General features: G+C 40.9%; 5 protein-coding genes across 7 annotated transcripts; 3 read left to right on the top strand and 2 right to left on the bottom strand.

Moving 5' to 3' along the window:
- Positions 1-10,052: 10,052 nt before the first annotated feature.
- gas2b (growth arrest-specific 2b) lies at positions 10,053-22,167 on the top strand (the record flags this gene model as incomplete). The annotated part of the gene is made up of 7 exons (XM_080458486.1): positions 10,053-10,275; positions 11,281-11,390; positions 12,128-12,269; positions 14,083-14,146; positions 15,738-16,296; positions 16,401-16,508; positions 21,934-22,167. 7 exons carry the CDS (start codon positions 10,053-10,055, stop codon positions 22,165-22,167), a joined length of 1,440 nt encoding a protein of 479 aa, XP_080314612.1.
- Positions 22,168-25,913: 3,746 nt separating this feature from the next.
- tmem276b (transmembrane protein 276b) lies at positions 25,914-35,742 on the bottom strand. The gene is made up of 4 exons (XM_080458278.1): positions 35,098-35,742; positions 32,042-32,155; positions 27,726-27,863; positions 25,914-27,426 (listed from the first exon to the last, which is right to left on the bottom strand). Exons 1-4 carry the CDS (start codon positions 35,483-35,485, stop codon positions 27,179-27,181), a joined length of 888 nt encoding a protein of 295 aa, XP_080314404.1. The 5' UTR covers positions 35,486-35,742; the 3' UTR covers positions 25,914-27,178.
- Positions 35,743-40,556: 4,814 nt separating this feature from the next.
- Positions 40,557-58,469, bottom strand: slc39a13 (solute carrier family 39 member 13). Its single transcript, XM_080491206.1, has 10 exons — positions 58,203-58,469; positions 55,218-55,574; positions 51,649-51,756; positions 50,994-51,136; positions 47,364-47,483; positions 45,688-45,777; positions 43,205-43,255; positions 42,934-43,066; positions 42,104-42,203; positions 40,557-41,563 (listed from the first exon to the last, which is right to left on the bottom strand). The coding sequence occupies exons 2-10, from the start codon at positions 55,543-55,545 to the stop codon at positions 41,488-41,490; spliced, it is 1,149 nt and encodes a 382-aa protein (XP_080347332.1). The 5' UTR covers positions 55,546-55,574; positions 58,203-58,469; the 3' UTR covers positions 40,557-41,487.
- A 7,316-nt stretch (positions 58,470-65,785) lies between these two features.
- Positions 65,786-80,603, top strand: spi1b (Spi-1 proto-oncogene b). Of its 2 annotated transcripts, none has more exons than XM_080458168.1 (6): positions 65,786-66,010; positions 71,755-72,356; positions 72,842-72,932; positions 74,083-74,279; positions 76,985-77,135; positions 79,278-80,603. In XM_080458168.1, the coding sequence occupies exons 2-6, from the start codon at positions 72,315-72,317 to the stop codon at positions 79,586-79,588; spliced, it is 792 nt and encodes a 263-aa protein (XP_080314294.1). In that variant the 5' UTR covers positions 65,786-66,010; positions 71,755-72,314; the 3' UTR covers positions 79,589-80,603. The 2 variants fall into 2 exon arrangements, with proteins under 2 accessions (XP_080314294.1, XP_080314295.1); XM_080458169.1 differs by having other exon boundaries at positions 65,814-66,010; positions 72,120-72,356.
- Positions 80,604-83,595: 2,992 nt separating this feature from the next.
- mybpc3 (myosin binding protein C3) lies at positions 83,596-120,119 on the top strand. Of its 2 annotated transcripts, XM_080458211.1 has the most exons (30): positions 83,596-83,724; positions 87,162-87,431; positions 89,280-89,423; positions 89,953-90,030; positions 90,167-90,315; positions 91,169-91,286; positions 91,385-91,433; positions 96,329-96,388; positions 97,666-97,829; positions 97,917-98,049; positions 98,321-98,445; positions 98,630-98,735; positions 99,745-99,911; positions 102,265-102,430; positions 102,512-102,618; positions 102,714-102,743; positions 102,830-102,969; positions 104,413-104,484; positions 105,579-105,738; positions 106,106-106,210; positions 106,289-106,477; positions 113,346-113,480; positions 113,705-113,872; positions 113,984-114,072; positions 114,579-114,774; positions 114,862-115,001; positions 116,942-117,101; positions 117,205-117,341; positions 118,432-118,618; positions 119,658-120,119. In XM_080458211.1, the coding sequence occupies exons 1-30, from the start codon at positions 83,700-83,702 to the stop codon at positions 119,696-119,698; spliced, it is 3,810 nt and encodes a 1,269-aa protein (XP_080314337.1). In that variant the 5' UTR covers positions 83,596-83,699; the 3' UTR covers positions 119,699-120,119. The 2 variants fall into 2 exon arrangements, with proteins under 2 accessions (XP_080314337.1, XP_080314338.1); XM_080458212.1 differs by lacking the exon at positions 104,413-104,484.
- The last annotated feature ends 3,829 nt before the right edge of the window (positions 120,120-123,948 follow it).

Below are 123,948 nucleotides of genomic sequence, written 5' to 3'. Positions count from 1 at the left end.
CAATGGCTGCTTCCTACTCCATTAAAGTAAACATGTCTCCTCCTTTTTCTGTTTCCTTTTCAGTCTGGCACCTCAGGCTTGCGAGCAAGTTGCTGTGCTGCCCTCTGGTGTCTAATTACTAACATATTTCCATTTAACATAGCAGGGCATGCTGGTTCACTTCATACCGAGAAATGCAAGAACATTGAGGATAGTATCATGCAGATAGATATTCCACAATTCCTAACATAGACTCGGCAGTAAAGTACAGTAATTATTTAGCTCTTGTTCCTGGAGTGGGTCATTTAGATGCTGAGTCTGACAGGTATTTTAATTAAAGCAAAGGTCTGCCCTGCAGCCACTGACCGCCTGGCCTGCCAGCCTGCACAGAGGTAACCAGCATTCATCTGTCATGTGCCGGAATGGCTGACATATTATTTATTATGAATTCTTAACACAGCCTCCCACAGCCATGAGACATGTTCATACAGAGGAGTGAGTGTTTATAAGAACAATTCATGATTTAAATGACAGTTGTTCGCTCTGATATTTAAAAAAAAAGGCAAATAGGGGAATTTCAAATTACAGTGTTATTACAGATTTTCTTAGAGTACAACACAATTACATAGAGATGTTGGTGAAATCCTTTTGATAAGTTAAGTTCATTGTGGCTATATAATGTACACTGGCACCATTTGGCACCGATATTCCTTTCTTTTTAGCAAGACAAGGGATCAAACCTCGAAACACTGCAACTTTATAAAGTAAGGGGCCACAAAAACTGAATTGGAAGTGAAACCTACTTTATGCTTGTAAACACCGCTGTGCAGCCGAGTCATACACTTAAGTGAGACAATTAGGCATGTCTACATAGTGTATTATAGATAACTACAAGCTTTTCTTGCTGTTTAAACCATGAAAATGATGACATGGTTCCAATTTAATGGTGTTAAACACATACACTGGAAGAAAAAGGCATCTTAACATTCAGATGTGAACATTGCCAAAATGATAAATGTGCAAATATATAATAAGAAAAGACCCATGCATATATCTGTAAAAAAAAAATGTTTAAATCAATTAAATCACGAGAACCTCTTTCCAACTCAATATGAGATCTGCTTTAATCTGACAGAATGATAAAACACTTGTGAGTCTCTAATAAGTGTGTCCCCATCTGATGGGCCTGGGGTCCTCTTGACCCTGGGGACCAATTTGAGTGGTACACAGCACATGGTGAAATGTGAATTGTAATCCCTCCCCCAGCCTCCCACCACCACCACCACCACCACCGCAGAGGGGATAAGAGGCAGGCGGATTAGGGGTTCAGTTGTCTTGGCAACTCAAGATGCCATCTGTCATGTGTGTAGTGATCCACATCGTGTAGCTCAGGCATTGTTTTAATCAATCACTTTCTCAATGCCTGACAGACCTCGTGTTAAAATACAAGAATTAACCAGAAGGGCTGAGATATAAAATGGATTTTCATGGAAATGTTATATGTAGATTAAATTGTATTGAGCCATCTTTTTAAAATAGCCTGAGATTTGTTTTATCCCCTTCAGTCTCCTGCCTTGTTCTGGTTAACCAAGCACATGGAAAAGTTGTTTTAAATAAATTGTTATATCAAACACAGAATCACATTATTACTCTTTTTTTTTTTTTTGGTGGGGTGTTTCATTTTTAAAAAATGAGCAACTGTGCCTGCTTATACCATGTGGTTTGATTTTCCAGTCCAGACAGCATTCCAGATGCCGCAGGACTCTTTATTGAGTCAGTGGGCTGCTTCTGACTCATTGTTAAGTTGGTTTAACGGCTCTTTAAAACGTCATCAGTATGTCCGCTATACCATACCAGCTCAAAGGCCCTCACAGCTTCTACAACAAAGACAGGCTGTGATTCCCGTGCTGCTCGCTCTCGCTCAAGGCAGCTCACCAAAAAAAAAAAAAAAAAAAAAAGATTGGCTGTTTTTCTTTTGAATAAGATGTTTTGAAATCTAATATGGATGTATGATGTGAGACTTATGCACCAGCACATGCTGTCATTAATTTTCCCAATAGCGTAGGTCAGATGAATGCTAACAAGAGCAAATGAGCAGGAGGCAGCAGGGAGGCGTACTTCTGGAGGGAAGGGGAGTGTCTGATAGACGGAGCAACATGAGGGACTTACACTCCTGAGACAAGCTGCAAATGAACCAGCAGCCACACCTGGGACACACACAAACACACACACACACACACACACACACACACACACACACACACACACACACACACACACACACACACACACACACACACACACACACGTCTACCTGATTGATTGAGGCCCTGAAGCTGCTTTCAGCTTTCTGTTACCGCTGAATGAGTGAATATCATAATATAATTTGGAGGATGTGTAATTAACATCCGAGCCTTCCTGGCAACAGTAATGAAAAAAATATTGAAAGCATAATAAATATTTGCAGTAAGTACAGCTAATGAGCAGTTTTTAATTCAGTCTAATAAAGGACCTGAAATGAACTCAATCCATGGGAGTCGCCCTCGTATGGCATCATGGCACACTCCAAATTCAACTGCAGAAACAAGATATATATGAGCTAATTCTGGTGGAATAGCTACCTGGTTCACTAGGAATCTCTACATTCTCATAGAGCTCATTCTGACCCTGATAAAGATCTGTGAAGGATTTAATGTATTTTGTTTTATTAAAAAATGTAAATAAATAAAATCATGCTACCTTGAACAAAAGACATATATTTATGTATAGATTCGGACTTTTGCTCATTTATTTTTATTCATCACTTGCATATTAAGATGTTTATCCATAATACTATATGCTTAACTTTCAGTTTGGGAAACAGCTTGTTATCCAAGCCTCACTTCTCACTATTTTAGAGTCTAATGAAATTGTGACAGAACTGCGAGGCCAACAAGTGTTGGGACAGTGAGCAAAGCAGAAATAAGTACAGGATGCAGTTGTTTGCAAGCACCCACATATCCTTTAAGGCACCATCAATGTTTAATAGTATGTAACGGTTTCAGAACAAAGTAACCTCAGAAAGGCGTGATTTACCTCAGCAGGGCATTGGTAAACCACATAAAGCATCCACATGTGGGGCTTCCTGCAGTCCACACCTTCCACCGACAGAAAACAACACGTGTAAGAGGAATCATACGTCACAGAAGAACGGAACAATGCTTCTCTTTCAAAACTCCAGCTACTGGTCTCTTTTTGTCCATGACTTTTACTGCCATTACAAGAAGAGGGAAACATGATGGTACACAAGGCCCTGTTACAAATACAAAGCCAAACAAGGAAAATGAGGCCTTTTTTTTTTTTTTAAATGCCCATGGACCTCAACAGCTTTTAAAAATAACACTTTAAGATGTGACAAAGACGATAAAATCATTCAACCACACAACTCTTACAAGGCCTGAAAGCTGGCTGGTTTGTTGGGCCTCAAAGGTAATAGCATGAGGAGCTCATGTGATGCCAACTGTCACCAAACCAGGGTTTGAATCCATCCCAACTACCCCCACCCTAATTGGAACCGCAGAAAGTCTCCACCTCTGAGCCTGGTTCTGCAGGTTTCTTTCTGTTAAAAGAGTTTTTCCTTTCTGCCCTCGCCTCTGCCTGCTTATGCGGAAGTGTTGGGGTTTTCTCTGTGGAAGTGCCTTGAGAATTATGTGTGTTGTATTTGGCACTACGGTAGACAGATACAATTGAATTGAATCGAACTTTGAGCTCTAATGATTTAAGAGGAACTAGACTGCCACCTCATTTGTATGGCATGAAATACAGATATTGGGCATCATAAACTAATAAAAAAATAATAATTTGTATACTTTTTTTTATAAAGTTAATTTAAACTGTTAATTTAATTAAATTCAAACTATTAAGTGTATTGTCATGAAAATCGAGTTTCACTTCCTGGTAGCTCTAGTCAACCACTGCTCGTGGAGACACAGTCCAAAGTGATTGAATTAAATTTGGACGTTGCTTTGCAAAAATCTTCCCCCTCTCTTTAAAAACTTGACACAAGTATTTCCGCCGTGGTGAATATTTACTGAGGTCGTTCATGCTCAAAGGCTGTAACGTGACACCAGTTGCAGGCGTGTAGATTGAGCTGAGAGGAAAAGTGACGGCCCCTGTTGCACCCTGTGAGCGTACGACTGCTGAGATGTGAGGAGCTGAGGGCGACGAACATCTGGTTGTGAGTGATGTGTGAGAGGGGAAACACTCGCCAGAAGACGCTGTGAGGCGAGTTTAGAGATAAAGAGACATCTTCCTTTAGGATCTTGCAGTTCCTCCAAAATATCCTGTGAGTACATTCTTACGTGTGTTTTGAAAATGATAACCATAACACTGTAGCCGTGAGAGAGTGTCTCATTCACGAGTGTGCATGTAAGGTTCTTGGTATTAGTGATGGCTGAATGGATGCCAGCAATGTGCTGATGTAGTGTAAAATGTGATATATTTGCTGAAAATGACAACGCAGAATTATCAAATAGTAGTTAAAATAATGTTCGACCATGAATTTGAGTCGGATGACAAGTGAATATGAACTTTTTCTGTACCTCACACAAGTATACAAATCTAACATATATAACAGTGTTTTCAGGTTAACATTATTCAGTGATAAACAACTTTTTCAAATCTATTCACCATCAAACATTATCCTCACTGTCTTCATAGTTTCTCATGCAGTCTGAACATGTGTTTAAATATGAGATTAATGAATGAGTTACCACATAAGTGCTCAGTAGCGTCATGGAGTCAAAACTTACCGTCTCACTTCATAGGGGACACGGTAATGACTTATTTTAACTAGTCCAAAAACAACCAGTCACATTTCCTCCAGATATCTCAGCAGAAATGGTATTTTATTGGGTTTTACTGGAACGTGAGAACAACGTGTCTCTTCTGTTCAGGGTGCATAAACATCAGCAGGTGATAGACCTTTTCATCCTGTGTTGATATGAGGTTTATTTAGTCTAGAAGCAGTTGGGGGGGAGGAGGGGTTGAGTGTAAAGCTACAGCCGAAACCTACACTTCAACTTTGTTGAAATTCAATCCCTGTTATACATTCGCCAGTTTTCCATTACATCTGCTAAGCTGTTACAATCAAACAACGGACACCAGAGAACAGCGGAAGAAAGCGTCTGCTACCAGCGGCGCTTGCGGAGTTTCGCTTGAACTTATTAATCTTGATATTTTAAGAATAGTTCTTTCAGAAAGTTGACGTTGAGAAAACACAGGGAACACACAAGAGCAAAATGCACAAAATACACAAGCCTGCAGGCTGGAGTTACAGGATATTCCTTTTTCAAACAGAAATTTGTTTGTAGAAAGAAATTCTCTTTGGAACCATAAATCTTCCACTGACAAACTTTTGACGTTTTAGAAAGGTAAACACGAGGGCTGTGTCAGCAGGCAGAATTTTGTTAACTAGTTGTGAAGTTAGTTGTTTACCAGACACGAGCTTTGGTTCCATTCTCTGCAGGCGCCGTCGAGAGAGCTGCGCTGAAAGCCACATGCACCCAAATCATCAATCACTCTGTCTTCTGACACACATCCAGCACATGCTGAGGTATTCGAGCCGCCGCGTCAGCTCAGGTCCATCATTTGGTGCACGTCTTTCAGGGAAGCCGGGTTGTAATTTTAGCTATTTCCCCCATAATAGCCAGCGAGATGGTAAAGAGGCGCACGTTTATTGCACAAAGACAATTAAAGGCTGTGAAATATCATTGAAGCAAAACCTACAGTGGAGGTATTAAAATATTGTGCCAAGTAAATGAGGTGGAGTAGAAACACTGACACATGCACAGGCCTGTGCGTGGACGCGTGTGTTTATAGACACGAACGCCCGGCTGTGCAGGAATATAAAGGCCGCTAGTGTCTGAGAGATGGGCCACTCTGACCTTTGCCTCCCCTTCCCAGCAGAGCCATCCTGAAGCGGAGGTGTGAATCTTGCACTTGGATGTTTTGTTAAGAGACAGCGGCTCTCATGCCCTGTTGGTCAACCAGCCTGAAAACCTGGCAGGCGGTGCCCTACGCACACACCTTGTCTGTGGCCCATGTTAGCGTGACCTGTTTACAAAAGACTCTTTTCACCATGTCCAGTCAGAACCGTATTTGTACAACCTGGATTCACTGACATACATATTGTATGAAGGCCTTACCGTGCTTCTTCTGTAATACAAAGGCACTTTTTGTTTTTGCTTATGCAGGGAAACTGTGTGTCAAATTGGCAAGTGAGTTTTATCTTTAACCCTGAGTTACAGGTATAAAACCGACGCACAAAAGTAAATCTTCTCTTTATTTTAGTACAAATATGTGTTCTGAGATGAAAAAAAAACAAAACACCTTTTTATCTGATTAAATGAAAGAAGAAAAGGTTACTGTCACAGATTTCATTCATCTCTTTTCCTTGATTTATTTTTCTCCGCTTATGTCTTGTGCACTGTTTCACATTTTTACTGCATGAAATGTTCAGGAAGATACTAAAATGCACACATTTATAAATCCCTCAACTCTTGTGATGAGTAGATATGCAGTGATGCACACTGAGAAGGCAACCCAAACAGTATACATAACAAACAGTAAAAGGTTTGAAGGAGGGAAATCTGACATCTCTACCACACAAAGTATTTGTACTTATGTACCTGTCTTTTCTGCTATTTTCATGCAACTCCTTTCACGTGTACATGTACTTGCCTCTGAAGCCCAAAATTTCTGTTAGTTAGTCACGGCTCGAGTGATCGAATTGTTTTGTTTGCCACTCTGTCGGTCTACTGATCCACCAATTAGGTTCAGAGTGAAACTTGTCATCACTGGTTTTCTGTAACATGTTCATGATGAATTGTGATAGCTTCATCATGCGCTGGATTATATCACTGAAAACAAACACTGGGCTGAGCGAAGTACCTACCAGAGATTAGTTTGTGCTGATGATTAGCTTTTGAATACATCATATTTATCCTGTTCTGGGCTGATGGAGCCAATCTTGGGTGACGAATGGCAAAGGGATGGAAGATCCTGGACAGGTAACTAGTCCATCGCAGACACAAACACACTCGCAATCACGGGTACTTTGGGCTCACTAATTTAGTTTTGGACTGTGGGAGGAAATTATATCTGGACGAAGCTCTTCTCTCAGGGAGAAAATGGGCATTCCACATAGAAAGACCCGGCCTGGATTCGAACCCACAACATTCTTGCTATGAGAGCACGAACCACTACTCCAGGACAGACACTTCTGGACTGACTGTGCTGGTGCGGATAAAACACGGGTCAGAGATATTTATGAATAATAATAATAATAATAATAATAATAATAATAATAATAATAATAATAATAATAATAATAATAATAATAATAATAATAAAGATATAAAAAATAGGTTTCACAATTCCCAGAGGAAAATGTTGTTGTCTTTCAAGTAGAAATAGATGCAACATAAACAATCATTCTGCCAAACATTAAGATTCACATGTCACGTGTCTTTGTCTTAACAACCTGTAAATCGACAGCTGTTTTACTTAATCGGGACTCCCGGTCATAATTTGTCTGGCTACCTAAAGCAACACACCTCCACCATCACAGACTCTCATGTTGTTCCTCTTCACGGCTGTTTTTAGTGTGTATATCTACTTAATGATAAAGGTTTAATGTCGGTTATGTGGCACAGATGTGTGTGTAAAGTGTATGTTAGCGAGCAGACCCAGTGACCCGCTGCATATGTTGTCGTCCTAATTCAGGCTGATTAGCAGCGAGTATTACTGGCAGTCAGAGCATGTCTCTGCATGGGGCTGAGCTTTACGACGGAGGCAGCTCTGGGAACAGGGCAAATGAGCCATGCAGCAGCACCAGGAGACTGGCTGAGGCCTCTGACTGTACATCTTATTAAACACAAGTTGCCTGCAGTCAGTCAGTTTAATCCGTTTGATTAATGGTTGTGTGTATTGCTTGCTTGTCTACACATGGAAGCTGATGTTGTGGCCAGTGAAATGGTTTTCAGCATGTTTTGTTGTTTTAGTGTTCTCACTTTGAAGAACCCACAGCTGCTGTCTTTAAATATGGTCTATTATGTTAAAGTGGTTTACTGTGTTCTTAAATGATCATGAAACGATGATTAAAATTGATTTTAAAGGGGATTTATTCATGTACAAGCATCTTGTTCCAGACTCTATATATTTATATATATACACAGTAGGAGTAGAATCAGATCCTCCCCTTGTCTATTCTGAAGTGTAAACTGGTCCTCAATTTACCCAGTAAAGCTGATATATAACCCAAATTACTGTGTTCACTTTCTTCAAGTTTCTCACAACTTATGAAAAACATAGACCTGCTTGATTTGACTAATTCAGGGAGCTTCACTTTTAAGTAAACTTTGACTCAATAATAATTTTTGCAAGAAAGAATCACTTGGAAAAAAAAGATTTTGTTTCAAATACAGCCAACAGGGTTATATTTTAGCTTGAAAATCTCTAAATATTTATATTGAAATGATATTTTTTTCACTACAGTTGTTTAAAGAACTAAAACATGCTTCGCTGCACTGAGAATATAGTGTGAGAATATAAAAAAAAGAAAAGTGGTTCACAGGACAATGGTGAAACAATCTTTTCATATGGTTTCGAGATGGAGGTACAGACCAAAGGAGAGAGAGAGCTGAGGTGAGAAGGTAAATGTTTTAACTAGAAGTGAGCAGAATGGACAGGATTATGAAGAAGCGCATTAGAGGAACAGCTCATGTTGAGAGAGACGAGGGTGCAAAGGTTTGGTCACGATTCTAATGTAGCAATTATGCAGCTAACAGCATGGTGAAGATGGAGCAAAGAGGAAAGCCAGGGACTCAGGACAGGCAGGAGAGCGCTGTGTGGAAGTAGATGACATATTGAAAGACTTGTTGTAACGCTGTTGTTAGGTTTTGGCTCAGTTATAGAGCAGGTCGTATCTTCCGCAGGTCGTCTCGAGCCCCGTTTACGCGACAACGAATTGGGGTGTATCCGCAAAACTTTCTTCACTTTTGGGGTTGTCCGTTTACACGGCACCAGTTTGCGGATCCACTGTATCCGCAAAGTTTTTAATCCGGCTCCCAAGGTGGAAAGATTCTTTCATGGCGCAAATCCCTCCTGCAGAGACTGCCCGGAGGCTACTGAGCCTTGTTACTGCGCATGCACATCTCTCCCCCTCCCTCCTGCTCTTTCAGTTGTAAACAAACATGGCGGCCGCGTAGTGGTACGACTCGCGGTCTGTATTCTAGTTTTATCATCCATATCAGTAGTTTAATAGTTGAGACTCACCCCTGATAGCATCCGATGCGTCATCAGTCCATGCGGATGTCGGGTGCTCTCCATTTTCTTCACGTTTAAAGCGTATTGTTCTCTGCACACACGTCTGTGTACTTTCATTATAAAATCAAGCAACAGCGCCCTCCAGTGGCTCGGCATACTAACTACATCGTTGTCTCTGTGTCCGCTGCTGCAGTGTAAACGCACTCCTTTTTTCTTTTAGCGGATTAGGTGTTGTCACGTGATACGGAAGGTTGAAGGTTTGATCCCCCAGCTGTCCGTATGTCAAAGTGTCCTTGAGCGAAACACTGAACCGCAAATTGCCGACAATGGATGGACTCAGTGCCTTGCATGGCAGCTGCCTCCACTGGTGTGTGAAAGTGATTGTAAAGCACCTTGTGGGCAGTTAAATCAGTGGAAAAGTGTTATATAAGTTAACTTCATTTAGCATATGTGTGTTGTTTGCCTTTTATCCCTTCTGTTTTTGTCGAATTTACTTGAACCCCCTTATATAGCCACCTACAGACAATGAATAGATTAATATGTTTACAATGGCTGCAAGAAAAACTAAGTCAAGCTCATCTTGTGATTTGTTGTAAAATTGTAGTAAAACTGTAAAACTTTGCAAGTAAAAGCAGAAGAACAGATAAGCTGGGCTGATCTCTTGTCTTTTCTCCATACACCTTGGACTGAATCTAAAGATACGTAAAAAAAAAATCTAAACGATCTGTAATAATTATCTGTTCCATCAGGCAAACTGGAGCTGAAGCATGGATAGTGAAGTGGGAGTGATGGACAGCAGCCTGGACAGTCCTCTGAGCCCCAGGCAGCTAACCGGACTGGGGATGAGTTGTCTTCTTTCCCCAAAGTACAGACACTCGGGGCCGGGCCTTGCCAGTCCTCAGGAGTACAACCAGTGGCTGCCTTGCCGCCATGATGCAACCTTACTCCCCATGAAGGAAGATCTGGCTTTCTGGCTCAACACTATTATAGGTGAGGAAGGTCATCTGTACCGTAAACCAGTAACATCTTACAAGAGTCTGTAGAAATGAGCAATACCATCGTACAAAACATAAAACGGAAATCCAGATTTTCAGCATCTGAATGAAATTGATAAGAGTAAGAAGGCTGCAGTCAAGTTTGATGAAAAAGACCCATTGACCTATTTGTTTTCATAAATCCCGACAGCGGCGCTCCATGAGGGTAGCTGTCACAGAGACTTCGGGGAAAGGGATGTTTCTTCCCACATTTCCTCATTGTGAGAAACATACATAAAGGCCGTGCACATGCCACAACCTGTTGAGAGATGTCTGGAAAGTGACTCAAACATGATACACTTCTGACTGACACAACAGACAGGAGAGGAGGAAAGTATGTCAAAACAGATTTTAGGCCAGTGGGTATGACATCCTTTGAAGCAGAAATTCTTTTTATATAATTACACACAAGTATCGTGTTTTTGAACCAGAACTAATTGCTGTTCTTTGAAGCTTCAAAGATTTTCTCAGACGAAACATTCCTCGTGGTCGTCAGTGGTATTTTGTCAACCTGTTAATGAGAAACACATATGAGGGAGTGTGGTCCATTTACTGCATATCAAGGTATTGTTCACTGCAGAATATTAGTATTACAAACTTTTGATTGTCATTGGTAGATTAGTTTATGTTCATTTTCTGAATGAGAAATTATTGCAAAGGCTGAATCTTACCATCTCATTCGAGACGCCTCATCATTAAAGGAGTTTTGTATCTTGTTTGTAGGAGCTGAAGGATGAATTCAAGAGGAAATGTCAAACAAGTGGATCTTTCTTAATTCCGTGGCATGGACCTACATGCATGACTGCTAATGTGGTTCACCAATAAAAATGTATTAGGCTTTAAAAAAAAACAATGTACCAAAATTCTGATGTGTTTTTTTTTTTTTTTTTTTTTTTAATAAAACAAAAAACAAAATTACAATGCAATAACTGCTTGTATTGTGTTTGATGTGTGCTCTCAGGAGTGGAGCTCACGGCAGACAACCTGATGGAGAGCCTGGATAATGGCGTTCTCCTCTGTCGGCTGGCACAGCTGCTCCAGGAACAGATGATTCAATCGAGCAATGGAAAGGTGCTGCAGCCACACAAGAACATGCAAAAAAATTATTTTACCAGCATATCAAAATAAATAATCTGTCATCACTTAAAATAAGCCTAACAGAGAGAAAATAATGCATGAAAATGTCAATTTGGGCTTTTCGGTGACCTGTTTTCGTCAGTTATGAAGATGTGTTGAACTGCAGGAAAGCTGCTGTCTAAACCTTTCTTTAAGAACAGAGACAAAACCTCCAGAGCTCCAACTGTGAAATCAGGTCAGACCTGAGGGTGGCGGTGAGACCACCGAGGAGCTGTCTGAGTCTGCACCTGCTTATTTCAATAAAGCACATCTTGTTACACTTATGTTATGACAAGTATTTCTTTTAGTTGTCTTTCATGCATACCAAAAACTTTGGGAGGATTTCTTTGTAACAGTGAGCGTGTTTATACCCTGATTTAATTTTGGAGACGGTCTGTGGGATTTTAATTACTATAATGTGTCTGTGTGTACCCAGAAACGGTTATTAACATATAGGCCAGTGAGTAATAAGGGGGCATGTTTCTACAGCAGACTCAGTATTTGTGTGTGTGCGTGTGTGTGTGTGTGTGTGTGTGTGTGTGTGTGTGTGTGTGTGTGTGTGTGTGTGTGTGTGTGTGTGTGTGTGTGTGTGTGTGTGTGTGTGTGTGTGTGTGTGTGTGTGTGTGTGTGTGTGTGTGTGTGTGTGTGTGTGTGTGTGTGTGTGTGTGTGTGTGTGTTGAAAACAATTCCAGTGCTTTGTAAGGAGAGTGATCCGCTGGCGATCTGATGCAACGTCTGGATCATTTTTCGCTCGAGACAACACTGCCAACTTTCTCTACTGGTGTCGAAAGATTGGCATTGATGAGGCTTATCTGTTTGAGTCTGAGGATTTGGGTAAGTTAAGACTGGAGAGGACGTCCTACATGTCATGGAGCTGACTCTTTTTTCTTTTTCTTTTTTTTTATGAATAATGAAATGCTTTCAGCGAATTGCAACTTTATTATGCTCCTGATTTAATTACTTAAGTTAACACTGTTTCCAGGTACTTATGTCTGCCTTTAGTACTCCATTACTTTCATAAGAATATCACATCAGTTTCAATCGTTTAACTGCTTTTCAATCACAATGAATTTTTTTTTTTTTAATCTCTTAGTAAGTTCATCTATTAACTCACCCACGTCTGCTTTATGCAGACCAGGATGAAAGAGGTCAGCAGCCTGTTCCAGCCAACACAAGGCAAACTGTAGTATCCCCCATGAACAGGCCACCAGTCACACTTCATTTAGCAAAGTTAGGGTTATTACCATCATCGATTAACTGGACATGTACATGTTTGGTTTGACAGAGTTTAGCACCACCAAACCACTCCTTTAAATCCTGGAAAATGTTCTGCAGAATGTATCTGTGGCCTGTACAAAGTAAATTGGATATGCGTTCTGTTTTTTGAGAATAGCAAATAATCCTAATCAGCTATATCACTTCTGATAAATGTGTCATGCTTGGTTAACCTGTTTTATTGATAACTTAAAATAGATTAGTCTCATTTCCAAAACCTGCATTCTATTTTACCTTTAAGTGGAAAATGAAATGAGTTTTTCCAATATGTAATCTTTTGAGCCTTGGACTGATTACATAAAGTTTAAAAAATTTCACTTAAGTGCAATATTTGAAATTGTACATTTTAATCCTTGATGGGAAGCTGCATTTGTGAGTGACACTGAATGTGTCTGTGCCACTCATCATATGAGCTTCTCCTTTCAAAATCACTGTTTCATTTCACACTCATCTTTTCCACATGTGTTATATTTGCATGTCTGGAGTTACACCAGCTTGCAAGCTTGCATTTAACACGCCGTATCATTAAACCTACAGTACTCTGGTCTGTAGTCTTACTTGGGCAAGTCAATGCAAGGCGTCGCATGCGTGAGAATGATAATGTGCAGGTTAATCCCCACCAACAATAAGCCCATCTTCAGGCCAGGTACTTCATCTAACTTAGTGAATGAGGAGAAGAGTACCCTCTCTGTACTTCGATAGGTGTCAGTTTGCTGTCTCAGTAACACACAGGCACATATGACATGCTTTTCTTTTATCTGATTCCATTTACAAATGACTGATCTTGATATTGTTTTTTGTTGTCTGCTTTGTAATATTTCTATGACTAAGTATTGAGAGTGTACCCTGCTTTGCTTTTGGCCCCTTCAGCTCTCTCTCTCTCTCTCTCTCTCTACATAATCAGAGTAATGCAGTGTACTGTTGTAAACATGTTTTGCTTTCATGAAAGGAACAAAAATGAATGAATGAAATGAAAAACTGAACGTGCGTGCAGATGATGGGATGCAGGATTTGATTGATAATGAGCTGAAGCCTGTAGCTGTGCAGGCTATTATGATCAGCTCGTCACAATTCTAACATATGTGTGACTTTTTCTCAGTCAACCCGAGTGACTAGGATTCATTTCCCCGTGCATGAATAGTGAACTGGAGGCAGGAGAGTTTTGGAGGAAGCTGTCTTTTCCTCGTGCCCACATCTGCACATATACAACCCACAGGAATTCCTCCTCTTCAAAGAAAGACATGCATAATAGCTACAGCTCCCATTATATTTTTGACAAAGGCTGAAGTTTATCTCAAGAAATATCTCTTCTTTCATGAGCGACTTTTTTCTCTCTCTCTCTCTCTCTTTGTACGTCGTGTGCTTCGTGAAGTCCTCCACAAGCAACCTCGGGAGGTGTGCCTGTGCCTGATGGAGCTGGGACGCATTGCAGCCAGGTAAATAAGAATCAAAAGCCTATATACTGTATACACACTCCACACTGTATGTCCGAAAACAAATGCTATATGTTGGTTGATGATTTGTTTCCCCTCAGAGATGCAACAGTAAATTAAGAACTAAAAAAGTTGCAGTTTTCTATCTTTGAACTAAAGTACCCTTCACTGACTTTAACTATCAGTTCTGTGAGGAATTATTCTGAATAAGCTCTGATTTAATACTGGATTTTAAATTCCACATGAACGCCTCACAATATAAACAAGCATAATTTCAGTGTTCAACCAATTATTTTATTTAAAATCTCCTTTTTGTTATCGTACCTCTTGAACAAATCTGCTTCACGTGATCAGGTCGCCATCATGCTTCTGCCGAGCATTTTGATGGCCTGTAGATTTGAATGAGCTCTATCAGAGCACTAAAACATTAAAGGATTGTTCACACTCAAGTTGTGATTTCCTGGTCGGATCTGAAAGTTTAAACTCTGCGTATACTTTGGATTTGCTGTAGGGATTTTGACATTAGGACAACAATTGCAAACAAAACAAACAGCTGTTGTGAGGCTTATTATGCAAGAGAGCTTTAACTTCTACAACAATGCTGGGTCAACACAACGCATGCTGGATGGACGTGGCATTTAACCAGCTGCTAGCAGGCATTGCGGGAGTTGCTCTCATGCACACAGTGTTTATGATCTGCTGTGGGGATGTTTCTGAAACTTGTTACGCCCTGTCTTTATTCCTTTCATAGGTTTGGTTTGCATTGAATTGAGACTTCAAACGTCAATTGAACTGAAGAGATCAGTGCCGCAAATGGTTTCTTAGTGCACAGCCCGATTTGAATGGCAGTGTTCATACTTTCACCAACCAAGCTCAAGAGAGTTTATCTGAATTGGACAGAATTTTCTAAGTGGGAAAACAATTTATGATATCCAGTGAATGAGTCTCAAGACCAGAAGTGTCAAGTTTAATTTAGTTCAAGGATCACATATACCACAATTGGATCCTGAGAGGGTCAGACTAGTTTTATACTAATATTTCTTCATTATTTCATTCCATTAGGTATCATGAGCGTCAATGAGCTCTCAGGTTGAAGTGTTATGTTATGTCTACTATAATTGTGGAAACTCATTTAAAAAGGGTACTTATGAGTGAATTAGAAACAGCAGTTAGTATAAGGTTTTGTTTGTATTTTCTAAGCTTTACTAAGTCATCGAGCAGAGTGAAATGGACTCTCTGGCAGGCTGGTTTGGCCCATGGGCCACAGTTTGACAGCCCTCCTCTGGGTGGAATCAATGTTGATTTATCTCACTCTTAATCAGTGTATTTATTTTCCTTATATTCATTTTAATAAAATCATGTACAAGCTACTTTTTACTCATGTTCTTGCTGGCATTTCAACATTTCTTAAAATAGAGAGCAAAGGTTTTCTCCATATTTTGAGGAGTTTCTGTACTTAATTGCTAAGTTTTCACACTGTTTGTTCATTCACAATGGTCTGAACCCAGCTGTCCTTTGTAATTTAGGATCCCCTATTCGGGAATCACATAATTCTATAGGATTGCTGATTTATATTGTCAAACTTTGCTTTCAGGTATGGAGTGGAACCACCAGGGTTGGTGAAGTTGGAGAGAGAAATAGAAAGGGCAGAGGCAGAGCGCTTATCTCCATCATCCGCTCTCTCATTTTTTCCTCCCGCATCACTGTATTCACCACCACAAGACCCCCCCTCCCCCCCTCCTTCTCCTCCCCCTGCTGCCCTCACTCTGAGCACAACCTCTGCGTCTGAAGCCCTCGCTGCCTCCCGTGCCTCTGATCTTCCATCAGCCACAACAAACCCAGTACCTCCATGTCTATCCCCTCCTCAGCCCGCCCCCTCAGCCTCTAACCCTTGCACAACCACAGTCTCGACACAAACACCTTTGTTCTCTCCTTCCTGCACCACCAACACATCCACTTCAGCTCCTCAATCAGCATCTGCATCGAGCCAAACCTCAATATCTACAACCAAAGTCTGCACAGCCACACTAATCACCCCACCTTCCAAAACAACAACACCTCCCACCACTTCCCCACCTGCAGCCCCGACTCCTCGCTCATCCACTAAATCCTCAAACCGGAGGACCACGGGCACCAACATTTTGGATGATATTGTATGCATTTCATCTTTACTGGAAAAGTTTTTTTTTTCTCCTACATATACATATCAAAAATGTATATTTGTTCCTAACTTGCCTTCTTTTACTTTTTATTCCAGGTGCGAAATATTATTGAAAATCCTTCCTGCAGCTGTCCCGCCAGGTTTGTGGTCGAGAAGCAACCTAAAGGCTGCTACCGTATTGGGGATAAAGTTTTATATATACGTGTAAGTATGCTAACGCGAAGCCAGTATCTTACAAATCTACTTTATAGTCACTGAAAGGCAATGCACTGTGTTCATCCACCGGCAGACATAAACATTTGGTAAGTTTTTTTTTTAATCTATTTCCATACAACAATTATAAACATTAGAACAATGTGACCTTTGTCTTGAGACAAGACTGTTTCATGCTTTACGAGTTGGATGATAACGCATGTAATCAGTTGTTCTGTGAGGTACCGCAAGTACGTTTAAGAGTCTATATTCTTGTCAGTCCCATTATTATGGCATTATTATTAATATAACATTTCTACTTTCTAGTTGGATCAATATCATATATGAACACAGGAGAGTACCTGACCTTCATCATCATGGAAACAACACGTTTGGCATTTATTGAAAGTGACATTTAATCAATGAGAAATATTTCTTCAAATATGTATTCACCTTGAAAAAAAAAAGATAGATTTAGTTTGGACTTTTTATACAAGTAGCTTGAGTTAAAGTTTTGGCCTTAGTCCTGTACCTCAATTCTCTTTATAGTTCACAAACTTTATAATTCATCTCCCGCGTGCTTACATTTCTTCCATCGGTTATTTCGACTGTTAGAGTTCGACATTAATGTGACCTTAGAAACCAGTCGGTTCAGGTCGCCCTCACTAACCATAACCAAGAAAAATGGGTGCGCTCACGTCTGTCCCACTTGGGCTGGCAATGTTTGAATCCATTGGTGATAAAATGTCATACTAAATGTGGAGGTGTGCACCACAATTTGTGAATTCTAAGCTCAGCCTAATGACTCACTCAATGACGGTGCGTCACAGAGGCTACAGCGCATAATGATACAAGAGTTACAAAAGCCTTCAGGTCATTAATCAACAGTTGAGTCAGCAACAAGTGCAGAGTGTTACAGTGAGTGATTTGCATCACTCGGGATGGAGGTGTTGGTGTCCTTCAGCCTCCCTGAGTCATCCTCCACCCGTTTTCATCTGTGTGAAGGCCCAAGGAGCGGGAGGCAGGGTTGCTTGGCAACCAGTGGTCAGGATAAGACCGGTCTGACAATGATTGTATTCAGAACATAGACCTTCAGCGGAGAGTTCAAACCTGGAGGAAAAACAAATATGTCTCTTTCAGGATGAATATGCGAAGGTGTGACCCTGGTGTGCGGTTTAAATGGCAGCCCACATGGGAGTCGAGCTCCATCTATGTGGGGGGAAGGGGGTGGGGTGGGAGGTGGGTTTTACTTCACCCTCTTTATGCATCCGTCCATCTATCTATGCTAAGAAAAAATATAACACCTTCTTTTGTATATTCAGTGCACACTGCTTTCCATTCGTAGTCGGAGGAAAAAATGTTTTTTTTTAAACACCTCAGTTTCACATTTTCATCTCGCCAGTGATCATCATAGGTGTTTTTTTTCCGGGGGGGGGGGGGGGTGGGGGTTGCATTTTAGTGAATGAAATCACTTTTTGAAAACATTTTTGAAAAGATTGCATGAATAGTACTAAACTTATATCTGTACATTCTCCGTCAGAACAATTCAAAAGATATCAGTTACCGCATCGTGTTCAATCGCCCCTCGGAGTCAAACAGACGTGCGTCACAAAGTGCTTCGCTAATTGAAACAAACTCTGAACGGCTGATCAATGCTGTCAGAGCAGGTCCGGCTCCATTTCACCTGGCTGACAGACAACACATTTGTACTGCCCATTTATGAAAGTAATGCTCCCCTTGGAGTCACAGAACACCTGTTTCTCCAGTGCAGGGCTGTCAATAACACAGGAGCGCACGCTTGAACATCACATCAAAGAAACCTGCACCAAGGGGATGTGATTGTCAAAGTATGACCAAAATGCTTTATTTATTCATCAAAGATTGAGCTAAAAAAATAAAAATAAAAAATACATATGTGTTGAGAAAACTTGTAAAAGACAAATATACATTTTTAATGTCTTCATTTTTGCACATTTTTCTCACCTTTGGCCCTTGGTGCTTACCTTCCCTGTGTCATCTTTCAGGCACTTTCTACTTTCTCTCTCCATTCGTCAGATTTTGTGCTATGATTACCTGCTCCCAGACACAACTTGCACTGCTCTCTTTCCTGAGCATCTATTTGCTGACAAGCGAACGCACCTCGGCTGTTTGAATAGGGCGACGCAGCCCATCGACCCTCACGCCATCCATTACCTCAAAGCCTACAGCTGCCTGCATGTGTGCAGAGAAACGAGCCATAAACCTCAATTACCATAGACCATGATAACCTCTGTGCTGCTCCTCGGAGAGCATCCCATTCAATGTGTACAGACCTTTTTAAAGAGCAGATACTATTGATTACTGAGACAAGGTCATTAACGGTGGGGTTTAATCAGACAGCTTGTTAATGAGCGACTGAGCATGACCGCCTCCCCTCACATGTAAACCGCCCCCCCTGCCCCCAATTCCCTCTGGAGACTATTCAGTCTTCAGTCATGCTGGCCGTGGAGTGCTTTGCCATTCTTTGGTGTATAAAAAAGAGGAAGGCTTCTCTTTCTTCTCTGCAACCAATTAGGCTCTCCTTCAGCTTTGTAGCAGGGACACTGTCTGACTGTGTCAGTGGAAGCAAAAGAGATTCAAACACCTCACAATATCCTGCCGCGTTAGTCCTGTGTTTATCATGCTGTCAGAATAAAAGACTCACCTAACGAGTACTTTCATTCTGAGAACCGGCTCGAGCTGAGCAAAGATCGGCAAAATGAGGCCGATCATGATGAAGTTCTTCGTTCCTCGTTCGGTTTGGCATTTTGATAGAAAACCACTTCATCATCCGTCTTTCTTAAGTGTCCTTGAAGAAGACATTGACTCATTAGAGGCCCTGTGGTGTTTCTTCTGTAAATAACCTCGATCTCTGACCTCACAGCATGAGGAAGAGGAGCCGACAGACTGAATACTGTCAAAATGATAACTTAATAAATGAAGCCTCTCTAAAATCTTCATGTGAAAACAAAACAAATCTACTGTACATGTCTGCCTGTGGGCTGGAATAAATGGACTTTAAGCAAATCGCTTGAAAACGCTTGTCATCACATCCTGTCAATACCAAAAGTATTGAAGAGAGGAACTTATTAATCATATCGTGGAGGTTATGTGTGACTTTAATCATCCTATAATTTACTTACCCTGACATTCTTTTTCTGACCTTTAACGATCATCTGTCTTCAACTCAGACCCGAGCAATAAAGTTCTAGCTTTCAGCTCTATGATTTATACGTTGGGATACTCAACTTTCTTGACAGAAGTCGACTCGAAATCAGATGATCTAAAACCATTAGTTAGAATGATCTTTGTTTAGTCTCTAAAGAAAAATTTACAAAACCAAGCATCATCCTGCAGAGAAGAAACATTTCAGATTGTGTGCCAATCCAGCCGATCCAAAAGAGTCTTGTTAAGAATAACAAAACTCTGTTTGTTACACTTTAAAAACATAAAACTCTGGGAAAGGAATAGTTACATAAGGTTTATTGTATGTTTTAGAGCTGCATGTTTGTGAAACACTTCATTTAAAGTAGCAATGTTTTCAAATGTCACACACACACACACACACACACACACACACACACACACACACACACACACACACACACACACACACACACACACACACACACACACACACACACACGAACCCAGACCTTCTCGCTGTGAGGGGAGAGCACTAACCACTGCTCCACTGTGCAGCCCTCTGTTTAAGCCTCAACAGTAAAATTTAGGAACTGAGTGTACTCAACCATAACATCAGAAGCAGTGCATGTGGCTAAAGCCTGCCTCCTACTGGTGGATGTTAGTACGACTCCTCCTCCTTGAGTACACTCATGCATATTTCAGCAGCAGTGGGGAGAGGGAATCAATGGAGCTGCCAGTGAGGACACAAGGGAATCCAGACGCTGGTTTATGGGCTGCAGACGTAGCACACTTTGTACGGAGACCAGGATGGGGTGGGGGGGTGTAATAGATACAGAAATAAAAGAGTCTGCTGCCTGACAAAGAGGGCTTGTGTGAATATCTCGCCACGGAAAGATGCTGACTGTGTTTTTCTTTGACAGTCAGATTCGCATAATTGAACAGGCCTTACTTCAAGCTTCACTTGTGTACTAGTACATAATATAAAGTAGAATCTAGAGAAAATAACAAAAATGCAAAATTTGTAGACCTATATGTGATAGTACAGTATTTGGATATTTGGATGGTCTATTTAAAGTACGTGATCCTGACGATTTAAACATTGCAGTACAGCATGGCTAGTAATAGGTTATATTGAGCAATAGTCTCTAGGCAAGAGCCTATAAAACAAACTTTGAATGGTGACTTTTTTTAAAAGAGACCTGTCAGATTGATATTCCATCCACGTCTGACAGGAGAGGTTTTCTTTTTTTTTTTTTTGTCTTTTCAGGTTGTCAGACTTGACCTCTGTCAACCTTAACATTTTAATCTGCAGCATGACAGCTGAGATGGACCACGTCTTGGGTTTCCTCCATAGCTGCCTGTGCCCCCCACCTCAGTGCATGTGTCTGTGCTTGTACCACTGATTTAATTTTTTTTTTTCCATCTTAAGCACGTGACATTCACCTCCCCACATAAAAGGAGCAGATCTGCTTGTATTATCACATTGTTAATGGCTCTGTAATGAAGGGTTCATTGGCGATAAGGCAGGCGGGGGGCGGCTGGTGCTAACAGAACAATGGATGGGTTTGCAAGGCCTCCTGGGAATGTTGATGTCTTCTGGGAGTTAAGGGTCTGCGTGGAACTCATCTCAATTTTTCCTCTTTTTCCCAGGCTTTATATTGTGGCAGTGGTTGCCATGGCAGCCATTGGTTTTCAGCTGTAAGGACGGCTGCCTGTATATTATTTTTCGTTGATGCGGATACACCTGACCTTAATGAAACTGCTATAATACACCGGCTATGTAGCAGTCGACATATTTAAAATAATGCTCATTAGGCGTCGCGTATCTGTGTGGGTGTGCTTTTGTGCGTCACTGCATATGTGTGTGTGTGTGTGTGTGTGTGCTCATACATGGATTAGTGTCTTGTGTGAGCTCAGCTGGTGCCATGAGTTGCTGTTTCATTTGCTTTAATGAGATTTTGACAAAGCTATCCGAGAGATCATTTGCCATTCATACCCTGAGCTGCACATGCACATGAAGCCTGGAAAAACTGAGTGATGTGTGTGTGTGTGTGTGTGTGTGTGTGTGTGTGTGTGTGTGTGTGTGTGTGTGTGTGTGTGTGTGTGTGTGTGTGTGTGTGTGTGTGTGTGTGTGTGTGTGTGTGTGTGTAGAGGAAGGCTCTGGTTTTCATTAAATTGAGAATTCATAAACATACATCACCTCGACCTTGTATGCACACTTTCTTACCCAGAATCCTCTGCCTGATCACACTCTCTCGTGTCACCTTTACAGATGCTGAATGAGCGTCATGTGATGGTGCGAGTGGGCGGAGGCTGGGAGACCTTTATAGGCTACCTGCAGAAACACGACCCCTGCAGAGGAGGAGGAGGAGGAGGAGGAGGAGGAGGAAGGCTGGTAGGCAAATCTGAGGTTCGGGCCTGTCGGGACAAAGCAAAGAGGCCCAGCTTGAACATCTCACCTGACAGTTACATGGTGGTCGGTGCCCATTACCGAAGCAAAAAGTAAATAGACTTCAGACGGCAGGAAACACTTGATCAGACCAAACTGCACAATATCAACAACTCTGCATCAATTCAAAACCTTTTAACTTTTATATAAAACCAAACATTTTCTATGTCTGCATGGTAGATATGACTATTATGTTATACCTTGTATCTGTATTATCGGATGGCCTGTAAATATCTATTTTTATAGTTGAATGAATGCAATTATTTGTTGATTAACACAGTGGTGACTACCATGGGGCCTAAATCTGTCAACTCTAATGTACTTTATTCATTATATTAGAACCTACACAAAAAGAAACAGCAGCAACACTTGAATTGAATTGAATCGAATCGAATCATAGACTGTTGGCTAATTCAGTGGTTCCCCATCTGTGATCCAAAACCTTTTGGGGGCTCCCCGAGATAAAAGTGCCTGATCTCTCTGAGGTTGTCAAAATTGGATTTGAATGTATAAAAGAATAAGATATTTTATAGACCGAGACACACCTTTCTGTGATGGTTGGAAACCACTGGATTAACAAATACCTGGAAACGTCTTTTTTTCTCTTTTTACCACTGATTGACCAGTCTCACTTTTTATGATAAACTTGAAAACGTTTTTAGCTGCTTCATCTTTGCTGTTTATCCCCCCTATATATAACAACAAACTGACAATTTGGGGATTTTGTTGCACGTACAAATCAAATATTATCAAAACAAATCATCACTTTGAACAGTCATGTCATCGTCACATCCTCTGTTAAGAATGATGTAGTGCTAATGTACAATAATAGAGTTACTGGAGATGAAAACATCAACTTGCAAATTGTTGTAAAGCACCTATTAGTTTATCTGTCATGTAGCTTTAGAGATCTGGTGTTCTGGATCTGCAAGTTTTTACTCCACTGAAATTAACTTTTATTTTTTGATTGTGAGGTTGAATGGAATGAACTGAACTGTCCAAATAAGAGCAATATTTAAGAGGACCATTCTTACAGCTGTAGCTTCTCATATTTTGTTCTAAATTGTGCCTCACATGGGTGGGTGTACTTCTATAGCATGGGATTGTACACGGTGAGCCTGTCAGAGAGATTGGACTGCAGCCATTGCCGACAGGAAGCTTCCAGTCCTCCCTCTAGGTGGCACCATGTCCTAAGTGACAAGAGGCCTGGCCTCGCCCGCGCTCATGTTTCAGAGGAGGCCGCTGTCACCACTGTTGCTGTGACTCTCCATCTCCTGGTTAACTGGAAATCTCTTTTCACTTTCAACTCCACAAATGACATCATCCCTGAGAGATTTGACAGCACGACGCACCGAGCGTCAGACAGCGGAGCACGGCCATTCAAGTTTTTAACAGGGATGATTCACAAAACAAAGTGTGCAGCTGAATCCACAAAGACGGGAGGATCACATCATTATTAATAAGTACATATTTTATTTCAGTAAAATAAATTAATTGAAAAATGGACACAAGTTTTTAATATATTGAAAGAAACTAACTGTAATGAGATCATGCAAGACTGTAATGTCTTTTTTTTTCTTCTTTTTTTTTAAATCCCCACATAACATCTGCAGTGGATGGAACCAGTATAAATGACTTGTAGAAAATAAAAGCTGTGCTACTGAAACATGTGCCACTCTAAAAGGCGGCGTTTTTTTTCCACAGGGCATCTCCCATTGCACAGAGTACACTTCTTGGTTCCTCATGAAACTGGGAGTTTTCACCTGCGTGTGTGTGTGTGTGGGGGGGGGGGGGTTGTTGAATACACTCTTACACTGTGCTGACCTCAGTTGTTCTCTTTTTCTTTAATGTTTTTGTAGATCTTGCTACTGTGTGCTACCGTTCTGTACTGTACCCATTCAATCTGTAAAGTACAGACAACAATACGTGTTGGGTGTTCTTGAAATTTACTAGTAGAGATATGGGGTGGGAGTGTAAATATGTGCTTTAAAATTGACCTTGTAAAAGTTTTTGACTGCTCGTGTGCAGTAATAGCTGTACCAGTATTAGAAAAGTCGGATTTTTCAACTGATAGTACACAAACAAACTTGGTAGTTGTGTGCAATTGTGCTTCAGTACCAACAACACATTATACTTGCACAATGTACTTATACGTTACGGTTTATCAGTCACAGTAATACTTTATATTACTGTGTGTCAGTTTAAAGGTGAAACTCAAAAACCAAAACACCAAACAGCTTTCCGTTCTGCCACCCGTCAGTCTGGAGACCGTCGATATGAATACTTTCATGTCTCCTGTGGATATTGTCAAAAGAAGAGCCCGGACCGACTGACCCTGAACACATGATGTGGGATGAACCCAAGTCTCTTTGTAAAAGACACAACAAGGCGCTTATTACCTCCTCTGATCATCTTTAGCTCCGACACGTGACCTCGCAAACATACAAATGTATTAACGCCACCTGCTTCTGACTTCACTGACTTTTTATGAGATGCAGCAAAGTGCAAAGATTCAACAAGACACTGATTATACAGTTTTCAATCATGCCTCAGTTAAATTCCTCATCAATGGTGATGGTGAAAGGACTGAACGTCACACACAGTGTTGTTAACACATTATAACACCTTTTTTTTTTTCTCTCTAAGAAAGTTAATTGACATAGTTGATAGAGTATCTCATGATTCATCTCAGGCAATCAACACTTATAAAAAGTTCATCACACATGGCTGTAATATTCTTGTATCATGAACTTGTGAATTTCATAATTTCAAAGAAATTTACCCAAGTAACTGAGAAAAAAAAAAAAGTCACATTTCAAAACAAAAACAACTGGCTGTTGTGAGTCATTTTCACACCAACAAATTGAAATCCTGCAATCCTTTTTCACAACCTTTTTACTTACACTTCATCTTACAGCCTGGGAAACACCATTTTGTAACCCAGCACAAAATTGCTGTAGAAGTTCCTTTTTGTTTGTTTGGTGTTTTTTTTTTTTTGTCTGGTAACTTGTTGCTTTTAAAAACATCTCTGTGGGGAAAGAAGTGTCATAACTGTCATACATTGGCATCCATTAAAACACTGCTTAAGAAGCAGGCCACTTGACACAGATTTGGATCTTTCTAAGTACGTTTTGTCATCCCTGTGTGAATCAGGACAATAAGTAAACAGTTTGTATCTGTAATACAGCTCATAAAACCAATATCAAATTACCCTTTGTGCTTTTTCTTTTTTTGTGCACTGCTTTTGGAGGTATTTTTGATCCAAAAATTGAAATACTAAAGTAAGAAACCATTAAATAATTGCTGTGTTCCTCTTGCACACCGTGTACGGTGCGCCACTGCTTGTTAAGACAGCTTGTGTTTAACTGATACAAAATGTGTTTTACTGACCAATACTTGATCAAAACTGCAAGCTTGTGTGATCATTTTTAAACATGTTACGCAGATTTAGTGCTAATTTGTTTACGTTTTAAACTTTTGGTTTCGCTTTCTACGACGACCCTTCACTAACAGTTGAAAAAAAAAAAGAATATAAAAGTGTTGAGAGTGATGAGCTCCTGTCGTTAGAATCTTCAGTAGATTGTGTGAACAGTGTGCGTCACATAAATTTTACTCCGCATTCTGTTTATTTGCTCGTTTACAAAGTCACATTTCAGGACATGATGTGGTGATACGCTGGCTCGCAGCCAGAATTTGATGTTGCTATGTCACTGTCACTGTGCAGATGAGGATTTGTAGCACAGCTTGTGCTTGTGTTTATAGTTGGTTCACTGAAATTGCTTCTTTTTTTTCTTTTTTTTTTAATTCCTCCTGAAAATTGCTTAACCTACTTGTATTCAGAGTATTACACAAAGAAAGGCTGACCAATATTAAGGGTAAACAATAGAGTGATCAAATACTTCCTCTTCAGTTTGGTTCCACGTTTTGCTCCGGTCAGGTTATGAGTCAACCGGATGCAAACAACTGGTTCAGTCAGAGCAGCGTGAAGCGACTTTCTCAGCAGCTGCTGTGTTTCTATCCTTTCTTTTGACTTTTTGTTTTGTGTTGTTTGATACCACAGAAATCCCTTCAGGTTGTTAATTCAAGTCTTTATCCTCTCCATACTGTCAGCCTTCATTACCTCTGAACAAAGAGAAAACAAACATTCTTATTCAAAGTCTACTTCACACAAACAAGATGATCTGGATCTACAGAGAGATGCATTTTGTACATATTAAAATCTTTAAAGAAGCATCAGACAATTTGCTTTTTAAAGCAAATTTACTTCTCTGTGTTTTATCGTACTGACCACACTGCTAGGTCCGTTATAGGCTGCAGTCGTCTACCCCCGGGGGTTTGATATCAGTTAGTGTGCTACACTAAAGATAAGCAATGGGCAGTCAGTGCCAGAATATTTTCTTCTTCTTCTTTTTTTTTTCATTACAAACAATAACACAGCACACATCACTTGACTGAAAGAGGAATGCTGACAGGATGCTCTGGCCTGATGTTTGTGTGTTTGTTCCTTTCGGATGATTTCGCCCATGATTTATCCGGAGTAACTGGGCATGTGTGGGGAGGATGGTGTGTCTGTGTGTGTGTGTGTGTGTGTGTGTGTGTGTGTGTGTGTGTGTGTGTGTGTGTGTGTGTGTGTGTGTGTGTGTGTGTGTGTGTGTGTGTGTGTGTGTGTGTGTGTGTGTGTGTGTGTGTGTGTGTGTGTGTGAAGAGAGCACCATTTGAAGACAAATTCTCTGCAGAGACAACAGTCACCATTAGATGTCAAAAATCACAAACCAAATAAAAATGAATGTCTTATTTGTGCTATGAGAGCCATGGCCCAGTCAGACGGTACTGTGGGTGGTAAACTCGGTGGCCCTGGAGGTCCCTCAGAGATGTTCAAGGTAAGGTGGTGTTGCTTTTCTCGCCCCCCCTGCCACAACTCAGGCACACTGAACACTGAAGAGGAGGATAGAGATGCTGAAGGTGTTGTGAGATGGTGATCAGACAAAAACTGTTTCAGAGTCAAACATCAAGGTTGGAAGGGTGTGGCTTGTGCGTCCGGTGGGCCAGTCGTGTCACGACGCCTCTGTCACACGGTGCCGTTCTCCTGCCTGGGCTTGTGGGGCGTCGTGCGAGTGGGCGTGCTCAGGGAGGGGGCCAAGGTGCAGAGGAAACCAGCCAGCAACGTGAGGCCAAGGCCCCCCCAGGCACAAAACATGGACCAGCCATAGCCATGGCTAATGTCTTCGGGGAGGCCGTACATGTAGCGGGGGTAGCGGGACAACTCGAAGTTGATTCCTGCCACACATGTGCACAAGGAGATGATGCAGCATGTTCCTGCGAGAGGATGAGAGAGTAGCAGTCATTTAAAATGGTTTCTGATCGATTATTAAATTCCTACATGGGCCGCGCATCAGACTGGAGACTGGAGTCGTGTTACTGCAGGACATTGATCTGCTCCCACTGTTAAACACAAGATGCTCTCAGCTGTCACCAACTAAACACATACATTGAATTAGATTGGATTTAGTGTGTGTGTGTGTGTGTGTGTGTGTGTGTGTGTGTGTGTGTGTGTGTGTGTGTGTGTGTGTGTGTGTGTGTGTGTGTAGATGCAGGCATATGTGCGCTCACAGTACCTCCCATGAGAAAGAGTAGCCCAGCTACATATTGCATGAGGTCATGCTGCTGGCAGCATCCCAGCACTCCAATGATCCAGCCAAAAAGAATGATGGACACGGCCATGCCCACAAAGCCAGCCGTCATTCTTCTTAAATCTGCAAACAGAGGCGAAAACATCACAGAGGGAACAGCGACCAGCGGGCGCCCAACAATACAAAAAAAAAAAAAAAAACATCACTTAAACTGGTGATGAATCCCTTTAATGTGGAAATGAAAGCCTGCCTGACAAACATGTGTTCATCTGAGTTTCCACGAACACAATATAACCTTCACCACAGGTTTGCAGTGTCGATTAGTTTACATATGAAGCAGATTTCCTGTTATATGATCAAATATGCCACAGTATTTGTATTTGTATTGTTTGTCTGTGCAACAAACAAACAAAATTCAGCTTCAGGTCACGTCATTACATTTAAAGATGAAAAAGAATGTTGAAGCAAGTTCATAGTGTTACAACATCTATTTAATAGAAAATTATTTTCTTTTGAAGTCACACTACAATACAATTTCAGTCGGGGTTTGTGTCATCGCTAATGCTGTAGTATCCATGCTGATACACAGAGTATCACTTTGACAACAATAATTAAGGCCCTCTGCATTAATTTCCACCTTTTACTTTTTGTATTTGAGTAGAATTAAGAACTTGTTGGCCATGTTGTCATTGCAAATGAGAATAGGTCCTAAATAACCTACCTGGCAAAGAAAGATTTAATATTAAATTTCTTTAATAAAACTAGTCCTTTTTTACAGTCGTACCCACGCTTCTACTCAAGTAAACATTGTGAGCGCTGCTGAAATGTCTGTGCCATGCTAAACTACGTACTGTAGATATTTAGAGAGTAATGTGTGAGGAGATTGGAGGAGGAGGATTCTTTTCCCAACAGGCCTTATTACTGTGCAAGAAAACATGACTGAAAAAGGGATCATTGTAGTTTAGAACTGACATCTACTGTATCAAAATAAATATTCAAGGATCAAATTTAAGGAGTAAGCTATCCTGAACACCACCAGTGTAAGAAGTACAACCGTTCCTTTACATTAAAGGACCTTTGTACCTGACTTCCACCCTCAAAGTATCAGCATTGCTATAATGTGTTGTTTTTTTTAACGCCTCCGAAAAGCCCAAATCTTTTTATTTGGAATTTCATACATCAAAGTCTGACATCAAACCAAAATGTGCTCGCAAGCACCAGACTAAGTCTATGTTGCATGTCGTCTTAGAGTTAACAGTGACTTTCACTCCCAGTGCATGAGAGTTAAAAGCTCCTCACTGAGATTTCAAAGCGCTGCTATGGTGTTTATTCGGCTCGGCTTTAATCACTATAAGGGGAAAATGTGCAGATCCTACATCGCCAACATTTTCACAGGCAAACTGCACCCTGTACATTCAATGCTGAATAATATTCGAACATTTATCAGGAATGAGCAACTCTGGTCGTATTGATGACAAGAGAACTTTCATCCTCAGAGCGAGAGAGCAGAATCATGAGCGAGCGAGCAAGCACCTCCTTCTGCCAAACAATTAACTGTATATCTGTGAATTACTTGTTACATGTTAGTAATTATATACCCTAAAGTTTATTCATTGTTTATTTAACTGAGAAGTGCATCATACATAGTTCGTATGGCCTTCCTTCGCATGACAGTTTTTAATAGACATTGTTTGAAGTTGACCCGACAAAGTGAAACTCGGGGCTGAATGTGTGCTGCCTATTGTCAACAGTCTGCACAAGCAACATGATTCCTAATTATGTAAAAATAACAACAACAACCTCCTAATAAGGCCTGCCATTTAAATTTTTTTGCAATATCTGTAATTTCACTTTTTTTCTTTAGTTATTGGATTCTTTTTTCATTACCTGTATGTTCGCCTCGTAACAAATTTGTAGAATGTTTTATGTTGTGAAAGCCAGTTGTGTACTCACTAAGAGGAGGAACTGTACCAATCACTCCAATCACACAAGGAAATTACTCTTAAACCATAAAAATAGACAACATCCAATAAATCTCAGTGAAGAAGGAAGCTGTAATGGACAACATTGATGGTAATTATATATATAAAGGCTAAATCGGGACAAAAATGATTAAAAAACAGAATCTGTAACAGCAATGAATTACCGTGTCTGCACTGAACATAACAGTGCTGTCAACACGTTATATCACTTGTATTGACTATAAATCATCACACCTTGAGGCAGTGAGATTAAAGTGAACTTGCACATCATACTGAACATGAGGACTGATGCAACCCAAGGCCGGACAAGTCACTGACTCTCTCTCTGCACACAGACGTCCAGAAAGCAAGCGGGGCTGTCCAAGTCTTTAAAAGCAGCGTTTTAAAGGACGGCGCTGATCCGTCTGGCCTCGAGTTCTCAGATGAACCATTATAAAACTCAGCGGCTTCTCAGCAGCGATGACCCAATAACCCGCGGTCATCAGTGCAGAGGAGGGGGAGTGGGGTGGGGGTGGGTGAGGGTGGGGGGGGGGTCGTCTAAGGTCAGCCATGTATTCAAACATGATGAGCAGCCGGGCCTCAAAAGTGGTGAAACCTTTGAAACAATTGAGCAATCAGCAGGTAACCAGCAGAGCCAGGCTACTAATATGATAATAGACGTCTCTGCTGCTGTGACAGCAGATGAAAGACTCCAGCTCTGGAGGACTGAAAGGAAAGATGGACGAAGGAGATAATCTCATTAAAATGTTTTACTTAAAATGGTGAACTGGAGATTCACAAGGACCTGTACAGCAACTTTTTCAATCTGTTATTTTATATATATATATATATATATATATATATATCCAGTATATTTGGTTTTTGCAGCTTATTACTAGAGAGAACTGACTATGTGTTAAAAGTGACAGATCTGTCACGCCTCAGTAACAGCAGCTGATAAAAAGACACATCATACCAGAACACAACACCACCAGATGACATTTCTGATGAAGACGAAACATGTCAAGGTGTATTCAATAACCTTCTTGTCTAAAAAGACAAAAGCAGAAATATTTATGAAAAAAAACTCAAAGCAGAATGAACCTGATTGAACAGTAATTATACCTATCAGATCGATTAAAACTCAAAATAATGGAATATTTAGGATAAACTGGGAGGAGAGAAGGTTTTGACAATATTCTCTTCAACTGATCAGCAGTTCTTATCATACACAAGTTTCCTTTACTCTCAGGGAACCGTACTGCTGCAATTCTTCAAAATGTGTTCTGTCAATTTTTACTTTCCGAGTTTGCAACTTGGCACAAGGTGTAACTAGTTTCCTACGGAAGAATCTTGACCAAAACAAACTCCACAAGGATTCACACGGGTCAGAAAACACCAAACATAATGTCTAAGAGTTGTCAGCTCATTTAGAGCTTCAGCTCCAGTGCGACTTGCAGAGAAAACGGTGACGACAAATAAGTTCTCATTTCTATGAATTCCACAGATCCTGTATTTTAGCTCCGCTTTTGTTTTCCACCCGTTTCAGAAGGAAAGCGGCGGCTCTTTATCTGCTAAATCCTTACGTTTGTGTTCTTGTATTTTATAATTATTATTTTGAATTAACGGTCTTCATCACAACTTGTATTGTGATTGTGTTTGATGATTCTGGTCGAGCGTCTCTCACAGTCACAGTCAGGATAATAAAATAAAAAAGATCTTCCTGTGAACAAATGACACTCCGATTGATAAGAGACTGGTGGAAGCAGTCAGGAGTGACTTCCTGTGGCGCTCTGTGTTACAGTCGTGGAGTGATGAGTTGAAGGTGCTCTTGTGCTCCATGAGAACGTCACGGAGAGCGTTGTAGGTTCCACGCTGTCCTCCTGTCTGAAACTGAAGCCACAGACCTCAGCTCCACCTCAACGACATCCCTGCTCCACCTGAGCTTAACGACCTCCTCAGACAATAACGGAGGCTCCGAAGCAGCATGCTCTGAAGGCTGAGAGTGGTTTTTAGCTTCACTGTAATGACTTGGCAGGATTGGAAAGAGGCTCCACCTTTCTTAGAGACGACCTAAAGCCTTGACAAGTCGCTGCTTTGAACCTCCTGTTCAACAGCTAAAATGGGAAATTGGTGAAACAGTGAAAACATTTGCCAACGCCACTTTCTCATGTAACCTCTGGTTTAAAAAAAAAAAAAAGAACATCACTTATACTTGCTTTCATTTGTCTGCACCGCTGTGCAGCGCATCTGTTGGTTGGAAACATTAAAGCCAAGGCAGGATTAACACACACAAACAGCAGGACTACGGACGCACACCACAAACGCTTTCAGACTTACGGAGTGCGTGCCACTCGTCTTGGCGTATAGTCTTTGTGATGTTGACGGGTAAATTCCGTGGTAGGATGGACGAAGAGTAGTGATACTTGACTGGGGTGCATCTGTCGATCACACCTGGAGAAAGCAAGTTGGCGACAGTTACGATCAAAACCAAGACATGTTGGAGGTGAGTCTGTGAGGGAACCCACAAAGAAGACATGTAACTACTGTTACACGTTCCGTTTGAAGAACCTCAGATTTCTTTCTCATGAAAACACATTCTCCACACTAACCTCATCAGCTCTGTTTTCCCAAAGCATTTGTCATCAAGGAAGGGTAAGGAAGCAAAATGATTCATTACAGCAGGCAGCGTTTAACCGTGTTGGGGATCTCTCACTGCAGCCAACAAATCCGATTTTCTCCTTATGGTCCAAATTTCATGAAAGTTGACAATACATGTGTTGACGATTCTTTTAACGTGCGTGGGCTCCTCTGTCTTTGTTACCTTTTTGTTGAATTTAAAGTTGTTTTGTTCATATTTCTGATGTTCTAGACTTTGATTTGATTGCGCTTTGTTAACAACATCCAAGGTTACAACTAAACAGACTTGTTTTTACATCAAGATGGTTTTTCTGTAGGTACTGTACATGATCTTCCAACAGGCTCCATTACTGCAGAGCCAATGTGTCGCTGTATAAACTGCACCACCAGAGATGGTTACTGGAACTCCAGCTTGCCATACCTTGCCTGCGTTAAATGTATTTTCAGTTCGATTTGATGTTGCACATATTTAGGTTCAGTAGAGGCTGGGAGCTGCTTCGCAAACCTATGAATGGCTCATGCACCTGTGGTAGAGTTCATTTTAATGATCCCGCACGATTAGAGTCTCCTCTCAGGGCATTATGGGAGTCGACCGTCTGTGATTGACTGACGTCTCGCTGCCTCGCCTCTCGGCTTTCTGCTGAAGTGGGACAAATCGGACCTTTGTCACCCAGCACATCTCAGCTCACCTCGAATCTGAGCAAAGGTCTACTCATCTAAATTAGGTATTCAAACCTTTTGTGGGCCTGTCACTGTTCATCTAACTGCTGGAGATAATTGTGTGTTCCCACATGCAGAAACAAAAAGCAGAGCTTTTGAACGGAACACTACTCAAAGATTGACACCCAATGACACTTGACACGCTGTGCAACTCTAAAAAAAAACATTTCAGAACTGTTCATTTGGCACCTTACCAGTGAACACGGAGGCCAGATCCGACTTATAATTTAGAACCAAACACAAAATTTCCCAACCTGTGCCTTCCCTTAGGAGACGCATCCGACCGTTTGCAGCATTTATCTTTCATTTTATCGGAGTTTTGTGAATTGCATTACGTAAGAGCTACTACTTCACTGTTTCCACCGACAGGGTTTAATGAAGGTAACTTCAAGTCTTGAATAATAGCTGACATCTCAAGTATTATTTGCCTTTATGTTTTGGAGTGGGCTTGATCGTGTTTATAGACAATATATTGGCTCACTGCTGTAGCGCGTTGAGGTTTCTGAATGAAAAGTGCACCGCTGATGTTTTTCTTATTCTTATGCTGAGGCTCCACTTTTGATGCCACCACCTGACAAACTCGTATAAATACTGAAGCCAATACCAAATAGAACTGATCAAGCCTTTCAGATAAGAAGCGAGACCGTTTCTAAATCTCCAATAAAGTCCAGTTGCTTCTTTCATGCCGATAGAATTATCCTGCAATATTTGTGAGAAGAAACGAAGCGTTTAACGTGGTCATAATGAGTAATAAAACCGGATCCAACTGAGTCAATTCAAATGTCAAAAAACGTGAAAATCTGATTATTCATTTCGTAGTGATTAAGATCGATAGATAGATAGATAGATAGATAGATAGATAGATAGATAGATAGATAGATAGATAGATAGATAGATAGATAGATAGATAGATAGATAGATAGATAGATAGATAGATAGATAGATAGATAGATCTATTTATGTATCTATCATATAATATTTGGCTAAAAACTGAGTGCAGATTGTTTCAAGGATTATTGCAAGTGGGCCTTTTAATGTAGATTTGATAATATGCTTGCACAGTTCATATTAAAAAACAGTAGCCTTTCAAAAAAAATAAAAAATCACATTACCATTTGACAAGCATGTGTAAGTGTGAATTCTATCTATATGCAGAAATAATGACATGCAGTTTGGATGGTGGCACGTGACTGAAACAAAATCTCTCAGTGCATATAGAAAGGTTATGTGAGGTGCAGTTATTGCATAGGAGTGGGGTGCTTTTGCATTAAGGAGAGCTCCTGCAGGACTCAGAGGTACGGCTGGTCAAACAAAAACAGACCGTTGCTGTCAAAGTGTTACACTTTTGTTGCAGTCAATAAGGTTTTAGGCGGATTTCAGTGGTGAGGCGTGTAGCACATAAAAGCCAGAAGCATTGGTGGAGAACAGCATGCGAGATCAGACATAGATGAATACAATAACATCTACGTGTTCTACTTGACAATTCGCAGGGTCTGTTCTTGGGAGATAACTTTCATCTACGTGCCGTTTGGGATGTTTTAGCACACGGGATTCATATGTATAGAAATACAAGCCATGTTTTCTCAGGAATTACACCTCTTTTGTTGTACATCTGCTCAGCTCCATGAGCTCAGCCTGGATCAGGTACAGCATCAGTGAGTGAGGCCTGGAATATGGTTTCTCATTGTTGTTGAGGATGGATGCCTGTGCATGTGGCCCAGCATTCAAACCACATCCTCCATAATGAAAATACCTCCAATAATGATGGCATGTCGAATATACATGAGGGCCTGACTGCTGGTAGAAACTAAGAAGAGGAGGCACCATTGTGTCAGGAAGAGATTAGGAGGAGATGAGCAGTAATAAATAAATAAATGAAAATGAAAAAAAAAAAAAAAAAAAAAAAGAAATGTAGATTTGAGGGGTTTTTTTTGTCGACATGTACTGAGGATGAGGGAGGCCTGTGGTGCTCCAGTGTTTGTGTCGTGAAGGTGTGAGCTCATCGCTCAGCATCACGGCCCGCTGCCCCTGTTTACCTTTGTCAATGAGGCCGTCGGTCTCCAGGTCGAATCCCTCCCGGTGACATTTCCTCCACAGCCCCGACACGGTGGAGTTAAACTGGCGGCTGCAGTGGGACTCCATGGCAGACGCGGCGGTCAGAAAGTGGCGCTTCCCCCGGACGAGCGGGGCAGCCTCCGGGCCGCCGCTGCCTCTCCTCTCCAGGCTCTTCGGGGGCATCTGGAGGGGCAGGTTGTGGTTGGAAATGTAGATGTTCCGCTTGTTGCCGTACGTCTTGCACCTCTCCCGGTGCCGCCTGGCGTCGGTCTCGTACCAGTAGTCGGTGCAGATCGCCATGGCGAGCAGCCCCAGCGCGCAGAAAGCCAAGAAGAGCCCGGTGCCCGTTAATATTTTCATCGCGGCCATCTTCCCCGCTCGATGGAGAGAGAGCCCGAACAGACGCAAGACGCTTCCTCCGTGGCCGTGGCGGTGGTGGTGGTGGCGGCGGTGGTGGTGGTGGTCGTGGAGGTGGTACCGTGTGAAATCAATCACCACGGCACTCACTGCCTCTGCACCGGGAGCATGATGCTGCAAGGCCGGCGGCGTCTGCACGGGATGCTGCGCTCTATTGTTGTGGTACCCGGTGGATGCAATGTTGTTCCCACCATCTGTTATGGTACAGGAGGAGAGGAGAGGGGATGGATGGCGACCAACGCTGAGAGGAGGAGGAGGAGGAGGAAGAGGAGGAGGAGGAGGGGGGGAGGATGATGGGATGTAGTTCTCGCTCTCTCCTCCAGGTTGTTTGAGGGATGGATGGAGAGCAGACTGGGGGGGAAGTGAAGCCTGAATGGTCACTCTTTGGATTTAAACAACAAATCTGTAATAACTCATATACAAGTAACTGATAAACAACAACAAATCTCTTTCCTTGTTTTTGTCTGTTTCTAGTTCTTTATCGCCATTAGTAAAAAAAAAAGTGGTTGTTTTGTAGTTATACAGTGAATCACATGGTCATTAAATGAGTGTTAGATTATAGACTAATGAATAATGTATTGCAAAAACTTACATTTTACCGTTTTTTTCCCCCGTGTGTTAATATTAGATGGAGCAGGGATAAATGTCACAAATTACAAATACTGAGCTTTACAAGGCAACTTTACTTTTGCCTGTGCATCAAAGCACTGAATTTAAAATCGTACTTAATCTATAAAGCTTTGAATGGTCTCCAGCTTAAATACAGCTCAGATTTACTATCAAAACATGAAACCTCCAGACCCCAGAGGTCTGCAGGAAGAGGTCTACTAGATGAAGTATATACTAAGGAAACGGGAAGCAGTTTTTACTTCCTATGCTCCACACCTGTGGAACAAACGTCCTGAACACCGGAGGACTTCTGACACACTCACTTCTATTCAACCAGGCCTAAAAACAAGCTTACGTAGAAGTTTATTACTTCTATGTTGGATGCATAAAGCGAGTCAGTTGTTTGTGAGGGTACCTGGTACTCCGGGAGGTGTGTGGATCTCTGACGAGAGGACGTAATATTACCTGGGTGATGACAACGAATACCAAAATGGGGAAAAACCGTAAAGCAAAGTTGATCCAATGAAAAGGATGAGAACGTGTGAGAGAGAATGTGAGAGGTTTTAAAGTATTATATACTTTCAGTCGCTTAAGATTAAGATTCTTAATTGTTTGCTTTAACGTATTTCTTTGAAAAGCTGTAATGTATTGCTTTTATTTCTTTATAAGTGCTGTGAATTGCCTTGTGTCTGACTAGAGTTCTTTAAACAAAATTGCCTTGCTGAGCAAACACGTGCAGATAGTGCAAACAGATTAAACACAGGGAAAGATGGAAACATTAGAGAATTGAAATCAAATTTAAGAAAAATAAAAACAAGCATAAATTTAACAAAACATCAACACAATTAAAAAAAACATTAAAACATGAAAATTGAATATGAAGTGCAACAGGAAATACATAATTGCCAAACTGAAAGGCAGCAACATAGTGAGAGGTTTTCAGTCTTGTTTTAAAGAAGTTTGTTCCAAATAATTACTGCATAAAAAGTAAAAGCAGCTTCTGCATGTTTGATTCTGACTCTGGGAACAAATAAAACAGGTTTGATCCAGATAATCTAGACGTTCTCCGTGGTCTGTGACGTAACAGAAGATCGAAGATGTATTCTGTGCCTAAAACATCCGTAGCTTTGTAGACCAGTAAGATTTTAACATCTAAGTTTTGTATGAAAGGAAGCCAGTGAGATCCGAGAACAGGACTGCTGTGGCCCATGCTGTTGGTGTCTGTGAGAATTTAGTATACAAGTATATAGAGTATTCTGGGTAACCTAATTTTACTCACAATGAAGTGAATCACAAATCATACCATGTAATCAAATGTACCTTCATGAGAAGATTCACTCATCACAACACGAATGTAGACAATAAGAATTCATGTTTACAAAATAATAATCAATAAAGGAAAGAACTAAGCCACTGTGTCCATTTTGGATGTCCTTGTGTTTTCCTTGTGCATGTGTGCTTTATCCACACTTTCTGCTTTCCTTTCTTGCAAAGACATTCATACCACATGAGTCGGTGTTAATTGTTTGCCATCTAAGCAATACAACAGTAAATTTGTACAAGCTTTCAGTTGTCTTAACATATTTGCTTATGAGTAGAAGTCACAATGAAATAAATTATTTGAATCAACCTATATTATGTTCTTTCATTTAACAGATTTTCACACTCTTTAACTTTTGCTAAAGTTAAACACATGGTATGAACAAAGTTTTTTTTAGAGAAATCAATTATTTAAAAACAAATCATATACATACAGATGATACTACAACAAGATGACATGAATAAAATGGGTGAATACAAGAGTAACTGTTGTAAATACATGTTTGGTAAAGAGTGTTGGAAACAGTATGCTATACGTTTGAATTCTTGCTCCAGTTAATTAGAATAAAGAATCACAAGGATTCTTCACAGGGTTTATCTATGAATCTGGACATAATTGATGTTTTTACAGTTTGACTTGAAATAAAAGCCTGTCTATAGTCTATATCTGTGTGGTTGAAGGTAGTCAAGACAAGGCAAAAGGAGGCTGACATCCTCGACCAGTGAATCAAAGAGTTAAACACGAGGCATTCAATTTACTTTTACTTCCTTTTCTTTTTTTTTACCTCAAGAGTTTGTACTTGAGTTGTCGGAGAAAGCCAGAGCACCCGAAGAAAACCCAGATAGTCGCTGGGAGATCATGCAAAGTGCACACAGATACTTGAAAGCTTTAATATCATTATGTGTAATGAATTTTTAATGAAGAGCAGCTACACTCATCAGCCATTAAACACACAATTAAAGGTCTGCAGAGGCACTGCTGGGATTTGAACCCAGGATCTCCTGTTTACAAGACAGGCACTTTACCCAGTTAGGAGCCACAGTGGAAGGCGCAACAGGCAGGCAGCTTCAAACCACGAACCTTTTTGTTGTGAGGTCACAGCTTTGCTCCACCGTGACTGAACGACACGCTGCAGTATCCATTTTTAACTCTATAACTAACGAAATGCATTATCTCTCGTTTGCAGGAGATTTGCATCTGCACACACTACTGAATGTGAAAATTAATATTATTATTATTAGTAGTAGTAGTAGAAGTAGTAGTAGTAGTATGAGACACTCCGCATTCAGAGCACATTTCAATGAGCTACATATAAACTTAATAGCATAAGAGGTTAAGGCAGCAAATCAAAATACACAAAAGCAATAACAAATATAAGCGAGAGAGGGATTAAACAAAAAGAACATGCACTTTATAGACATTAAATGCATAAACAATGTGCAATGATAAAATGATTCTATTTTTAGTACCGTAGCATGATGTGAAATTAAATGAAATTGCTTGTCTTCATTTCTTATGTAAACTTTTTATCTGTGACGGTTAAAAAAGGAAAAGCCACCTGTGATGAAGCTTGTTGGGACTCTCAGATACTGTGTATAGCTTAGAAAGGATGGAACTGTGACAGCTGTGGTGTGTGAAATCTTGCATTACATCTAAATACTGAGACAACATGTTTGGATTTACAGTATTTGCCTGCAGTACATAAAAGTATCACTTCAAAAGCATCCTGCATGTAAATGAAACGTCTTGACTGCACATTAAACTGAAAGTCGCTTCTGCCTAATATTTACAGCAGCACATGCCCGGCAAAATAGTTTGCCCCGATATTTTAATTCCACTCTGCGGGAATTGAATTGCTTGGACTAAACTCCGTGAGGTTGTGGGAATGTGATGGTTTGCCATTGGAGTGTTTGTGCCGTTTCCTCCTGAACGCGTTCCACTACAGTGTAAATAGTGGCTGTTTGTTGGCCTTCTGTGCTGCGACTGAGGAAGGCTCCCACAGACAATAAGCCGCACACACAGGCTGATGACTAAGGAAGGCGACCCATGGAGAAGTCGTTATGGCAACACACACTTGCCAAATAGACTGTTGAAATCGGACGAGTGTGAACATACAATCGATGGCCCCCTCCCCCCACGCCCATATGACATGTTAGGACCTTTGAGGTGAAATTGTACTGGGAGAGGACAGGGTTTTTATTTGTTTGTTTGTTTGCAGCAAGCCCAGTTCTGCAGGCTGAGCCGCCTCAGCACCTCCATACAGGTCAGCAAATTAAAACCAAGACATCCTCGAACTGCCCAGATCAATCCAAGTATTGATTGTACTTTCATAGTGTTTAAACTGTACAAGACATTAGCTGAGGCATCAGCGGTGTATGGGCCTGCCTGATATCTGATTCACTTAATTTACCACGTTAAATGGAGGAAGATGCTCTAAAATCTGCAGGTTATCTGTTCTTAATGTGTCATTTATAAACTGATGACGAGAAACAGCGTGGCACAGCGTTTGACACGGTCGCATCAAGGGAAGAGAATTCCCAGTGAGAGTCTGGGTTTGGGGGCCTTTCTGTACATGTTCTCATTGTGTTTACGTAGATATTTTTGTATAAATTCATGTATAAATTTAAGCGTGTGCGAGTTTGGCCTTTACAGAGTGAACACAGAAAAGTAAACTACTATTCACTACTGAACTACTCATCTCTAGTAAACTGGGATTGGCTCCAGCGACCCACAATAAAGGAGTTGGATAAAGTAGTATAAAAGACAGATGGATTGATGAAGAGGAAAAGTATCACTAATACCTAAAAAAAAAAAGATGTCAATTTGTCAGTTAATGTGGATACAGGCGAGTTAGTTCAGGAATAGATCAGTCCTTCTACAGTAAACAGGAGTTTAGTGTAATAGTCATAACTTTAAATAATGTAACTGGCAGCTCAGTGAGCAGTACTGCAGCTTTCTAACAATTTGATTCTCAAAAGGTAGCAGCAACACCGTCATGTGAGTAACTGTTATAAAACTGATAATGCAGTTAGAATCACTGAAGTTTCTTGGAGCAAACGCGTCAAAATTTGCAGACAAAACAGGGAACTACCTCCGTGTAGAACATCTTAAATCCTTTTATTTATTTCATTTCATCTTAAATTCTTTTATTTATTTCAGTTTATTTCTGCAGGAGTGAAATGGTGACGGAGTACAAACAACATGACAGGAATAACTTTACATCACCAACTTTCTAAAAGTCTCGACTCTCGATAAAAAAGTTTTAGGTGTGAACCTAAAGCACGACATTTATAAACAGTACCAATCTATTTGTCTTCAACATTGCTACAACAATTTGTTCAAGAAGAGCCTCGTGTCGGCACTAACAAATGCACAAAGGGTGGACTGGCACACAAAAATATACTTTGGTGTAAAAGAATAAATCTAAGAAATCTGACTTCTGGGCACTTATTTCTTATCACGACTAAATGACAACATGGCTGTGGAAGTCAGACAAATCAATTCAATAAATATGCAGCAGCTACGTGTGAAACTTAGGGATGCGCAACAATAACGACACGCATGTTTAAACTATTTAGGTTTGAATACAATGTAAAGAGGAAGGTCCAAGCACGAGGCCAGTAATACCTGTTCCGCGTACTACTGTGTACTATTATAAATCCTTTTCAACAGCACCTGTGTAAATATATGTGCAAAACGTCTCGATTGTCTGATCAACAAGGACCGTTTGGTAACAAAGATCCATCTGAATCCCCACAATACTCTGGTATTGTTCATGTTCGGCACGTCATCAGAGCGTCCACACAAATGACATCAGAGCAAAAGTCCTCCTTTCCCATAAAGTGCCGTCTGCCAGATGATTTCAACATGATGATGACGATGGTATCAAAAGATTTCTTCATCAATACGGTGCTTCCATGAACGAGGGGATACAGATGTGAGGGGTAGAGTGGATAAAAAGGATTTCCCTCCACTGCTGAGTTGAGTATTATCTGTAAGGCAAGAGGAGCCGTTTCCTCCACAGTCACTCAGTAATAGCAGAGAGCAGAGCCATGATGGCCACGCCACAGAAAATGAGCAGGATCTGCTGCAGAGAGTGTCTGAAAGAAAAGACAAAACGGCATAGGTCACAGACTCAGACTGATCCAAAGATGCACGCATTTTCACAACACAGAAGTCATTACACATTTCTCATCGAGTCTCATTCTGCTGAGGTCTTCTGACAGTCGCCACCAAGAGATTTGATCATATCTCCTTACAAATGTGGTTTTTTTCCCTCCAATCTCAAGGCTTACGTTTTTGATTCTTATCCCACTGTGTTCATGTGTCAAACCGTTGTTGGCAAGACAATCAACAAGTTTCTCCCAGTTTGAGAAAAGCTTTAAGCTTTTAATATACTGACTATATATCACCTTTCATGCAGGCTGCCGTAATTTAAGGCGCTTAGATAGATGCAATTACGGATGGACAATACAAAATATCAATAAGACAAAACCAAGTGACAGTAAAAAAAATGAAATAAAAATGTATGTAAATAAGTTGATTTACGAAAGATTGAACATGGATTTACTCCAATCAAACTTCCAATGTGAAAAAAGTTGTGCCAATAACAATAATGGAATGAATGAATGAAGTAACACCTTAAACTGGTCTCCTCCAGCAGGTCGGGCACCACATTCACCAGGGCGATGTAGAGGAAGCCTCCAGAAGTGAACGGCAGTATCCAGGTGCTGGCGCTTTCTACAAACAGGAAACAGTGATGACTGCTTCTGACACTCCACAGTTAATGATACTGCGGCTTTGCATGGGTCGGTCTTCACCATGCAATGTCAGCACTGGAGAATCGAACTCTGAATGCACCCAAAGTGTGCACAAACAGGAAGGATTGTTTCTTTGTTGTCACAGTCCTTCTGGGCCAACATTATACTCGAGGACAGCCTGTTTATTTACCTCTTAGAAGGGAAAACCTTTATAAGGGAAATGTGAAGGGTGAATACAACACCCATTCAAACACAGTATTTCCTTTCTTTTTGTGTTACTGCTAGAGTAAAAAAAAAAAAAAAAACTACTTTATTTCTACTCCCTCAAACCAATCAGCATCATCTTGTGTAGCAATAAACTGAGGCTGCAGCGACAGTTTCTTTGCCAACAGCGTCGAGGGAGAACTTGTTCTGGTGCAGCATTCGTGAGGAGGCTGTTTAACTCTGGCATTAAAATGGCAAAACTCGCTGCCAGATTAAACAGTAAAATCAGAAAACAATGTGACGAGGCTTACCGATGAACAACACAATGACAGACTGATATTTCAGAGGCTGTGGTGTTTCTCCATTGAAACGGCGACTATACAAGCAGATAGCGGCAGACCATGTGAACGTCATCTGAAGCAGCCGGCAACGGCACACAGTCAACCCGGACTGAGCGCCGACTCACAAGAATGGCTGTGATTCTACGTATGAAGGGCCGATCTTACCTGTGCTCTTTGGTGACTGCGCACATAAAGCGAAACAGGCTCCCAAGACGCCAACCAGCGCGGTGAACAGCTGCATGCGAGCGGCGCTCCATCGATCGAACCCCGCCCTCAGCAGAATGGCAAAGTCTCCCACCTGCAAACCGTGACATTTGTCATGGCGAAGCATTTGGCGCGTGACAAACAGTCTCACTGTCAACGACCGAGGGTACGTAAACAACGGAGACCGCATTTAGAGATATTTTAAAGTTGAGAAAGAAGTCGGTCTTCTCACCTCGTGAGGGATTTCATGAAGTAGGATTGCAAAAGTGGTGAGGAACCCAACCTGCAAGAAGAATTTCATTATCATGGGTTTGTTTTTCCTTTTTTTTTTTTTCCATCAAAATAGTTTTGCTTCAAGAACTTTTGACACAGAATGAGAGACAAATCATGACGGCAGGAGGACGTGCTGATTCATTTCCTCAGATGCAGCACTAGCATCTGCAAAAGGCTCTCAAACTGAACAAAAACCATCTAAAATGCCTTCAGAGCTGAAGGAGGGAGTGCAAAGGTCCTGAATTCATGCAGATCAGAATATCTGGACACATTGCCATTTTATATTTTCTTATTCGAAGGTGGAAAACGAGAATCCGAAATGTTGTAATTTCTTTTTTTCTAATCTATTCTTACATTTTCTTCATGTTAAAAGAATTACATGTGAAAAATAAATTCTAAGGTCTGTTAACATTAAATTACTCTTACTAGAACCGCAATCTGATGAAATACCCATTAAAAATGTGTTTATTAAATCTGAAAAGCAGGAAGACACGAGTAGTTTACCTAAAAGATTTAATAATTAGATTTAGACGTAAATCTACTGAATGCAGCTGAAGAAGATTAAATTTTTCCTCAAGGCGACTCTCTCCTAAGAAGGTAAGACTTTATACATTTGTACGTTCATCGCCGTCTTTTATTCCAGTTTGGGGAGCGGATCCCAGGATAAACTGGGTCGGGCCACCAGTCCATCTCAGGACAAACGCAGAGACACAGGGAAATCATACGTTCACACGCCTACACGCTATTTAGTATGACCAATTAACCTCATATGCATGTTTCTGGACTGGAGGAGGGAACACGCAGGACCAACATGCAAACTCCACACAGAAAGACTGCGAGCCGGACTCAGTCCGGGGAGTTTCTCTTTTATGGGCGCCACATCGACGTGCAGCCATAAATTCATACATTCAATAACTGCCAAAATCTGTGTTCTACTCACAATCAAACAAACTGAAGCTTTACGTTGAGCCAACAGGGGAAGAAACTAATCCAACTGAACTCAAGACTCATTCATGTTTTAACACCGCAGTTAATCATTTTCCAGTGTCGGTGCGCAGTAACGACACAGTGTTAAAAGCACAACGAGTAAACAGAAAGCACCGGTGAGATGTCTTGTATGTGCAGGTTTGAGACATCTAGTTAACTTCCTCTCTGGCACACGGATCCATAGTTCACGCTGCTCGCCTTATGTCTCTCCAGCTGGACTCCGCTTCCACAGCTACAAATACACAGTGACCCAGTGAAGCGGTACAAATCTGTGTTACTGCGGTTTAAAGTGCATCTTTTTACAGTCGTAAACGCAGTACGACAAGAGAGACGTTTCAAGATGAAAGAGTTTGTTGTGTCCTTAATGGGCGCTCACCGAGTGGTCTTTTTTTAAATACGATGGGACTGCGTACACGAGGAGTGTGCGACTGTGCCAGCGAGCCGGTACACGCCGCCAAACACTGTTCTCTTGACTGAGATGTATGTCTAAAATCTCCCTGGATACATTTTTGTCCTTCCCTTTCATTTGAACATCACAGCAGTGATCCACTTTGGTCATCTGCAGCTCCCCTCTTAATATTCACCCTTTTAAAGTGCAAACAACCACATTTGCATTCACACATACTCATCCTCAATGGACATTGTGTTGTTCCGTTTGGCGTCGCCTCACCGTGTGCTTATTCAGACCTGGGTCTGTGTTTCCCCGCAAATGGTCAGTGGTGCTTGTCACAGCCTAAATCACACTTGGCTTTATGTTGCCTTCTATTTATAAGTTTTAGTTGTGTGTTTGACTCTGCAAGGGATTACAAAAACTGACATTTCAGTCCTTTCCTTTTCGCATCACAATCCACTCTCAGCTCTTATGCTGCATTTATCAGCTGTGATTGTCAGTTTATGATTATGTACCAATTTAGACTCAAACCCCAGGGAGCACCTGCAATTACATGGTATGAAAACCAGAAGTTCTACTATAAATATGCATGAGGAGACAAGTGAATGCAAACACACTTGTGCTTTTATAAAACCTGAGCAGCTCTCTGTGCACTTTTCCCAACACAAACTCCTCTGATCCATCACGTCAAGACAATGCTTCATTTCACTCATAGTTCTAGTTTTTAAAGATTATAAAAAAAAAAAAATGCATATAAGCATTTTTTTTTTTTACTGCAAAATGTACGTCTAACTTCACTGCTTGAAATAACTTGAATCCAACATGCTGCATTCAGACACCCTCAATACTTTATTGGAGCTTTCATAAAGTGACACAAAGCAGTTTTTGCAGGCCTTCAGGACTCTCGGTCTAGACTGTACGTTTATCTCAGAGAAGAACAAACACAAAGCATCGGAGCCAGAGAGAGGAACGCCGCTGCATATCAGTCAAAGTGGCTGAATAAGAAATACAGACTGAATGTTGGTTTTTATTATTAAAGAATGGGTTTTTCCACAATTTCTCACCTTTTTGCTGACTAAGAAACTCCCAGCCACGGCCAGTCCATGGGTGAAGTTGTCAATGCAGTTGGCCAGCAGGTTCAGGTATCCACTTGTCTGTGACACGCACGCACACAAAAAAAGACCCCAATCTTATGTTAATGAGGTTGTTCAGAGCTGAGAAAACAACAGGAGTCCAAGCCTAATCTGTACAGATATAAAGTTGGATTTTCTGAGCAACAACCAGAGTGTCACTTTACATGTAAACAGAGAAAGTCTTGTGATTTTAGCAAGCTTTGTTCTCTAAATCCTTCAAAGTATGCGATCTGTTTCCCTTAGAGGAGTACTGAAAAGATAGCGAAACTCTAAACTCCACACATTTTCTGCTGGCTATCCATGAACCTCTCTGACAATTCTGATGCTATTGTTCCAGTAATAATTTGTTAAATTGTGTGGGTTGTGTAAGCACCATCACTCCTCATGTTTGAACAAGAGGCAGGTGAAGGACTTACAAAAGCTCTTGTTAACGCAACATGTTCTCTGTTGAGATCCCATTTAGAAGCACGACAGCCGAATAGATGATCTTTGGCGATAGAAACAGACGACGGGTCCAAACAACTTTGATTTTATCTCCCTTTCTAATCATCTAAATGACAGCCAAAGAACACATCCCATAAAATGTGCTGATCTCATTGTACACAACATATTAGATGTATACGCTTCAAAATTAGACTTTTTCTGAATCATTGCCAAGTTAAACATCATTCTTCAGTGGATAATGGGACTAAATACATTCTCCTTTGTCAAGCATTCAACTTTGATTTTGAGTAAGATAAAAGAAAAAAAAACAACCTCTAAATCAGAAGTGGATTCATAATACATTTTTAAAATGGCATTAACATTTGTCTCAGAACCCAGTAAATGTCTCTATAGTCCACTAATGACAAAGTACCGGTTCTACATACATTCCTGTTGTGCAGCAGGCTTTGACTCCACACCAGCATATTTGAAATTAGACCAATTGTTGCAAATACACAAAAAGTACAATAGATTTCACTTATATAGCGCTTGATTTATCAGCCCCCAAAACACAAATGTAGAAATTAAAAATGCCATATTCAGCGAACCCTGATCCCCCGTCTTTTCCCCAACTGACTAAGTTGATTAATCAAACAGCCTACGGTCTTATTTTTTACTCCATTCAACATGAATTTGGTCGTCTCTTCATTCGGTTTGTGTTTCATTACATATATTTTCCAAAAGAGTCCAACAATGAAACATGCAAACTATGGTAATTTGGGAATTGTCAGCTTTGTGAAGTGTTTGTAAACACAACAGATCTGATTTTCAGAATGATCTGCTTCGTTCCAGCGATTAGATTTTCATGGTGATTTAAACAGGTTCACTGTCTAGCTTCCTTCACTGATTAAAAAAAAAAAAAGAAGCTTGGGTTGTATAGAAAAAGGGGCTAAGAGCACTTTCAAACAGAAAGTAAGCTGTTGAGTTTATCTTTTTGCTTTCAATTAGGCCAGCAGAGTTTCTGTTTATGACTCCGTCTGGAGCATTTAACGAGCAAAAAGAAAAAAAAAATGTTCCTCTTACATAAGCAATCTATGTCAAATGTTTACCCCCAGTGGTGCACACCCTCGTCTTCATTTTCTGTCTTTTACTTAACTGGGATAGGTTTTGGTTGTCAGCATTACCTTGATTTTCTCTGATCTTTCCGGCAGACTCTGTTGCTTGGAGGATTTCCATGACTCAGCATGGTGCCCGTTTCGAAGTGATGCCACTGCTTTTCCACTGTAGACTGAATTAGTCTGCCTCTGTGAAGATACATAGGAAGAAAAACAAAGTGAAAATTAAGGCGAAGTCCCAATTTGAGCATCTTTTAAATAAGTAAACGTATGCTTTTGGGCCTACAATCAGTAATATGCCATTATCTTGGAACGAAAGTCTCCCCTTTGCGACTTTATTGACCATCTTTGGCCATGAACTCCAGCTGTGTTAAAAACAGCATGGTAATAGTAATGTCTGAATCCCACAGTGCAATAAACAAGCATTTTACTGTTGGTGCTGCTGCGAGTCAAAGGGTTCACCCACCATGAGCCGAACAGCTGTTAAAACCGTCTCATTATTTCTCCACCTTCCTTTATGCGCGGCAATCAGCACTCGCTTGTTCACGGCTTTGTTTCTCAGCTCTAACAGATGACCCTTAAATCTCAATGTGTTCACTTTTCCCAATGCGAAAGAGGAGGCTCATTCATGTCAGGCCGTGGCTTCTGCTTTCCGAGAACAGCTGACTTCCCTGTTCCATCGCTCAGAAACCACTTACGCTGCCATTTAAACCGATCGCCAAATTAGGCGAGAGGGCAATAGCCTGCCGTCTTTCGGCTGCTGCCAGGAAATGTTTGCTCCTTGTCTGTGACTGCGGCACGGGGCCACGGTGAAGTGTGACGAGTCATCTGTGGAGATGTGCAGATGAATTGTTACAGCTAAACTATGCAACTTGCGTGTAATGAGACGAGACATAAAGTAAGAAAGCGATAAACTGTGGCCTCCACATTAAACACTGCAGCTCTCCAATAATGTGACGCAGCGATCAGAAACACCAAACCCCGTCCAATGAAAAAAAAAGAAAGAAAGAAGTGCAGCTTGTTAAGCTCCTTGCATCTTCTGAGAGGATTAGCCTCACCACGGAGTATTCAAAGAGAAAGTAGCTCTGTCACTCTTGCTCCCTGTCTGCTGAAGCTTCTGTCTACGAGCTGAGTGTTTGTTCTCCAATGGACACTGAAAATGGCTAAAGCAGCTGCTTCACCCCGGCACTAAAAATAGACAAGTGGAGGAGCCGAGCCGTGGAGTCCAGGCTCTCCCTCAACAGCATTACAAAGACGGGAGGAGGACTGGGATTTCTTTAAAAAGACACCACAGCCAGCCTGCCATTTTCAACAAGGAAGCAACGTTATATAGTTTCATTAGAAGTCACACTTTGAAGACTAACCTTCATCTCTGACACAAACCACCACCATCATGATGAGATTAGTCACCAGAGTGATTTGAATATAAAAAAGTTTTTTATTACTTATTGGCATCATATTGACCAAAACAAGATGCTGAGGTTCAGAATTAATGATGTGATAATATGGGCATGGACAACACTGAATTGAAAACCGAATATTGGTACCAGCCCTGACAAGGTTTCTCATGCAGTGAGACGCTTTCATTGCTTTTGCCCATTTTGCTCAGAAAATATTTGTAGGATTTATTTAAGCCTACTACGACTAACGATTTTAGATATCAATAACTTTGCTTTTCAAACATATGGCCAGAAAATATTACCTGCTAAAAGACACGGACATATCAAACATCAGCAGATAATTAAATATATACCAAAACAAGAGTCAACAAGAAGCTGTTTGACATCGGCAAGAATGTTTGATACAACCTGAAAGAGAAATAAACGGTAGATTACCTTGTGTTTTAGAAAAAACTAAACAAAACAAAAAAAAAATGAAAAAACAGGTTCTTAGCTGGCCTGGTATTAAATCACAAGTGGTCTTATCTTAACATTTCTGAACATTAACAGCTCTTGTACTTTCTTTTCTTTTAAATAGTATTTATTATTCATTATCAGTTATGGGTGCGGTTAAAAAACAACAACAAACGGATCAGTTTAGTTCCTCTTCACTGATAAGAGACTGTTTACAAGTTACTTCATCCCTTTGGGAAATCAACCCTCTATATTTAACCCATCCTATTCATATCTAACCTTAACTCTATAGTTCAGGAGCTGAAGTGTAATAGTTTGGAGTTAAGGGGCTTGCTCAGGGGCCCACAGTGGGATTCAATTCACTGCAGCTAATCTGAACAAGTGTCAAACAAATGACCTCTCTCAACAGGCGATTACACGGAATAAACAACACGTCTCCATTCATACTGGAGCACAGACCCAGAGACAGAAACAGCACAAACACAGGGTGTGACGGATTCACAGTCACAAAATCTTTGTTTATGTGTGAAAGTGAAGAATTTCGGCCCTCGTTGGGATTCCTGGTTACATTTTAAAAGCTGTTTGTTCTCAGCCACTAAAATAACTTCACGAGTGCAAAATAACGCTGCACAAGACTTTGTTGTGGAAGTCCTAAAAGTTGTGTGACGTAGAGTGTATCGTTAAAAAGCTCCAACACGCTCTACATTTAAATAAATGGTAAAAATGTAATGAATGCTAGCAATAAGGACTTCACACATCTATCATCTCCACCTGGTTTATTCTGGATTAGGTTGGTCAGAGGCTGAAGCCCAGCTAACACCACTTGATTAACGTGGGTCTCAGACAGAACGGAACCTGCAGGACTAAACAGAATTAAAAAATCCCAGGAAGTCCTGCACTTCCCCCTGGGTCCTGGACCAGGTTGCCGCAAACAGAGAGGGGAGAACTGCTGCAGATTTCTTTCAGCGGGTATCCCACGTGATTTCGCCCTTGTCAGTCTACAGCTGTCATGTGACTTTGTGCGTTACTCCGATTGGTCATTGGGCTAGGACTCCATTCTGAGTAGTGCTGGATCATCACAAGGATGAATACGTTTTAATCTGGGACCACTCTGGACAAGTCGTGAAACACCCAAGAAAATTGATATGGCCATGATCGCTCCAGACCTGATCTAGGACCAATAAATCCCACCTGATCCGCTATGTTTGCGGCATGCTTGTCACCACTTAACCTAACAAATATGTCTGTTTTGTGGGAAGAAACTTGAAAAAACCAACACTTTTTCAAGTGAGAAGGTAGGACTATCCACTGTCTTTCCAATCATGGATTAAAATACTTTCATATCCATGTTTCTAGTTCTGCTTTTGTCCAGACTAAGAGACTTAAACAACAAGAGTAGCCCTCTCTTATTGTAACAAAGTAGTAGTAATCACTGCAGGAGATAGCTAATTAAGATGTAGATATTTAGAATATTTAAATCATATTTATGTAAAAACACAACTTTGATTGTTGATATGACAGACTTTTCCTGATGAAAACAGCCTGTAGAGGGTTTGACCATCTTTGTAGGAGGAGGCAAAACAGCGCCTGCCTTTCGGAGTCCAACTATTGCCGTGAACTCTCGGTTATAGCCGAAGGTCTGAGCTGATGAACAGTCATCCAAACTCAAACTGACACAAAGAAGCAGACCAAGCATAAACGCAGTCTGTACGGAGCGGAGCAGAAATATGCAAAGGCTTGTATTGACGTGTGTGCTGAGACTCAGAGGAACACGAGGGTGCAGCGTCCTTTCAAAAAAGAAAAGAAAAAAAAAGACAGCTATATTTCAGCAAACAGACACACTCACAGCAGAGTTAAAATTCAGGTCAGAATCTGAGGTGGGCTCCTCCAGGCTGTCCTGGTCTGGAAACATTTTCTCCAGGAGTAGGAAGGCCAGTAGGCCGATGATTACCCACAAGCCCGGGGCCATGTAGTGGTTCTGTTTACCAGCTGGAAGGGAAGCAGACAGATTGTAAATAAAACGGGGGAGGAATTGCAGTATGAGTGGGCTACAGTAATATATCCTCTATTAAATAGGAGTGCTGGAGCTTATAACACATGAGTTTTGCACAACAGAAAAGGTGAAACAGTGTCACAGTAAGAGAACTGAAATACTGCATTAACCCCAGGAGAAATTTTAAGAGAGTGGGGTTGTACGGTAAATTAAAATAAACTCAAACACCCAAGGCTCGACTGAAAACAAAGGCATATTTTTCACTTGCTTTACACAGATGATGCAAAATAAGCAACCAGATTAACACAAATAAAACAGTCACATAAAATGTGATGCACAGTTACTCAGATACACAGAATAAAGGCAGATGTCCAGTGTTTCCCGTCTGAAACGGACGAATCAGAATGTAAAGTCCATGAAGAAAGACCAAATCTCCAGTCTATTTGAGAGGAAACCACGTTCACATAACTGTGAAGGAGGCGACGGCATAGATGGATGGGAAACCCACCTGAGGAGCCAGAGAGCGCCCACGCCTCGGGAAGGAGGTGGAGGAATACATCACCAAGGAGACCACCAATAGCGAAGCTTAAGAGCTGCTTCAGTTTCTGGCTTCCAGCTGACAAAACACAAAGAAACAGAAAAAAACATGAGACCGACCAGGATTTGTATTAAAAGTTTCAGTGAGCTTTTACTGTAGTTCCGCATAAAAACGCTACTTTATAGGCACAAATAACGAGAAACTCTCGGTACTGTTGCTTCTCTTCTTTCACTGATTAATTAATCTCATCAACTGAAAGACATAGACGCATGTCTGACTCAGCCTGCTTGTACTGACTAAGATCACTCATGCTCCACTGAAACGTGAGTGTTTGAAGATTTTTCCTTTGGTGGTGACTAACCTCGGTCAGGACTGCACTTGACAACCGTCAGCCTAAAATACATCAGGAGTGCCACGTTCCTGTGGGTGCGGCCCTGCAGAGACCTCAGGCTGAGTCCGACTACTTCCACTCAGTAGTCACAATGTCTAATAAAAAAACTATAGCAATGACTCCCGCAATGTTTGCGTTTGGCCACAGAAGCTCCACACTGTGTTCATTCATGCTTTTATACAGACATCAACCAAATAAACTGAACTTACATGGACTAGTTTGCAGTGGTATAATTTATAGAGCCACTAGGTCATAAACTACAATAAACCAACAATCCTCAAACCTGAAGCCTTCACGTCTTTCTTCCTGCTTGGTTCACACAGGGCCACTGTAACAATATGTAGGCAGTAACAGTCACTCTATAAATTCATTTGGCTTTTGTGAAGAGACGGCAGTTCTTTGGTGGGCTTTATCAAATGTACAGCTACAGTATAAGCGTCTCTATTCTGCCACACTTTGTAAAAAACAGGTCAGATGATGTGATACACGTGAAGGTGCGCCGTCACAGCAGAAACACACACGTGTGCCAATGAGTGCAATAGAGACGAGAAAACTCAACAACATGCATCTCATTTCAATCAGCCAGCTGTCTGTAGGAAATTACAAAACAAACTCTTTCGTGTCACCTCAGCTTGGTTCTTTTAAACCCTGGCATAGGGACTGTGATCATTCACTCCACAGTGGCATGGTCTCAAGTGAAAAGGGTGAACGTTGGCTACTGTGGTGCTTCGAAGACGGCTAACAAGGACTTGCGTCTTTACATGTGTTAAAAACCTTTCTGACTAAACACTGCTGACTTACATGAAAGGATTATCGTTGTACCATAATATAGTACAATGGTGAGCGCTCTCACCTCAGCAATATTTCTGCTGAGGCTTGGGGACCATTCTCTGTGGTATTGGCATCTTTTCCCTGTGCGGGTGTGATTGCGGGTGTGATTGGGCATGAGAAGTACTCATGAAATTTAAGAAACTATATACAGTACTTCAGTTTTATGATGATTAAAAATACATTCTTATTTTCTTTACCAGTCAGCTCATAAACGGCACCAGCACCCCCGGCTCCTGGTTGGATAAAGTGGTACAGAAAATGGATGGATATATTATCACCAGGCTTCTACAAAGCTTCATGCCACTCAGTCTTGTGTGTTGAAGAATTGAGACGTATAAAAGTATCATGGGCCTTAAGCACTAGTTTAGTTCCAGTTCAGCCAACTTTCACAGACTGCAAGTGGCAGAACCGAACCACGAGTGTGCTAAAACTTCCCTGCCAACCTTCAAGTTTATTTGGTGAAGTGTTAGCCGACAGTCCGACACTCCTCCTGTTCACTTTATAAATCTATCGGGACTTTCCATCCATCTCCTGCCCAGCTGGGAATATGGCGAGCAAAGAGGCCCAGAAATCCACAACCCCTGCAACTTCTTCAAGCTCCTCTATGGGGAACCAGGAAATAAAGATAAAATAAAGATGAAATCTCTTCGACAAGTTCTGGGTAGACCCCAGGGCCTCATCCCAAGCGGTTGAGAACAACAAAAATGAGAGTCTATTGGGAGTTTTTGAAAAATCTAAGTTAAAAAAAAGAGACAGTTCGCTGGAAATTTAAAACCTGCTTTGAAAGACAACGATAAAATCCTTGTACCTGTGAGCGGAGAGCCAACGTATATCTTCATACCCATATTTCTGCAGATCAAGTTGACCGTCACCAACAGATTCAATAAAACATATAAAAGTGTTCATCTCATTACTGGCTGAAAAGGGAGAAGTATGTACATGTCTGAAAGTGTTTGACCATGTTTGCGCCTAAAGGGGGAAATTCCAGCCCCAGTGTGGAAATTCCTTAAAAAGGTCCCATATTATGCAAAATTCACATTATGATGGTTTTCCAACAGTAATATGTGTCTCCAAGGCCTGTGCATGAGGCCCCAGAAGTGAAGAAAGTCTGTCTTGCTGGCTCCACTTTTTAGTGACTGTATGCTCAGACAGGCCAATCAGAGATTTTCCCTTCATGACATCAGATGGGGAAATAATCCCTCCCTCTGATAGTGGATACTCACTTTGACCCTCCCACAAGCAGAGAAAACCTTTGACAGATTTTGGTTATACCGAATAAATCTGATGTCTGAACCAGAACGTGGCTCAGGAGGAGAGGCTCCTGAAGCAGTTCAAACTGGTTTGGATGAATGACGGCGTTTATATGAACCATTTGGCCGCACGGTGGTGCAGTGGTTAGCGCGCTCGCCTCACAGTGAAAAGGTTGAAATTGAGCCAAGGTATTTCTGTGTGGAGTTTGCATGTTCTCCCCATGTGTGCCTGGGTTTCCTCGGGGTACTCTAGTTTCCTCCCATAGTCTCAAAATGGGCCGCCAAAATATGCGCCATGGGTCGCTGACCCTCAGCCCACACTAGCTCCCCTCTGAGCGCTACTCCGTGTGGCATTCGGTCAAAATTGCCCCAACAGGTTTAATACAGTTGTTTTAAAAAAAAAAAAAGAAAAAGAAATTGCGATAAATCCACCATAAACATTTGTGCATGGTTAAGTGAACAAAAGCTGCATCTTCTCCAGAGTTGCCAGATCTGACGCACAATTTCCAGCCCAAATGTCAAAACCCGCCCACCTCAATAAATACCAACCCAAATCTCAACATCATTGAAGGAGACTGCAGCTGATTTCAGGCTTGGCTGAGAAAGATGCAACAGAGCAACTTGTTGATCTCACAGAGGGTTGTTTTGTCCTGCTGAGAGCTGAGATTTACAACGGGGCCATTGAGTTTTACAGTCATGGTGATCAGTGTGAGGGTGGTGGATGCCAGGGCAGAAGGATGGCCTGTTTGTAGTTCCTGTGACACACACAGTATGAACCAAGATTGTGGTACAATCTGTTGGGTTACTGAGGCTGATATTTCTTCCCTTTTACTGGAGACATTTGAACCCTGAACTCTCCTGCTTTCAACACTTTGAAAGCTGTTTAACATTTACATGGAGCCATCTGTGCTCAATGATGAATATGCAATGAAAATACTAAAGCTAGTTTTAATGCCAACATAAAACAGCATTACTGTGCTGAGCTTACATCACCCCGAAGTGTCATTACAGTCATTAAAATAAAGTGATAGCACTGTGATAACAAATAGATTATGCTGCTATCTTACCTTCTGTTTTGAGGGCTGCTCCGGCTTCAATGGGAATGACAAGCAGAGGGAAAATCCCGCTGAGGCCCACAGCAACGGAGCCCACCAGGGACAGGAGCCACACATGTGCTTGTTCACTGGCTAAGAAATCTGCGACCGCCTGGAGGCCCGGGAGGTCATCTGTCAGGCCGGGGCCAGGTCCTGCAGCCGTGGCTGTGGCGTGAGCCATAGCTGTTCGTGTCATCTTCTGGCTGCTTGAGGCCCCCTTGGAGGTCAGCATCAGCAGGGTAATGGGGATAAACAGAGAAGTGACAGCCCAGCTGGGCCTCCGACAGCTTCCACCTCTCATCTGTCCCACGGTCCAAATAGCGTGTGCAGCTGTAAGAGGAGCACAGTGTGAGACAAACAGACCTCACCTGCACCCTGTAAGCAAGCCATCGTGAAAAAGACTTAAAGTGCAGCGACAGATGTCACTGTTCCCATAAAGCCAGAGGGTTTTTCTTTGCTTGTACATTTCCGCCACTGCAGCTTAAGCCTTTAGCAGACAGGTGACCATATTTGGCAACTTCTGCATTTCTTTCAATCTAATATTTGTTCATTGATGACGTCCATAAACTACTTGAATAAATGTTTGCATTTATGAGTGAGACAGGTGCTGGTTGCATCCTTTCCCTTCAGTAAGTTCAGCTGACTCAAGCTTAAAACAAAAAAGTAATTAAGTAAAGTAATTATATAAACAACGATTGAAATATGCTCAGATCACAATATGGGTTGTGGTATTTAAATCAACGTCCTATACAGGCTACAACAAATTCAATAAACTGAATATCAAAGTACTTTTTAATTAATGTTTATCATCACTTTCAAATCAACAGATATTGCAAAATCCATAAAATTAAAGATTCCTGCCATCCAACATGGATTGTATTGTATAAACACATTTTTTAACAGAAAGAATCAAGTTTGTCTTTTAGTGGCAGAAATCACAACAGATTTTATTCTTCAGTAATGCACTGACTGCACTAAACATCTGAGTGGAGGTCTTTTTTTTTTTTTTTTAATTGATAACTCGGGTGCTTTCATCAAAATAATTCAGATTCCCATTGTTTTCTAAACAACACACCAACAGCAATAATGCTGAACTCTTGAGTATTTACCAGCATTCATTATGTTTATACTGTCCAGATAATTTGACCAACTGTCGGTGACAAATCACAACAATCACAACAAATTGACACGACTCTTTCCAAGGTTTCTCTTTCAGATTAAATCAAGTCTCTCCTGTTGTGGATTTAGGCCAGAATGAAAGACACATAAATTACAATGATTTTCAGTGCATGCACTTTATCAACAGGGCCAATTTTAAATGTTGTAGTTGTCTTTTTCAGTCTGTCAACTGAGCAGAAGGCCTCCTTTTTTCTTTCGAAGTGAATTTTTCTCAACAATACCACTACTATGTTTCCTACTTCTTAGAATATAAAGCACGGTGCAAAATGCAACATGTATGAACCCAAGAAAGATCCGTTATTTGTGACCAAGCCTTTCTTCTCAGTGCATTTGCACAGTTTCTGTTGGAATACTCTCTCAAACTTCCTGTGGAAATGAGCCACAGAGCTTGTGTGGATACAGGCTTGATGAAAGCTCTCCGTCTCCTCCTGTAACCTCGGACACACTCCACCCTGTTGAGCTGGACCGGCTGTGCAGGACACACTATCGCGCCGAGGAATCTCTGCTTTTCTTTACACCACAGATTGTTCTTGCAGACACTGGCTGTGTGTTTGGGGTTGGTGTCCTCTGGTGAAGAATGAATTTTAAACCTTCTTAAGGACGTTCAGGACGCTATCCTTTTTTCCCCCGGGAAATATCTTTGAAAGAATTTATGACGGCTTTAACAAACAGTTGATACTTTGAATAATACGTCTCAAGTAAACAGCTTCTGGCACACTTACACTTCCAATGTGTATCATGGAAAAAATGCAGTACTGTGCAGAAGATTCTGGCTGGTTTACTGCAGTGATACGTATTCATAATAATAATTCTAATATCAGCAGGAGGGCGTCTTGGAAAACAAATCTGAGCATACAGAACTGCCCGTTTCATTACAAAGATCCAGACAGTCCTGAAGGTGATGATATGACCCCCAAAGACCCCTGAGCTTAACATAATGATGTCTGTGTGGATGAGACTAAATCAGATTCTTTCCACGCAAGGTTCAACATGTTTTAAAACAACCTTGTGAAAGTCTGCTTGTAAGAAGTGATGCTGCTTTCAGAAAGTCAAAGTCTGATGTCTCCTCGAGGAACATTAATGCGCTATTCCTGCACCCCATCACCACAGTTCTGTGCATTGAAGTGCTGCATTTAGTCAAACCTCCATGGGAAACAGGTTGTTATTCCTCTCAAGCCAATGTAAAAGTGTTTACTTTTCCATCTTCCAGCAGACTGTTGCTGCAGACTCCATGTGAGTTGGAAGAGAATTCCAGAAGCAGCTCATTCCCAGACAGACTTCCTCCTGACTGCATTTTATTCCAATGTGTCACGTCTAAAAGGAAACTTCCAATTTGTGGCACCCTTATATTTTAATTAACAATTTCTCCATATTAATCACGGCATGCATGAACAGAAACAGCCATTAAATAAACACGCAGTTCATCACTTGGCTGTCTGGAAGTTAAGCGGGGCGGACAAACACATGGAGTCAGTATTTCAACTGCGACATTAAAAATACAGACTGAAAAAAAAAAAGAGGAGAAATGCCGCTGCAGAGACAAACAAAAGGCGCTGAGTTGTTTTTTTTCACTCGGAAAAGTAGCGGATAAAAAGTTAGCAGGCTCCCGGGAATTAGCCTCCTCCGACACGCAGTCACCGCAGACGGATGCTAACAGAAGCTATCCGGCTACAACCAGCCGACACTTTCACAAACTTACTGCGGACAAGACTCACTCACACGCCGGGGAGAGGAGCCACGGCGTGGCCGGGGTGGGAGAGGAGGGAGAGGGATACGTGCCTGGTGGTGTCGGGAGTGTGTGCACCGGTGTGTCCCTGCCATCCAGGCCGGGCTGATGGAGGCAGGCTGCGGAGCTCCGGGACTCCAGCTGCTGTGGCGGCCGCTGCTGCTGCTGCTGCTGCTGCGGGGAGCCGCACAAGTTACTATCGGTCAGAGAGGCTTTCCCAAAACAGCCACGTATCAGGATCCTGGAGGAAAACACGCAGGCAGCCCAGGATCCCGCCCCGCCACGCACTGATTTCAGGAAGCCATGGTATTCCCCCACCCAGACACGACCGGGGATCCAGAAACTTCCAGGAGGGGCTTCAGTCCAGCTGAGAGGGGGAATATTCCCAACAACAAAACAACAAATGTAGTCAACCGAGCAGGGCCCCAAAAAGAGAGAGAGAGAGAGAGAGAGAGAGAGAGAGAGACATATTTAATGAATCTCAAAAGGATGAAACAGCTCAATTGGTTAAAGACAGGTAAAAACAACTAACCACTTGAAAATGTAAATAAAAGAAAATTAGTGAAAATTGCTCCAAACAGCAGCAACAAAAGAGCCAAAATGAGTTAAATCATCTCATCCTGCAAGTGGATGAAATAGGTAAAAACCATTCAAAAAGGTGCTAAGAATAAAAACAGTATTGTTGGATCTGGGATGTTATCATTGTGGTAAGTTGGTAAAACAAGTACAACCATGTGTCTTCTATATTCAATTCATATGTATTTGTAAAAGCACTTTAAAACTACAGCTGAACGAAAGTGCTGCTCACGAATAGACTTAACAACCTAAAAACATGAAGTGCAAACAGTACAACAATAAAATGGCAATAATACTAACAGGATCCGGGTCTCAAGCTGGGTTAAAAGCCAAGGAATACAAATCAGTGTTTAAGATGAGTTTTAATACTCGTCCTGTGCAGGGTCGTGGGGCGCAGGAGCCAATCCTAGTTAACTATGGGAGAGAGCAGGATACAATCTGGACAGGTCACCAGTCCGTCATGGGACAAACACACAGATAGACAACCACACACACTCACATTCACACCTATGGGCAATTTAGGGTCACCAATGAAGCTCTCATGCATGTTTTGGGACTGTGGGAGCAAATCCCTCCCACACACAAAGGGACAATATGCAAGGTTCAGTTCTAAGAGTTCAAACCTCTCACCATCACTTCTGGCTTCCAAAACACAAGACAAACAAAATGCTAAAGTTTTGGCTTCCAAAATGCCCGTCAACCAATGAATGTGATATCACCCACTTTTTTACTCAAACATCTTGGTACCCCCTGCCTCTGAAATAAAAACAATTCATTCACTATTTCTTATGTTGCTCTTATTCTACCCAGACGACAAAGACCATTTTTGCCGACTGATGTCGTAATAGAGAAAATGTCCCCGCATTGCAATTCTTGCCACTGGTGCAGTGGACCTTTGTATCATTTTGGCTTCAGCCACAGGGGTCTGTAAATGAAAATTCCTCCTGAATTTAATCTGTAAAATGGCATTTAAGCACAACTCTATGTACCCCTTAAAGAGCAGTGTTATCTTCATTTTAAAGGTTAAACCTATTTTGTGGCGACACACAAATTGTACCTGTGAAAAGTGAGGAAAACTATCGCTTTTAGTCATGAATGTGACAGATGCCTCACCTAGCAATCCATCCAATCCAGAAGAATCTTCAATGAATTTTTTTTTTTTTCTTTTGACAGTTTTTTTTTCTTTTGTAAATCAGCATATCTTTGCGTCGTGTCTGTTTTTTAGCCTATTTATTTAAGAATATAGTCTTGTGTAGGTGTAATAGTCATTTGTCTGGTTGCCACTTGTACGTTTGATATGTTTCGTAAATCCATCCATGCATCTTCTATTTATCAGTGTTTTGGGTCCAAAGGTCACAGGAGTCAGTCCCACCAGGCTCGAGGTGAAGGCAGGGTGCACTGCGCCATGCACATGGTGCCAGTCCATCACAGGACTAACCCAGTGGGACAGACGTTTCAAAGCTATGGGAAATTTAAATTCACCAATCAACCTCAAACACGATGATGAGTTCAGTGACAACAGCTCCCTTATCAAGTTGATCGGGGAGCTGTGTAAGATGTGCACATGGAACATGACTGCACATAAGCCTGCAAAAAATATCTGGAAAATCAATACAATGATTGATGGAGGCTTACACCCCCCCCACCCCGAGACCGAAATGTTAATGTTGAGGAAAGAGATCGCTGACCTCAACTCAGACGTGAAATATGTACATGGGGTCGCGAGCTGCATGCACTCGAAAGACCGAAAACATCTGCATGCAAAACTGTGAGCCACCAAATGCTGGGTGCTCTGCCAACCTTCATACATACAGATTTGATGAGCTGACGTGCAGGGCATACTACAGATGGGTGTTCAGAAATGCAGAGACTATTACATCTATTTTTGTGGCTGCAAACACGTTAAGGCTATCACAATCACACGTAAAAACCAGTCCTGCCACAAGAAATATGAAGAGATATTTTAGTTGCAGACTTCGCTCAGGTGTACGTTTCACAGTTCACAAAAAAAACAAAGGATGCATGGTCCTTTGTTTTTTTTTTTATTCAGGCCTTAACAAAAGGCAACATTAAAAAGAACTATATTTTTGAAAACAGAAGTGAAACTCAAAGGACATATTGACTCACATTGTCATAATTCATGCATCAGAGGGTTAAGTTGACTTAAGAATTAGATTAGTAAAAAGCAAAATACAGAAACACAGGGTCTTGAAGGGGATCAATAAAAGTAACTTGAACGTAAAATGTCTTGTTATTTTTAGATATTGATCCTCTGGTGCTTGGCACCGCACGTTGAATCAATCTTGAGTGTGGCAGGTTTGAATCTGTTTGCATAAAGAAGTTCATCCAACCTCATAAATATCCTTCCACCGTGCCTGTTAACTTGTTGTGGTGACCCCTGAAAAAGAGTGGTGTAGGCATTCTTGTTTGATCTCTACTCTTAAAATCACTGTGCATACAGCATGTCGTAAACAAGAAAAAGAATAAGCCAATTCTTCACTGAAACAGGAAAAGTGACAAGAGCGACTTGATCCTAAACCCAGTTTACAGGAAATGATCACTTACAAAAGCTACAATAAGTTTTCATAAATAACTATTACTGTTGTACTTAATTAACATATTTTTGTATAAGATAATTTAATCTTATAATTTGCTCTCATGTCTTTGTTTCCATGTTTTTAATGTATTCTTAATAAAGAATTAAGGAACACAACCTGAATTGAATCCAATTTACTGCTGAATCTTTTAGGTCTTAGTTGAAATGTATGATCTAATTGAAGCTCAAGTCATAGAACAGCTATTAAAAAAACATTAACACTTCCCTATGGAATTTCATTATTAATCAGCAAAAAAAATATAAAGGGACGTGTTGTTTAGAGAAATGGGACATTTGAAGTCTTATGAAAAAACTAAAAAGTAGTTGCCATTTTTACAATTTCAATGCCTTCAAAAAGGTTGAGACATTATCAGACAATAAAAACAGTATGCAGGTAATATAAAATCCTATTAACTACGATTTAAACAAAGATGATATAGACTATGCTGGAAATAACACATTGTACCTTTTCACAAAAAAGCTCTTTTCAATTTGATGGTGGAACTTTCTTTTTTTTTTGATATGGAACCAGACCAACAGAAAGCTAGAAAAGTGTGTGTTACTGATAAAATCAGTTTGGAATTGGGAAACTGATTATGTTGATTAGCAACAGGTCAACAGATTGACTGAGGAGTCGGTCCTCGAGTGGAACCCACTGAGCCGATCCAACTGACTGAGCTAATCTTATCTGAGATGACGAAACAGGCTTCATCGCAACCTGCAGGGTGTGTGTGTGTGTGTGTGTGTGTGTGTGTGTGTCAGGTTTTAGCGATAACTTGGGTTAAGGAAAGTCTTGTTATGGCTGCCTTCGGGGTGTATAGATGTAAATCCCTGTGATATTTTGCTGATGGTATGAAACGGCAACAAGAAAGTGTATTATTCTGTCCGTATTACATTTCCTATTGAATAAAGAATCAATATTTAAGTTTTGGCCATGAGAATATAGTTATGTCAGAGTGATTGTTATGTTTATGATGGAACGGTCATTGTGAGGGAGCCTACAGATATGTGAGAGTAAACCCAGAGCTGCTTGCAGTGTGTAAGTCTTATTCTGTTAATGGGCAGGTTTGTGAACTTGCATGAATTTATTTATTTATTTTCTGCATTTGCTATTCATGAACACAACTGCAACTAACTCTGACCTCTAGGCTCTCACATTCCTGTTCTATGACTCTATCCCAGCTTCAAATTCAATGTAAAACAAGATGTTGCTTTCCGATTGTTTATGTACAGCGCTTTGTTACGTCCGCCAAGGACATAATGAAATCACTGGCGTATATTCATCTGTTTGTGCATCTATTAGCGAGATTACGTCAAAAACTAATGCACAGATTTTGTCAAAATCTTCACCACAGATACTAGATATTAGGCCATGGAAGACTCAATTTAATTTTGGAGGTGATCCGGATTTGGAGCCGGGATCAGGATTTAATTATATAGAGTTTTAAGGATTACATAAAAACTACATGAACCTTTGGTGGATGTCAGAAACCTCCGATTGCTCTTGTTTCAGCTGTGCTGGTTTTTAAAGTGCTACAGAATTAGAGTTGAGTTGATCTGAGGTTGACGTCCCTGAAATGAAGTAAGACAGCAAGGGGTGTTTTTTGCTCAGACGGCCCTAAAAAAAAAGTTTGATTGAAAGAAAATTGGGGGATGATGAGCAGTACGATTTCTCTGAATATGCAGGTCATATCTCAGGGAAGCTTGGATTTTAAAGAGGAGGATGGAACTGACCTCCATCAGCTCAGCTTTCAGGCCATTGTTGTGGTTTTATTTTTTATTTTACAGGGCTTCTTCTATCGGTCTCCACTGCACTCGCCTCCAGGCTCACATTCAGCCCAGATCCTAATCTCATAATATGCAGGTTGAGATTGGATATGCTCATAAAGTAACATTAGGCGGAGGGTCAGACGACTAGAAGACATGTGACATGCTCATTCCTCACAGTCCTGATGTCGGCTGTTTTGTTTCTCTGTAACAGAGTTGGCCCGTATAAGTGTAAAATCCTGTAAATATTCATAATTTAATATTCAATGTTTCACTTTAATAAATACAATTCACAGAGCAATACCCTGCATTTGAGTATAAACAGGATGATTATTTAAAGGGTTCAGGTGTCTGTATTTAGTTTAAACAACAATATATTTAACAAAATGGGACTTTAAAGGGTAAAATTGCATGTATTCCCTAATCCAAGGTGAATGTATGTCAAGTGTTCAGTAAATTGCTCTTGCTGTATTCATTTTTGATGCTGTGGGTCAAAAGGAACCCATAACAAAAATCATGAACACAATCATCCACACAAGGGTGGAATAAACTATTGAAGGTCATGATGAGTTGTTCAGCACCCGGTTTACAAGGCTTCCTCTCATGGTTGGACTCCGAAGTGGCCAGTTTCTCCACCTCACGTCCAGCAGAACACCCGAAGTCCCACTGGGTCACGCCACTGGCTCCATAAACTGACTGACCAGCAGGTGGTGCCTGTCAAAGCACTTTACACCATAAATGATGGCTTTGGGCATTTGGTCTGAAAGCTGTCATGGAACAAATGTCTTTATATGACACCACAGAGTATTAACGTTTGTAGCTGTCTTGTCTATTTTTTTAGCTCAATTTGCCAAATCAGCTCTTCTGAGTGGCAGCAAATTGAACAAATGTGCTACCGCCTTTTTATTTAGCACCCGGGACTACATTCACAACCAACCAGAAAAGTTAAAAAGCTGGACAAACACATGATAAACCGTCATAAGTCCTGTCAGCTTTAAGTTGCCAGAGTCAAACAAACAGCATGTTTTCCAACACTGAAAGTCTTAAGTTCTTGTATTTTTAAAAATAGACTAACTGTGGCCCGGACAAGAAGACTGTGCAGTGTGAGATGTGAAGATAACCCCCCCCCCAAAAAAAACCAACCATGATTAATATCTACACTGAGTCATACTTGTCTGACTTGAGCAATACAAAAAGAAAGAGGAACTTGGTTATTCGGTGGGATCGAGGCCCACAGCGCCTTATTTGGGTATATTCGGGTAAATGTATGCGTTTGTGTGAATTTGGGAAATGTGGAGTTTATGAAGTGAAGACATTGGAGCTTCAGAATCTGAGGCAAGGAAATATATTTAATATCACTGACTCGTGTGTGCGTGTGTGTGTGTGTGTGTGTGTGTGTGTGTGTGTGTGTGTGTGTGTGTGTGTGTGTGTGTGTGTGTGTGTGTGTGTGTGTGTGTGTGAGCACAAGTCCTTGTGCCTTGTGATTCACAGTGGTCTAATAATACTCACAGCGCAGTCTGATGGTTGGGGCTTGTGGAGTCCAGAGAAAATGAGGAATCGGGAATAAGAAGTGAGAGGGCCAAATGTCCCCCAGCATGCATGTCAAGCGTCCGTTCCATGTCATTGCGAAACACATGACGGCCACTGAAACCTTTGGGTACTATCAGCCAGGAAACCTGGGAGTACTGTGAATACTGTCCACCCACAATACCTCTATTATTCTGTGTCTTTTTCTGCTTAATTTTCCAGTAATTGTTCAAAAGTTGCACACAGGACTGAATTAATTCCTTTGAGAACCTGATTGTTGGAGCAGCTCATGATCTGGGTGTCTCTTTCTGGGCTCATACCCTCTTGTACATAATTGCTGGATTGCTTGTCAGACTCAGAGCAAAATTGCATTGCAAGTAGAAGTTACAGCTATCACAGCTTGTCGGTAAATTGTTGCTCACACCATAATGACTCCCAGAAGAGTGTCGGCACACAACAAATCAACTGACACGTATATTTATATTCCTCTAAAAAAATATATTGAATTTGCATCTAGTTCTGCTGCAAAATGCTGTCCTATTTTTATAGTTTGCTGACCAAATACATAATGTCCTCTGGCACATAATCAGATAGTGTGAACTCAACATTTTCAACTTTGAGACACTAAACGGAATACACAGCACATCCATTCCAAAAATGACTCTTAAGAGTCCTTTCTAAAAAACACTGCACAATTTATTTTACGCGATCAAACATTTCATAACCTTCCGAAAACATCCAGCATAAAGTGTCTGTATCACTGAATCTGACGGACGTTGGAAGTGGCGTTTGCAGAGACGCATTTCATGAAATGAACTCCCGTCATCTACTCAGTGGAAAAGCTTTGTGAGTGCAGACTGAAGTAACACTCACTTCATTCTGCCCTTTGCTGAAATAAATAAAGAGGAGGCATCTTTCAACATACAACAGTCTATTATATATTAAATCAATCAGACAGAATTTGAAGTTTAAGAAAGAAAGTAGGTAAAGACAAACTTGTCTCTTTGATCAAACAAGAAATAGTCGATAAAACTTCATTCACAACACGGTGACCAAAGTCTTGATGAGACTGAATGATTTGAACCCCGAAGCATCAAGAGTTCACACAGTGTGAGGATTCATCGCCTCAATGGGTTTTTGTGAAGGAAGAGTTTGTCACCTTCTTGTTTTAATAAGGAAGAAGAATAAGAAGGAGAACAAGAAGAAGAAGAAGAAGCCTTATGGCACCGACCTAAATTGGTAGAATTAAGGAAGTTTTTAGTTCCCCTGCTAATTCAGAGATATATAGAAAGCCTACATTTTTCAAGCACCTTTGGCAATTTGCTTCCAGCAGTTGAACTGCTCCTCTCTAGACACCTTTGCAGCTCAGCGCAGGATCTTACACGGAAAGTGACGGTAAGACCTGAGAAGATCTGTTCTCTGAGTGAAACTGTGGGCGTTTCCACTATTAGAAGATGCTCTTTTATTTTGGTGAGCTTTATTTTCTCTAAGCTTTCATTGTTGAACTGATAACTCACTTTTAAATGACAGTATTTAGTCAAAAAACGTTTTAACTTATTTTGCTATGTTTTATGTATTAATATTTTTCATTTTTACGTGAACTTAATTACCTCATATCCTGCCATCCAGCTATGATTTATTGTTTGAATTGTTTATCTGTTTGAATGCAGATGTGTTTAATGGTGCATGTGGTCTCTTCTTTTTAACTGAAGTCTGTCATTTGAAACTGGTTACTACTGCATTTATTTAAAAAATCTATTATTTTTCTGGATTATTTAGTAGTCTTTCTCCAAACAACAAAAGTGATTGCAAGCATGAGATATAAAGAACTATACACTCTGCCTATTTTTTATTTTTTTTTGGGAGTAAAAAACTATTTCTTTTTAAACTAAGTTACTCAACGAGCTCAGAAGAAATGGTGAGCGCACAGGATTACGAAATTTGAATACAGCCACAGGAGTAACAGAGTGTGGACATAAGCCTGCAGTCATTCTGGTCAAACTGATGTTCTGCAGAGGAGGAGTGCAACATTTCCTGTTGCGACGTACCCTGTATCCTGTTTTCCACAGTCAGTGGTCATGCGTGTCATTCCCCTCTGCAAGCCTGTGTGGGCACAATCTCGTGACCCTGCATTGTGAATTGAACCGAGAGACAGAGACAGACTCCACGTGTCTGAGAAGACAACGGATGTCAGCAAAAATAATATATGTATAAATGTGCATTTTCTGCGTACAAGTCTGTTGAGAAATGGGAGGGAATTCCCCTGCTACGATGTGCAGGAAAAGGGGTAAATGAGAGACAAATGAACCGGTGTGAGAATTGTCTGTCAAACTGTCAAATAAGCAGTTTAAATCACTTAGCAGCAGACCGTAAGTAAACATCGAAACTAACTGGTACCAATAAGTCATGAGAGCGTTGACACGGCCACACTGCAGGCCCAAAGACTCGGGAAGCCAAACTATGGGGAAGAATTGTAGAGGTGCCATTGTAACTGTGTACTTTTAGCAATCACAGATACGCATCTTGCGACTACACCAGGGGCAGAACAGTGTGAAGTGCTCAGTTACACCCTGTGGTGCAACCAAACCAGAATGCAGTTGGAGCTGCTGCTGGTCACAAGTGTGTCACTTCACAGCAATGTGTCACTTGAAACAAATATATTGGTGCCGGCGTGTTCATTTTGTGCCATGCATAGTTACTTCATGGGTCAAGACATGGGAGGACTGATTAGTAACGCGGGTTCACGTGACAAAATCATTTTTCACTGGACACATTTTGGCTTGTCACGGGTTGCAGATACCATGTACATACTGGTTTAATAACCCAACTTAATTGGACGTGCCTGAGTCGTTTGAGGGGCTGCACAGTGTATTGGTAATGCTCTCAAGTCTAGTTGGAGGCTTTTTTGTGTGAACTTTGTGTGTTTCTCTTCATTGAACCCCCCCTTTTAATAGTTAACCTTAACTACATTGTTGGCCCGGGGACTGGGATGATGGTGCAGTGTGTCATGGTGTCAACTCACAGCAATACAATAGGATCTCAACCTGCTGATGAACAGGACCTTTTTGCGTTATACGTGCGCAGCTTCCTCCCACAAACAAATGGAAGCACATGCTTGTTCCATCAAGTGTCAGCTATAAAACAATCCGTGTCTTCTGTTCTTCTGTTTCTGCCTTTTGCTCCGTGTTGGCTGGAGAAAAGAAAATCTCCAGCTCCTCACAGGCCCAGAAATGTTTATTTTAGAAATGAAAATTCTTGTTGTTAAAAGTTTGATGTGAGGATAAACAATGTACCTTAATGTTTGTGATATGCTATTGGAAAATCTCATGAATTAATATTCCATTTACTGGATCACACACACACACACACACACACACACACACACACACACACACACACACACACACACACACACACACACACACACACACACACACACACACACACACACACACACACACACACACACACACACACACACACACACACACACACACACACACACACACACACACACACACAGTTAGCTTCATTTGAATTGGTTGGCAATCATCTTTCTTTATGAAGTTGGAACAAGGGCAACAAAAGGTTAGAAAAAGACAATGCTTTCTTTTTTTGTTTAACTGCATTTTTGTACCAATTGTGTGTCAGAGAGGCAGACCCCCGCCCCCCCCCCCCGCCCCCTAGAGTAAAAGCTGTGCAGAAGTTTACCAATATATGTCCAATAACCTCAGATAACTGCGATACACTTCCATCACTGCTAGAATAATTTTGCTTAGTTATCGTATTTTGCAGGTGATCATTTGTTATATTGAAGAATGTGGGAGAGATATGTTGAACTAAAGCTGAATTATTTCACAGTGAGATGTTGCATCAGGTTGTGTGATATAAGGTTGTTCAGTGAACTAGAATTCGAACATTATTGATCAAAGTCGATGAAAGATTCCGTCAAATCATGACTGCATGACAAATTGAAACATTAGAAAAACAGTGTGAAGCATGTGACCTGTAAAGTGTGATGTTTGTATGTGGTTTTCATGATGTTGCAATCCTCATGCACAATGTGGAAAAGTACAACGAGAAGCTGAACTGGGCCCTTCAAACAAACAAAAACAATTATAAATGAAACTGAGAACTTTAATGAGCTTGTGAACTTGTATCTGGTGTATAAGTCTGAACCACATTGCAGAGTTGTGTGTGTGGGGGAAAAAAAAAAAAAAAAGTTCTAATAAAGTCAAACCTTTTGTCTGCCACCATCTGTTTACTGTAGTTTCTGTCTTACACAATCGTGTCACTTCTTCCACTGTACTGTTATCTGTGCCATTCCACACAGCCACCTTTAACCATCTCCTAATAACCTCGTATAAGATGCAGCTACTTTGTGCAGTAAAAAAAAAACCCAAAAGAAACCCTGCACATTGTTAACGAACAGTTTAGCAGACACGCTTGCGTGTTGCCTTGATGTCGAGACTTGAGGTTGAAGTTGAGATCGTTCAGTTGCACGCAATTCAGACAAGCGGTGCAGCATCCAGATAGCCCGCTCTTCTCGAGGCCTCATCCTGACCATGTCACACGTAAATGGATAAATTTAAAGGCAGCCTTCAAGGAACTGAATCCGAAAGACAAGCTTCCAGTTCCTCATTTAATAACATGTCACTGTTGTTGTGAATGTAATCTGCTGCATGTATCTCATCTCTCAGGCCCCCAGGAAAACAAACAACACAGATCTCTGTGGCAAGAAAACAGACACTACTAAGAAGAAAGAGAATATACATTTAAAATATAGTCCGATTCAGTATCAATGCTGGGTCAGTGTTCATTTAGGATATAATATATATATATATATATATATATATATGCACGGCAAAAGATTACATTTATTTAGCTACATGACATGATGAGTCTGTAAAGTTTAATCAAAGTAATGCATGTTTGCATGTCTTACAGTCAAAACATTGATTTTATTTTAACGTCATCTCAAAGCTTTCCCTCTCAATTTTGGATCTCGACTGAATTCAAAGTTGTTTTTGTTCACATTTGTGTCAAGACTTGAACTCAGACAAAAGAAGTGAAAAACAGTGTAAAGATTTTTTTCTTAAGGAGAACTGCTGTCAAGAGGAAAGGAGAATAAAGAGTAATCCCGCTCCGACTCGATGTGACTCATGATGGATTTCCTTCATAAAGAGTTTTATACAAGACGTTTACCAGTGGAAATACAAAAGACTTGAATTCTTTTGATTTATTCAATGTCTGACTTTTAATTTTGTAGTTTAAGCAGAATCTTGATTTTTACTCCACTACATACTTTATATTCACAACTTCTGATAAGAAACGGCTGCACATTCAAACTATTAATACCATAAATACGCTTGTCTCCCTTTTACTTGACACAGAATTAAAACAACGTGCAGGTTATTGGATCACTATTCGCTGCAAAATGATCTAAAAAGTTGACTATTGGGTTTAATTAATGTGTGGATTTATTGATTTCACTTGTCAACAAGTAACAGTACTGCATTAGTTCAGTACACAGGAATTTTTTCCAAACTTTGCAACAAAAAACAAGCAAAAAACATGCAGCTTTTAAAGAAAACACAACCCGTGTCAACAACAGCTTTATTTTACCGAATCAAAGTCACACGGAAAGGTTCGAATGAAAAACACTGAATTAATTTCAGTATCATAACAGAGGGTGAACTCCTCATTAACAGGGTTTAACCTCACTTAAAAATGATTTTTGTTCAACATTAAACAAACACTTTCCCTCGTCTTCACTGGAAAACGTGCAACAGTTCGCTCGGTGTATTAATACTCTCAGAAAATGCTGGTGTACACCTTCAGCCATGACAGCTGTGATTATGACGGGAACCGGTGGGGTGAAGTGTTGGCCACAGTCTGTGTGGTTTTTAACAGCTCCTCCAAACGAAGACCCAGACAATTATGAATCCCCGCGAGGGAAAACAGGGCACGTAAATGTGTCAGTTTCACTGTGCATCAAGTGATAAAGCATCTTCCTAATACCTGCGAGTGCACGTGACTACTATTTTGATATCTTGCGAAGATCTCTGCGCTCATACTGAACCTGGCTGCAAGATAAACTCTGTATTTTAATCTTTCAGCGAGTATTATTTTCAGTGCGTCGTCTTATCACAAAGCTGCATTCTTCCTCTTATGCAGGCCGAGCGAACAAACAGTCAGATTTATGCTGTACTCTATTTGCAAGTCTGCCAAGACCTCAGAATCTGGGAATCACATTTATTTTGCAGCTGCCACGACGCAATCACTACCTTCCCAACCGTCGCATTTAAACGTTCGTGTCCCCCAAAGTGGCTTAGACAGCAAATATCTTGGTGTGCGGTCTGTGTTCCTGCATTACTGAGTCAAATCAAACCGATTTTTCTCAGCTTCCCTGTTTGTAATTACCATTTAGCAGCAGAGGAACTCACTTCCCCTCCAGGAGTTGTCCTGACAGTATCTCCTCTGTGTGATAATAATAATCTCGTTTTACCTCGGTGTGCTTACAGCACTGATGCGGTACCTTCATCTTATCTTCCAGCTGTGTCTGTGTGTGTTTGCATGTTTGTGAGCTGGTGGGTGGGTGGGTGAGGCCAAACATCCACCTCAACAAACTTCAGCTCACTTGTTCAAAACGACTTAGTTTTAGTCATTTTTGTTGCGACGCCCTGGTTTCAAGTCGGCAGACAGAAGGCAGACATATGGTGGTTTACAGTGAGCAACAACTAAAAATAATATTCTCTGTCACAGCTGATTGTGCAGCCAAACTTAAAAAAAAGAAAAAAAGAAAAAGAAAAAGCACATATACTTGAAATGAATAGAGCTCTAGAGTCATGGGAATACTTCCTAAAGCAGTCTTAATGTCTGTATTTGTTTAAGTCAGATAACTGATTAAAAAAGAGCTGCAATTTCTCTCTATATACTGAACAGAGTGAATTTATTCTTGACACTTTAACTCCCCAGTTTATCCTTAAAAGTTGAACTAAATGCATTATAACGTGCTGTTTTTCCATGGTCTGCCACATTTTGCATGAATTCAACTCTGAACTGCTCCATTGTCTTCAAAACAACATAAATCCTTCAAATGCTGTAATATTAGCTTTAATCTGCATTTCTTTTCGCAGGAAACATTCATATGCCACAAATGCCGAGCTAATATTCACACGGAGTGTATTTCAAAAACGTGAAAAGGTGAATGATTTGAAGCAATGTGCAAAAGGATTCCTTGCAGCCCATCACCTGGAAGACATTTTTGGAGGGAGAAACGGAGCCGCTGATGATGAGTGACTGCTGAGGGAGGAGACAGGGTATAGAGCCTGATAAATGAGAAGTTTCATGGTCTCCCCCGACAAATCGTCAATGGCCAGGAACCTTTAGCCGACACACTCTGTCGCTTCCACCCACCCAAATTTTACAGAAGTCAAAAGTTCCTTTTTCACTTTACAGCCAAACTGTAAACTTTGTTCATCTCATTTTTTATCTCTCGCAGCCTCTGAAGGACTCTGAGGAGCAATTAGGGTCACACGCAGATGCGATACAATAAGAGAGAGGGAGACATTTTTTGGAATTCGTTGAGAGGAAATTTTGTAACATTGTGCAATGGTGCCGCAAAAGTTTTGAAAGGTTGTGTGAGCGTTTTGCCGGCAAAGCATCTGACAGTCGGTCTGTTGGACAAGAGGTCTCCATGTTGCATCCATACAGAATGGAGAGCTACCTCATCCCACCTGTAAGTATGGCTTTTATTTTTTTAAATGTAGATAATTATTTTAAATAAAAGAAAGAATGTCCAGCCATTGAAAAAGGCCCTGGAATAGTTATATTTATTCAAAATGGCGCACAAATAGAAAATAAAAAAAAAAAAACTTTTGGTAACGGGCGACACAAAGCTTTTTCTTTTTCTTAGCAGATCTCTTAATGTGACTTCTTTTTCAATCTGAAGACAGGATACAAACTGTAAGGGTCTTTTATACTACGGGTCGCATGAAAATGAAACTCAAAACTTTTCTCAAGAGTTTCAGTGGTGAAGAAGCAAGAAAAAGGAGGGAGGAAAAAAAAAAAAAAAAGGGTTTCTTAAGCCGACAGCACTTCATCTGTTTAAGATGTAAATATGTCCAAAGGAATTGCCTAAATAATAACTGACGAATAAAATCGTTATTGTCTATGCCCTCACTATACTGTGTTGTCATTTCATTAAATGTCTTTTTCCTGCAGCCTTCAGAAGAAATATACGATTCTGAGATCTACAGGCATCCAATTGGAGAATATTATAATCCATATGTCTTAGATGGAGATATCCAGGCAGGTGAGTTTTTCCTTCAACATCAGCTTTGTTTCTTTAAAACAATATGTTGATGTTTACAAACTGGCATGACTAAATATTAAATTACATTTTAAATTACAGTAAGAGGGAATTTTTTATTTTTTTTTAAATGTCACCAAAGGGAAGCAACACAGAATCCACGTAGTATTCACAATTTTATTGTCAAACATTACAGTTCCTTTTAGTCATCCGCTATTCTGTTGTTATAGTTTGGTCTAATGTGGAAACGCAGGCTTTTTGAGTGTATTGTGCATAAAAAGACTGCAGCGTGTGCAGCTGGAGCACACCACATTAGGGTGTAAGGAACACAGGAAACAGATGCCATTTCTTTCGGCCGCTACAACTACAGACAGAAAAACTTTCGCCCCATGGGGTTTTGTTGATGCGAGAGAGGTGCTTTACTTTCCCCACTTGTAATCGACTGCTTTGAATGTTGTGGGAAAACAACTGAAATAAAGTGGGTAGGTGGGGGGAGATTTAAAAGCTAAAAATATATGACGTCGTACAGTCAAATGTTTCACATCTGAAGCTAAAATCCCCCAAAAATTCAAATACAGGATATACTGATTAAGCAACTGGATGATTAATATTGCAGTTGCATACACTTATTTTTTTTGAGCCTGTGAGAAGCTCTCTGTCCTTTCTTTGGTGTCTCTCGGTTTTTTCACGGTCACAATAAAAAGTGTAGAAAACTGAGTTTTTAAAAAAAAACAAAAAAAAAAACGTGTGAAATTTTCCTACTTTGTTTTTCCTCCAATTTTGAGGGACAAAAACAGAGACAAGGACAATGTGAAAAAGAGTCAAATTCAAACTCGGCGGCTGCGCTATCGGCGCTCACAACAAACAGGAAAGAGCTTCATGCTGAATTTATTATTTCTCTTTTACCGAGTCAAAGCAAACTTAAACACTTCTAAGTTGCTTGACTTAATGTCAAATACACAGAGATACTATCGGGCTTGTTTAATGTGAATAAGTCATGTCTGGCTGCTGTTGAGCCTTTTTATTTTTTACCCCCACCACATGACGTCTGAGTTTAAATGGCTGAAGCGAACGTGTTTGTCTTTTCTTTGCTGTACATGTTGCAAGTGTTAAAAGAAGGAGAGCTGTTGTGACCCCCACCTTCTCCATTTAGACCACTGGGACTACCACCCTCACCCTCACGTGCACCCCGTCGAGTTTGAGAACCTCCAAGAGACGAACTTCACCGAGCTGCAGAGTGTGCAGGCTCTGCACCCGTCTGGCCTCATACGACACGAAAACATCCGATACGAAGCAGAGACCCTGCTTGATCCGAACCTGGGGGCTCACGCACACGTGTTGCAACAACCTGTAAGTCCTTCAGCCGACATTGTAGTCCGGGCATTATCGTCCCCGCGCTTGTTGAAGTGATCAGTAATAATGATTGAAGTGAGCGTCAAGGATCCTACACTGGAATACCGTGTTAACATAACTGATTGCAATTTTCTACACGTAACCCTTTAAACTAGGATCCTCCAACTGTGGCCAGAGCGCTCTGCTGCACAGTGCTGCTCTTGTCCACTAACACAGTGCACAAGCCATGAAACGAACTGGTGATTTTACACAATTTCACAAGAGAACCTCAGCTACAGGAAAATACGTGAGCCATTTTTACATGATCCAAACACAAATCCAACACTAACCAAATGATCAAATATCAAGTGACAATTTATGCCACTCAAAAAAATCCTAAATTAATTAGTAGTTTGTCTAAGTAGAAGTAAAAAAAAAATACAGAAAATATAAGTATTTAACTATTTACTAATCTGCATCCACCAAATATATAATAAAGCATAAACAAAAAGTGAAAATAAAAACACAAAAGTGCAGTCAAATAATAGCAACCCCAAAGTCATGCAAACTATCTGATACCTAAACAGTTTTAGAAGATACAACCTGGAAAAGTTTACTTCAAAAACATCTTAAAACACATTGAAACGCTATCTGAGGAGCCTTACCTAGTAAATACTAAGTGAGAGGTAAATAGATTGTTTAATGTTGCTGAGCTGTTCATAATACACAAGGAAGAGACCGGCTACAATAACCATTTAAAGGCTTCATGACGTGCGCTCCTGGATTTTACTATATTGTCAAATGATTAAAAATATTTAGCCGATCTTAAAATCAACAGATTTAACATTTGGGTTTGAATCACAGAGGATATTTGGGGAGTTGGAGGCGGTCGAAGGGTCTGTTGAAAATTCAGGAAGTGAATCTCTGAGTTTCCAGAAAAGTTTTTTTTATTGTTTTAATTCTAAAAACAACAGTTTCTGTGAAAATGGCTCTCACATTTCATTCAAAGAAACTTCTTCAGTCTTCCACCTTCCAGTTGGGAACCAGGGATTTCTCGTTTGGTACAATAAGACTCAAGCAGCATCTGTACTTAGTTATGTTTGTTAGAAAGAAAACAGAAGTGGAGTTGTTTATAACCATTGGAAAGGAGGTTATTTTCCAAACATGCCTCATTTGTTTTTGTTGGGGTTGTTTTTTTTTTAACAAGGAATTGTCAATAGAAAATTATACGTTGTCTTGAATCGATTGTTTCAATAAAAAACTTTGAGAACTGTATGTGATGTAAATGCAATGGAAATAAACTGAACTTTTAAAGTAAACCAGAGTGAACAATCATAGGCGTGATAGTTGTCATGGTTGCAGGCTTTAGTGAGACTTATTTTACTGGTGAGTCCATACAGCCATTAACAACATCAAGACTTCAGGCTTCTCTAATGATAAGAAAAGTATTTTTCATGTAATAATAACACAAGCAAATTCATCATAGATTGATGTTTTTCATTCTGCGTGTAAAGACTGGAAGCTGCAACAAACGTGTGAAAGTAAAAGTAGCTGCATGAAAGTAAAAAAAAAAAAAAAGAAATATCAACCAGTTTGTTTTTTTCTTTTACATGTGAACAACTGAAATTTCACTCCTGCTATTCTTACAAAGTGAGAGAAATATTTTTGGGTTATAAAAAAAAAAAGAAAAGAAAAAAAGACTTTTAATGCACCAATTTAAATGTCACATGAAAAGAAGAGTGTTCACACCTGAAGCTCACATATAAAACCACTGACAGTTCTGATGGTACGAACAGGCAGACGCACCGCGAATACAGGACAGTAAGAACACATTGACAAGTGTTGCTCAGTTAGTCACACAGATAGAGCAGCGTCCACACATCACAGCTCAAGCAGAGAGAAGAGCAACCAAACCGTTTGACACACACACACACACACACACACACACACACACACACACACACACACACACACACACACACACACACACACACACACACACACACACACACACACACACACACACACACACACACACACACACACACACACACACACACACACACACACACACACACACACACACACACACACACACACACACACACACACACACACACACACACACGATAAAGCCTAAGATACATTGTGGTGGGCGCAAATTGCTGAACGTCCTGGTAGATAGCACTCTCCCCAAAGAATTCTCACTCTTAAGAATGCATTAAATAAAAAAAAGTTTTATATATATATATATATATATATATATATATATATATATATAAAAACACAAAGACTGATATACTTTATGGCAGCAAAAATTACATTTAAAGTTTAGTGAAGTAAAACACACACTCAAATTGTACAAAGGAATGGCTGTCATCATTTCCTTTAAGCTCCCGTCAATGTGAGGCTCACATTCACTTCTGAAATGACTCATACATGGTTCATACGTTGTTCTCCTGGGCTTTTTCCAATCCTCCTTCAATGCTTCTTTCACACATTGCCAGACTAATTATAATGCTGGATTTACCCGTACATGAGAAGCGTAAACGTATGAGTGTATTTAAATAGTTTCCTTGTTACTTGCAATCGAATCTGAACTATTTAAGAGAGTTTATTTTTTTGATGTGTAGCCAATTTGGTTTTCTGGCATTCCATAACATATGTTATTACACCAGCAGCCTTCATTTAGAAGCTAATGAACGTTGATTTCATTGTTTTAGGTGGCCTTCTTCCCCCGGGCAGTGTACCCTCCACACCCGTCCCAGCGCAGCTCCGATGACGAGGAGCACGGAGAGCGAAGTCCCCCACTGGAGGTTTCTGATGAGGAGTGCCTGAGAGATCGAATCTCCTACGTCACAACGGGAGAGCTGGGTGAGCAAGCAGACTTATGTTTCATAGTGTACGTGAACTTGGTTCCGAGGCAGTTATCACGGATACTTTCAGACATACCAACTGTGCTGCAGACTGTGTGAAGACTCCCAGCCATCCAGGTCATTGTATATCTAGAAGTGCTAAGTCAGCAAAGTGACTTAAGTTTCATCAAGGTCTTGAAGCGTTGCCTTTGACCTTACACCTTTACAGTTTCGGACCAATAATTTTCCACGGTGCATATTGTTGAACAAACACGTGTTAGTGGTTTCTCATAAACCGGGAGAAGCGACGACTTCAGCTGCAGCATTGAATTATCCGATAAGCAGTAGTTGCTGGTCGCCAGTGAAACATACAATCAGCAGAGTAGCTCCAAGGGCAGCTGCTGAAATATGGATGAGCGTGGTCCCTCTTGCACTGCGATGGATAGCGGAGGTTTGTCATTGAATCGTGTCAGCTTCACGTTCTGCTGACAACTTCAGTTGCCTTTTTACAATGAGTCAGTGGTTGCACAACAGCCTTCGTATTGCTCGTCCTGCATGTTTATTGGGAGGAGGTCATAGAAAGAGAGACGTTGCATTTTCTGATCAATTTGGAGCTCAGAAAATTGACTTTCACAATTTAGTAGTGTACAGTTTGAGAATGAAATGATAATCAGACTCGCCATCCCAATGGTGTGTTTCCTGTGACTTGTGGAGGATCTTCGACATGCAACTCCTGCAGTGGTATAGCTTTACGATTGGACTCTACATCCGGTGCATTTGGCAAACAGATTTCCCTCATATAGCAGTCATAAGCACTTTGCACACTATTCACACACATGTACGTAGGCGGCTGCCATTCAAGGCGCTCAATCCATCCACCGGGAGCAGTTTTGGGGTTCACTGTCTTGCTCAAGGACACATCAACATATGGATATGGGGGATAAAACCTGCTACACCAGCTGAGCCGCCTGACTCATCCCTCCCACCAGAGTCACCGAGCCTCTGCGTCAGTGGAACTTTGTTCTCGATGATGCTTCTTTTTCTGTACCTTTAACCGTTGTTGGCGAGATTACTAAACATCGTCCAAACTTCCTCTTTCGGCAGACTTAGGCTTTGACAGTATCAGCTGAGCTTGAGTAGTATCTGGCGGAAAATGTGCTTAAAAGGGCCTCGTGTTCATCCAGAGGCCTGAGGAGTTAACCATTGAAAAAACGAACCAATTCTATGATGCAAATGGCCTTTCTCTAGGTTCTCTTTCACCCTCATGTTGATCATTAAGTGGTGCCACTAGAGGCTACTTCTCTCAGCACAGAGCAAAAAACAGTATGTACTCAAGAGCTAAACAATGCCAGAAAGACATGGAGAGACACAATTATACACAAGCTGGTTCTTTCTTGCTTTGAGCTAAAAACTGCATTGCGCTGCATTTTATAGCTTTTAATATTTGTCGAAGCATACAATAAGACCACATTTGAAAAAAAATTAAAGGGTTTGTAAAAAACCCCACAAATTTCTTGAAACAATCACAAGAGTTGATGTGAACCAATCACATATTGCAAAAATTAAGTTGTCCTGAGGAGTATTTTCTTTATGCTTTAGGTGACATTTGTAATGACAAATGGGTCCCCCCCCCAAAAAAAACCCCCCCCAACTGTATCTGTATTTAATAGTTAGATATGTATGTCATTTTTCAATTAAAATGCTCCAAAGAAATTGTGGTACAGCATATACAAATTTAGATATACTCTGCTGGACCTGTTCTGTAGTAGGCCCTAAAGGGCTAAATGACACATTGAGATATTTAATTTGTTTGACAAAATAGTTTTAACTTGTGTTATTCTGTTAACAAAATGTTTTAGTTTTTTTCCCATATGCCATGTATTGATTTGTTCATTGTGAATTTTTGCTGAAAATTGAGAAGTTGCATTTGAAAACTCAACACAGGACAAAGTCATATGCTCAGAAAGTGGAACAGAGTTTTTGTAAAACAGTCATTTTTTTAACAAAATCATAAAAACAAACATTTTTCACTCCATAAATGGACAAAATATTATAGTTTTTTTTTGTGGTTTCTAATGAGTAAAACATATATTGCCGACATTGTAAACAAAAAGAACTCTAAGTTATAAATTCTAATGATGTAACACTGATGTTTCCAAAGGCAACAAAAAGAAGATCCGTTTGTACCAGTTCCTGTTGGACCTTTTAAGGAACGGAGATATGAAGGACAGTATCTGGTGGGTGGACAGAGACAAGGGGACGTTCCAGTTTTCGTCCAAACACAAGGAGGCTCTCGCACACCGCTGGGGAATCCAGAAGGGAAACCGTAAAAAAATGACCTATCAGAAGATGGCTCGCGCCCTGCGCAACTACGGCAAAACTGGAGAGGTGAAAAAGATAAAGAAGAAGCTGACGTACCAGTTCAGTGACGAAGTCCTGGGAAAGAGTCATCTGGAGAGAAAATACATGTAGGTGGGAGGGATGCTGAAATGTCAGGCAGAAACAATGGAACACGTGGAATTTACAGCAAGTTTGTGTTGTTTCACTAGGTACCTAGTGTTCCAGGTAGAAAAAAGAAAAGCATTATATTAGTAGCACCATAACAGACGGGCCAGGTCTTTGTAGACAGCAGCTAATGTAACTGAAACTTTGGACCGAGATTGCTTAAAGTCTACAAACTCTTTCTTACTCGAGTAACTGTTGACAGGAACAGAAAACTTAGATTGTTCAAATATCTAGATAACTATAGAAATGGAAATAAAAGTTTGGACCATATATGGAAATGCGTGTCACTTTCATATGTGTACAGATGTAGAAAACAGTTTGTTTGCAAATTTGTAAAACTTTTAGCCTCAGCGTTGGCTAAAGTTTAACTGCAAGTCATGCGATACTCGTGGTCCGACATTTACAGAACTTCTCCAATCAGGACAAACTGTAAGGGAAGTTCATGTGCCGTGTACATATTCAGCGAACCTCCATCCACCTATATCTGCGTTTTCCTTACTGAGGAGTTGATCCCAGGCGACAGCAGGTGAAAGGCCAGGTACAGTTCATCTACATCCAGGATGGACTATAATGAGTGCAGTGTGATTATCAGTGATGTAATAAAAGCACCTCTGTTTTATAATGCAAATAGAGATTAAAAACCAAACGGATATTCGAGTAGAAGGCTTCCTGAAAAATGGCAAAACCTTGATGAATCTAGTGTTGAAGTGCTTTGAAAACTCAAGAGAAACATTTGTTTTTATTTTAAATTGTGTCTATTTCTTTCTATTATCTTTTGTATGCATTTTGTATTTTCTTTTTGTTATTGCTTCCTGGTCTTGCTAATGTATAAAACTATGTGAGGGTACAAAGAGAAATTCAGTCCGATTCCGAAATACATCTGCCAACTTCCATCTTGAAAAGAAATGGAGTTGAAACCTCTTAAGTTCAATCGGGGGGAAAAAAAAAAAAAAAAAGCAAAAAAAAAGCCTTGTATTAAAAATGTCTTGTCCTAAAGGTGAACTTGCAAAAATAGGAGCCTCATGTAGAGACAAAGCAGCCATGAGGAGTGCATCAGTTCTATCATCTCACCCATGGCATTAAAGTAAATACCTCACAGTCAATCCATTTTTATTCCTTTATTTAACTGAGGAACTAATAAACATATGTTTATTAGTTCCTCAGGTAAGTAAAGAAATAAAAAACAAAGGTTTTGCACTGTATTCATAGACAATCAGTATGCCTTTTAATGTACACACATAGTATATTCTATTTTATTTAAGTCTGGTATTTCGTTTTTTTCTGTCTTGTTCAATTTAGCCTTGTGTTTTAATGTTCTCATAATTTCAGTTAATATTGATTTGTGTACATATTTGAAGAGCTGTTTTATGCTTAATACAATCAGGAGACAAAGTCAACTCAAACAGCCAGCTGTAATTATTTAAAATGTTGTGGGATCACATTCATTCAGAGGATAAGGAATGATTTGTACAAATAAACTAACTTGTTTGTAATATCTGAGAATTGCTTGTGAAATAAACTGTTTTATGTAACTGGGATGATTTACTGAAATAAGAAAGGCAAGACACTTTCTCAAGTTTAATAGAGGATTGTCATCACCTGTTCCAGATAAAAAGATAAATTGTGAACTATGAGGAAGTACAAGGTTAATAGAGGACTAGAGAGGTGAAGTGGCTTGTCACCCAGTACTTACTTATATCTGACTGTATTCTGACACACTGCAGTCGTCTGCTCTATAGCCTCCGTAGTCATTGAAGGCGTGAGCAGTGACATGGAAACTTCATGTTGATATAAATAGTTCTGTTTGTAGGTCGTTTTCCTCTTTATCATCTTCCTGTTTTATTTTTAATCCCACATTTGCATCAAGAGTTTATACAATCTCAGAACAATTAATCAAGTTCCTTGACACCGCAATCATGATTCCCAGTCAAAAATAAATCATCATATTTCAAACATACTTGAATAAAAACAAAATATCCTTCAGACACATTTTTGAAAAATGATACGATGCAAAAATACAGGAGTACAAAGGAGCTGCCGTTCACTGATATGCAATGTGCAGCATGCAGACAGCAGATATTAGATTACTACAGCACCTGCTGTCCCAAGAGCCAACAGCTCCCCACAATGGTCAAGTAGTAATTGATATTCATAACAAATGGGAAGGTAAAAGCAAAGCCCTGAATACATTATGGTAGAATAAAGCCCACAAAGAGCCAAATAAAAAATTATTAAAAAAAATATTTTTACATGGCTATGGTCACACTGTCGATTTCACACATATTTAGGATCACGTGGATGTTTTGGGAACCAGAGTACTTGGAGAAAGCCCACACATGCACACATGCACAGGGAAAACATGCAGCCCCCACATAGAGAGGCCAGGCCCAGAACCAAACCCACAACCTTCTGACAGGAAAAGTCCTCAAACATTCTAAAATACTATAACCACCAACACAAGCTCACATTTTATTGAAAAAAAAAAAATCATTGTAAGCTAATTAAATTTACACATTTGAAAATCACAGCAGTTTTCAGTAGCTTGCATACTAAAGACTATTTTCACTCTCACATTGATAAGGTTGAGTTATAAAGAAATAATATGTGACGTAGATTCACACAAATTCCTAGAAGTGACGTCAAGTTTGCCTCTCGTCAAGAAGACTTCCCATTTAAAGCTTCGGGGGAATTGAGCCGCATTGCAAGTTTCAACTTCCCAATTTCCCCATTCGTCATGAACAAATGACAATGACAGACAATTGTGACCATTAACATTACGGCTCTGGCTAATGCGAAAGTGCAATATGGTAATTAGCTCTTATACAGGACAGACAGCAGCTCCTCATTTCTTTACAAAGTTGGATTTAATGCGACCACCAAATGCTACTGTATTGTTAAATTTAGTATAGTATAGGGGAGTACAGAGTTAAGAGTGCCGAAAATTCAATGTAACATTTGCAAATCTACTTTTGCTCAAAAAAGTAGAATCACAAAGTGGTGGAATAACAATAATAATCTATAAGAACGTATTTACTGTGTAAAATACATCCACCCCCATATTCTGTACATGTCCACACTTATAGGCACCGTGTGCATATTTTTCTATTATATTGTATCTTTATCTGCTTTTTTTAGTTCCTGCTGTGTGTGCTTCTTTCTCTGTACTATCCTGCTGTACCACTACAAATTTCTCCACATGCGAGATAAATAAAGGGATATCTTATCTTATCTTACTCTTCAGGTAGTATTGAAATGCATTTTCAATGATACGCATTTCATTTAATTTACCTTGATGAAATATCTAGTTTCAAAACATGTTTATAGACAAAGAATTGTGCATAATGTGTACTATGGCTAGAAATATAGAGGTCAATGTCAATTTGAATTTCAATACAAATAGTTTGTGTACTGGATTTAAGAGATTAACGATAAAGTTTACCTAGTGTAAATTCAACTGAAGTATAAGATTATACCTAAAAAATATACAAGTTGTAGTGTAGTACGGTATAATGTGCTACTGTTTGGAACAATACTAAAAGCACAGTTCAAATACTTCCCAAATAGAAGTATTTTCAGTTCTTGCAACTTGGTACCTGCTGGGCAGACTTAAAATACGCATATATTATTTGATAGTAGATTACCATTGCCAGACCTCCAGTGTGACACAGATGTGAGGCGAACAAACAAATCTTTTTCAGATTCAGGGGTCTAAATATAAACACTGCCTTACGTCCCTTCCCCTCCCTTTCACTTGAGGCTTGTCATTCAGCCGAGGTGCTGGAGGAAAAGATGGTTGAAATATAGCACAGGGTCAGACGTGGCTGGGTGACTGGGGTGGGGGTCTGGTTACCGCTGTGATGGGGTGTTTGAGTGGGTGGCTGTTGTTTTTTTGGACATTGTGTTTGGCCGAGGGGGGAAAAAAAAAAAAAAAAAAAAATGCAAGAGGTGGGATGGTTCATGAAAGGAGAGGAGCCAGTGTGGCAAGTGTGGAGCACTATTAAAGGCAAGAGTGCTGAGATAGAGCGCAGACTGTTCAGGAACTGGGAGTCACGCTGTTGAGGAGAGGACGTCATTTAGGATGCCAGAGCCAGTCAAAAAACCAGGTAAGTGACAAAACACCTTATAGATGCTTTAGTCAAATCATTTCTGCTTTCCTCAAGGTAATCTCCTAATCTGTCTACACGTAGACCGTAGAAATCTTTGCTGAGACAGCATTTCACATTAGTTTCAGTTGTCAGAAAAGTGTGAAAACACTGATATACAATCTGGCTGCACAATAATTTAATGATTTCATTAGAATACATACATTGTTAGATTATTTTCTTTAATAATTGTGAAAGCACAATGTTTGTTCACACTTCTAACCAGTCTGTCCCCAATTAAAAAAACAAAACAAAAAAAAAACATTTTTTGGGTGTTATTCTAATAGTGAATAAAGTGAAAGATAACTTTTTGCAGAATTGACAATTGGTCAAATACCTTTCGTCTGTGGCTTAAAATGGAGCAGGCACGGTAACGCGTACAGTAGCTATCGTGGCTTAACAAGGTGTCACAAGTAGTTGGATAATACAGTCGGGCAGCCGGGAGCCAAAATCAGAACATAGCACATTCAATTATATGTCCTCAGCTCAAAATGTTTCCAGCGGTGGGATAGTCGTCCTAAACCCTTTTGGTCCCGTCAGGAACTTGGCTACCCGTCACACACAGTCCCAGGTGGAAACATCTTCTGATGTGAAACCGACACAGTCGCATTTCCAGCATCACTGCATTCACAAAATGATCCGCTGATCCAGAAATGCCTGACGGGATTCCAACTTGACAAATGACTTTCCACAGTTTTCTTTCGCACTCTTGAGCAGGAGTGAATGTCTGTCTGTTTGTGGCTTGATGGAGCCGAAGTATCACGTATCAGATGACACAGCGGCGCACAAATGGCCAGCATGTGTGCGTTAAGACCTTTAGTGTCAAGGATTTATTCAGGACAATTACAGATATGAACGTCTTGAGCCGGCAGCAATAAAAACAATTATAACCCTCACCTTGTAATCAACTAATTTAATATCAATCGATAAATGAGAAATGAATAAATGACATTCCTTAAGCTCATATGGCTGTCGATCTATTTAGTGATTCATGCTGAACAAACATCTGTTCAGCATGCATATGGAAGAATGGGAAACCTCAGCTGGATGGATTAACATCTTAATTTGTCACAATAAAAAGGTACTTATAGTGGACACCTAAACTTAATCTTTAAACCCAGCTACACAGATGTGCCCACTCGTATACCGGTGACCAATTTGTCAAGAATAAGCTAAAATATAGGATTAATTGTTTGCTTTCCTCACGTAAAGCCAAGAAAAGTTGCATTACAGTCAGTTTAGAAAAACACTTCTCAGCACAAGCTGTAACTCATTTTGAATCACGGTCTGCATGTCTCCAGTCGGCCAAAGGTGTGAAAGGTAAAACAACAGAAATGACAGACGGCATGACAAGAAGGACACATCATTCTTCCTCTGTCTCCAGGGTCATAAAAATAGAGTTCAGCTAATCCCTGGACTATGATACCTGCATCCCCTGAAGCCCGCAGCTGAAGCTTGACAGCCTCATTTATTAGTCCGGCACATTTGAATCCTATATTTAAACTCATACATGTAGAGCCAAAAGGGACACATGGGAATTTTTTTTGTTTTGTGTGCTTTTGCAGTGCCGACCTGCTCATACCTGGAAATAGCCCGTGTCTGGAACACACCAATATGAGCTCCACGCTTGTTGACACATGGCGTTAGTGTTAAAGGCCGTCAGAGCCGTCACTTACACGCTCTATTTTTAGGACCCTTTGAAAGATGACGTTGGCCAGAATGACAAAAGTTGACCGATCTTGTAACTTTTCAGTAGTAGTTTGTTACCATAAAGAAAAATGGCATGATGCAACTTGTGTTAGACACTTTGCTCCTCGTGAACCATTAGTGTTAAAACACTAGACACACAGCAGCAGATGCAGCTACCCCTTTCTTTCATTGATACAAGTGTCAAGGTGGACAAGCAATGAACCTTTAACGCGGTTAAAAATCAATGAAAGTATACAGAGTAAATTCAACATGGGTTTGCTTGACCCCTTTCTTCAGGGTTTGTAAACTTTTGCCTACACATTTCTGGAAGTAGTTCATATGCTGTGAGAACAGCAGCTTTAACTATCATAATTGCCACTTTCAACAGAATTCAGGGCAGATAAAGGTCTCTATGCCTTGTCTGTGAAAATACACTGCACCCTCAGTTTCAGGACGATCTGGCCGTCCTCTATCCCGTGTAAAGCAACCGTGCAAAAAAAGAAAAGTTTCCAGCAACCTCAAAACCAGTAGATCCTCTTCTACCACCATTTAATATGACTCCTGTACTTTCCCTTCCTTTTGCAGATCTTTGACTTAAACTCTGCACCTTTCCAATACTACCTCGGCCCCCATTCTCTCCTTCTCAAACTGCAACTTCTCCTCCTCTAATTGACACGTTTGCCTCCAGCGGCATATATTCAAATGACAAAGTACCACCAAAAAGCTCCAAGCTGAACGGGCCTGCAGCTGCTCAGGCGCCAGAAGTTAGGCAGATACAGCTCGAGCTCCTCAACCTGTCTTGGTAATTGTCAGTTCCTGACCAGCCCAGATGAATTGCCCAACTAACTAAATTGGCTCTTGTAAATTGAATTACAGTAATACGAGATGGTCTTTTTGGGGAACCCGGGGAGATAAGGCAATCTGAGTCGCAAAACACATCCACGGGGAGACTGACTGATTAAAGAGCGCCCCCTGGTTACTGCCTCACTATCGTGATCCTCGTCTTCATGTGCTACTGGCAGTGGGTATTTATGCGCCTGAAACCCGTCTGTACTGGGGAGACAACTTGTCTCCACCAATACCTCTGGGGGAGTTCCAGAGACAACTGCTGCTACAGACAACACACAAAAAAAACAGGAGCGCCAGCTTGCATTCACCAGCTTTTTATAGGCCCTGAGCAGGTGAAAGCAATTCCTTAACGAGGTGGGCGGGGCAGGCAATCAAGGAGGTTCTGAAGAGAGGAAAACAGAGGCGGAGTTAAAGGAAAACACACACACACACACACACACACACACACACACACACACACACACACACACACACACACACACACACACACACACACACACACACACACTGCATTCTTTATTATTTATTACTACGATATTTAGACGATTTCACAAATATAAAAGACTTCATGATATAAGGGTTTTATGAATATAAAAAAAAAATGACACGGACAAGGATTCTTTGTAGGAAAAGTAGTAAACGCCAAGCTTCAGGCCAAACATTTCTTTACAATATAAGCTATTATAATAACAAAAAGAGCAATAGTGCTACCAGTCTATTTGTTCAACAGTGTACAGTAAGTACACTGTTCAATGATATATGGAGGGTTTATATTGTATTATAATATATTCTATTATATATTGTATTAAAACATATATTGTATTAATACAGTAAGGTATTTTTTAATTCTTCCCTTTCAGTTTCAGCCTTTTCCAAGAAACCAAAGACTCAGGAGGCCGAAGAGGGGTCCTCTGTGGTCTTTGATGCGGAGACCGAGAAGCCTGATGCTAAAGTAAAATGGCAGTGCAACTCAAAGGACGTCACCAGTGGCGAAAAATATGCCATCGCAGCCGATGGAAACAAGCACTCCCTCACTATAAAAGCAATTTCTAAGGACGATGCCAACGTGTATGCAGTGATTGCCGGCACTTCAAAGGTCAAATTTGATCTGAAGGTCGTACCAAAGCCAGGTGAGCGACTTTGATGTTGCAGCGGTACGTCTGAGGTCTCTCACACGCTCGAGGCCGGGTGAAGTCTTCTCCAGACACAAAGCGAAATGGAGCACTCACTGCAGAGAAGCAGTGAGGCAGTAAATACTTGATGCACTGCATGCGCTTGATGTTTCTGCACACCAGCTCTCGCTCTGCTCGCTCTGACAGCTCCCTCTGAAGCAGCTCTGTGCTCAGCTCTGTGATTTTTAAAGATTAGTCTGACATTTTGGGAAATTGATTTTTAAAGCTATCATATTCTAAAATGGATATAGCCTGGCCAGCAGAAATATGGACTGGAAATCTTGACAAAAACAGCTGACAATGACTCTCTCCAGAGGGTTGGTGAGCACCTGTGTTTATTATTGTCGTAGCTCATGCATGTATTCAGTGAGCTGAATAATCTGCCACGTTTAGACAGGACATGTGGAAGTTCAGTCCAGGGGAAATATTACTCTTAATTGACAGATTTTTTAATACTGTGGGCAGTTTTCAGTTTTGAAAACTTTTGCAAGGAGCCTAGAGAAGCATTTTGTTTACGTGCATCAATCAGCGGAAATCTGTTTCTTTAGATCCAGATGATAACATGTTTTAAATTACGAACTGCAGTTTTTCATGGAAAAAAAAATATTCAGAGTTCATTTCATAATTTGGGTTATTCATTTCCCAAAGCATCCAACTAATTCTCTTCAGCTCTGAACCTTCCCAGGGTTTAATCACAATTAATTTGTCCAGTGCTTCACTACATCTATCAAACACAGTAATGTACACTCCAGTGTGTGCTAAGTGAGACCCAGAGCAACATTTGCAGCATTAATCTGTCAGCTTGACCCGCCCAGCTCGTTTGTTTGGATTTGATAAGGTGTAAGCAAATCTTGAAGAAGGGCAGCAGACTAAATGTGTCCAGTGTAGCTGCCCGCAGCCGTCCGTGACTCATATCAGGCTGCGTGCATGGTGACCTCCACCCTCACACCAGCACATTATTTCCTCATGAGTAACCAGCACTTCACTGGCGCTCTGGATAGTCATGAGAGGCAACTGATAATACATGGAAAGTCAGTCAGCCATTCAGAAATGATAAGACACAAGAAATATTTACAAGATAAAACATTGCCAGAGGACGTTTTCACTGCGACAAAAACATTCGTTTTAACGGCCAAACTGTACAGTGACCACATTTTGATTTCCCATGAAAAAACACTTGGGATGGATTTTGAAAACTTAAATGAAACTAGAAGTCTTAATCGGTGCGGTGTGATCTGGGTGACAGTGCTCAGACTGCCAACCCCGCGACCTGGAAACGGATAAGCGGGAGAAAATGGATGGATGGGTCTCTGTGACCAAAGACACCAATTCAGATAGGCTTCTTGTAGGTCAGTCAACATGCTTAAAATAATCCCTCTTTCACAATCAATGGTACAAAAATCTATTCTGGACTGAATTACTGACAGAAATAACAAATCTTCTAAAGTACAAATAATAAATATCAAAACAATCTCAGGTCTAATATGTGAAACAGAACAGAAGGTACAAGGAGGATTTCTTTTTTCCTTCAGTTCTCTGAAAAGCAACATTTGCACGCTGGGATTGTGTCAACAGATTAGAAGCAACGCTGCTCAAATGCCTGCTTTCTCTGATTGAGTTTGATAGAATTGCCCACAAGCCAGCCTCATAGAGGGTATCTCACATACTGTATCAGAGTACCACAGTATTCTGTACCAAGTCCCAATCAATTTCTTTACATACCTAATAGTCCCTTAAAAAAACTCGGAACATTTTAATTTATTTATTTGTGACTTGTCTGCCTTTTTGTTGTCGCTAACTACGAAGCTCCCGCTGAGGCACCCGCTGATGGGTCCAATGCTAAAGCAGCGGACGTCGCTGCAGAACCAGAGCAGGCGTCCGTTCAACCTGCAGCAGCTCCCTCTCAGGAGGAACCAGCTGCCCCATCACAGCAGGCCCCGCCAACCCAGGGTGAGTCACCCTGACTCAGCATTTATTCAACCATTGGTGCATATGACACTGAAACCTTTCCTGAACAACACCAGTCTGTTGCAACTTAAGTGCAGGTGCCTGTACATACAGTATTTACAGGAAAAATGCTCCGTACAGCTCCCACCTCCCTGGACAAGCATGGTTCATATTTAAGTAGATACGTTTGTCACATTTGGTGTATTTTACAATAATGTGAGAAATTGTGTGATTTCATGACAAAGAATTTTAGTCATTTATTATCATATAGACATAGACATAAACATATAGATGTTAAGAGAAATATTCTGCTTTTATTACATTAGCAACACAAACAGATGTGCTATTAATGAAACAAGCTGGTATTTTTAATTTAAATGTATCTTTTTTTCGTTTGAGTTCAATTTAAAGTTTGTAACTTGGACCGTTGCTTTTATGAATGACAGAGACATCTAATAAATGTGGCAAACATGGTGCTTCTCATGACATATACCGCTTTCAACCTGATTTATTTGACTTTTTGTATTTACAGAGGCACAGCCTCCAGACACAAGACAGGACCTGACAGGACTCTTCACAGAGAAACCCCAGAGTGGAGAGGTCACTGTAGGTGCGTAGCTGAAAACACACTTACATCTGAAAATGTATGGCAGCTGTAGTCAATGTGGTGCTGTGTGCAATCATCTGGCCTTTGCATATTTCAACAAATGCCACATTAATCCGGTGCAAATGATTCTTTCATGTAGGTGAAAACATCACATTCATAGCTAAAATGAATGCTGACTCACTGCTGAAGAAACCCACCGTGAAATGGTTCAAAGGGAAGTGGATGGACCTCGCCAGCAAGTCGGGAAAACACCTGCAGTTAAAGGAAACATATGACCGAAACAACAAGGTAGAGTAGCGCTAAGCAGGGGCACAAGCAATATTATTTTTGTCATCACGTGTTAATAATAAAAAAAGAAACTCTTTCAAAAGAGCCCCTCGTGCTCATTTCTCTTTAAAAGCTCCAAGCTTTTTTTGGTGTCCATTTTTCCCCACAATTTTGCAAATTCATGCACATATCAAAATCATTGTTGCATATGGGAAATTTAATTTTTTTTAATTATAAATAAAATAAAATACAATTAAATTAAATTAAATTAAATTAAATTAAATTAAATTAAATTAAATTAAATTAAAATTAAATTAAATTAAATTAAATCAAATTAAATTAAATTAAATTAAAATTAAATTAAATTAAATTAAATTAAATTAAATTAAATTAAATTAAAAAAATAAAAAAAACGATCCTAAAAGATGTAATTCCATGTCAGAGCAACATAAGGGCTTCACAAAGCAGGCCTCTTTAACGGCTCCATTGGGTAACTTCTTTCCCCAGCTCTCATCCTGGTCATGCAATAAACCTCAGGCCCGCTGCTTATTATTGTGATTATTATCAAAACATTACCAAAAAAGTAGAACAAGTAGGACACACATCAAAATAACTGATATAGTGTATAAAACATGATACATTTATTTAGAATTATTATTGATTTCTTGATTGAATATTTATGTATTATTTAGGAATATCAAAGCAAAGTGGCCAAGTTAAATTCAGATAATCAGAGAGGATGTAAGTCAATGGCAGGGACATCTGGTGGTGTCAGTGTCCCAAAGAGAAATAATACAGTATAAAGACCTCAGCTTTCATTCTTTGATGTAAATTTGTATAATTTTATGTTTCTCTCTCCTTCATGTGTTTACAGATGTACACATTTGAGATGCAAATCATTGCTGCAAAACCAAACTTTGCTGGCGGGTACAGATGTGAGGTTGCATCCAAAGATAAGTTTGACAGCTGTAATTTTGAGCTGACAGTACACGGTGAGCAAACTTATTATTTCAGGATTGTCAATATATTTTTTTTATTGTGTTTTATATCAATAAATGTTTCTGATTTGAATCTGGTTTTTGCCTTCCAGAGGCTCGCGCTGCTGAGGGTCTTGACATAAGAGCAGCTTTCAGGCGCACGTAAGTAAAAAAAAACAAAAAACAAAAAAAAACAGCTTGGCATTATACACACATATTTCACAATTTAACACAATTTCTGCTCTTTCATTTCATTCTAATAAAGGTCAAGGTATTCATGCTTTATCAGTTAATTTAACTGAGCATTTGTAAGTCATTCCATTTCATGTTCTGGGCTCCGGTACCAGTTACTTAAATGCATGTTTTAAGTTTATTTGAATACTTTTCCTAATGTGTTTTGATAGGTTTTAATGTAATGCAAGTTGACAAATGATGTGTAAATGAATATTCTTGAAATGTATTTGTATAAATACTGATACTTGACGGGGTTTAGATTAGCTTTTCATAGAGAAGTTATGTCCAAATAATATACAGAGTAGACACAAAAATCTTCAGAAATTTAGATATTCATTCACTTAAGATTCTAAAAACAATCTCCCACATACAAGTTATACTGTGTTTGAATGACACACAGCAGTGTGACACACCAAATAAAAACAGGACAGTAACTTGTTTTCTGGCATGAGATGAACAAATTGGATCATATTCAAGTGGATTTAAATCAAATTCATTTAACTTAAAGCGCAATCATTATTTATGTGAGTACAAACAGAAATATTTTCCAAATTCCAACCATTTCAACAGAATCTCAAAAAGTGGAAAAGACTGTCCTGGTAATGTTGAAATGAGTTAAATAAATCCATTGGAGTAATTACATTTAACATAGTTTTCTCTTGATCATAATGTGGCAGGATACCACGGGAGTGACAAAAAGTTACAATTAATACATTTGTGCATGCTGTCGATATCGAAGTTGATTAGTTGTTGCCAGTATTTTTGTTGTCAGACTCAATCTACACAGAAACGGACAGAAGAGAATCTAGTTGATTAAAACAAAACGAAAGAGAGCATGCTGAAAACAACAATGATTTATCGCCATGTCATATGTGAAAAATAACTGTGGAAATGCTAACCTATCAGGAGCGAAGCCGGTAAGAAGAGAAGTGGACCGGGATCAAGGTAGTGAAGGGGTTTGTTGCAACAACGGAGGCTCGTTTTCAAACCCTGAAGGCTCCGATTGTTGAAGAACAGAGAAATCAGGACCGGATCAGAGACGTGTTCTCTCTTCCGTGGCCTCTGCTTCTTCTCAACTCAAACAAAACCGGTGTTGTTGATGTTTCACTCTCCGGTTTGTCGAATTTTGAGAGAGTGACCGCCAAGGGGAGATCATTGGAGAGGTGGACACCGATACCCGACGACGACACAAACTCAAACCCCAGAATGTAATCGCCAGTGAGAGTGGCTGCAATCGCGTTAACCCCTGACTCTCCACATGGGGAGATTTGCTCTATTAAACTGTTAAGCAACTCGCACTGGTTGTATCTGTCACGTCCCTCTGATCTCCTCCTGGGTCCCAATCAAAACACCAGCGCCAGCTGCACAAATAGCTCCCCGGCGGGGTGAGCTTTGACGGTGGTTTGATCGTGCTGAAAGTGCAGGATGTGCTAAGACACACGGGCTTTTCAGTAGCCAGGCTCCTCCACGGGGTTGCCACACAGAGGAAGTGTAGCTATGATGTGTTGTAACTTCACCACATAAACCAGAGACTTGCTCTCTAATCCTGCTGTCAGATCAGAGGCAGGAGACAAGCACACAAGTCAAACCTATGCCCTTGTCTTTATCTTTCATCCCACTGATTAGAGACAAGCAGACCCCACTGTACAGTGGCGGCGTGTTTTCTTTAACCTTGAGTGTTTTGGATTGTTCTTGCTTGGATTGCCGCTGCTGCTCATGGCTTCAATGAAGAGTTTTTCGATTTTGGGAAATACTTTTTTTTTTTTTTTTTTTTTTAAACCTTAATAAGATAATTGAAAACACCAGCCGGTATAAAGCTCCATTAAACCACAAGGCAAGTCCAACTGCTTTACTAACACATTAAATAATTAATACATCGAAAAGGTAGATTTGGGCCGAGCCGTTGGCTAATCTGGTGACATCCTGGATTGCTCTTATCTTTTTTTTAAATATTTTTGGGGAAATAATCTGACAGAAAATAAGCTTTGTGGCTCTTTTTTAGCTCCAAGTTGCTCATGATGAATCCAATCTTCATTGTGTCGCCACCTGTGCTCAGCCTGTCCACACTCTCTTTTTTGAGCTTTTACCCCACGGGGTGAGTGGGGGGGGCATTCCTCCAAGGTGTTTTTCTCGTAGCCGAGATGACTTTGATGGTTGCAAGGGCGATGGCAACAATAACATTCACATCTTTAGAACTGCAGCTATTTACAAGTTCATTGACGAGACCAGAGGGCACAATTTGTTTGCCGGTTTTAAAGCCTGCGTGAATACCATACGGGTGTCTCTGTTATTGTAGTGCATTCAATTTATCATTGTTTCAGGAATGTTGGTCCGGGATAAAAATTTTAATTTCAAAGAAAGCGCATGGGCTCCAAGCCTGCTGACTGGCTCATGAAATCTGCCCCCTCTCATGTTTTGAATCCGTTACATACTTGGATTGTCGGGGATTATCCAGTACACACAGCAGTCAATGAGAGCAGAATAAGTGATGACTGCTGACTGTCTTTTAGAAGAGACTTCGCGAAGTTTGTACTTTGTTTTGGTAGCCAGCAGGTGTTACTGGAGAGACGAGTTTGTGGCCTGCACAGAACTGGAATCTGACAAATTAGCCACGTGCACTTTGAGTACACGTTGGCTGAAGCGAGATGACATCAGCGGGATGTTTAACGGATTCCCACCGAGATCATTCAAGGAGCTTCAGTGTAGCAGCTTTTGTTGGCACCTTCACTGCTGAGTGTGTTAGAGTCGAGGGAGGGAAGGTCGTTGGGTTGCTGACTGGGGCCGGGATGTCCCCTGAATGTGGAGTGGCGGATCAGGAGAGGAGGGAGATATACGTTCGGTTTTTCTGTGTGCTGCCTTTCATGCTTATCCACACATTGACGTCTGGGCATGGCATCCCAAGGGCATGACGTAGGTTGCCACTGAGTAGTCTGAACCACTGATGTTTGGATGAACCCCACGGTGTTCAAAGCTGTGTCTCTTATAACAAAAGATGATGAAATTGTCAGTAGAAGCAACCTGACAACAGTCTTCAGGTCAACGACTTTCAATAGAGATGCTTTTCTCAATATCAGGGTGGGTCTGGGGATGAGGGTAGTGCTGCTAGTGATTAAACTAACAATCACTGGTTTCCTTAGGAGCTTAACACTACGTGACAGTAGGTGTTTTGACCAGCATGGTGCTCTTACATTCTGTACCCATATGAAATTTAAAGCGGAACTGCCACATTAAATTTAGTGCTGGTGCTACTTCCGTCCCAATTCAATTTGAAGACGGCTGGATGTTAGAATGATAACATAATAATCCATGAATACCAACAACTCAACTTTTTCTTTGGTATTAGTGCAAAAAATACGAAGATCCTGAAACACCTTTAGCGCCCACCTTCACCCAGAGAGGCTACTGGCTCCTCCTTCAGGGTGAAATGCAGAAAACACATGTCACTGTACATGAGTTGTGTGTGTGTTTCAAATGAAGCATCATTTTCTATTTAGAGTTTCCCCTCAGACTGAAGTGGGCAACAGCCTGTGGCATCTAGGAACAGAGGATTTCTGCAGCTCTTATCCAGCCTTCAGTGGATGTGGTGAAGTGTGGACGTTCCCTTTGGTTGTTCATTTCTCAGTCTAAGTGTTTGATTGTGACCTCCAGGATTTCTGAAACAGTGCAACTCCCAGTGGACAAATTAGGAACAGCTGTTGATTTGATTGCAGAATTACTTGTACTGTTTTTGTTATTTCACACATAGCAAGGTCATTCCTCGTGTGGCTTGAAATCTCATTGTGAGCTGGCTTTGGCCACATGTTTCAAATTATAAACCTTCAAGCACAACATTAACAGATCTATCCGTAAAACATTTAATTGACGATTGCCTTGGATTCCAAATAAATATACACAAAAGATCTTTTTAATATTTTACACTAACATTTACTCCCGTCATATTAGTTAAATCAGTGCATAATTTTTTCCAGCTAAAGTCACCATTCATCATTGTCAGCGCAGTTACTATTGAGAAACCAGTGAAGCTGATGTGTAATCTCTGTGTTGACAAGCCAGTGCCCTGGCAGATTACCATCCAGAGCAAGTCAGACGGCCTATGTGAAGTGTTAGAGGACACAGCAGGTGTCAGTTTCTCCAGTGTACTCCTCACATTCGCCACCAGCAGAAATGTCAGTAATAATTTGTCATGAGGGCAATTTCAACTAGCGTTTACAATATCGAGTCACTCATGCAAACACAAACAGCTCCGGCATGTCATATGCCTGCTGACATCCCCTTTATTGTAAATTGATTTTTGAGATTATCAAAGGAAAACGATCAGAGTCAGACTCTAAAAGACTAAAACAGTAGTTTTTTCAATGTATGGCCAGGCTATCCATTGTTAGCAGAGGTGATGACACTTCATTTGATGAGGCAAAACGGGAGTTTGATGAGGTTGCAAACACTATTGTGATTTTTTTTTTAAAAGGTATTTCCCAAAATGACAACTGTTTTTGGACCATAGCAACACCCGTCTTTCCAGCAAAACTCCTGCCTGCATTGCCATTGCCTATAAATGCATTCCATTTCGCTTTTAAAGAATTGATTCTGTCTCTTTCCAAATTGTTGATTTTTGATTTGTGTTTAACTGTTGCACATTTATAATTGTGTTGTGACATCGCACATGCCAGCCAGAGTAAACAGGTTGTGTTTAATCTGGCGTATACGACTGATGACGTGTATTTGTTTTATTCAAAACAAATCAAGTCAAATGTGCATTTGTTCTTTTGGAGAAATGAGGAGAGAAAGACTTGCACTGTGTTGTTGATGTTTTATGGTTTCTGCAGTAGCACAGATGGAAATGAAGACTCAGGAGAACTGGACTTCAGTGCCTTGTTAAAAAAGAGGTAAGCAGTTTATAAAAAAATAATGGACAAACCAATTAAATTTCTTTGTAGATTCTGAACAAGTAACACTGTTTTCTCTATTTATAACTGAAATGTTTCCTTTTTTTGAAATGTTTTCGGACATCTGGTGTCTTCAGAGAGTAAGCCATGACTACATTTGATAACTAACAGTTGAAAGAAATTACCTAATAAGACTAACATGCAAGGAACTTTAAGCCTCAACTCGAAACGCCTTGTAATAAAGTATGATCATTGCTCCATGATTTTAACCACAGCTTTATGAGTTTCCCTCCCATTGATAAGGCACATTATTACCTTTTGATATAAATGTTAATGACCTAACTACCCCCTCGGAGGCCACTACACCTCACCACGGTTTATTCAAAGCTGCTGGAAATCCCCTGAAAGAATTCACTTGATGAGACATTGTGCCATTTAAAAAGTTTGATGTCTTCACACAAGAACACGTCGACGTTCACCTCTGTTTATGACGCACCATTACCCGATGTTTATTGCCCCCTGTGCACAGGAAAATTGGATGCCGTGTCAGAACCCAAACAAAGCATGATGCTTGGGAGCCCACTCTTTATGTTTGACTGGCACGCCAATTTGAGCTGTTCATTCCTGCGTCAGTGCAGTTTAACCTCCGTCGTAATATTTCATTTGTTCCACAGTAAAAACGCGTTTCTAATATCCCGGTTGTTTTGCTTCTGAAATGCCGTGTTTATAACTTGTCTGGTTTGTTTTGCCTCGTGGGTTCAACCTCTGAATGAGCAGCAGTTTCCTAAAATCCTCAAATCGGTAAGAAACTGCTGACACGCTGTCTGTGTGCCACACGGAACGCGTTTGGTCGCTTCACGCGATACATTAACTCACTTTTATTATTTTCCTGACAACAAACGTTTTCACAACAACACTGAAACAGCCGGTTGCGATAGCGATGGTTGATTTCATGAATAGGTAGTAATGTTGTGCTCAGTCTAGTTGAGCTGGCAGTGTCATGATCACGATCAACTAATAATTACATTAATCATGATCAGATTCAAATAACTTGATTTTAAATTGAAAAAATGAATAAAAAAAAATAAAAAATCTGACAGTTTTATTGTGAACAAAAATTTGAGAGTCTCCTCATGTTCCCAAAATCCCAGAGGAACTGTTTTTAATATATTACGATATAAAGGTGCACACTGTACTGATTTTATTTCTATTTAAGATATAACACCAATATCTTGCATGGTTTTGATGAATTTTTCTGTCTGATTTCCATTTGTTAGAGCTGTGCAGACGAGTGCGGAGCCTGACGTGGACGTGTGGAACATCCTCTGCCACGCTCCTCCGTCAGAATTCGAGAAAATTGCTTTCCAGCATGGCATCACGGACCTGAGAGGGATGCTCAAAAGATTGAAGAAGATGAAGAAAGAGGAGAAGAAAAGCGAAGGTTGGTCTTCTGAGTAACATTCAATCGAACCCTAAGTGACGACAGGTACGTTTGCTTTATCATTTTGTTCCAATTTGTCTTTTTAAGCTTTCCTTAAAAAGTTGGACCCGGCCTACCAAGTGTCAAAGGGGCATAAAATCAAACTTGCAGTTGAGGTTGCAAATGAAAATGTGGAGGTGAAGTGGCTGAAAAATGGACAAGATATCCAGCCAACTGGAAGGTTTGAAAACGCATCAACCTCACAATTATTTGAAATAGAAAATAAAAAAGTGCCAAGACATGATCATTCATTCAACAAAAACCCGCATGTTTTATATGTGTTACTGAAAGCCTGTCCTCTCCCTCTCCTGCTTCTGCTCCTCGACAACCAATCATCAAATTACACCTCCAGCAAGTGAGTGTCCTGAGTAGAACTTCAATTAATTTAAGATTTGTTTATGCTTATTAGATGAAACGGTCGGTCAACAGAACTCTCCCTCTCCTTTGCTAAGGTACATATTTGAGAGTGTTGGCAACATGCGCTACCTCACCATCAACCACTGCTCTTTGTCGGACGACTCAGCATATTGCTGTGTGGTGGGGGATGAGAAATGCACCACTGAGCTCTTTGTTAAAGGTACGTGACGCCTTCAAACCCCGGTCCCATTGAGTCAAACGTCTCACTGCTCCAACACACCCGATTCTACTGAATGGGGACGACGTCAAGCTCTGTAGATGGTTGTTTAACAGATTACTTCGAAATGATCCGGATGAAATTATCTAAATGCCTTTAATTGAATGACTCACTGGTTTCTCTCCAGAGCCTCCCATCCAGATTGCGAGAAATCTGGAGGATCAGATGGTGATGAAGGGAGAACGGGTGGAGTTTGTGTGTGAAGTCTCAGAGGAAGGAGCGAATGTGAAATGGTGAGATATTATTCTTTACAGCCACAAATCAAGCTGTCTTTTGCCAACTGTTTACATTTTGCCTAAATCCTATGTTTGCACAAATAGAAATATAACCGTCCACTCGAGCGTTGTGCAGTGAAAACTTCACTCAAATGAAATAGGAACTGATGAGCACGATCAACGTATCAATCATTTCATCATTAAAAGAAAAGCTGGCCGGGTTCATTTTGCCCCTCTTCCAATGTGCAGCGTTTGAACAGTTGCTGGGACTTCCAGCAGATGGCATTTGAGGTTGTCATGTCTACAGACAGATGTCAGACACCTGAGCTCAGCGTCTCCGACAGACTGATGTATTGCTACCCGGCATAAATAATCACCCCAGTGAAAAGGGCACGCCAACACTTTAGTGTGTCCCACGTGACCTTTTATCCGAATGAGAAAGTTGCTGCAAATGGATTCGGACCATTATTTGAGTCCAGAATAAGGTCAGAGATCAACGCGTGTCGAGAAAAGCGAAAGCCTGCAATTAATCGTGGCGCGGAGATGAATTTAACATTGTTAAAGTTAAAGAAAAGTCCTTATTCAGGAATCTGTGCACATTATCAGTGAATATATCAGTGGTCCCATTTAATCTAATCAAACGCACAGCCTGAATCCTAAACAACACAATGCTAATCCTGGGGATTATTTGTTGGCTGTGTGAGAGTTTAACCCACGTCCTGCTTCCTTTATTCACCAAATGAACTTAGCTTAGTTGGGATTGCATGGCCCAAATATAGATTTTCCATCTTGTAAAAAGCAAGTGGTCACATCCTGTATGGGCCATAACATCATTACAAAGTGATGTCGGTGAAAGCGCCGCAAATAGTCAGAAGACCCTTTGAGCACCGCGGGTGTTTTTTCAGTGTCCGCTGATGCATCAGACAAGCGTTAACCAGCTGTTAACGGTCCGCCCCTCACAGTCTGCTGTGATCCCACGGATCGAGGAATATCTTTTTTTTTAGGTGGGTGTGAATTTTCTGCGCAGGGAGAAAGACGGCGTGGAACTGACCAGAGACGAGTCGTTTAAATATCGCTTCAAGAAAGACGGCTGCAAGCACGTGCTGATCATTAATGAGGCCACAAAGGAAGACTGCGGCCACTACAAGGTTAAAACCAATGGCGGCGAGTCCATGGCTGAGCTCCTGGTGCAGGGTGAGTGCCAGGCGTGACTGCGAGTACAGATTGAACCCTGGCTGTCAGTGATGAATTCTCCACGTACACATTCTCACACTGTGCCAATAGCTGCACGGCCTTGCCACTCTTGGCATGCCGTCTATCTTTAGGATACAGCACACATCATTCTTCCAAGGTTGCCGCAGCAGCGGCGTAAGTCCACGTGCCAGCTAAAGTTAGAAGACTTACTCTTCACCTGAAGGGCGCCTCGGCCTCTTTTAATCTGTTTTGTTTTCTGTGCTGGTTTGTTCATCGCATTCCGATCTTCAAAAGCTCTCGTGGTTCATCATTGTTTAAGTAAATCTTGGAATTCTCATTTCTAACAATACCCTACATTATAATGATGCTTAAAATGCTACACTCTTCCTTTTAGGTGTTTAATATTTTAGAGGCAAACATTTTTGGGAGAACGACAAACTGAGCCCTAATGATAAAGTGTAAGTTGTATGTTTTATTGCTAGATGGTAGATTTTCCTCTGGTAACAAAGCTCAGCAGCCTGACGATGCTGATGAAAGATCTGCACTGGGCCTCTCACAATTTTGTAAGTCTTTTTTTTTTTTTCCCCCAAACACATTTTTTCTATTTCTATTTTTTCTATACTCTTGTAGGTATATATTTTTTTCAATGACGTGATGTTTTTTCAGTATGAGGGCGTACTTCATTCATGTCGGAAACAACATGAGTTTGGAACCAATAAAAAAGACTTTCAAGAAAAGTATCTGGAAATAAATAAATAAATCATGGTCCAATATATGAATTATTCAAGTTTAGTACAAATTTGTTTCATGTTACACATAGATGGTAATTGTTTTTACAGAATTATTGAGAATTCTGTCTGAATTTACAGGATAAGTTCACATTTTACAATTTTATTTAGTTTTATATATTAAAAAGTTAAATTGCATTGTATTCTTAAGATTATGAAGTTTTCAGCTAAGAACTTCAGTCAAAAATGTTTTGACTTTTTGAATTTTTATGATTTGGGACAAACGTTTCATACTCATAGGAAACTAGATTTGCTGTTTTTTTAAATTATCAATTGAATTTTTCACTTTAAAATGTGGTCTTTTTGAATTTACAAGGTGAGTTTATGCCCCCAAAAAAGCGAAATGGGGGTTTATTTTCATAAATGATAAAACAATCTGCCAGTGTAATTGAAGTCTTTTCTGAGCCATGAGGCACCATAGAGGGTCAAGTGGAGCTCAAGCAGCAAGTAAAGCTTCAGGTACAACAACATTAAAATACATACATTTTGTTAAAAAAACAACAACAAATAAATCTGAGTGCACTACGCTTTCATATTTTCATTTTCTATCAAGGGTGTGTTTTTCTGGTGGATATGTTTGAATGTCTCAATTTCAATCCACAGGTGATCAAAAAATGAGCGATGGGGAAGATTCAAACTCATCTGTACACGGACGTAGGCAAAATATGAACCGTAGTTAGATTCACCCAGTAACCATTTCACTGTAGCACCCTCACAGAGCAGAGTTCCCCTCGTGGATCAACCACAAAACAAACATAGAACCCCACCTAGATGTGACTCCTGACTGAATATATATAAACCCCCTGACATTTGCATATATATTCGTGTGTGTGTGTGTGTGTGTGTGTGTGTGTGTGTGTGTGTGTGTGTGTGTGTGTGTGTGTGTGTGTGTGTGCGTGTGCGTGTGTGTGTGTCTCCCTGGAGTTGTTTGCAGATTTTGAACTTGATCCCGTACCGGCAGCCAGTCCTGTTAAGATTATCTGGCCGGTTAATCAAATACCGATCCTACCAAGAATTAACAGCTGCCATGGAGCAGCAGGGATCAACACCCCCGTCCACAGCAGAACTCCCATTATAATACCATTCCCCGCTGTGTTTGCCCTCCCCGACAGCGAGCTGATGAGAAACTCCTGTAACCTTTTACAAGGAGTGTGCTGTGACTTTTCTCGCCCGATAACAATGTCTTTGGGATAGTTTTAATAACTCCCCATCTATATTATTTCTTGAGATACACTTTAATCACGTCAGACTTCTTTATCCGGTCTTCATAGCCCTCCCACTTCATTGTCTACCATAAATCCAATTAACTATATCTTTTGTGTCTGTTGCCAAGATGCAACACACAAAGAAAAGACTCATCATGCTCAAATATCATTATCATGTTCGCCACGCAAACAATAGCTGCATCTACTTTTTTAATCACAGTATATCATCATCATCATCATCCTCATATTAGTGCATCATCTCCTGTTATGTCATAAAGTAGCACCCCCTCTCAACTCGAAAGGCCTGAATAGTTTACTTCATGCGCACTGTTTTTTTGGTTTTCTTCTTCTGACGTTCAGAGAAAGAACTGGAGGTCTATCAGAGCATCGCAGACCTCACAGTGAAGGCAAAGGACCAGGCAGTCTTCAAATGTGAGGTGTCTGATGAGAATGTGAGAGGAACCTGGTACAAGAACGGCGTTGAAGTCAAGCCCGACGCCAGAATAAACATCTCACATATCGGCAGGTGAGGACACATGCTGCCCATAGACAGAAATGGAAAGTTACGGAATTTCACAAGACTGAAAACCACGTTCGTGAACTTCAGGAACCACAAACTGACCATCGATGATGTCAAACCAGAAGATGAGGGAGACTACACCTTTGTGCCGGACGGCCATGCCTTCAACCTTTCTGCTAAACTCAACTTCCTTGGTAATATCAAAGCTTCTTTTTTTATTTAGTCATCTGTGAGACGGAATTCCATTTTCCTAAATGGTGTTTTCTTCTTTATTTTCCGGACATCCTAGAGGTGAAGATTGATTTCGTGCCACGCCAAGGTACGCCAACACAAACTTACTCGACCTGCGAACTAAACCGGTCATAACCAAAAAAGTCCACTTAACCAGTTGCACTACTTTCCAAGATCCTCCGAAAATCCACCTTGACTGTATGGGCCGCACCGCCGAGTCAACCATCGTGGTCGTGGCTGGCAACAAACTGCGCCTGGACGTCCCCATCACCGGAGACCCCGCACCCACAGTCATCTGGACCAAAGGAGAAAAGGTAACACACATTAATACCTTTGCGTTGATCAGCTGACGTGTGCCATCTGTCCAGAACTACATTAGGTAAGGTGTAAAACTAATACTGTGTTCACACTTGTAGTGCGATTCCCTGGTCTGGATTCAAGTAGAAGAAAAAAAAGAAAAAAAAGACAAATTACACTCGCTGCATGCTCGCACTGGTGTCGTGATTAAATCAGCAATCATACCAGGGTTCCTTGTGAACGAACAGAACATGAGAAGTGTGGACATATATGAACTGCAGACATTTTGAAAATCGTTTCTGAATCAACTCATCTCAGCATATTGGAAACCTCCAAATATCTGAACCAAATGGTTATGTAGTCGTCTGTTTTGTCACAAAAACATGGAAGTCTCTTCATACTATTAACTGTATGTCTCCACAAACATTTGCCAATGTTATACTATCATAGATGAAGTTTCCGGCCTAATGTTGCCACTGTATTAATGGATAAGCAACTGTTGTAGGTGTTTCAGGTTGTGGCAGTTCTATACACTTTTAGTTATTTAATGTATTGCCACATAAGGTGATCAATAAGGTGCTACTGTTTTATGAGCTGCACAGCTCTATAAGTAAACATCGAAGAAAAACACATGTGACCACATCTGTCAACACTGCCTCTTAGATATCATTTATGCAGATGTTAGTTCACTACATAGCAGAGTTTATCATTTGTCATTTTCTTATATTAACGTTGTAGGCTATGCAGATTTCACAGAGCTTAACATCAATCAAAAACCATACGACCAAAAGCAAGCAAAGACTTTGAGATGCAGTAAAAATTACAATATTTTCTGCTGATATGTAGTAAAGAGGTTTCAAGGTTTTTTTTGGGTCCCCATTAGTACGGGATGCCTGTGCTATTCTTCCTGGGGCTCAGAGGAGGCATGAAGCAGCTGGAAACTCTTCAGCAAAAAATAATTTGAATCCACGATGGTGATGCTGCAGATTTAAATCATTTAACTTCACAACATATCAAGCAGTTCTACGGAGAGTGCAAACACTATCAAGCGTTAAGGGTTTGATATGCAGCGCTGCTGTTATGCAAACTAATACTTTTATTCCATCTGTGGCTGAGATACTGGCAGGATTTCTAACACTTAATAGACGAGCAATTCTGGTCCTGGAGGCCCTCAGTTCTGCGTCTCTGCATGTTTTTCGGCTCTTAAAAAAACATGGATTTATTGAATATGTGATTTATTTCGTTCTCATGAAACTCTGCGAAAAGCCTCATTAGCGCCACCAGTTGTTTGAATCAGCGGCGGGATGAAATCATGCAGGACTCTGGTCCACGAGGACCGGGAGAGCCCACCTCTGGCTTAACGTAACTAATAAGCTGACCGCTGACCTTTTAAATGAGGAGCTGGAGCGCTCGCTCTCGTTGCTCTCCAGCTTTTACTGCTTTGCTCTGCTCAAACGTAGGCTAGTTCTGTAAAACCTGATGGTGAGGAGAAAGAAGGGAACGAAGCCTCTTGGACCATGACCGACGGAGAGGTAAGTGTTTGCATGCAGTAGAAGGCATGATTGTTTTCCGTTTCTGACTCAGTGACTGGAGTCAGAGTGAAAACAAGATACAGTTTTTATCCGTTTTCACTGATATGCACCTAAATGCCTCGAGTCTGAATTTACTTTTCTGACACAAAGTCCATAAATCCATGGACTTGCATGTACAGCTGTCGCTAGTGGAGTAAGTACCATGTAAATATGTGATTGTGCCAGCAGTTGAGTTTTAAACGAAAGAATTGATCTTCAGAACCTGACTATAGATTTTCACAAGCAACAAATATAAACACGTTCATTCACACATGTGAAGCATAGTCTCCAGCAGCTATCACTGTACATGCATATTTTCCTTTAAGTAGATTTACTCACTAGGATCAGAATAAAAAAAGTGTGCATGCCAACAAGGTAAGTGCATGTTTTGAGTGTTCCTTCTGAATTGCTGGTCAAGAAAACTGAGCGTAAGTATCATTTTGTACAGGCACGTTGATAAGTGACTCAAACCCTTTCATTTCAAGCTGAAATACGTCCATATAAATCTACAATGCCAGATGGAAGTAGTGGCACAGCAGCTTAGTGGTTAACACTCTGGCACCATAGCGAGAATGTCCTCAGGTTGAGTTCCTGTTGGCTCGGGGGCTATTCTGCGTTCTGTTTGCAAGTTCTCCCTGTGTCACTCCGGTTTTCTCTCACAGTAAAATTGAGGATTTCTCGCTGGTGTGAATGTGAGTGTGCGTCAGTGTTTGGCCCTGGATTGACTGGTGAGCGGCCGACGCCTCCATCCTCTGACCCTAAGATGAATAAAGCCTTTTAGAAGGTAGATGGTTCCATCTGTGGTATTTTATCGTTTTAAAGAACAATAAAATACCATATGGATCTAAGTACCTCATGCAAACCTGGATTTGCATGTTGACATCTTGGGTTGTTAGAAAAGTTCATGTTTGCCTCCAAAGTGACAAACATGTATGAGGTTTCCAGTATAACAGTATTTTTTTTGGTGTGTTTTGTGTTTTTGAAGAGACGTCAAGTTTCAATCGTACATTTCAGTCGTACAATTTTGTAAGTCTGCTCTGTTGCTTGCCGTGTAGGTTGTGACAGAAGGAGACGGCAGGATGCATGTGGAAACCACCAAGGGCCACTGCATCTTCACCATCGAGGGCGCAGAGAGGCAGGACGAGGGGGTTTACTCTGTTGTGGTTCGAAACCCCGCGGGAGAAGACACTGCTGATATCAACGTGAAAGTTGTTGGTACGCTAAAGCTATTTTGTGACTGTAGCCTGATAACTACCAAACACACAAGCAGTCATGGTAGAGCATGGATACATGTCGTCAGGAAGAAGAAACAGGTTTGCATATGCTCCAAAAAGTGTGAAAGTTTATTGTTTTTGTCTTATAATGATAAAATGAAAGAATATATTATCGTATAATAACATATATATGATATTTACTTCACTTTGATGGTCCCATTTAAAACCAAGTCAGCAAAGTGCATTAGCCACACAGAATGAACACACAGACGTCATCCAACAGAACAAAAATTGACAAAATGATTCTGTAAGAAATAAAGAAAATAAGTCCAAATGAAAACGTGACGTAAAGGAGTCTTCCTCCACAGATGTCCCTGATCCTCCTCAGGCTCCTACCATCCTCAGTGTGGGAGAGGACTCCTGTGTAGTTCACTGGGATCCTCCTGCGTTTGACGGAGGACAGCCCGTCATCGGTAAAAAGTGCCTCTCGCTTCCGAACGATCGCATGCGTCCGCCCCCGAAGACGCTGACAATAACATGCTTATTTTCAGGCTACGTGCTGGAGAGAAAGAAGTTGAAGAGCTACAGGTGGATGAGGCTGAACTTTGACCCTTACCCTGAAACAACTTATGAAGCCAAGCGGATGATCGAAGGCGTGCCGTACGAGATGCGAATCTACGCCGTCAACGGCATCGGCATGTCTCGTCACAGCCCTGCCTCACAGCCGTTTGTGCCAGTTGGTGAGTCTTTACAGGCTTTTACCAGCTCTCGTCATACCGCATTCTGTTGGACATTTTCATACTTATGAAATGCTTCATATGCTTCATCACATATTCAATATGAGGAAGTATTAATCTCCTAAATTAATATTCATACGAGGTTTTCTTAGCAATCATGAGTCACTTAGTCGCCCCCTCTCGTTTCATTAAGGCTTATTTTGGTCTTTTAATTAAGTCCCTCCAACCATTGTAGATTACTTCTTCTTATGACATCACATGAACGCTTTGTCTGAGACTTGTGTCCACATGGTTCTGCAAAAGTATTTGTACTAAGGTATTTTCAGATATCTGTAGATTGTTTGAGTAATTGTATGATAGCGCTTTACTTTAGCACCTCCATTTGACCCTGAATATATTTACTGTTTGTTCCGGTGAAGAAATCAAAGCAGCTGATGGGAACAGTTATCAAACCTTCACCTGTTGATGAACTCAAGAGTGCTCAAGTTTGGAGCAATCATGGGTGGAAAACATGCTTACAAAAAGGCATTGTGCATCAGTGTGGTTAAAAATCGTTTTTTTACTTTTAAGAACTTTCTTCATGCGATTAAAAAAATAAGATGAACACTTTCTTACACAAATACCTGCTTTTCTACTTAAGTAAATGATGCGAGTACTGTAGCCAATTCAGTGGTTTTAATATGGGATTGTAGTATTTCTTGTGGGCCATAAATGGAAATATCTTCAGCAACAGGAAGTAAATTCTTACAAATGTTGTGAAGTTAAGCTGCCTTTGCGATGTGGAGGGCCATGTGATGTGAATGATGATTCATCATCATTTCATTTTCATTATTTTACCTAGGTACTGTCCATTAATTTTGTGAAAGATGACAAAAAGCTATTTCATTCTATACTTTTCTGTTCTGGTGGAAATAACTCATGACAGCGTGGGTTCAAATAGAGCCGAGGGCCTTTCTGTGTGGAGTTTGCGTGTTCTCCCCGTGTGCTAGACCTCAGCTCTCACCCCCTGTGCTGCGCTGTGTGGCTGCCTACTGAATGCTGAAATTTCCCAAAGGGCAGTAATAAAGTACAATTAGTCTTTCTCTAACTACCCAGAGGAATATAGTTATTTTTGTTTGTATTATTTCTCCAGTTACATGAGAGTCCCGAAAGGTTCTCTGACTAGATTGAGCAAACCAACATTGTATTGCCATGAAGAGATGATTAATGGTTTGTCTCAGCTGCAGAGGCAGGAGGTGATAAAACTGACATGTCTGGCCCGTGATGGCTCTGGTGTTGGGTCGCTCCTCGGTCAGTTGGACTCACGTTTCACTAAGGGCGAGTTGTCTAGTTGACTCCTGAGCGAGCAGGGTCATGTTTGCTTTTTTTTTTTTCTTTTCTTCTTCTAGTAATCTAAGTCTGTGGACTGTGTGGGTAACTAAAATATAGGCCGCGAGTATATGAATGTCAGTCATGAGGTTGTGTGTGCATTTCTGAAACTCAAAGATTTTGGCCTAACTCAGTCCTCCAGCAACATTGAAAATGTAATGCGAAAAGTAAAACGTTTACTTGAATCCAGTGTGCAACTAAAGCAAGAGTTACTTATACTTGTAACTGTAGTCATTTACCTTTTTCTTTTTGTTGTTGTTAAATATTCAACACTGCACAGCAACCACAGAAACATATTGTCTTTAAAAAGCAGAAAGTTTCTCATATAAAATGTACTCAGAGTAAAAGTTACTGAGTAGTCTCTCAGTCTCAGTCTCTCCTGAGTAGCGCTGAGTCACTGGCCGCCTTTGTATGGTCACTTTTTTGTCAACCAGATTAAATCCTGTCCGATTAAAGGATCAGTTTGGTCCATTTACATGAACACTGAATAAAATAATGGGAATATTTATCTGTACCAAGATGTGACCCCATATATTTCAGTGGGTCTATCCCATAATGCTTTGCGCCGTGACATTTCTGGTCTGTTACATGCGCACAGAATCCCACAACAGGCTTCACCCGGATGTCCGCTAATATCAAAACTGGAATTAACACCAGTTAATATGCTTTTTTTCCTTATTTTTGAAACTGTAACGTCTCTTGGTGCAAAGTATAGTCAGGAAATGACGTGAAGAGACACTTTTGTTCACGATGTGGCATGGATCAGATTGAAGGTGCAAATTTAATCGGATGAATTTTGGTCCACGTAACCACGGCTAATAGGACATAAATCTTCCTCGGCCTCTCTGGGCAAACACAACTTGCACCGCATAATATTGCTGTTTCTTTTCTTGTCCTTGAAGTTGGTGGTTCCTCATGGCAAGGGGTTCACAAAGGTCTTTTCGAGTTCAACTTCAGCAGAAGTCGACAAGGTTTGGCTTTGCACTTGATTCGTGTCACCGACGTCCCACTCAGGCCCCGCTTACAAGACAATGAAAATGAGTGTATCCCCAAAACTTTCTTCACTTTTGGTTGGTCCCTTTACACGACACTGGTGGTCTGATCCACTGCATCCATAACGTTTTCACAACAGCTCCCAAGGCGGAACAGGGCATCACCCTGGCGCCCTCTATTGGCCAGCCGCCACTGGGATTAGGTGTTGTCACAAGGACGTTGTTGTGTAAACAGGGCCTCAGTCTCCATCGTTATTGTGACTCAAGATGCAGTTTGTTCTCCTACTCCATCATTCACTGCAGTATTTCTAGGACACAATATTTTGAATTTAATAAAAACATTTTTTTTTTTTACATTTTTACTCAAAACCGATATAATCGGAAATGTAGTGGAGTACAATACTTTAAAATATATGTATATATATATTTAAGTAAAAGTACAAGCACACAAAAAACTACTCAATTACAGTAATGTGAGTAAATGTAATTAGTTACCTTCCACCTTTCGCGATCAGTCTTGCTATAAATCCTAAATCTTAACACCCAAGCGTTTTTCTTTTTGTACATACTATACTACAGCAAAGCTCATCGTTAAGAGTAATCTCTGTGATTACATCCTGCGATTCAGTGGCTCAGTGTTGGATTGTCTCTTATTCTGCCACACATTTTCTTTTACTTACATCTCATCCTCCACTTGTTGATTTAAGAGAGAGAATCATTGTGTCCAGATGGCCAATAACTTGTAAGACAGCTGATTAGGAAACTATCCTTGGAATCCCTCTCTATAAATAATGGCCTGGAAGCCCTCGGACCTTTTACTTAACGCAGGGTGTTGGTTGCTACTGTGGAGGCTGCTGCAGGAGAAGCATTGTTATTTGTACAACCGGAGACTGCGAGTCAGTGAGGGCGGGAGTGACAGAATGCACAAGTAGGCTAGAGGAGCACATTTGGACGAGGACACATACAACCATCCGGTCTCAATCAGGAGAAGGACTGCACGCCCAGACAGAAATGACAAAAACTAAACTCCCAAAGACAGCGGAGAAGAAGCCAGCAGAAGAAAAGCAACCTGTGGGAGAAGCAGAAGAAACATCCTCCTGTGCCCCTGTGGAGCCACGAGTAGAGCCTCCTCCCCCTCCACCTGCTGACTCAGAACAGGAACCAGGCACCAGCAGCGAACCTCCAGCAGCAACCCCTGCAGAAGCCGCTCCCGGCGGAGTCGAGGCGGCTCCCACCGAGAGTGATGCCGCTGCAGCAGAAGGTGGTCCTCCTGCAGAGGAGGAAGCAGCACCGCCAGCAGAGGAGACGCCCGTGGAGCCTGTTCCTGCTGCTGAGCCACAGCCTGTTTGCAGTAGGCATTATTTAATTTGGACGCTGGTTTATGATTATTTATAGTGTGTGTGTATTAGAGTGAGCGTCAGTCAGCAACTTTAAGTCTTCATTTTGCTCAAAGGAACACACATAAATGGCATTATTGTGTTTTGTTCTTCAGTCCAGACGACACAGTTTCCTTTTAAATGATCTCTGCTACGTTTGACTCTTCCCACACACACAGAAAACTTTGACCTTTGACAGAAGCTCCCATAACTTTAATTCGGTCTGTGGTGACGACGAGCCCATCCAGTGAACTTCAACACCTCTCTGTTCACATTCTGTCAACAACATAAAATATTTGGTTGACTGATTTTTTTTCCCTCTTGGAAGGACAGTGAGAGGTCCTCCACTATCACACATATTTTACTCTTTGCTATGAAGAACTGTGAAAACATTCAAATCATTTACAGCATCACAAGAGGACGTAAAGAGAGAAGGACCCAGTGTTGGTTTTCATTCATTTTAAATCACTGCAAAAATGTAATTGTTCACTGTTGATAGAGTAGCTGTGCTTAACACTCAACAAAAACCCATGTATCTGTGGTCTTCAGAGATCAGATGAATAGTTTCGTAGTAATTGAGTAATTTTGAAGTTAAAGACTCTTAACTTGGTGTTTAATTTGTTTCTACTTACATATGTCAGTGCATTTTGAAATTATATGGCTCAAAATTGTTTTCTTTACTTTGATCCACACAAAGCTATAGTTTAATCTTCCTTGACACTTAATTTGTCACTTTAATAATATTTGTGTGTCTTTCCTGTTCATGTGTCTGTATTTGGTGGAGAATGAAAACCATGGTACTATTGTCCAACCGTGTACCCCCAAAACGCAGACTCAGCGCCCGGTTTACAGGTTGAGCTATGCTTTAAGGTCTGAGCTTACAGTTAGGTTAAAGTTAGAGTTAATGTCACAGAGAGATTTAGGCACTCGATCATGGAAGTTAAAGTTATCATGATAGGTTGGGAAATGCGTTTTTCTTTTTTTTCCCCCTCAATGGGATGTGTGTATTTGTGTGTTTTATAGCCAGAGTCAAGATCTTTTCTTCAGGGCAGCTCAGAATTGTTGTGGCATTGGAGTTATGTGTTGTTGGACAGAACCGATGAACCGAAGACTCTTGTAACACAAACTGAAATCCTGTTATTTAATTATTGTACCCATGAGGGACACAAAGTACAGCAGCCATTTACACTCACACAGCTCAGGTTTCCCCAAATGAGAAAATGATACCACACACACACACACACACACACACACACACACACACACACACACACACACACACACACACACACACACACACACACACACACACACACACACACACACACACACACACACACACACACACACACACACACACACACACACACACACAGGCTTACAAGCTAATAGACTGTTTGATACCTCATAACACACCCTGAGACATTTAATACTGAAATAAAAATAGGCCGTGTTATTACTTGAATTAGCTACAATCCAATTGATTAAACTAGTCCATTGTTAAATGACTCTCATCCACATTTAGACCAGTTTCCTCTTGACTTTTGGCTTTTACATTTAACAGGCTTCGTATTATACTTGCCCTGTAAACAAATTATGCATGCTGTTAAATTTCCATACTAAATCTATACCATACTGCTGGAATTCAATCACAGATATTCATTTTGTATGTGTCACTGTACAACATGATGAAGTGAGTCAGAATACGAATATTGACAGGAAACGATGGTGATATTAGCAAACAAAATGACCATGTGGATGGGTTTGCAATACGTGTCATGTGTTGCGCGTGCCTGAAAATGTGCCTGTCTGAACAGCACAAAATAATGAGTCATAGACACAATCATAGACATAGTGTGTGACCAAGTCCAGTCGACCTGATTCGGTTGCTTTGAGACCTCCGACCTGCACAAATGAAATGATATGAATATGATATGATATGAATGAATATGTATAGACAACTTCTGTACCACGTGTGAGGGAAATCAACTTGTTATTTACAGCCCTTGTAGGCACACACACACATCTCAGAGCCCACACACTGAACTTAAGTTCGAATTGTAGCATGAACACACAAAATCTCAATATCAATAAAGATGCAAAACATAAGATAGACGCAGCACTCTTTAGGTGAGCACAAGTCGTGTCGTTACTCTAATAGCTATCCAGAGAGCTCAGTTTCAGTTTTTTGTTGCAAATGGTGAAGTTGAATTCGTTCATTTTGGTCTTTTGGAGAATGCTTCTGACTCTGCTTGTGTTTAACTAGCTGTGCCTTGTTTAATCATCTCTCTGCTGTGCTCAACTAGCTCAAACAGCCCTCCTAATAAAATAAAGATCACAATATCAATATTAATTTTGAAAGCACGAGCAACCAGAGAGCAGTCTTAGGAAGCAAACTGCTGAATGACAAGAAAGTGCTGTTACATATGGCGCTCAAGACGTGGCTTGTTAGACATTTATTGATGAGATTATATGTGCTCTGTGAATATCTCAGACTAAATGCTGCCTTGTTTGTGAAGTCATTGAAGCCACTCCGGAGCAGAGCAGAGTTATGTAAATGCATCTTAACTGCTGTAATTTGACGTGACACATGCAGCTTATGTGCCACAATTCTTCTAGTCTATTTTCAACAAGAGCGCGAATCCTTGTCAATCCAAGACTCGTTTCTCATGTCAGCAGCTCATTTTGCTGGCTCGGCCGTGACTAAAGGTGCATAGTAATCTACCGTGGGTGTCATATGACAGACGTAATTATACTTCATGTACGGTAGCAGAATTCAAAACACTCTAGGACCGAGTGTCATGTCTATAAGTCTACTAGAGGATATAGTTTAAAAGCCTGTGTGTTTTCACATGACTCTCGGGTGGCTCGTTTAAATAAATAGGACCCACCCTTTTTTAAATGTGCTGCTGGTCGATGCATAGCGTATGCCTCTTTGAGTGAGCTCAAGTCTTGCTTTTACTATAGAAACAGGGATCATAAAATCAATGCTGCAGTCAAAGCTGCTCTAAAGCTTTGCGTCTTCCTGAAATCTTTGACCAATCTGTTTTGCAATTAAATAATCATTTATTGGATTACCGTAATGCACTAAAGGACTTAACAATCCATTTATCTCTCATCTGCCTCTTCACTCAGCCCCAACCAGCGAGCCCCTTGGACTGTGCGTGGACGATGTCAGTGACACTTCCATCTCGCTGAAGTGGCGGCGGCCTGAGAGGATCGGCTCAGCTGAACTCGAGGGTTACGGGGTTGAGTACTGCAAGGAGGGCAGTAAGTGCCGCAGCCAGACGTCTGCATGCTCCCGATAAGGAAGAAGAGTTAATCACAAGACAGTTAAATCCTCAAAATGTGTTCGCAAATGCCCAACTATCTCTGAACCAAACTGAAATGCAGATTAATAGAGGGTCCTACGAGACGCACTGTGTCTGTACTTTGACTTTGGCTTCAAAGGGATCTCTTCTTCTTTCTTTCTTTTTTTTTTCTTCGTCTGACAGCTGATGAATGGATACCAGCAATCGAGGGTCTGACAGAAAGGACATCAGTGGTTGTCAAAGGTCTCACCACTGGAGACAAGCTGCAGTTTCGTGTGCGGGCCTTCAACATGGCGGGGCCCAGTGCTCCTGCCACTCTGGCTCAGCCCGTCACCATCAGAGAGATTATGCGTGAGTATTTATAGACACATTTTACAACTTTCCGTTCTGTTAGTTTACTGTCTTGGCTTTAACAACACGTGGTTTTCTTTCGCCAATCTTATTTTCTTTTTTTCTTCACAGAACGCCCTAAAATTTGGCTCCCCAGATATCTTCGCCAGACTCTCATGAAGCAAGTTGGAGAAACTGTCAACATTGTGATCCCATTCCAGGTGGTGGACACGTTTAAATCACTAAAGGATCCTGGTTAAACTGACATGGGAGCTTTAAAATGCTCTGACGTTCCTCACCTGGTCAAATGCATTGATAATCCATAGAATATAGTTTTTTTTCTTGACTCCAGACAGTTCTTATAAAATACATTCTGAACAGATGACATCTGCTGATCTCCATCTCAACCAACAATAAAAACTTATTTGATCACTTTACTGACCAGTAAACATTGGAGAAAAAAATATTAAGAGGCGTCAATGTTGAACTGATCTTCTTTTACCTGTAATTCTCAGTTAGAGGACAACAAAAGAAGTCCTTTTAGTGTTAACAGGTTTTCTACAGGTATCAGGAGCTGGAAAGTGGAAACAAAATGTAAAGTGGTGCCGTAGTTCCCATTAGCCCAGCGTAGATTGCAGGGGAGAGATCCAAGCAAAGAGGAGTATATTTGCTGTAAATGTACTGCTTCACCTGCAGTACCTGACGTGGCCTTTTCTTTTCAACGCAGGGTAAACCCAGGCCAAAAGTTACATGGAGCAAAGACGGGGAAGTTCTCAGTCCTCAATTTGCCAGTGTGAGAAATAGCGAAGTAGACACAATTCTCTTCATCCGCAAGACCGAGAGACAGCACTCGGGCAGATATGACCTCCAGGTGCAGATTGAGAACGTGGAAGATACCGGAGTGATCACACTGCAGGTTGTTGGTAAGCAGCAGTCATGAACACACGTGGAGCGGCAAGGATAAACATGGTATTAGTGGCTAATTAGAGCTCCTGTTTTTCTTTTCGTAGATGTCCCGGGCCCCCCCGAGGCTCTGAAGATCGTGGATGTTTGGGGTTTCAATGTTGCACTCGAGTGGAAGCCACCCAAGGACAACGGCAACTGTGAAATAATTGGATACAACATCCAGAAAGCTGACAAGAAGACGATGGTTAGACTCTGTGACTGAACAAGGCCAAACCAGCCTTGTTAGAGCCCGATAGGCAACAAATCAAAGATTCAAGAATTTAAATTTGATCTTAATATGTTTAATGCTTCTAAATTATTTTGTACTGATGATTGGAGTAATAGATTACAGAGAACAGAAGACTATAAATGATTTGGGCAACAGCAATCATACATAAATACCATAAACTGTATTTAGATTTAGGTATAAACAAATAGTCCAAACTTCTAGAACTCATTCTTTCAGTGTTATTCTAATTGAAGCAGGTCAAGTTCAAGTCCAGATCATAAATCATTGACTCACTTTTTGATGTAATCAAATTCTTACAATATTCAGGGAAAAATATTTTGCCTGCTTCATAATGTAATAGTGAAGATTTTTAAGTTTTTGGCTCAGATCTTGTTATACTATAGACCAGTTTTGATATTTTAGTAAATTTTTATTATTACATTTCAGGCTCAGCACTTTTTTTTTAACATTATCAACCAGTTAATACTTTTTGGGTTTTATTACATCATATTTTATAACATTTTGGGTTGTTGTTACATATCAGGCGCTAACAAGCCTTCTTATATTTACAGTATTACGTGCAACAATGATTTTGGGTTTGTAGAACACTTGTAAAAATCCATTGCTTTATGACTTTTTTTTTTTTTTTTTAATGCATCGTTGTCATTCCCTTTCGTCTTGCTTCTCTATTCAAATAGCTTTACAGAAAAAAACCTGATGGAAAAACCAGATATGAATAGAGGCAGAAGATTTTCAGACTCCTCCAGGAACCGACTCCCACTCACTGGAAATAATTACATTTATGTTATCATTACTTTCTGATCTCTGTCACCTTGAAGGGCACCTTTCCCTTGTCATAGCAAAGATGTGCCAGATAACCCCAGCTTGACATTCTCGTAGGATAATCCAGTTATTTATAAGACGTGATTACAATGGGACAATGACAAAAGCACAGACACATTGGGATATTTTATCCTCGCCTGTGACACCTACACTGGAGTCGCCCAATGCTGAGCACACAGTCTCCTCTCATGCATCATGGGCCCATTGGCCTGGGCCGGGACTGCCTCTGTCCTCCACCTCCAGCCAACAATGTTGGCCAGGAATGTCCTAATCTTATCCCCGCAGCCAGCCTTGACCTGGTCTGAATTGTCAGTTCAGTGACGCACGGCCATTGTTCTCTGGCCAGCCAGGCCGCTGGTTCATGTTCCGCTTGTTGTCATTATTAGATCTAATTAATTTGACTTACATCAGACCGAGCTCGAAGATAGGGACTATCACATTACGCATAACGGTGTGCTTGTTACGTGTCAGAGATGAAAGTGCTGAGGACGCACGTACTTCAAATCTACTCGGCTCATATTGCAATGCACTACTAAATTAAAAAAATCTGGGTATATAAACTCAAACTCAAACTCAATATAAGCATGGACACACAGCACCATGGTATAGTGGTTTGCAGCTTTGCCTCACAGTCCAACAACATGCTTCTCAGGTTAATTAGTGACTGTAAATTTCCAGTGGGAGTGAATGTGAATAATTGTTGGTCTGTGTTTGGCCCGTGATGGACTGTTGTGTTATTTATTGTAAATGGATTTCACTCAGTATACCAGTTGAAGTGGTATAGAGGACATAAGGATGGATAATCCCTTTTATATAAATTCACAAAGTAAGGGGGTTAAACTAAAAGTAAATACATGTTTGAAGCCATTAAAATCTTTGTGTACTGTCCTGCCACAAACTGTTGAAGTGACAGAAAGTTGGCACTAAAGTGATGGACATCATTTTTAAACACCAAATAATCAGTTTAAAATCACACATATCATTCCACTTTAATTTTCCACCTTTCAGTACAACATGGACCATGTGCTGGACAGGATATAAATCTGAAGCTCCTGTGTGCTCTTCACATACAGGAGTGGTTCACAGTCTTTGATCAGTACAGACGAACCCACTGCGTCGTGTCCGACCTCGTCATGGGAAACGAGTACATCTTCAGAATCTTTGCCATCAACCTGGTGGGCTTCAGTCCCGAGCCCTGCTGCACGAAGGACAGCGCTTATATCCTGAAAACAGGTGGGCTTTAGCTGAATATAAAAACTGAATCGAAAGCAGTTAATACAGCTGGGGGTAGATCACAGAAGTGAAGTTATTCGTTTCTTTTTGTGTGTTCATCCAGGTATTGAGTACAAGCCGCCCTCCTACAAGGATCCCAACTTCTCAGAGGCTCCCAAGTTCACGCATCCTTTGGTGAACAGGTCCATCATAGCGGGATATAACGCCACGCTCAGCTGCTCAGTGAGAGGCATACCCAAGGTCGGCAAGGGTTTTAGTGTGTAAAAAAACCTCTCTGATGTAATTTCTGCACTGGGACATGTTCCAATGATTAAATGTTGGTTAATAATGGCTGCAATCAGATCATACAGAAGGAGCGGTTTCAATGGAATTTGGTGAAGTTAAAATATAAAACGGACCTCAGTATTGCTGAACTGAAAGACGTTGAACCACTTGAAGATTTAAGTGGATGGGCATTCCCTGACCTATTTATAACCACTGTAGTAGAAGAGTGTCAAAATGTATGCAAGGCAGTTTAGAGCAGCGGTGTGAAACCCATTTTACTTCGGGGACCACATGCAACACAATGTGATCTCAAGTGGGCCAGACAAGTAAATAATGGCAATATAATCTATAAATAATTAGAACTCGAAATCTATTTCTTTGTTTTAGTGCAGCAAAGAATTGATATTTTCTTGAGTTCATATTTAATTAACTATCCTTTTACAACACACGACAAACCTGAAATTTGAATAATAGAACTGCAAATTCACTGTGTGCTTTTACAACTTCTTATAACACTATTTACATCTTCAAAGGCCTCATCTGAGATGGAACTCAAATATTGTAGACTAGTTCATTCTATGAGCAGAATAACTTGTTAAATGCTATAAATGATCTCCAATGTAGCTATATTTCTATATCTATGCAGTAATCTTGAGCACCTAAACTGATTCACCACAGAATATATAAATAAAGGGCGCCCCTGGTGGTCAAATTAATATATTGCAGTTAATGTAATCTCTCACAGCAACTCTGGTAACAATTTATCTCAACACACACACACACACACACACACACACACACACACACACACACACACACACACACACACACACACACACACACACACACACACACACACACACACACACACACACACACACACACACACACACACACACACACACACAAAGCTGGGGATCAGTAGCAACTAATAGACACCCTGTCTTCAGTGAAACAGAACCATGTAGATATGATTGTTACTTCACTAAATAGCGGCTTGATTGTCCAACTACAAAAGCATCAAGATATCATCTCACGCTGCCACATTTCATCCTGCCCCGTTTAGCCCAAAGTCACTTGGTACAAGAACAAGATGGACATCACGAACGAGTCCAAGTACCGAATGCTCAGTAAGCAGGGCGTCCTGACGCTGGAGATCCGCAAGCCGTGTCCGTTTGACGGGGGGGTGTACATGTGCAAGGCGGTGAACGACAGCGGGGAAGACATCGTGGAGTGTAAACTGGAGGTTCGGCGTAAGTACATCGTCTGAGTGGCACAGAAACATTTTCCTTTGTCGTCCTTGTTTTCTCCTCTTTTTCATCCTGGACAAATATCAGGCTGCTGCACGAACGTTAAAGTCAAACGGCTACAGAAATCAGATACAGGATGAGTAACTTTATGTTATTCAGGATTTCTAATTTCCAAAAAGTGTCCTAGAAAAACTGTGAGATTTACTGTAAACTCGACTAAGAAAACCTGAACAGAAGTTCAGATTTCATTCACAAATTGTAGTCTTAGATAACTGAGACAACTCAAACACTTCATTTTGTAGCGTTAAAGATTTCTTTTAGTTGTTTTCATGAGCTTACATGTCTATGTTGTTAATATTCAGTCAGTATTCTTTATTACTGAAAACCATAAACTCCATTTTCAGACTCAGAAATATTGGTAAATTATTGGTAAATTGTAGACTCACTTGTATAAAGACTTAAACTCCTTTGGCGGTGCAGTATTTCAATTGTATGTAATAGCAATGTTGTCCATTAGAAGGCAGTAGTGAGTCAGTGGAGTACACAGTTTGTTCTAAATGCAGTCATTGTTTACTGTTTGTACAAGGTTTGCCTGCTCTCTGTTTAGTTTGTGATTTCCTAAAGCTCCACCTTCTCTTTTCTTCTCTCTCTGGACTGAAGACAGACGAGATGCTGGATATTCAGGCGAGCCTGTTAGCGTGCTAACTTCAGCGCCCACGCCGCCAGCATCGCTCGTAGAAATCAACACAGTGACTTTGTCACTGGTTTCTTTTAATACATAGTGTATCTTTAAAGTAAAGCCAAACACCTTTGAGGAAACTACTTCTTGGCAATATCACTAAACAATAACGACACCGAGGCTTAATTTCATGTGGTAGAAATAACGATTAAAGTACTAAACACTTTTTGGACTGTGTAGCTACAGGCTCCGGGCCCCTTTTCTGTGAGGCTGGAAAGCTAACCGCTGCACCACTGTTCACTTTTGCAGTTATTTTTGTTTCCTTTGTCTTGATGCATACGTGTGTGTATTCTTGGCTTGCAGCTCAAATTCCCAAAGAAACGAAGAAGGAAGCCAATAAGTAACTGTGAGATCTTCGCCGCCGACTGAAGGGAATGTTTCCTCTTCTACATATCGACTGTTTGATGCCATCAGAGACTCCTCACCTGCATCGTGAGATATGCTGGGCCCACGTCCTTCGATTGGTTCAAGTTCTGCAGCCAACTTGCATGGAGTCTAGTGTTAGCGTTTTATTCCCTCATCTGGCTCCTCAGAGGCTTTTTATTGGAAGAAGAAAAAAACATTTAAATGTAGGATTCTGCCACCCTAGTCCCTGCCTGTTTTTGAGATTAGACATGAATGTTAGTGATTGTCATGAAGATGGCGCATAGAAGCAAAGAAACGGCAACATATATATGTGATCATTTCTAATTCCCACTTAATTCAGATTACTGGAGGAAGAAAAGTAATGTTTGGATTGTATGGCGTGCAATAAACTTGTTTGATAAACACAGAGTGGTCTTGTCGGTTTGTATAATGGCATTACAGAATCCACCAATCAGGCCTGTATGGTGGAGAGGCCTGAAGGAAGCCACTCCTTGGTAAAAGGCACATGGCAACCCACCTGGAGTTTGCCAAAATTGAGGACAACGTCTCCGGAGAGATAAAAATGACTGCGCACAGACAATACCCATCCCACTTGATGGAGCTTGGCAGGTTCTGCAAATCGAAAAATACGCCAAATTGTCCAACGATAGGTGCGCCAAACTTATGGCATCACATTCAAACAGACTTGAAGATATAATTGCTGCCAAACATGCAACAACAAAGAATTGAGCAAAGGAATTATGTGTGTGATTTCTTGGTTGTTTAAGTTTGTACACATTTAAAATAATATTGATTTAATCCATTTGGGAACAAAGCTGCAACACAACGAAATGTGGAAAAGGTTATGCATGCACACAGAGCCATCCATCCATACGCCGCTGTCATTTCATCTGTATTTCTGTCCATCTCCTGGAAGCTCACGGACACGGACCGATGGAGCCGAACCACCAGTAATCGTAGGAGTGGTGTCGAGAATAGAGGCGACTAACAAATGGCAGAAGTTCTGGTGGAATGGCTGCGTGGCCTGGAGGTGGTTAACAGCCTCACACACCACCTCTGATCAACATCAGTGCAGCCTACTCTAAAGAGCAAGTCTCTTGGTTTTCTGTATATGTAGAACATTAACGGGCCTTCATATTCTCAGAACATGGGATTTCTGCAGCTTTTACCAAGCAAAGTCATTATTGCCAGACGTGAAGAAACCAGCTTCCACAACAGCATCAGTGATCCCTCGGCTTTGAACATCAATGCCATCTGTTGAGGGAACAAATGAACAGCTCCTGATATCTTGTTCATTTGGGGGTTTTTCTTTACACTTTGTAAGGTCAACCTGGGCCAGTTTTGGCCCACTGACCACAACTTTGACACCCCTGAGATGGGCTGTAGGAGCCTTGTTGAAGAGTAGGAGGCTCTTATAGAGGCTTATATCTATTGGAACAAAGCCTGGATAAAGCCAGAAGTGCGAGGTATGTCCCTAATGTTCCCGGCGCAGGGGGATGGAGTAGCTGAGATGTCCTCTGGGCAGACGTGTCAGCAGAGTTGAGCACATGATGGCTTTCAGCGAGCAAAGGCAGGCTGTAACATCACTCCAGTTATTCTTTTGATGCCTTCAATGTAAATATTTCCCCTGCCCACTCCACATACAGCTGTGAAAGACCCAGTGAGCCTTGGAACATGTCACGGCCTCCCTGCACACGCACACACACACACACACACACACACACACACACACACACACACACACACACACACACACACACACACACACACACACACACACACACACACACACACACACACACACACACACACACACACACACACACGACAAACTTCTCCATCACTGCCAGGTGTTTTGAGACGAGGCTTCACAGAAATCCACAAATTACATGTGAAAAGGGCCCCAAACTTCAAAGCTAAACATGAGTTATCCACTTTCATGTGTGTTTCTTTCGATAATCCCAGGATGTATTTGTAACTCATCGCTGAGTTACAGCAGAGGTGATGAGCAACATGACTGAGCTGGAGGTGGACGGCACAGAGGGATTTATTCACATGAACCTAATGACTGGAGTTGTGCGTGACAACGAGCCTGTACAGTGCATGAAGTCATCTGTGACAAACCTGAATAACCCGAACAAAAAAAAAGGTTGCCTTTTTAGAAAACGAACTCGTTACTTTTAATTGCTTCTGTGATTGCAATGTAATAATTATTATAATCCAGCATTCTGGTGTTGGTTGTCATGTGACATAATCTGTCAGCACTGCGCAGGTCAGAGAAGGTGAAATCATGTCGAGCTCCAACAGACAAGCAGAAGTGTGCTTCATCAGAACACGGAGAGAAAAAAAGGTGGAGTACACGCTACCGTTGATTCAGGTCTTCGAGGGTCAAATAGACTGAACTCATCACAGCCTATGCTGACATGGAGTTAACCATGTGGGATTTCACTACATCATCAAATTCAACTTTATTAACACCATCAGCTTCTCTGCTCCTGACCCTGAGGGTAGGTTTACGGTGGGTTTACCTGAACCCCGTGGATGATGTCATGCGGTTCAGGAAAGGTGTTAGGAGGCTTCCTAAAGTAGCTAGTGAAAGACGATCACGTTAGTGTGGCAGTCGGACAGCACTTTCACTTAGTCCACCATATGATATATATGATATATGATTTAAAGTTGTTCAGGGCAGATTATTCCGTTGGTAACTTACATGATCTGGTCCCTTTTTCCGACATAGTGAGTGTCCCTGCACGCTCGGATGAGCGGGTCCCTTTAAATATTGCCGCCGCAAGGAATTGTGGGGCAGCATGAGCTCGCCTCCTTTGCAAAAGGATGCATCAGTGGGTCCTAAGCTAAAGGAGGCTCTAAAGGAAGCAACAAGCATCTTCTCCTTTGCTTATTGAGAATTCAGACAGTCCTTATCATGGCCGCCACACAAAACACTTCCGGGGTGAAGGAAAAGTCGACTGATAAGGAGACAGGAGGAACAGTTCGGACATACCTCCGATGTTCCCGGCAGCCCCGTTTGCCCGAAACGTTGTGCGCCGTGGGATTTTGGGGAATTCTGAGGCGGGCATTCCACGTTTTTCTGTCAAGGTTTTCTGCACACAAAATGTGGACGTCGGGCCATTTTGAAAGCACGTTTATGCCCCAAAGGCCCACCATAAGTGAAGGCAATCATTGTATCCTGAGACTTTTGCTGGGTGCATACATACCTCTGGATTTCTTTTTCGGTGGCAGAGCTTGTAGAAGGTGTTCTGTCGTTGATTGCTCGGACTCCTATGACACTGCCCTCCAGGCCCGGCTTCCTCCTCCCAGACCGTGCACGCCGTGGCAGGCCGGAGTAGAACGCAACGCGTCGGGTCCACAAACCGTCACATGCCGGGATAAGCCGCGATTGACCGTGATGAAACGGCTACCATACACCGTAAAGGCCTCTTCATACTCCATAAGAACAAGACGAAAGTTCGGCAGTGCGAGGTCCTGCCGAACATAATGACGTCATTTCCTTCTTCCAGCTCCCTCTGGCCGAAGGAATTTGTTTCGGCTGTGCCAACCGCCCTGGTCGAAGTATGTGGGAACCGCACTGCCGAAACTTCTGCACTGCCGTGTGCTGCGCATGCGTTCCAGTTCCAGTTCGCTCATGACTATCAGTCATATTTTAATCATATTTAGCTTGTAACATCGCTACTGTACGAGCGCCGCAGCTCGTTAAAATGTCCAGGCTTTTACATGATGCACCTGAACGCATCACGAACAGCTGTCAGCTCCTGTAGTTAATATCGGATCCACATGGCGCTCGGACAAAAACTCTCTCTTTTATGACTGAAAAAGTTCAGAGAAATGTATTCCTGAAAGCACTGGAGGCGAGAAATAAACTGTTCAGTTGAAAAGTTTAAACGCCGCATCACAGACGGGTGGCTGCTGTGAGGGGGCGTGGCCTGCGAGTATGAACATTCCTGCCGAAAAAGCTTTTTTTTCGGCAGCTGGCTGACGTCACTGCCGAATTTTCTTCTTGTTCCTATGGGTTCAAAAAGGGAGTATGCAGGGGCCTTAACTCCGCCGTGACGAAGCGCGGCGCGACGTGATAAATCGCGAAACAACCGCGAGAGAACGCGCATTAAACGTCACTTCCGGTAAGCCTCCGGTCCCGCTGCGGTCCGCCTCCAAGTTCTATTACGGCCAATTACGTGCTGTCACGGATATCGCGACCTGTTACGTTTGCCCA

Source organism: Lipophrys pholis, assembly GCF_963383615.2.
Source record: "Lipophrys pholis genome assembly, chromosome: 2".
Classification (NCBI taxonomy): Eukaryota; Metazoa; Chordata; class Actinopteri; order Blenniiformes; family Blenniidae; genus Lipophrys; species Lipophrys pholis.
Note: the sequence above shows the minus strand (reverse complement) of the source record. Positions and strands in the feature narration are given on the sequence as shown.

What these genes read in the sequence shown, in the direction of transcription:
- tmem276b (XM_080458278.1), bottom strand. Translation starts at nt 35,485, where the DNA reads ATGGCCGCGATGAAAATATTAACGGGCACCGGGCTCTTCTTGGCTTTC. An exon ending in CGACGGCCTCATTGACAAAG is followed by an intron (nt 32,156 to 35,097) that starts GTAAACAGGGGC and finishes TGCTTTCTCCAG; the next exon opens with GTGTGATCGACAGATGCACC. An exon ending in AGACGAGTGGCACGCACTCC is followed by an intron (nt 27,864 to 32,041) that starts GTAAGTCTGAAA and finishes CTCTGTTTGCAG; the next exon opens with ATTTAAGAAGAATGACGGCT.
- slc39a13 (XM_080491206.1), bottom strand. Translation starts at nt 55,545, where the DNA reads ATGAGAGGTGGAAGCTGTCGGAGGCCCAGCTGGGCTGTCACTTCTCTG. An exon ending in ACCTGAATTTTAACTCTGCT is followed by an intron (nt 47,484 to 50,993) that starts GTGAGTGTGTCT and finishes GTATCTTCACAG; the next exon opens with AGGCAGACTAATTCAGTCTA. An exon ending in AAAGATCAGAGAAAATCAAG is followed by an intron (nt 45,778 to 47,363) that starts GTAATGCTGACA and finishes TGCGTGTCACAG; the next exon opens with ACAAGTGGATACCTGAACCT.
- spi1b (XM_080458168.1), top strand. Translation starts at nt 72,315, where the DNA reads ATGTTGCATCCATACAGAATGGAGAGCTACCTCATCCCACCT. An exon ending in AGAGCTACCTCATCCCACCT is followed by an intron (nt 72,357 to 72,841) that starts GTAAGTATGGCT and finishes TTTTTCCTGCAG; the next exon opens with CCTTCAGAAGAAATATACGA. An exon ending in CGTCACAACGGGAGAGCTGG is followed by an intron (nt 77,136 to 79,277) that starts GTGAGCAAGCAG and finishes ATGTTTCCAAAG; the next exon opens with GCAACAAAAAGAAGATCCGT.
- mybpc3 (XM_080458211.1), top strand. Translation starts at nt 83,700, where the DNA reads ATGCCAGAGCCAGTCAAAAAACCAG. An exon ending in TGCTAAACTCAACTTCCTTG is followed by an intron (nt 102,619 to 102,713) that starts GTAATATCAAAG and finishes CGGACATCCTAG; the next exon opens with AGGTGAAGATTGATTTCGTG. An exon ending in GGACCATGACCGACGGAGAG is followed by an intron (nt 104,485 to 105,578) that starts GTAAGTGTTTGC and finishes CTTGCCGTGTAG; the next exon opens with GTTGTGACAGAAGGAGACGG.